At 44.7% G+C, this 144,179-nt stretch overlaps 2 long non-coding RNA genes across 3 annotated transcripts; one reads left to right on the forward strand and one right to left on the reverse strand.

The window, feature by feature from the left end:
- Window positions 1-551: 551 nt before the first annotated feature.
- LOC310710704 lies at window positions 552-3,120 on the reverse strand. The gene is made up of 3 exons (XR_014528198.1): window positions 2,984-3,120; window positions 2,725-2,864; window positions 552-2,132 (listed from the first exon to the last, which is right to left on the reverse strand). It is a non-coding gene; the product is annotated as an uncharacterized lncRNA (long non-coding RNA).
- Window positions 3,121-4,323: 1,203 nt separating this feature from the next.
- Window positions 4,324-64,935, forward strand: LOC310710707. Of its 2 annotated transcripts, none has more exons than XR_014528201.1 (3): window positions 4,324-4,527; window positions 23,620-23,702; window positions 64,671-64,935. It is a non-coding gene; the product is annotated as an uncharacterized lncRNA (long non-coding RNA). The 2 variants fall into 2 exon arrangements; XR_014528202.1 differs by lacking the exon at window positions 23,620-23,702 and adding an exon at window positions 59,452-59,540.
- Window positions 64,936-144,179: the final 79,244 nt, after the last annotated feature.

Below are 144,179 nucleotides of genomic sequence, written 5' to 3' on the forward strand. Positions count from 1 at the left end.
CTCCAGCCACTGCAACAAACCTCTCCTAGGCGGCGAGAATTATATGTATGCAGAAATGCAACCAGGACTCAAGGCCACACAGATCCTGTGACCCTCAACAGGTTGAGATGCTTTGCGTTGCCCCCTTCCCCCTCTCATTAAATACCACACCCTTTCAAGTACAGGCAAACTGACCATTAGGTGGCCCCTGAGAGGTGGCAGGTGTTGACTGCTGCAGCAGAGAGAGGGATAGCCATGGGGCACAATCCTACCAACCTAGATGGCTTTAAAATAAGATTAGACACATTCATGGAGGAAAGGGCAGTCGGTGGCTAGTAGCCACGATGGCTACGCTGTGCATCCACAGTTGGAGAATGCAATGCTTCTGAATACCAGTTGTTGGAAACCACGGGAGAGGAGAGGGCTTTTGCCCTCAGATCCTGCTTGCTGGTTTCCCAGAGCCACTGTGAGAACAGGATACTGGACTTGACGCCCCATTGGCCTGACCCAGCAAGCTCTTCTTAGGTGCTTATCCATCCCCACTGAAAGCCCTACTGACATGATTTGGAGCTGCCCAGGGGTGTGTAGCCCTTGAGAAATATACCCAACCTTGGGGAAACTCTTTTGGCTTCCCTTCAACCCTCTCCCATGTTTGGGATAAATTGGAAGAAGGGGCTTGTTAAGGAGAAGGAAGCAACTCTCCTTTTGGGGGAGGGAACTCTAGATACTGTTGCTCCCTCCCCCCATTCTGCAGTGACTCAGAAGAATGACAAAGTGAATTGATCCCAGCCTCTCCCTCCAATGCCATTTGCTTTCTTCCCTTCCTCAGAGATGGTTCAGGGCAGAGGGCAGGGTGTTTGTTTGTTTACCCCTTAAAATTTATACGCTACTTGATCGTAAAAATGAAAGGAAAGACAAGCCAACACTCGATGCAGTTTACCAAAAAGGTTAAATAATACTATAATCAATAAGAAAAATTATCAATACTTTCAAAAAGCTAAAATAGCAATAGACTTAAAAACAGATTAAAACTCACATCATCGGCTTTCTAAACATTTGAGGAGGCTTCTCTAAACAAAAATGTTTTTAGCAGGCACTGAACAAGAGTACATTGAGGGTGCTTTGCCTGGTATCGATAGGCAGGAAGTTCCAAAGTGTAGGCTGGCACACTAAAATATCTAGTCCTTACAAATGCAAAAAGGGTATTGTGTGGCATCTGTAGCAGTGTGTGTTCTGCAGATCGGAACATTTGAGTGGACATATATTGGGCAAGGCAATGTGGTGCAGGATCTTGCTCACTGGGGTCCCTCCACCCGCCATTCTCATTGCTTACATATTCCTCCAATGAGGAAATGCAGTGACTAATGGCTGTGATATGACTTGTGACCGAAAGGGCTTTCAATTACAGGAAGAATAAACATTGCAAACCCTTCCTCAAAATAAAAGAAAGAAAAAAGAAATTAACATAAGCCAGTGGCAGGTTGGGAAGTTTACGGATAATGCATCCATCTGATTTAGTTGTTTTTCAAACCCCACATTAAGCAAGTCTCTGTGGTTTTTTTACATTTTCCAACACCCTGCATTTTGCATCCTGAATGAGACCACATTATGGCCAGAATACATTACCAGGTTGCTTCGTCGTCTGAGATAATGTACTTTTCCCTTTGCAATATTCAGGTTCAGAAATATATTAATGGAACAGAATGGCTTAACGTTGTTGAAAGAGGTAATTTTCTGTGTCTTTCTTTTTCCGCTGCAATTTTCAAAATTATATCTATCTTTATGCTGACACACAAAACAAGAGTGAGTGTTGAGGCTCCCGGACGATGCTCCGAGTAAACCTTGATTCACGTGAGCTGGGTTGAAATCCTATCAGCAGAGAAAATTTAGAGCAAAATAAAAAAGAGGTTTTGTCAAAATGTTGCTTGATATGATTTCTGTTGTGGCAATTTCCACCTGACAGTTTTGCAACTGTTTTGGAACATTCTGAAAAGGGAGAAAGCTGCCAGCCTCAAATTTCCTAAAGAAGGGGACATGACATTTGTCAAGTTTTAGTTGCAAGAAGAAGTCTCGTAGAATTCAGGGGTGGTGATGAACTGGACTCCTCTTAAACAGGCTCAATAAAATCCGTCTTATTCTTCTCACTTTGAGAACTGCAGTTATGTGAAGGAAGAAGGCAGGCGTTGGGATCTTTAGTGAAGAATATTTGGCAGCCTCCTCAAAATTACAACTCCTAGGAACCATCATAGTTAAGCAGGCATAGAATCAATATAAAAGTTGTGGATATTTACAGAATGTCCTAAAAGGCTTACAAAAGTTAAGAATAAAATAACAATGGAATCATCAACAACAACTCAGGAACCCAAGTCATTGATTCCATCGAGTCTAGTATTGCTGGCACTGACTGGCAGCAGCTCTCCAGGGTTTTAAGCATAAATACTTCCCAACCCTACCAGGAAATGCTGGAAATTTAACCTGGGACCTTCTGCTTTCAGAGTTAATGCTCTACCACTGAGCAACACTTCACAATAAAATGCAATAGTATGGAGCAGGATAGAGAGATCCTAGGTTCAAATTTACACTACATTAAAGTTATGCTGCCACCACATCACCAGAAGGTATGTTGTATGCTATGCCTGCTCAGCCCAGAAAAGGAGATATATACATACGCACAGAGAGAGGGGGTAATTGACAGACACCCACCTACCTGGTGCAACTGACTAGATGCAACTGACCTCCCCTTACCTGGTGCACCAGAGCAAGCAGTCAGGAACAGAGCTGGCAATGATACCGACATGTCACCTGGAAATGGAGGCAGCCAGTGATGTTAGACTCATAGAACTGCAGAGATGGAAGGGAATCCAAAGGTCATCAAGTATGGCCCCCTGCAACACAGGAATCACAGCTAAAGACTCCTTACAAATGGACCTCCAACCTCAGCTGAGAAACCTTCAAGGAAGAAGAGTCCACCACGTTCTGAAGTAGTCCACTCCACAACTCTTACCTCCTGAAAGTTCTTCCTACTGTTTGGTTGCAATCTCCTTTATTGTCATCTGAATCCTTTGGTTCAGGTCCTCCCCTCTGTTGTGATGATCCAGGACCAGTCTCAAATTTCAGTGGCACCCCATGCAACACCAAAATCTACCCAGCCTCTCACCTTCTGTCAGATGTCATTTGAGGTGCCTACTGTGGCCCCCCAGAAGCTTTGCATCTGGTGCGACTGAAATGCTTGTGGTCCCCTACATTTGCCTTTGCCAGGACATCGCACCACCACAACCTCCTCACTCCAACAGTCACAGTGATGCCCTCTACAGGGCATGGTGCTAGGAAGCTGAAGACAGCAGTTGGAGCCACCCCTGCAGGAGGGGGAAACTCCAGTCCCCTTTTGCATGCCCAGACCAGAAAAGGAATGTCATGGGGGGGGAAGAGGAGGAGCTTCTGAGATGTAAATCCACACTGCAAATATTTCAGAATAGCCCCTGAACTCTCAGTGAGAACTGCATGCATCAGTCATAGACGCCATGGGACATCCCATCTCAGGATTACAGGGGCTCTGGTGTGGTGCAACAGCTCATGTTTTTACCAGCTGAGGGTCCATGGTATGAAAGGAGGGCAAAACGCCACACTGTGATAGGAAGGAGTCCCTGCCAAACACACCTGAGCCAATCAGGAGAAGCACTGCATAGACAAATAGCATGTTCCCCTTTGTAATTAAATAAGGCTATTTCATAATTACAGCAAAGAGAGGAAAGCAGTAGCCCCTGCCTCAGTGCCCCAGGAACAAGAATGGTTTAATTAAGGGCCAATTAAGAGTCTATGCATCCATAAAGGCTATGCTGAACAGGAAGCAATGGCAGGGGCAAAAACTGCAAGAAGGAAGCATCTAATTAAAGCTTCAGGACACCTCTGCTGACAGAGACTTGCCTCCAAGTAAGCTTTATAGACCTAGCAGTTCGAAAGCACGTCAAAGTGCAAGTAGGTAAATAGGTACTGCTCTGGTAGGAAGGTAAACGGCGTTTCCAGGCGTTGCTCTGGCTCGCCAGAAGCGGCTTAGTCATGCTGGCCACATGACCCGGAAGCTGTGCGCCGGCTCCCTCGGCCAATAAAGTGAGATGAGCGCCGCAACCCCAGAGTCACCCATGACTGGACCTAACGGTCAGGAGTCCCTTTACCTTTACCTTTAAGCTTTATAGAAGAATCTTATCCATGGAGAAGGGAATCACCATTAAACATAACTCTATAGGAAATGCTATTTTTATTCTTCTCCCTGATGACTGAGGAAAACAACGCTTCAAAAGCACTCGGGGATCTGAGGGCAGAAGGGGCACTAGCTTAGAAGAAGGGGGTTATGGGATAGGTGGAAAGTATTCAAGTGGGTGGGCTGCACCACCACCCGGGAAGAGTGCCAGCACGGCGGCATGGATTTCATCACCTGCTTCTGCTCAGCTGAGTGCTGGGGCTTAAAAGGATTCTGTGGTTACTATAATGGTTGCACGATCCAGCTTAAGGATGATGCACCAATATATTTGCATCTCTGAAAAGCAACAGGTAAATTGGACATTTTCTTATCCAGGTTTGAAGTGCCTCCCCTTCTCCAGCATCAGTTATAAAACAGACTAATGGTGTTTCTAAAATGCACGGCTTCAACTGCTGTTTCAGAGCGTGGAGGTTTTTAAAAAATGGTTGCTGTTGCTGTTTTAAATGCACTGCATAATACGCCCAGTTGTAGAAGACGAAACTCTATTTTAGCAGATAAAAATCCCAGCTTTAAGATCTCCCCTCGCTGCTGGTCTCGAGAGAGAAAATGTTCTTGGCGTTTTCAGATGATCCAGAGAAAGCTGTTCACTTCTCCATAGGCAACTGATAAATTACCGTACTGTGACACCTCCCCCGCTGTCCGAGCTAATGATCTCTCTCCAAACAGCCGATGTATTCTGGAGGGTTGGAGTCGAGCACTTCACGGCTGGTGCAGAGAAATAATCACAGTGAACTTCATCTCCAGAAAAGGGCCATGGGTCTATTTCATTTTTATTAGCGGCAAGATTAATAGGGCCTGGGGTGCTTTTGTTTTGCTTGGTTTTAGTGCTGAGAAATCTCCCAGCCCATCGTTTGTTTTCAAACCGTTCCTATAATCTGACATTAATAAACCTAATTTGGAAAGCTCCAAAAAGCAGTTCACTGGATTCCACCCCCTGCCCCCCAAACAGGTTAAGAGCTTGTTAATAGCTTGCAAGATATTGCACTGGGAAGTCTGCTGCAGAATATCTGACGGGAAGACTGTGGTGGGCCCAAATGTATGGGAATTGGAGAGGACTCATGAGAACCACAGACAGATGAACTAGTCTCCTCTGCAGCTGAATTCTGGCTGCCCCCTTCCCCAATGCTTTTGTGGAACTGTGTAGTATATAATGGGGGCAGGAGACTGCCTGGTGTGGCATGTTCTTAAAGAATGCTTCCTCTGGTTCTACAAATCTCCCTGGCTTCTCTTATTCCCAAAGACCTGGCCTCTCTTTGCCTTTCACAATAAAAACCAGACAGTGTGTCATCATTGTCCTCCACACACCCCTGCCTTCTTTGCCCTCCTTGTTGCTCTGTTGTTAAAATGCTCCTTCATTCATTACTGTTAATACAATCAGTGCTATTTTTTTAAGGAGAGGCACACTTGTGTTTTGAAAACCAGGCAGTATGTATCTCATGCATTTCCTTGCCATTTTATATTCCCTGGGTATTTTATTATGGAGGGATATTTGCATGAAAATAGCATTTTTCTTTCACAAGGATTCATCTGCTCCTGTTTTCTGCAGTCCCTCAGGATTTTACAGTGGATGAGCATTGTGTATTCCTGATGCTGTCACATACACACACAAAAACACCCAATTATTTAAATTATTGTAACTTGTGTGGGTTTATTTTTTCCTTCATGAATTTGCTGTTCCTTCAGAGCTGCACTGAGCTGAAATAGACAGTCCCAGGCAAGGCAGTCAGATTAAATTGACAGCAAAAAAAAAAGATCCAAAAGATCTGGACGGGACATTTCTCTCTTATAGGGCACCATATGGAAGAAAATGGGGTCAGGGAGTCAAGTCATGCACATTTCCACTCAAGAGAGCTGGTTCTTTTTGGTGGATCCATCCTGTCAGCTTAAGGCTGACAGCACAGAGTGACCTCAGACCTGCCATACTGGGCCACACCAAGGATCTTCTCTCTAGCCGATCTCTCCAGGTTGGCCACCAACCTAGATGACTTTGAACGAGGATTAGACAAATTCATAGAGGAGAGGGCTATTGATGGCTCTTTCATACACCCATACTTACATTTCCCAATCACTTCATGAGCATAGCCAGAATCCATTGCTTACTTGGCCCCCTCCTTGCTAGTCCCCTTAGTTAAGCTCCTCTGCTCTGTTCCTGTTTGTGCTATAGTATATCAGTTTCTTGTCACAAGTGGTCTGTATCAATATCCATATAGAAAATGTGCTTAAAGTACATTATTGACCATGGACTTCCACCCTCCCTTGCTAACTTAATTGCAACAAGTGTACCCACTTAACACTACGTATTGTACACTTAAAAAAAGAGACTCCCACGATTTATGCAAGTTTTTAAATCATTTGCAAAACAAGTTCCTTTCCTCATTCTGCTTTGCTCACTCCAAAAGCAATTTAGTTCTTGAACCATCTAGCTTTTGCCATGCCTGTTCATTAGCTATATTCACTTAGCTGCTTGAGCAGCTGTGCTGTTTAATGGAGTTGGGTATAAAAATAAAATACAATAAAATGAGATTAATGGAACTGGAAATGAAATATAATGAAATGAGATCTGCATGCAAACAGTTTTGGCACAGTATATTGTTCCCCTAGCAGAGACTGGTGCATGTCCATTGCTGCAGAAAAACATGGTGGACCCTGAGGCCTTGTCTTCTGAAGTTAGCAATCCCACACATGTGCTCTGCTACCCTCTAGTGGTGTGAGTTTCTCCATCTCTAGCCGATTGAAACACATGAAATGGTCGATCTAGGCTTGCATTACCCGCTTGGATAGGTGTTGGCTCTCTAAGGTGGAGCACTTGCCATTTGAGAGCTTTGAACTGGAGAAGTCAAGCAACGAACCTGGACTCCTTCTGCAGGCTGAGCTTAGGCTCTGCCACTGAGCAGTGACAGCTCTCACACCTCTTCTGTTTCCTTGCTAGATGTAAATAGTTTCCTAAGTGTCCTGTGCAAATCAGATTGATAAGAATGAGCTCAGGGAAAGCCAAATTTTTAAAATTGCATTTATACCCCACCCTCTACCTCCAAGGAGCTCAGGGTGGTATGCATTTTATCCTCACAAAAACCTGTGAGCGGGGCCAGATTTAGGTCTGATGAGGCCCTAAGCTACTGAAGGTAATGGGGCCCTTTATATGTCCAGCTGTCCTTTGTCAACAATAAATTGCCACTGTTTTTTGTGTTGAATGTATGCTATATGGTAATTTATGGACCTAATAGGTATCTAAAGCCATCTGTACATAACAAAAGCCTAGCAGACAGGGCCCATTATTTACATCATAGGAGCCTACACAACACAAAACACAGTTGCTGCATGTATTTATTTGTTTTTTTATCTTATATTTTTGAAATGTACATCCAGGGTTTTTTCCATTAAATTTTTTGGGGGCCTCCAAGAGAGTGGGGCCCTAAACTATAGCTTGTTTAGCTTATACGTAAATCCGGCACTGTGAGGTAAGTTAGTAGTAGAGACTGTGACTGGTGCAGGCTCACCTGAGTGAGTTTCATGGGGATTTAAACCCTGGTCTCTCAGATCCCAGTGTGACACTCTTAACACCAGTGCTTTCCCCCCCAGGGGGTACTCAGGGGTATGCAGTACAGGCAATTTTTGTGGTTAAAAAGTGTGGCAATTATTGTAACAACTTCATGGTGAATACCGGCACCTATTTCTCTGGGGGGAAAGCACTGCTTACCACTATTCCACACATGTTTCTAAGCAAAGCTGTTCACAGACCTTTCTCAGAAGGGGAGAGGGGAAAAGGGGGAAGAAATCACCTCCTGAAGCATGCAGATTCCTCTCTTGCCTATGTCTTTCTCTGATGCTATTTGGGTAAGAGCAGAGCATGAGCTCTCTGACTTCCACACTAGCCTGCCTCCTCTCCATTTTCTCTGGGGGCTCTGTAGTAAAATCAGGAGGAGGAGGCATGACCTTTGCGAAAGGGCAGTTCCTGCGTCAGCAGCGTCTTCCACTGTTTCATGTCATGAATCCCAGAAGGCAAGGGGTGTGGATTCCCAGGCCCTCGACCTTTTCTCAAACCTGCTGGTGCTGCTCAGCCTGCAAATTGCTGTGCTCACCTTGCAAACAGGAGGGGATTTCTAGGCAGATCTCCTTCAAAGAGGAATGCATGAGCTGGTGGCCCATAATTAGACCCGCTTGGATTGGAGGACTGCCGTTGGGATCTTTCTGTCCAAGAAGGCAGCTGTCACCCTGCCTTTGCTTTGGCAGGAACTCGGTCCTGCTGGTTTTGCATCCTTGTCTCCCCCTCGGCATCTCAAAAAATACCTAAAGACCCTGTTCTCTCCACCACAAGACACAAACCTGGTATCTTTGACAGGTCTTAGTGCTGCAGTGAGGGGTGGAAGAGAAATTCAGTTTTGTTTGCTTTTTAATGAGAAATAACCCAAGTCATACTTTTCCACCCAATACAGAAACCAAAATATGATTCTTCTAAGAAATGTGCAATTCTCTGAATTTTGCAATTCAGTTCTTCAGCCAACCAACATGTTTTTAAAATTGCATATATTTTGGGGAAGTGCATTGGAATGTATCCATTGGTTAAAAGAACATACAAAAATGCATTCTGTTTGGGGAAAGTGCATGCAAAAATGTGTATATTAGTCAAAACTGCATACAACAACATGTATATCAGGGGAAATTTGCATCAAAATGCTGATGAATTTTCGTAAGGTTTTTTTTTTTAAAAAAAATAGATAATTGATGTGGAAATGTGAAGAACTGGATTTAAGGTGGTAAAAATGAGAAACTCAGAGAAACTCAGACTGGCACATTCATCCATCTCCCGCTGTAACTTTACCTTTCAATTCCATTTCCCTCTTCATTACAGAATCATAGGATTGTAGAGTTGGAAGGGACCCAAAGGGTCATTTATTCCAATTCCCTGTAATGCAGCAGAGAACAAGCTTCATCTTCGATGGGACAGCACTTCAGATACTTGAAGATGACTAACCATACCCAACTCCCTCAACTGCTCCTCATAAGGCTTGGTTTCCAGACGCTTGATCATCTTAGTCAATCTTTACTGCACACATTCCAGCCTGTCAATATTCTTATTAAACTGTGGTGCCCAGAACTGGACATGGGATTCCAGGTGGAGTCTGACCAAGGCAGAATAGAGTGGCACTATTACTTCCCTTGATCTGGACACAATACTTCTGAGGATGTAACCTAGAATTGCATTAGCTCATGTGGTTGGGGTGTAGGGAGCAGTAGTGGCTGGTAGGGCAGTGCAGGGAGTGTGGTGTTGCTCACCTGGCCTTCCAGCACTGCACATCAGTGAAGCGGTGGGGAGATCCATATGGCATGGGCACAGTGACAGGAGCATCAGAGATTTCCACTGCCTACTGCCTCCCCCTCTCAGTAATGGGCAGAAATTCATGGTATTGGGAAGCCAGCTAAGCAACAACACCATTCCCATGCCACCCCACCAGCCACTTACTTGAAAGGAAGTCCCAGCGAGATAAAGGGGGCTTACTTTCTAGTAAGAATGTCTACCTTCTCTCCTTCTATCCTACCATTTCCACCTAACAGTCACAGTCACACCTTTTGACAGCTCTGGGTTGCTCCAGGTGGGCTGACCCAGGGCAATCCAGGGCTACTCCAGGGCTAATCTAATTCAGCCCAGGTCCTGAATTGGCCCAATTTGGTCTGGGAATGGGCCAAATCTGGGACACAGCCCTAGCAGCCATCATCATCATCATCATCATCATTTATTATTTATACCCCGCCCATCTGGCTGGGTTTCCCTAGCCACTCTGGGTGGCTTCCAACAAAATATTTAAATACAATAGTCTGTTAAACATTAAAAGCTTCCCTAAACAGGGCTGCCTTCAGATGTCTTCTAAAAGTCTGGTAGTTGTTTTTCTCTTTGAGATCTGGTGGGAGGGCATTCCACAGGGTGGGTGCCACTACCGAGAAGGCCCTCTGCCTGGTTCCCTGTAACTTGGCTTCTCGCAGTGAGGGAACCGCCAGAAGGCCCTCAGAACTGGACCTCAGTGTCCAGGCAGAACAATGGGGGTGGAGACGCTCCTTCATACCCTGAAAAAAACAAAACTCACATAAACACATAGATTGTGTGGCTGCGTTTTTTTATTTCCATGGTGTAAAGTAAGTGGAGTCTCTCTAAAGAGAGAGAAAGTTGAATCTGGCATTACAAAGTCCACATCAACGCATTGCTGGAACCAATTCCCTTTCCTTGGAGGCTGTGAATGGCCATCAATCACTCGGTCCCCCTTTCTGAAGGAGAAGGAAATGGGTTCTGGGAACCTTCTTGAGGAGTGACAGAAAGACAGAGCGAGGCAGAGCCTTTGGGTGGATGCTCTGCTGCCTGCCCCATTGCTTGACAGAAACGGCTTCAGAGCCAAACAGCTGCAGTCCCAGGGAACCTGTCAGCATCAAGCCAGGTGCCAGCGGTAGGTTTATTAAAAAGCCATGAGAGAATAATTAGATTAAAATGCAACAAGTCAAAGATGACGAATGGAGCATGTGCAAAAGCTTCCCAGGGTGTTAACTGTTTTTGTGTGTGTGTGTTCTTGATGATGCTAGAAGCAAACACCACCTGCTTTGGACTCTGAGTAGACTTGCCTGGGAATTACTTGATTGACAAATACACTTAAAACATGGTCAGAATGTTGACTGTGAAATGCCCCTTGGCATCTGAATAAAAAGACAAAGTGTAAGACTTGGAAGAAATGTTGGGATGCACAACATCAGCCCAGGGTTTAATCCTGCTGCTTGTGACTGTACTTTGAAGCCTTTCTGCTTCCTGGGTTGTAATAGGTATGAGTTACTTGTGCATAAACTGGTGCCTTTCTCGGTTAATTTGCCTTGTTAAACCTTTCTGACTGCACAGCCCCTTCTCATCGTGGCTGCCTCAGTCACTGGCAGAATCCGTCAGTGGGCGTTTCTTGAACCTCTTCCAACATAAAAGTTGTTTGACACCCAGTCTCCTCCTCCTCTCACTGCGCGGGAGTCTTCTGCACAGGGAAGGCGTGGGTAGCGGAGGACCTGGGCTCTCCTCACTGATGTCCAGTGAAGAGTCCTGGAGCCCTCTCTCCAATTCCCCCGTCTGCCCCCCTTTATCCCTGGTGTTGCGCTGATTGGCATCCCCCTCTACTTAGCTGTTTCTCCCCCTGCTGCTGGGTCCTTTGCCAGCATCCTCTGGGAGCCTCCCCTTCGCCTCTTGCTCCAATGTCAGTTCCCTGACCTGGGTGTTGCCTTCAAGCAACATTAGAAGGGTCTCCCTGAATGAATAGTTACATCCAGCAGAATACATAGGTGAGCAAATCCTCAGAGACCTTGATAACATTAAAGCACCTTTAGGAGAGAGACCTGGGTGAGCTCATTGGTTATATCTGTTGGAGTCAGATTTGGGATAAGCATCCTTTCTGATCATCCTTGGTGAAAGATGAAATGCACTCAAAATAAGACATAGATTGTATTTATAGCCCTCTTTGCTTAGTAAAGTTATTAAAAGTGTATTGTCACAATGCTGGACAAATTGTGGCAACTTGGGGTCTTTTGTTCATATGTGGTGGTCCTGCCCATGAGTACACCCCTTTAGGGTTAATGTTTGAAGTGACCATGGCTCAGACAATTGATATAAACCATAAGATTGGCCTTTTTCCATCTACTCTATAAATGTCCAAGATATTTTGGCTCCTGAGGCAAACCACAGAATGGTGTCTCCCTCCTCACCATGGAAGAAGGGGTAAGTGAAGATCTACATCAGAAACAAGGGGGCAGGATAAAGATCTACATTGGGATATGCTGCCCCTGTGGATTCTGCCACCTGAGGCAGTCACCTAACCTTGCCTCATGGGTGGGCCGGCCCTGCCAGGACCTCACTAATATCTAAAGGACTGTCACATGAAAGAAGGAGCAAGCATATTTCTCTGCTGCTCCAGAAGATATGACCTGAACCAATGGATTCAACTGACAAGAAAATAAATTCTGACTAAACATTTGGAAAAACTTACTGGTGGTAAGAGCTGCTCAGCTATAGAACTGACTACCTCAGAAGGTGATGGACCAGGAGATCTCTTCACTGGAGAATTTTAAGCAGAGGTTGGATAGCCACCTGTCAGGGATTCTTTAGCTGTGATTCCTGCATTTCAGGGGGTTAAACTCAGTCAGTGGCGTAGCGTGGGGGGTGCAGGGGGGCCGGCCGCACCGGGCGCAACATCTGGGGGTTAGGGTTAGGGGCGCAAATCCAAGGGTTAGGGGGCGCAAATCCATGGGTTAGGGGGCGCAAATCCACGGGTTAGGGGGTGCAAATTATTGCCTTGCCTGACAACCCACGCTACGCCACTGAACTCAGTTACCTTTTGGGGATCCTACCCAATGCTACAATTCTATGATTCTTTGAATTCTTTGAAGGACTTCATAACTTACCTGTTGATGGCAGCAAGTCTTACAGTTGTTCGACACTGGAGAGGGTGGCCATTACATCCAGATTGCAATTCATAATTTTAATTCCTGTACCTCATTACTGATCAAAGTAGCAGCGTTCATTCCATTGCTGTTTTTAACCATTGTGGTCTCTGTAATAACAATTTGTTTCTTGTTCATTTTCATCAGTTGGTTGGTTTCTCTGGCCTCTTTTGCACAACACCTCCTGCTCCAATAATTCTGAACCTGCCTACCAAGCTAGCCATGATTCTAGTTTAGAAATTGTTTCATAAGAGCTCTAAGTCTCCCACCAAGTGGCAGAGCAAATGCTTTGCACAGGGAAGGTTCTGGGTCTAGTCCAGTGTATCTCCAGGAAGCAGAACAAGAACAGAGAGCTTGAACTAGGTCACTTTGCGGATCCCTTTCAAGTCTACAATTCTATTATTCTATTAAAAAAAGCTCTTCCTGCTTCCTGAAAGGCTGGAGAACCATGACAAGCCACAGCTGGTCACTTCCTCTCCACTTCTTTCTCTCCAACCACAGAAGCTTTCTGTGTGGCTTCATCCGAAAGATCGTCACAGCCTCCAGAAAGACATCTCCATGCTCTCCCCCACTCTTAGGTGGGAAGAAGCACATGGCAAAAGAAAAATAATGATTACATGGTTATAAGAAGAATATGCTTGATGTTTGGGTGTCAAATGAAATGTAATTTTGAATGATATTTTTGCCCTTTGAATGATACATCATCCTTCAGAAATGCCACGATCTGCCCCGTTATTAATGCAGTTTAGAATGAGTGGAATTGAAATGATAATGAGTTTCTAAATTAATATTGCAACTTCCCATTTCAGTATTTGATGAGCTGTATCAAAACTTCATTAAATCACTCTCTGTTTTGCCAGCTCTGGTTTATAATCAGGGCTGAGAGCATTGAGTTTGGTCCAGTTTGGTCTGCAAGCTGAGTTCTGGTGGGCTTGTATGCATGAAGGGCTGTAGTAATGGCACAAATAAGGGAGTTAATGATGTGTTTTTCCAAATGTGACAATAACACTTTTGATTGTTAAGTAAATATTGCATGCAAAATTACAAGGCTAACAAGATGCGACTTTTGCTTTCTGGCTTAGCATCGCACCACAGAAATTCTCCTTCTGAACACCTCAGCAGTTGGGAAAGGTATTGGATTTTACACTAACCTTTGCTGCTGCTTTCATAGAGGCTGAATGGCATCTCAGATACAGATACAAAGCCTACTCTTCATTATTTTGCAAAAGAAAATTCCAACAACACTGAACAGGTTCACACAGTCCATGCTTAAAGCATGAATGGAGAAAGTAGGCAAACTAGCCCCATCCCCACTAAGCCCCTGGCCTATCACCCACTATTCCAACACGCAGAAGGAAACCTCCAGATAAAAACCTGGCAAGCCAAAGGCCTACACTCTCTAAAAGACTTCTACAACAACAACAACAAACCCATACCAACACAAGAAATACATGGCAAACTAAGGGACACCCAAATACCTTCGCTAACACACCATCAACTACATGCCTTCTTAAACAATCTAGCAGTAAAATCAGCAGCCGCTAGGCCCTTGAACAACTTCAAAAACCTTCTCCTGACAGCAGAGGGACATGGCAAACAGATGGTATCCACAATATACAAAATACTGCTCCAAAATCCCACAAACCCCCTTGACACAATCAAAGAACAATGGGAGCATGATGTAGACTATGAAATTAACCCCACCCAATGGACTAGAAGGTGGTCTAAACCTCACATTAAGTCCATATCAGCCCAAAGAAGGGAACTCACTCTGAAACTCACCTACAGGTGGTACTTAACACCACAGAAATTGGCACTGATACACCCAAGAACCTCACCAAGATGTTGGAGATTCTTCACCTCCACAGGCCCATATCTCCACATGTGGTGGGAATGTCCTAAAATCCAACCCTTCTGGACAGCAGTCCTACTAGAGATATGCAAAATAACTAATCAGATATTAGAACTCACCCCCAAACTGGCCCTACTGAACATCTTTCAAGATCATAATGACCATTCACATTATACAGAGCTTATAACCCACCTACTCTCAGCAGCCAGAAGCCTCATGGCCAGACACTGGAGAGACCGGTCAGGAGTAAACATGGACTAATGGTATCAAATTGTATGGGAAACGGCCTTACTAGAAAAGCTAACCAATAAACTGGAACTTACCCAGGGACAAATAGAAGAGAACGCCTTCACCCCAGTATGGCTCCCCTTTATCACATACACAGCCCAATAAGACAATAAGAATCTACCAACAGCATACAAATCAACCTGGCTTACCTAACCCAACAAGCCGTCCCTCCCTCACAAATGCAAACAAACCCCAATGAAGCCAACCACAGACAACCAACACCCTGCCCCCCCAATACCTCTCACTACTAAGAAAATATAATAAATGAATAGAAAGAGAACCTACCCAGCTGACAGGTACATAAAACCCCACACATACACTATACAAGAGAATATAAACCTCACTACCCCACCCCTCTTCTTCCCCAACCTTATACTGTACTCAACACTAATGTCTCACAACAAATGTAACTGATTTGCAAGAAAGCCTGTACAACCTGAAAATAAGAGACAACACATGTACTTTTGTAAACCAAGAAAATATTTAATAAAAATAAAAATAATTTTGGGGAAAAACCAGTTGGGATAATGCACACATTAAAACTGGAGGCATACATGCTCCCCCCCACACACACACCCCAACCTTGGCATCAATTTAGTAACATAGATGAAAAGTTCTAAAAGAGATCTTAAATGCCATTTACATCTCCTGACACAGAAGCCAGGATTAATTATACTAAAAAATAGATTTACATCCAGGCTGGGGATGCCTGCACATCCCTTGTGGGAATCAGTTCTCCAACCCAATTAAGCATATGGCTTCCTACTGACATTTAAATTTACCTTTTTGAAGTACAGGCCAGTTCCCTCTTGTCCTTTTCCTCATGCGGAAAAGCCAATCTGCATACCCTTTCTAATAATATTTTACACATTTGAACACTTTTGCCAGGGCGTTTTTATGGGAGCTTTGTTTTGCTAGGCCAGAATGTATCTTGTTCATTTCTGCTTCTTCAGATAACTTGATGTTGAGATGAGGGAACCATGGTGTACATGGTCATTTTAAGTTTGGGAAATACTAAACTTGCAGCAAATGAATTGTTGTCCTCCCATTTTACAAGTGGCAAAATGAGACCAAGAGAAAGGCTTGTCGAGGACATCCAGTTGAGCCCAATCCTGATAAATATCATAATTATGCATGTTGAATATCCTTTGTTCAAAGGAGACATTTGCTCAGAGATTTGGGCAGCCCTTTCCCATCAGCTGATATTCACACTCCTTCCTCTCTCCTTTTACATTCATGGCTTGTTTGGAAGAAAAACATCCAGGACCCCAAATTTGGATGTCAGGACACACCAGGTGCAGCATTGTTGTTGTTGTTGCGTGTCAATGCCCCTTATGAAATAAAGACACTGGACACATTTGTTTAAGTTTAATGGGCATGAAAAGGCCACAACTTTATTGATTAAAGAATTGAAGGTATTGGCCTTAGGCATTGGCTCCTATCAACTACCCGGCATGGTGACCGGGAAGGGTTAACACAAACCGTGGGGGAGTCCTGTTGAAGTACGCCAACTAGGATCCCACGGGTGTCACCGCTTGGGGGCATGCCGGAGGCCCTTACCTTCCACGGTTTCGGACAAGACAACGCCCCCCGGAGTCCTCTACCGGACTACCCCTTACCTTGGGGGAAGGTGATGGCGTTCCTTCCCCCCCACCATTTTCATACCACTTGAACCCCAGCCAATGCCTAACCGCCACTCGAGCGAAGCTCGCCGCCAATACCTTCAAACCTGTAACCAATCCCTAATCCCTGCTATCATGTCCCCCAGCCATATGTCGTTCCCCGCATCAGACAAATGCACGCCATCCCTTCGGTAGAGGGCCTCGTTGCTGAACTGGATGCTTGGGTGTCCAATGACGTACCCGCCCAGAGCCGCCACTCTACGTTCAACTGCCCGCTCTAACACCTTCCTTGCCTTATTGACTCCCACCGGGCTCACACAATCCCTCCACGTCCTCCTCTCAAGCAACGAGGACCATAATATTGTGATGCGCGGGTACACCATTACCAACTCGGCCAGATCATCAAAAATGTTCCATCTTAAATCAATGGCTTTGCGATATGCTAAATCGTTTTCCCCCAATTGAATCACCAGGGCATCGGGTGGCTCTTCTGCCACCGCCCTTGCCATCACTGCTGGTTTGAATTCACACCAGCGCATCCCTCTAGCTATCCAAGCCAGCTCCACATTAGATGGTAATCTCAGGTTGCACCCCAGTCCAACGTTCATGGCACGACTCCGGGCCCAATGTACGATGCTGTGGCCCACCAACCAAATGCGCACCCTCTTGGGTTCTGAAAGGGAAAGAGACAGAGGAGCCAACGTCAGGGGTGCATCATCTAGTCACAAATTGTCCCTAACGTAAGATTTATACGCATTAGATCTCCACCTCCCCAATTCCTTTATCCTGTCAGTGGAGAGCCCTAGGTGCACGGCAGTGGTGGCCGCCCCAATACGGAAAGAGTGCGCAGCAAATTCCGACGCCGGCAGGCCGCTTTCCGACAGAGCCAAGCGCATTACCCTTGTGAATTGGTGTCTAGTTAGGCGGGATCCATCCGCGTGGATCAGAAGCGGACCGGGCCCGTTAGGTCTTAGGTAAAGGAAATGCCTAGTGTCCCTAACCGGACAGGGTCCCTTATTATTGGCTGCTGGCAGCCGAAGCAGGGCCCCTTTGCCCTGCTGGTCCGTCTTTGAGCTCCGTACCTGGACGATGAGGTCGGTTCCGGACAGGGTCAGGTCGCTCATTACCGTCCTTGCCAAGAAAACAGCTTCTCTCGCAGTGAAGGCTCGGAGAACAAAACTTCTCGGCTGGCCAGGAGTGAAGAGGGCGGTCCCTGGGCGTGCCTGGCCTTAAATACCCTAGGCCACACCTCCCTAGCCCGCCGATTGGCGGGCCGGGTGGGGAGCACGCCCAGGGATTCCCCCAGATCTCGCGGGGGCAACGCTCGGCCCCCGCGCGTGAGGGAGGAGGGCCCGACCGCAACCCCCTCTCCTTCCCAAAGGGTCGGAAATGGCTTTGTTGTTGTTATACCCTGCTTTCATAGAAGCACAGAACTGCAGAGCTGGAAGAGATCCCCAAAGGTCATTTAGTGCAACTTCCTACTATGCAGAAATCACAGCTAAAGAAGCCCTGACAGAAGCCCTGTTTAAAGACCTCCAGTGGAGGAGAGTCCACCATCTTCTGAGGCAGTTTGTTCTACAGTTGAACAGTTCTTACCATCAGGAAGTTCTTCCCAGTGTTTAGCTGGAATCTCATTTCCTGTCATTGAATCCATTAGATCAGGTCCTCCCCTCTGGAGCAGCAGAAAACAAGCTTACTCCATTTTCCACGTGACAGCCCTTTAGATACTGAAGACGGTTATCACTAAGGTTACCAGATTTTTTTCAATGAATCCAGGGACACTTTTCAACTTCCTACTAAATAGATGGATTTTGCCAGGGGACTGATTTGTAAATGACTGACCCCAGGAAATGGGGACGTCTGGTAACCTTAGTTATCACATCACAGCTTCTCTTCTCTATGCTAAACATACCCATCTCACTCAACCATTCTTCATATGGCTTGGTTTCCAGGCCCTTGATCATCTTGGTCACCCTACTCTGCACACCTTCTCGCTGGTCTATATCCTTCTTAAACTGTGGTGCCCAGAACTGGATACTGGACTGCAGTTGGGGTCTGATCAAGGCAGAATAGAGTGTACTTTTACTTCCCTTTCTGAACACTATACTTCCATTTATGCAGCATAGAATTGCATTAGCTTTATTTGCAACTACATTGCTCTTGTTTCTGAGCAGGGCAGCTGGTGCCAGTGTGTAGCATTAAAGAAACTTTTAAGCATGCTGCTTGTTCAGATGAAACCATAGTCTTGTTTTTAGCTATGGTTTGGTATGGTGTTCAAACTTGGCCAAAGAGAGCTTTAAAAAAAAATATGTTAATTTTTTTTTATAAAACAAAAATAATACCATGCTTCTGTTTCTAAATGTATTTATTGCCTTTGAAGAAAAGGGCTAAATATTCAAATAAAAAAAAAAGTTTACTCTCCTTTCTAAAGTCATTGGCACCATTTCTTCTGTGCAAATGCTTTTGCTCCCCCTTATGGCTGAGAAGGCCAAAAGTTTTCCATCTGGCTCAGAGCTTGTTCATATCCAGCCGAGGTGGCAGGAACTTGTCAACAGCGATAAATCCTAACGTAACCTTAATGGCTAAGCAGTTTAAACTTGAAATTGCATAATTCGATGAAAAGGATCAAGCCAACTAACCTCATTTCCTCAGACCTACAATCGGGTCGAACACAGAAAATTAATTAGGAAGCAATTCCAATACTTGTAAAATAATTAACGGAGCCCCCAAGTCGAGCAGGCCAGAACCCACATGCATGGCTCGGCGTTTTTGTTTGTTGTCAAGCCTGCCTATAATTAAGTTGTACAATGCCAAACTGGGATTATACCTAGCTCCTCTCCCCCTCCCTCAAATTAAGCAGCTCTTTCAAAGCCCAGCGATAGATACAGCTAATTCATTTAAATTCTCATTTCAAGAGAGACATTTCATTTCAAGTTTGGTGCCTAATTACTTGGCCTAAACCCAACTCCTCTGCCATTTTCAAATAAAGAGATGCTTTCAAACCTCTACAACCCTTTAATTTTCTTTTCCTTTAAATGCTAATAAAGACACAAACCATCAAGAAAGTCCCAGGTTGAATTTAAAACAAAAAACCAGTACCACTTTTGACAGCCTATCTCTATAGTTCAGTGGAGATTTGTTTGCATACCCATATAACTAAGGATCTGGATTTGTTCTGCAACCCTTCGTAATTCCCAACATCATCATCTTTTGTTGGAACTTCATTGAGAAAAGTTATGATTTGGGTATAAGATGAATACTTTCCCTGATTTTTGGCAGTCCTGGGCTTTATCCTCCGTGAATGGAACCCAGAGAGCATACATATAACCAAGGAAGCTACCTGAAGCAGAAAACCCATTTCAGCTTCTATTTCAGCACAGTTTAGCCATGGAGAGGTATCAATTGTGCTCAATCCAGCTGCCCAGGTAGCCCACCACCAGGATGCCTTTGTGATGAGCAGGGACACTAATGCCAATGATGTTCTCCTTGGCACCTTCTTGGTGACAAGTGCCCAATACCCAGAGCCACTTGTGTGCCTAAGCCACCCCAGTAGATCTGCAGCGTTTCCTTCATCAATCACAGTATTACTTTTAAAAACATTGGGATTAACTAAATCAGATTGCACACGGTGAATATTGTATTTAGTTGTAATACACCCAATTGCAAGCTCAAGTGCAGGATACGCAACATTTATGTGTCATCCAGAAATGAAAAATGATCCTAGAGGTTTCATTGCTTGATTAATTGATTGATGCACTAAAACTGATGTGATTGACTAAGATGCCTTTCATCATGTGACAGCCATAAGAACATCAGAAGAGCCTGCTGGTGGGTCAAGCCAGTGGCCAACGAGTTCAGCATCCTGTTCTCTCAGTGCCCAACCAGGTTCCTGTGGGAAACTTGCAAGTGGGATTTGAGCACAAGAGCTCTGAAAAACTGGTGGGTTGTTTTGGAGTGCCATTTTAAAGGAACAAGAAGAACATACGTTTAGAGAAGATTGGGAAATGTTTATTGAATACATGGGGAGAATTGTGTACACTTGAAAATGTTGTCAGCATTAAGATAAATTCAACAGTGTAAATAAGTTTTGATGGCTGTAATAATGGAACATTGAATGGTTTAGCTTATGTAAAATATGCAAGGATTTATGATATGGAAAATGAACCATGGAAAGTGAAGAAAGGAAGTCATTGATATTTTAAGGGTGTTTAAATGAGTATTCTGAATTGTAAAACAGAAAACAGGAATTTGTTCACGATTAGTAGAAATGATTGCTTTGTTGAAATCCATAGGGCACATCATAATTTCAGTAGCTGTGGGGGTTGAGCTTATCTTGTAAGGGGGCTGGAGGCCTTTGAAGCGTGCTGCTTTCTTCCTATTAAACTTTTCTTCAGTCTCCTGCACTCTCCCCAGCTGCCTGGGCTTCCTGAGCTGGAGAAGCCCTAGCAGAGGACTCAATCATTTAATGTGTCAGCACAAACAATTTGGAACTCCCTGCATAATGATACGAGGCAGGCACCTCCACTGGTTGTTTTTTGTAGTTGTTGTTTTTGTGCCTCCTGAAGACATTCTTGTGGGGATGTTCAGGGTGGCAGAAGAGGATATATTGTTTATTAATATCTTTCCTAACCTGCGCTAGGAAGTTCCTTTACTTAGCAGAGTGCATTCCCCTTTACACAGCAGAAAACTAGTTGCAAACTCTTGTGAGTTTCTTAAGACAATACACAAGTCAATCTGGCTTGTCCAGATCGAAATGTGTTCTAACATTTTCCTGGTAAGACCCCTTGAATCCCTCCTAAAAGAATAAAGACACCACAGTCTTATTCATAAGCAATAAAAAGAAAGTTTACTCATGACCAATGCAGAGCACAGTGTGATGCCTGAAAGCAGGCTTTAGGCTTAAAGTTACAAACATGTACAGACAGGTTTACCCCATAAGAGAGATGACCTGGGGGACTGCTTGGCTGGCAACCAGCAGTTCATTCCAGGAAGTTCGCAGGATGAAAGGAAGATGGAAAAGAGAGCATGGCAGCATACCTTGGCCTTTTACCAGGTCTGGAAAGATCACGCCCACCCACTAGTCACATTCAAGGAAGGATGCTCCAGGCCAGGAGGAACAGGAAGTTTCGACTGGCTGGACCAAACATTCCCTTGCATGTCCACTCTAGCAAAGCAAGGAATGTTGTATTTGACTGCTCCCAGTGGATTACATACCACAATTCTTGTTTAGATAAGCCTACTCCAATGTTTAGAAAGTTTGTAGGAGTTTTCATTTGTTTTAGTCTGTTTTATTGCAGTTTAAATCTCCTGCATGTTTAAATTACAGCTGTAATATTATTATTTTTTTGCGATAATGTTATTGTTTTATCTTGTAAACTGCTCCGAGGTGTTTGCTTTTTTACCTGCAAACAAGCAGTATATTACTTTTATTAACCAAATAAATAAATCTCATTACATCTGCCCCTGACTGATGCTTTTTATGCTCTGAACTTCCCAGAGGTCTATGGATGAAGGGTGGTATAAAAAATTTTTAAAAATAAAAAGTTAGGAAGGCTTAATAGTGAGCACCCAAAACCAGCCTGTTTGCTGAATTTTTTCCTTTTACCCCTATGCAAAACAATCACCACCACCACCACCACCATCATAACTTTAAAAACCACTAACAATAGACAGTTGTCATGTGTATGGTAGGTAGCCTCTCCAGTTTCCCATGAATATTGTGGGGGTTTTTAGGAAACATTGGGGCACAATGGAAAGCTGCAGAGCATAGACTGCTTAAGAGATGATTTGCAGAATTTCAGAAACACCCCTCGGCCACTTCAAAAGTAAAGTGAGCCCAGCAACAACAGCTGCACCACAGAGAGACTCCAATAATTTGACTGACTTTTTTCAGTGACTTTTCTTTTCTCACTAATGGATAGTGGATGGTAAAATAAATAAAAATAATAATGTGAAGGAGATATTTTTGGCATGGAACTAGCAGCCATTGATTTCTTTAAGGACCTCTTTGAATCTCAAGACCTCTTTGAATCTCAAATGTGACCCAGAATCTCATGCAGGGGAGGAGTTGTTTAAAGCCTTTGGTCCTACACGAGAAAACAAGAAATCAATTTATGGCAAAGATTACATTAAAAAATATATAATTAAGCCATGTTGTAGCGTTGGTTGTTGCAAAGTGCTGAGCTGCAGAGAGGAGAATAGATTGTTATTAATTTCCATTCATGAAGCTTAGCAGAATTTGCCAAAAGGCAATTAACAGTATTATATATGCACTCATCAGTAAGACCACAGGATGTATATCAGATTGGTGCCAATATAAACTTTACCTTCCAACAAAGTGGCTTAAAGACCGTAAACGTAATCTGATATTTTAAAATTACACTTTTTAAAAAACATGGGAATGGTGAAGAAAAAAGAACCACAATGTAAAAAAAAGGGGGGCGGGGGGAGACAACTTATAGCCCTAATAGTTCAAGGATAGTTACAGTAGCCGTGTTGGTCTGCCATAGTAAAAACATAAATTTAAAAAAAATCCTTCCAATAGCACCTTAGAGACCAACTAAGTTTGTTATTAGTATGAGCCTTTGTGTGTATGCACACTTCTTCAGATACACTGAAGCAGAATTCACCAGACCCTTATATATAGTGAGAGGGTGGGGAGGGGTATTACTCAGAAGGGCGATGGAAATGGGTGATTGGCTGATAGGTGTGGTAAACCTGTTGACAACTGTTAACGACTGCAATTGGTCTTACAGGAAAAAGCAAGGGGTGAGATGGCTAAAAATAGCTTTTTCACGTATAATGAGATAAGAACCCAATGTCTCTATTCAGACCAGGTTCAAGGATACTGTAGTATTTATTTAGGTGAATTACAGATGGCCCAATAATATGGAGCCAAGAAGGAGGTGAACTTTTACAGACATCTTCACTTAATGTATGATGGTATAGTTATTTCGATTTATGGTGTCATTTGTTGGCATCCAACACTGGTCTTACTCAGAGTAGACCCATTACGGCTAACAAACATGGCTAACTTAGGTTCGTTAATTTCAGCGTGTCTACTCTCAATTAAGACTAGCACTGACTACAACCCATCATCATCTATCTCGTTTATTGTCTAATTGAAATTATAATTGTTATTTTACTGTTTTATTTATTTATTTCAGTTATTAATTGCTTCCTCTAAGAACATCCTGAAATGATAATAGAACTATTATACCCTGCTCTGAGACCCACACGTGCAGAACAGGTAAGAAAGAGACGCACCTAATGAATAAACAAACATAAAATCCAATGCTGCAATTTCTTAGCTATTGGAACACTGTTTTGCATGCACATATTTAACCCTGAAGGGTTGGTTTGCAAGAAACAGAACATGGGGTAGCTGTGTGTTTCAGGCAGGCATCTTTGCCCCAGACTCCAGTAAATCCCCATCAGGGAGATCAGCCCCACCAGACCTCTTGATCTGTGTCAAATGCCTCCTGCTTCTCTGAGGTCCTGATTCTGCTCCTTTCCCTCACCTAGTCGGTCATGCTTCTTATGTCCGGCTTCCAAACTGATCTGGCTGCCTTCTGGAGTACGCCTAGGTGGCTGCGAAACCATCTGGTGCTGTTTAAGAAACAGTCTTGAACGTCTGGGCTTGAAATTTATCACAGTTAGGTTGGAGCAGGTAAAGGGCAGCCAGAGACAGCAGAAGCCACAAGGAAGAACATGGCAAGGACAAAATAAAAAAATTCCTTCCAGTAGCACCTTAAAGACCAACTAAGTTAGTTCTTGGTATGAGCTTTCGTGTGCATGCACACTTCTTCAGATACACAGTGTGCATGCACACGAAAGCTCATACCAAGAACTAACTTATTTGGTCTTTAAGGTGCTACTGGAAGGATTTTTTTTATTTTGACTATGGCAGACCAACACGGCTACCTTTCTGTAACTGGAACCATGGCAAGGACAGGCAGCTCTCCAGAAGGGTGAACTGTCTGGTGGGGAGGAGATGAGAAGCTGGTCCATGCAAGGCAGCACATGATGCATTGGAGACTGGGGAGGGGGCAGTGTTCAGGGGCTCTCGGCAAAGCAGCATAGGAAGATGCTTTATACATTGGTCCATCTAGCTCAGTATTGTCTACACTGACAGCGGCTCTCCAGCATTTCAGGCAAGAGTGTCTTCTAGTCCTCTCTGGTAGATGCCAAGGATTTAATGTGGGACCTTCTGCATCCAAGGCAGATGCTCCACCACTGGGCTGCATTCCTTCCCCTCTGGTCAAAGGAAATACACCTCTGGGGGGAAATGAACAGTTAGGAGTGTGGGTGTATAATTCATAGAATGGTAGAGTTGGAAGGGACAACCAAGGGTAATCTAGTCCAAACCAGGGAATCACAGCTAAGGAAACCCCGAACTCAGCTACACAGCTGCAAATAAAACGTTTTAAATATGTTGTTAAGTGCAATATACAAATGTGACACTAGATGGCGAGAGTGAGCTATGCCAAATTCAATGTATTTTTCATAACTTTTTAAAAAGCATTTTCACAGCGGTTTTTTTATATGTGTGTGGATTCCACTCCTGACAGGGGTTTTTAACCTCTGTTTAAAAACCTCCAATGAAGGAAAGCCCACCACCTTCTGATGCAATGCATTCCACTGTCGAACAACGCTCAGCACCAGAAAATTCTTCCTAATGTATAGTCAGAATCCCTTTCTTGTCTTTTGAATCCATCGGCTTAGGTCCCCGTGGCATGTGCAAGTGATGTCAGCATGCCGCGGGGTGTACCAACATGACAAGCATACGCACACGCTGCTGTGACGTCTGCATGCCCTGGGCACCTACTGTCATGAGGGCAAGGTGGTACACCTGGCTTCTCGTCTCTCTCTTTCTTTTTGCTTCTGACATTTTGGTTGCCTTCACCCAGAATAAAGACATGAGCCACAACTGTTGGCTTAAACTGGGGTTGCTTCCGTACAGCCCCTCTTCTCAAGGTACAAAGCACTTGCTTTGCATGTCAAAGCTCCCAAGTTCATCTCCTGGAGGGCTGTTGCCAGTCAGTGTGTAGACATTATTTAAGACTGACTCAGCAGAAGACAACTTCCTTTGTCCTTGCACCTTTTAACAGGAAGTCAGCCCACATGGCAGCATTGTTAAGGTGCAGCACTCCAGTGTTTTCAATGCCATCCTTCCACAATTTTCTGGTGTTATCATGATTACCATACCTGCAATGAAACTCAGTTGTAGCAACAGCTTGTTCACGGTGTACCATTAGGGCTTTCAAGAGGAAATGCTTCCTTTTAAGCAGAAAGCTTACTGCATAAAGCTTCAGGCACTTTCACTCCTGGTAATTTGGGCTGTGGGATTAGTGCAGAATTGCCCCTCACTTAGTCTGTTTTTGTCCCCTGCAGGGAAGAGGTACAAAATTACTCACTTATTTTGTTGGGGTTTTTTTGCTCCTTCCTACCCATTCTAGCAATATTTTTGGCCCTGGGGATGACAAAGGCTGACTAAATAAAGGGCAGTTAATGGGGAAATTAGTTCTGACTCCCACAGCCTCACCAAAAACTAAGTTTCAATATATATTTATTGTTCTAGCCAAAGCCATGACAAACCCACAACTACAGTACAGTGGTACCTTGGTTCTCAAACGCCTTGGTTCCCAAACAGTGAAAACCCGGAAGTAAGTGTTCCAGTTTTCAAACATTTTCAGAAGCCAAACGTCTGATGCAGCTGTTGGCTATTGCTTCCGGGGTGCCTGCACCAATCAGAAGCTGCTCCTTCGTTTTCAAGCATTTCGGAAGTCAAATGGACTTCTGGAACAGATTAAGTTCAAGAAGCAAGGTACCACTGTATTTGGCGCTTTTGGTTTTGCTATTTATTTAGCGTTTTTGTTTTTGAGGCTTTTTCGGTTAATTTGTTTTTATGACTGTGTGGAACCCAGTTCAGCTGACTGATTGATTGTGTGACTGCAGAAATGGATAAAAGTCCCCCCTTCAAAAATGACTATCATCAGAGCAAGTAAGAATTTATTTATTTTTTAATTTTCATCATCTACAATGCTGTCTTATTTATTTTATAGTACAGTACATTGATTATTGCTTTCATCTTATGGATCAATGGTCTCGTTAGAGAGTAAAATTCATGTTAAATTGCTTTTTTTAGGGGTTGTTTTTAAAAGTCTGGAACGGATTAATCCATTTTGCATTACTTTCTGTGGGAAAGTGCGCCTTGGTTTTGGAATGCTTTGGTTTTGGAATGGACTTCTGAAATGGATGAAGTTTGAGAACCAAGGTACCACTGTACCAATAAAATAATACAGATCATGCATCCAGAATATAAACCAAATTCCATGATGTTGGAGAGAGGCTACCAGAGACACCAACAAACTCAAATCCATCTTGATTTCAAATTAAACATCTGAATCACCACAACAATTGATTAGCAATTTACTCTAGCTTGTTTTTTCTTGATTTTTTTATTTGTTTATTTATTTGCAGTCAGTGCATAGTGGGCCACTCTGTGTGTTACAAAGCTATTAACTGTCACTCAAAAGAAACTGGACCATGTCTGCCAGGGGGACCTGTTTGCTTGTGTGAACATGGGTTTCAGAAAGCGATCTCTTGGATCTCTATATAAGGGGCAGGCTAACAGAAAATGAGCAACGTCTTCCACCTGAGGCTGACCACAAATACAGAGTCTGTCTGCATACAGGACCTTATTGTAGTGTCCATCTAAGACTGCTGTAGGCTTCACTTGGAAATGTGGCTTAATAAATGCATTTCTTAAGGAAGCTGGTGAGAGTTTGGTCAGATAACTAGCTCTAAAATGCTTTGTTTGCAAGATCTGCTGTATAAAAACGGTCATAAATGGGAAGTTACCAGTGCCCACAGACTTCAGGGGTAAAAAGTAGGATAGCAAGCTTGCCAAAACCAGTCTCTTCATCTAGGCAATTGCAAGATTAGCTGGCCACTTCGGCACCAGGATTAACATCGCCAGAGAAGTTGCCCTATGCCAAAGGGGAAGTGGGTGGGTGGGTACCCTCACCGGGCTGGTAGTTAGAACAGTGATAGCCAGGGTTGTTGTGCGTGAGCTAAGCAGCAAGAAAGCAAACTGAGAAACTGGATACAGATGCAGGCTTGATTTGTGCTGGAATCTAAGGCTGTGATGAAGGGAGAAGCAAATTCTGCTGTGGTGCTAATGCTGAGACCCCCTCCATCTTAGGTTCAGGCTTTATATATGTGTAAATAAACCACATATCCTAAAGTCACCACAGTCTCTGCTGACCTTCATTCCAAAGAAACTGATTCTGGAACCGCTAGAATCTCTCACAGGTTGGCGCTTGGGTGGTGTGTAATAATATGAATTCAAAATCTAACCACCCGTTCGCCCTCCTAGTTTATCCCTTTATTCCACCCTCCTTTCTGTTGTTCCTTTTAGTTTGTATTCTCCAGCTGCAATGTTATGCTTGTAAGTCCTATTGACCCCAATGGGTCTTGCTTCTGTATACATGGCAATAGGATTCCCCTGCCCGCCTCCCTTTTCTCTCCTCTTGTTCCTTCTCATTTCAAAGCAGGCAATTCTCTCCCCTTTATGTAAAATGCAACTTCCCCAGATGCAAGGCTCTGAGTAATTACCACCCCATCACTTTCCTTTTCGAAGCTCCTTGATTGCATATTGCTTATTCCAGTCTATTAATTTTCTTGTCTTGCTCCTTTTCATCCTGGCTTCTGTTCTTTCCATTCTCCTGACTGTGCCTGTCCCCACTAATGATCTCCTGGCTAAATCACATACAGCCTCTTGCCCATTCTTCTTCTTTTCAATCCATCTTCTACCTTTGATATGATTGATTTCTCTTCCTCATTTGCCTTTCAGTGCCTGAAGAGTCCAGCAAGTTTAGTCAGTTAGCCAGAAACCAGTTAAAGCACCTTCTCCAACCAGAGCTACTCAAATGATTTCCCCTTCTCTAGCCAAATTCAAGATTGCAAAATAACAACAACAAACCCACACACCTGCCCTGACACACCTGCAAGGGCACATTAGGTCTAGAGCAGTGTTTCCCAAACGTTTTTGGGCAACGGCACACCTGTTTACTGAAAAAAAATCTCGCGGCACACCACCATTAAAGCCCCGCCCCGTGACGTCAGCGCGCAGCGTCACGCCGGGAGGGACGCACAAAAGTGAAAGTTTTTTCCCTCGGCAGCTCCTCTCAGCTGCGCTCAATCCGCCTCGGAGCGCAGGAGCGATGCCTCTCTCTGGCTCTCCCTCCGCGCAGGCTGAGGGAGGGAGGGAGGGGCGCGTGTGACCCGTCTCTGCTGGGAGACCAAACCCAGCGAGGCAGAGTCGCGCGGAGGCGCCCAGGCAGCGCTGCCGGCTGCGAGGAGGAGCGCCAGGCAGCAGCAGGAGGCGCGGCCTCTCCTCGCCGCCGCCGCCCCGCCTCTCGCCGCCCGACTCGCCCGCCTCCTTCCAGGCATCTCGCGGCACACGAGGCAACATCTCACGGCACACTCGTGTGCCGCGGAACACCGGTTGGGAAACACTGGTCTAGAGGACCTTGTGTTGGGACAATAGTGGAGGGAAAGGCAGACAAATGGAGGGAGGTGGTGACATTTTTCTGAAGGTTGTTTTTCCTGGTGGTGGCCTATCTAAGTGTCTGAGGACAGGATTAGATGAGGTGGCTGAGGGGCAGGTAGATAATTTTTACATTTTTAGTTTTAATGAAGCATTGTGGCAAGATCAATCCATGGCCATAAATGAGAACCATTTATTGCTGCCCATTAAGAGCTAAACTAAACCAAAAGCTCAAGAGGAGAAGGTCGCTTGAAACACCGAGGAAGAATATTTGCAGCATTATGTACCTAAATTGAATTATTCATTTATATTCTATAGAGAGAGCCAGTGTGGCACAGTGGTGAGGGTGTCAGACTAGGACCCGGGAGACCAGGGTTGAAATCTCCACTCCACCATATGAAGCTTACTGGGTGTGACTTTGGGCCAGTCACTGCCTCTCAGTCTAACCTGCCTCACAGGATTGTTGTGGGGATTGTAAATGAGGAGGCAGAGAAGAACCATGTGAGCCAGTGTCATGAATGAGACAGCTCCCAGTGAAGGTTTGCAGCCAACTGAAGAAAGCAGCCAGAAACAGAGAGAGTTAACTGTCATGCAGGATGAACATTGGCTATTGCCAACTCCCCTACCCATTGGAATGCTGATTGATAAGGGAATGACTGAGAGCGGGCGGGAACCCAGTCAAAGCTCTCAGGAAGTTCCAACAGGCGGGGACAGAGAAGGAAGTAGTCTGTCCAAACGGGAAGAGATTGGAGCTGATCCAATCCCTCCTAAGAGTCAGCTAAGGGGACGGCTGTTAGACAGGAAGCAAAACAAGACATGTAAGCTACGCAAGTTCAATATATTCCACAAAACCTGGAATGGATCTTCAGAAGGGTCATCTTGAGTAATGATGATGGTGGCTTTGTCAGAGCCGTCCAGAGCTATCTGTTTGTTTTTGCAATAAAATCTCCTCTTTTAATTAGCTACGCTTACTGTGTCATCAAGGGATGCGGGTGGCGCTGTGGGTTAAACCACAGAGCCTAGGGCTTGCCAATCAGAAGGTCGGCTGTTCAAATCCCCGCGACGGGGTGAGCTCCCGTTGCTCGGTCCCAGCTCCTGCCAACCTAGCAGTTCGAAAGCACGTCAAAGGGCAAGTAGATAAATAGGTACTGCTCCAGCAGGAAGATAAACAGCGTTTCCGTGCACTGCTCTGGTTCACCAGAAGCAGCTTAGTCATGCTGGCCACATGACCCAGAAGCTGTACGCCAGCTCCCTTGGCCAATAAAGTGAGATGAGCGCCGCAACCCCAGAGTCGGCCACGACTGGACCTAATGGTCAGGGGTCCCTTTACCTTTACCTTTACCTTTACCTTTACTGTGTTATCAAGCTGGGAACCTGGACTCCTGACAGCCAGCTTGAGCTTCTTGGAGAAAAAGGTGGGTTATAAATGCAATCAATCAATCAATAGCCAGCCCTTTACCCTAAGGTCCCAGGGCACGCTACAACATTAAAACACAATATTAAAAGCAGTTTAAAACAAATGACAATCACAACATGTATGTCATATGTCCTAAAAATATGCCATGTTAGCAGCAACAAATTGAAAAACAATTTTTTCATCATCATCATTTTTAATTTGTATACCGTCTTTCTATCTTACAATACTCAAGGCGGTTTAAAAGCTGAAGAAACAAAAAATGTACATCTTATAACAATCTAATGCAATACAAAAATGTGATAATAAAACATAACTTTAAAATAGGCAACCTACATCAAAAAGTAACATTCAACAATCATTAGAATAGTATTAAATAATAATAATAACATATAAAAGTTAAGCAGAAATCCACTCAACAGTTACAATAAATAATTTCTAAACTATAATCAATAAAACAATGGCAAGCCAAAGTACATAAAATAATACAAGACAAATTGAGAAGCAGAGACAAGAGGGTGGGAGAAGGCAGGTGGAAGGAGGCCTTCCCTGATGGAGTCTCTCCCCTCTCAGTTCTCCCTTGAGGCACAGCTTCCTTATGAGGAGTCCCAGGGCCGGAGGGTAGGGCAAAACCAGTTGCAAATTTAAACTTTTTGAACTAAAGAGAAAAGAAATTTTAACCCAGCCATGGCTGATGAGTGTGTGTGTGTGTGTGTGTGTGTGTGTGTTAAATGCAGCCTCAGCAGTCTTTATTCTGATTGCTACTTCTGTCACTGACGTACAGTAGCAGAAGCTGAAATTCAATTTGGGGGTTGTCAGCTTGGTAAATGGTATTCTTTAGGGGTGATCTCCTAGTAAATACACTTAAACTCTAAATTAGAGAGCAAGATTGCTCAGCCAGGGAGCTGTTTGTGGGAGCTCAAGGGGGGCTTCTCGACAGAAGAGGTGTCACATTAAGAACGCTAATGCCAAGGATGAAAAATGGCCGTTTTCCATCAAACGGCTTAGCGACGTCGCTTCTTATTGCGTGGCTTTGCAGACAGATGTTCTGAACCGCAAAGATGCCTTAGAGTCAGCAGTTGCAAGCATAATCGAGCATGGGGTGATTTCAACGAGCAAAATCACCTCGGTGGTGTCGAGGTTGGGTTTTAAAATGCCTTTGCTGCCTAGAGGCTACTTATAGGTTATTGTAGGGATCTGTCTGGAACAAAGGAGTGGTCTCAAAAGCATGCAAATCCCAGAGCTGCTCAGGGGCAGTATAGGTTGCAGTGGAAATGTACAACAAAAATGAACCAGAGCACTTGCCCATCCATCCCAAAATTGAATACGTCAGCCCTTCCTAATCTGGTGCCCTCCCATTGAAACCACAAGAGGGGGTGGTACTCTTGTGCTCAGGTCCTGCTTGTGGGTTTCCTACTGGGGCATCTGGCTGGCCAATGTGAGAACAGGATGCTGAACTAGATGGCCCACTGTTCTGAACCAGCAGGCTTTTCTTATTTTCTTACATAGGATTCTGTCTGAGTTAAGCTTCCGGGGGAGGGGGGGGCTGTTACATCAAATGGGTCTGTGTGTTGCTTTATGTGGGGAGAAGTACATTTCCTTGCTTGTTTCTGTATTTGGCTGCCAGGAAATGAAGAGCCAAATTTGTGGCTCAACTCTTTTTTCCTTTCCTACGGCTTAGAGCTTTTGTTGTTTGTTGGATTCCAACCCCCATCAGCCCCAGCCAGCATGGCCATCGAGGATGGTGAGAGATGTCATCCACCAAAGTTTGGAGAGCAGTAGGCTGGGGAAGTCTGGCCTACTCTGATTAGAGGTGGCTCTCCAAAAGTCTTCTCCCATCTCTCACTCTAGCCCAGACAATGGTGGAGCAGGAGGCAAAGGAGGAACCGTAGACATGCTTGCTCACCGGTTCTCTGCTTAGCAAACAAGCAAATGGTGGTGGTGGAGGAGGAGGAGCAAGAGCATCTGGTGATAATGACGAAGAAGTGGTGGACTCACCAGGGGACTGTATCTTGCCCAAGATTTGCCCAAGAACATAACAGTTCAGTGGGTGCTTAAGGCTCACGAGAGCAAGAGCATTCAGGACCTTAGACAGCTCCAACAAGCCCATCTAATCTAGCCATAGAAGCGGTAGTCTCTGGAGGTAGCTACTGTATAGCCAACTAAAGTCTTATGTAGTAGGCGGGCCAGTCATGGAGTAGGGTGCGATCCACTTTTCTGGAAGATATGGCTAACTAGATAAAGGGCCTTTGCCTTATTTCATAGAACTGTAGAGTTGGAAGGGACCCAAAGAGTCACCTAGTCCAACCCCTGCAATGTAGTTTTTTACTTCTGCAAGGTTGGGAAGATAGGGACACTGCACCAGGGCCACCTCTAAAGTGAACCAGGGTGAAGCAGGTGTCTCAGTGGAAAAATGAGCAAGATGGCAGATTTGAATCAGGGTTCTGACTCACTCTTGCCTTTCATCTTCAAGATGCTACAGAATGGTAGAAAAGTTATCACAGAGTGACAACGTAATTCCTGCATTTAATGTTGGTTTCACCTACACGGAGGACACATGGGGGAGGTGGAACAGAGAGAAGGAGGGAGGCTAAGAGGGCCTTTGAAGGCCCTGGAAGGAGGATTATGGAAATAGAGTGGTTTTAAGATGGGATTTGACATGACAAGGAGTGTCGGAAAAACTTTGGGGAGAGAAGAGCGTGCCGGGACCAGAGGAAATGGGCAAGAATACTTAGAAGCATCAGCTGATGAACAAATTGCAGGGAAGAGTGACTGCCCCCCTCTCTTTCACACATGCGAGCACTCAGGAGGGGATTCTAAATGCAAGCCTCAGAACTTTGACATGCCGTCAGAAACCCCAGAAAGGCTTTGCTCTGTCTCTCTCAAGCTTTAAATAATTTGTTTCAAGTCACTTACTGCGCTCTGCCCTGGACCAAGGCAACCCTCACAAATCTCGCCTCTAATGGTGGGGCTTGCAACATTCATCAGCTGCTCTTCAGAGGGTTGGCTCTGTGGCAGTTTTTCCAATTCCTGTCATCCTACATATGGCTGGACCTTTGGCTCCATTCCTCCCTCTAAAGCCAGACATGTCAATTGTCCCTTCTTTCTGGTCCTGATAAAAGCTGGCCCCAGTTTTGCTTTTTCTGTGTGTGCATGCTTCTAAAGGGTCCTAGGATCCCCTCCACCTCACCCCCTCTAACCACTCCCTCTTCAAGAAATGAAGTTTGCAGAATGTGTCTAAGTAGCAGTTCTTCTGTTACTAATGCAACCATATCCATTGTGATGCTAAATCATTTTACATTTCAAAACATGAAATTCCCAAGAGGGCTAGAAAGCGAGCTATAGACTTAAAAGAAATGAAGGTGGTGAAGAAGGATTACCAGCCAGTATAGCATCCTGGCCTGTGGCAAGTGAAATTAACACTTTCTCTCCTGCATTACACTGATCACACTCCTCTCACCCAGCCCTCATTAAACCTGGCCAGCTGTTGGTGAACTCAAACTCACTGACATGTGAAGATCCAAGTCTACAGCCATCAGTTGGGCTGATCCTGTGGGAATACTACAGTCCAAGGAACTGGTGTTGGGTCTGAGGCTATTTCCTTAGATGTGAACTTCACGTGGTAGGAAGTGGATAGAGAAAAGTTTATTCTCCTTCTCTCATAATACTAGAACTCATTGACATCCAGTGAAGCCAAGTGTTGATAGATTCAGGGCAGATAAAAGGAAGTGCTTCTTCAGACAGCGCATATTATGGAAGTCAGTCCCACAAGAGGTATTGATGGCCACCAACCTAGATGGCTTAAAAAAGAGGATTAGACAAATTCAAGGAGGAGAAGGCTATCAGTGACTATCAGCCATGATGGAGGCTATGCTCGGCTGCTGCTTCTGGAGACAGCAGTGCTTCTTCATACCGGTTGTTAGAAAATGCAGGAGGGGCACAGTGCTCTTATGCTCAGGTCCTGCTTGCAGGCTTCCCAGAGACATCTATCTGGCCAATGTGAGAAGAGGATCCTGGACTCGATGAGCCACGAGGAGTTGGCTCCTCATGTTATATGATTGATGGCTGGAAGAGGTTGAGGTTGCCTTGATCTGTCCTGCTCACACCCAGCCAAAGAAGACAAACAGCAGATAATTAATTCTTTATTGCCCAAAGCACACGCTTACAGCAGCTCCGAAGGAGCACCAGATGCACATGCACACATGCTTCTGGCATCTGGTTACCTGGCATTAACTTTTCCACATTTGTGCCCAGCGGAGCAGTTGAACCAACAGTGGGGTCACACCTACCCCCTAGGACTATGCACCTTCATTTGCTGGAGTGTGCACATGCAACCTGAGACTTCTCCTGCTCTGAAGATGTCACTGTGCTTCCCTCTTCAAGCCCCTCCTCGTTCTAGGAGGTGGTGGGGCAGGGAATGATGGGGATCCAACTGGCCTGCCCTTCACCTGAACAACCTCTTCCTCTGCTTCTGATATGTCATGCTGTCCCTCTTCCATCTTTGACTTCTCAGACCATTCCCTTTCCTCCCACCCTGGCTCCTGCCTCATGGGTGGCACCAAACTCCAAAAATCACTGGTCCCCTCTCCTGGGTGAGCCTCCAGCCCCCCTGTATCCATCACACACTCATCAGTGCCCTGCCACTCCCTGACATCTCATCAGGGTGCTTAGCTAGTTAGTCACAACCATTGCCTGGACAATGGAGCTGGTTTTGGCAAGTTTGTTTTCATACTTTCTACAGGAATTCATATCTTCCCAGAAACTGGAAGGGACTCAGGACTTCATGCAGACTGACACCCCCCCCAACCCCACAACAATATAACAAACAGCACAAAATCGCTGTAGCTTATTCTCTTAAGTAACTCAACTTCTTGTTGTCTATTGCAACCTATTCATATAGCTTTAAGTCACTGCAAAACTCCTAAATCTATCAGAATCCAAATTATATCTTTCGTGCATTTGATGCAAAAACAACAACCTGTTTTTGTTCTAAATGAGCCTGTGTGCTCCTTATTCTCTCTCAGTTGAACATATTCTGTTACTTCTGGCAAATTGTTTTCAAATGTTAAGATGTAAGAACATAAAGGAAATGGATCAGCAATTCCAAGGGAATTTGTAAAATGCTGCCAGAATCTAGCAATTGTTCTGGGCCTCTGTTGATGGTTGCTTATGTTGTGTTAATACCCATGTTTTCTCTGTTATTCTGGGATGTAACATAAATAATAACAGAAAGAAAGAAAACATGTTATCCTTTCAGTGCTCCTGCAGAAGTTTTCCACCAAATGCTTCAGGCAGGAGACATTATTGTTAAACTTCCTCCTATATCTTAGTGTCATTGTGAATCTATCCTCTTTTTCTCCAGCACTGCTTTTAAAAATGTTTTTCTTCCCTTAGGAGAGACAAAACAGTGGCTTTCCCCTTGACCTACAAACCTTGACCATGTTTCTGGCCTTTCCCTCAAGCTCCATGCTGGTGAGACGCCAGGGACTGTAATCCCAGGGAATTATTTTGCAGGGTTGTGGAAATGATGGTCTGATCTGCATCATTTCATTTGGCTGACAAGCTCTGACATGTCTGAAATTCCTAGATTTCTGAAAAGGACAGATTTATTATTAGGGGGAAGGGGAAGAGTTATCCATGACATTGGTCATGTGCCTCCAGGTGCTGAACCCAGATTATTTTGAGACTTCCAGGTTAGCGCCTCCGGCAATGGCAGATTTCCTTTGATCGGGAGGAATCCGCTTCATGGAAATTAGGGTCTGGACCGCCACGGCGAGGCGGAGACCCATCAAAAACCACAGGCGGGAAAAGCCTGTGGATGTGGGATTCAGCAGGCACCTTTTGCGCCTCCCCTACTCGCGGGGAAACCCGGTTTCGGGGATCCGGAGCGACGTGGGGTGAGCGGTGCGGTGCTTCGAATCGACTGCTCTTTTCACAGAGTGAAGCCGCATTGCTGCTGCCGGAGAGCGCTGACTTTTTCCTGTGGACAATTGGACTTTAAACAACTACCCGTGAGTAGAACGGAAAATTGGACTATGAAATATCTTAATTTGGCACCGAAGTGGGAAGGCTCTAAACAGGAAGTCCGCCTTCCGCTTTTGTAAATAGATTGAAGCAAAGACATTGCAAGCTAAAGTCTGGAAAGACTTTTGTAAAGAACTAAATTTCCATCGGCTGAAACTACTAAACCCCCCTCGGAAGCAGGAGAAGAGGGGGGAAATCTTAGATTGTTCAAGCCTGCAGGAGAGAGAGTAAAGAAAGGTAAATTTCCACCGCCTTGAACCTGGGAACGGGTTGCTAGGAAGGCAGACGTTTTGGGAAAGTCCATTGACTGTGAATAAAATGTTTGCTGATAGATAGTTAAAAAAGAGAAACATATTGATTCCAATGTTTCCTTTTGCATCTAAAAGGAACAAAATATTTGAAAAACGAAAGTAATTTTGTTGCTGGATCTGCTTTTAAAAGGACGGATACAAACAGAAATTGTTTCCCCTAGAGGGAGCTTTGAAAACTGTTGTTGGAGTCGATCTGGGGAATTCTCCAGCTGTAGAGATTAAAGATCGTGAGAACCAGAACAAGACCTTGAACAAGAATGTGCCCAGAAGAAGCCTTAGTGATTGCTTTTTGCAAGACAAGCGCTTTATTGGAACAGCTACATGAGAAGATGGATTTGATGACTGTTGCAGTTAATAATTTTGGACAAACAGTGAATATCTATATAGAAACCACTCAGGAACAGCCTAGGAATCTGCTTTGACAGGGCAAGTTGTGCAGAAGACAAAGGAGGAGGTTGCTGTTGAACCTCAAGTAATACAAGTGGAGAGAGCCGAGGCTTTGCAGGAACATAAGCTGTTGTTTTTGATGACCGAACCTGGAGAAAGTCAGATTTGGAGAGATGGAGTCTCGTTTGGATTGGAGATGGGAAATTGGATAGATCCCCCTATGCAGGGCTGTTCTGGCTTCTGGGATCTGGTTTTGCGCCAGGGGGAGTCTGGAGTTGTGGGGGCCTTTAAAAATATGGGGTAGTTTCAGAGGCAAAGGGGTAGGCAAAATGACTGCACTTTCCCCCCACATCATTGTTTGCCACCATTGCAAAATTTGTGAGGGCTGCCATTTTCCTGTGCTCCTCCAAAGGCTGCCACAAGGTGCACCAAGGGGGTTCCAAGATGTAAACATGATGACTGCCAGTCAGCCTCTGTTAGGAGGAATGCCAATGAGTCACACACACCTTTCTGTTCCACACTCTCTAAAACACCCACTGACCAACACCACCACCACCCCAAAATTGCCACCTGCAAATAGAGCATGTGTGAAAGTAGCGGGAGGGGGTCTATTCATTCCTAGATAATTATTATGTTTCTCCAAACAGACAGTGGTTGGTTTGATGGCTGTCAAAGGCCACCAAAGTTTCCTTCTAAAGACATCTCAAGAACACATGAGTGCTCAGGGGCCCTGAGTGCTCTTCAGGCTGAACTGAACTTTTGTTTACCACAGAATCTCTTGGGAGGGGTCACTCCAATGCATATTTTTCACAGCCCCTCTATTGCTGAATCTAGTTAAGTGATCTTTTAAAGAGATTTGAGGGCCTGGAAAGGGTGGTCTTCAGTTTAGGAAGAGAAGGGGGAGTTTTGGGGTTGGGACAGCAGGATGTGGAGGGAGAACTTCAGATAATCAAGTGTCTGCATTTTGAATTTAGCCTCTAGTGAAGTGAGACTAGAACCTCCATGCATTGTCTTTGATCATGACGAAGAGGAGCTTCTAATTCATTTTGGGTGAGCTTCTTTCAGTCTTTTCCGTCCTGTTCCTCGCTATGTTTTTTGCTGCTTCAGAGGGTGGGACCTGAACCAATGGATCCAAATAACCAGAAAGGAGATTCATCTAAACAATAGGAAGAACTTTCTGGCAGTAAGAGTGGAATGGGCTCCCTTGGAAGGTGGTGGGGTCTTCTTCACTTAAGGCAGGGGTTGGCAAGGTTTATCTCGTCTGGGCTGGTTCACTCCAGCGGAGATCCCTCCGTGGGCCGGATCTTGCACACAGACGTGATTTCCAGCAGCTGCGTCTCCACAGACGTGATTTCTAGCATCTGTGCATGCACAGATGAGATTTCCAGTGCCACAGAAGCAAGTCCCTGCCCCGCACTGTGCCAGTTTAGCACAGTGCATGGGGACTCACTGAGCTGGTGGCTTGGTTCAGGGGCAGCTCGTGGGCCAGTTAAACGACCCCCGTGGGCTGCTTGTGGCCGCATGTATCAGTAAGCCCATGGGTTCTGCTTTTCTTCTTCAAGCCATCCCCTTCCTCTTAAACCCACCAATTAAAATACATTTTGATCTATATGGTAATGCCTTATTGTCAAAGAAAAACACAAACTTTACTATTTCACTAGTTGCCCTTTTATTTTCGGTCATCTGTAAAGGTAACATCTATACCCTTATCTGGGAGAAACTCATTGGACCTTACTTCTGAATAGATGTGCATATATAATTGCATTATCAGATGTAGAACTTGAATCCCATAGAGGTGAACAGATAATTCACACTTCAAAAGTTAACCATCATAATATATTTTACCCCTTCACCTGAGATTAGAAATTTCTATGTTGCAGCAAAGAAAACAAATTAAGTACAGAACCAGATTGGATTAACATATAACTCCCTTACCCCATTCTTTCTTTCTATGTGTCCAGATTATATGTACCGTATTTTTCGCCGTATAAGACACACTTTTTCCCCTCCAAAAATGAAGGGGAAATGTGTGTGCGTCTTATGGGGCTAATGCAGACTCCTTGGCTTCAGCGATAGCAACGTGAAGCCTCCGAAGCCTGCGCTCCGGAGGCTTCGCGTTGCTTCCGCTGAAGCCAGGAGAGTCTGCTCTTTGAGGCTGGTGGTGGGGGAAAGCAGCGCTTCCCCCATCGCCAGCCCCAGAGGATGGGGGGCAGCACGAAGGTGCGTGACGCCTTCCCGCTACTCTCCAACCCTCCTTTGGGCTTTTGTGGGAGATGGAGGAATTCCTCCACCTGCCGCAAAAGCAGGCAAAAGCCGCGCTCTTTAAAGGGCTCCGCGGCTTCTGCTGGCTTTTCTACAAGGGGGGGGGGATTCCCCCACCTCCTAGAAAAGCCCGCAGGAGCCGCGCACCCTTTAAAGAGCAAGCGGCTCTTGGGGGCTTTTCCCCAAGGAGGGAGAAGGGACTGACTGGCCGAGTCAGTCCCTTCTCCCTCCTGCGGGCTTTTGCGGGAGATGGGGAAATTCCCCCACCTCCTGCAAAAGCAGGCAAAAGCCGCGCGCTCTTTAAAGGGGCTCCGCGTCTTCTGCTGGCTTTTCTACGAGGGGGGGGGAATTCCCCCACCTCCTAGAAAAGCCCGCAGGAGCCGTGCACCCTTTAAAGAGTGCACCGCTCTTGGGGGCTTTTCCCCGAGGAGGGAGAAGGGACTGACTGGCCGTTTCAGTCCCTTCTCCCTCCTGGTCGAAAAGCCCGCAGGAGTCACGTGGGGCTCCTGTGGGCTTTTGCGGGAGGTGGGGGAATTCCACCACCTCCCACAAAAGCAGGGAGAAGGTCTTGCGTGCAGCCTGTCCACTGCTCCCAGAGCTGCAGGGGGGGGATCATATTTTTTTCCTTGATTTCCCCCCCCCCCTGAAAACTAGGTGCGTCCTATGGGCCGGTGCGTCCTATAGGGCGAAAAATACGGTATGTCTGTTAAATTCTGAGTCTCACAGCTCACAAGCACACACTCAACAACCTCAGGCTTACTCCTGGAAGCCATCTATGTTCTGCTGATCCAGATTGTGGATATCACAATATTGATTTTTCCCCCCTCACGCAATGATGCTTTTGTTATCTAATAACAAGAAGGAACACATGCATACCTGCCTGCAAGCAACATAACTAGGGTGGCATGAGCAGACTCCCAATACTATGGGCAAGATGAAGTGGAGCTTAAAATCATTATAACAGCATGAATTGCTTGTCTTGGGGGCCAAGGAGACCTGTCAGCCATTTTCCATCAGAGGCGGCTGGGCTGAGCTGCCCACATTTACCTCTTCCATCGGACAGAATTGCGCCAACAAGCACACCAGCATTATCATTCCTCTCCCACTTTCAGAAGGCTTTGTTTCGCTTTTAACAGATAGTTACTTAGCAACAAGTTACAAGCGCTGAATAGCCGAACAGTTAAACCTACAAGATAAGTTTAAAAGCAGCCGTGTTATCAGCACCTTGTTATATTGGGTAGATAAAGGCCCTATAAAGGCTTATAGCAGGCTCATGCAAAAGAGATTGTGCCGTATTTATTCCCTTTGTTGAATTCTTTGCAATAATTGATGGCCCCAAAATAGGAGAGACTGGATCCCACAGTAGGACCAGTGTTGCCCCAGCCCTGCACTAGAAGACAAAAGGCAGTGCTGGAGACCGTGTGCATTATATATCTCAGAATTTTTCCACCACAACTGGACCAATTTCTTTATGCATAACATACTACTGGAATTTGGAGCACAACAGTAAATGGGTGCAATTTTCATGGCATTCCAAGATACGGGGCTCCTGCTTCTCCTGTGGTTTCCAGCAACTGGTATTCAGAAGCATGGCTGCCTCCAACCTTGGCTAGTAGCCATCAATAGCCCTTTCCTCCCTGAATTTGTCTAATCCACTTTAAAAGCCATTTAGGTTGGTGGCCCCCTAGCAGCCTCTTATACCATTATGGGCTGGGTCCAACCTGTAGGCCAGGCACACCCACCCACACCACACACACAAATGATGGGAAAGATGTAAAATTTACCACAGGACATAACTGTACTCTTGGCACATTTCTGTTTGATCATTTCTGCTTTTAGTAACGGTAAATAATGGTCATAGATATGATGGTTTCTAATTTCCTGAAATTGTAAGATGTTGCTTTTGCGTTCCAGTAAAGCAGACGCATTTATTAGTAACTATGAACACTGATACTCTAGGCAGGCAGGCATTTTTTCTTTTGCCTGTTTAGTGAACCATTATTCATAGCCCCTAACACAGCTTGTCGTCATTAAATACTACATACTAAACTTTGTAATGCATTTGCTGTCTCTGTATTCTGTATTCTCAGCTATGTGACCTGCCGAGAGCCTTTGGAGGCTGTGAAGATTAGGGTTTGCCCCAGGACCCATGTTCCCTCCCAATGTCATATAGTGGATAGAGTACTGAACTAGGACCTGGGAGGTTAGGGTTCAATTCCCCACTTGGCCACAAATCTCACTAGCTGACCTTGCAGGCCAATCACTGCCTTGCAGCCTAACCAACCTCACAGGATTTTTGTGGCGATTAAATCACGAGTGGGAGAACCACCTCAAGCTCCATGGAGAGGAAAGAGTGGGGTATAAATGCAATGAATGAATAAATTGATGAACTTGATCCAGGGATATTAGCTTTTCAAAGTCTGGTAGTCATTTACACCTCCATTGCCGTCCTTCTGCCCTGTTGCCTCTTAACACACACACACCATAATTCCACTGCCCCCCCCGGGGGGGTGTTGAACCACCCACTTTGGGAACTATTGCTCTGCAAGTAAAGGATCAGGCATCAAGTGATGGAAAAGAGCTCCAGAACCCAAAGAGTCACCACCACCCACAGCACTCAGTGTTCTGACTTGGTATATTCCTACATCCTGCCTTTCAAACAATTCTTGGAAAATGAGTGACAGGCACGGGGAGGGGACTGCAGAAGAAAAGCAAGGCCCACACCAGATGTTCAAGAAGTTGCTTGATAGCAACAATGAAGAAATGGTTTCAACAACATGTTGAAAAATCCTTTCTCCCCAGCAAGCAATTATCCCCACACACTTCAGTTAAAAGGCTACTTCAGGCTTGCATTCATTGAGGCTTTTGTTATTCAGAAGGGGAGATGTTGCTGAGTGTATCACTGTCCTTTACACTTAGGAGTTTGCATAGAAAAGTGGAGTGCCATTGTGCCTGCACAAGGTTGTTGCTGCCTTCTTTTATGCTGATCCTTTTGGATATTTTCTAAAATAGGCCTCATCCTGTAATGCTGAGCTCACTCCCAAGCTGTGGTCCATGGACCACCAGCGGTTTGCGAATGTCATCCATTTCTGCATGAAATATTCCTATTGATTTTTAATTGCTTCTTATTGCTTATTCTGTTTCTTATGTCATCTTTTATTGTATTGAAATTTGAATTTTATGGATTACACATTGAAATAAAATACAATATAAGAAATGAAAGTAAGCAATAAAAATAACATTGAAAATTGTATAGCATCTAGTACTTACAGTTGTTACAATAGGCTGAAAAATCATTAAATGGTCCGCCAAGACCATCAGCATAGGATCATAGAATTGTAATTTATTAGAAGGGATCCATCCAGGAAGCCATCTGGTCCAATCCCCTTCATTGTAGGACTCATAGCTAAAGAATCCCTGGCAAATGGCCATCCAACTTCTGCTAAAAAACCAACAGTGAAGGAGAGTCTACCACCTTCCAAGGGAGTCCATTCCACTTTCAAACAGCTCTTAGAAACAGGAAGTTCTTCCTGATGTTTAGTTGGAATCTCCTTCCTTATTATTTGAATCCATTGGTTTGGATCCTGTCCTCTGGAGCAGAAGAAAACATGCTTGCTCCATCCTTCATGAGACAGCCCTTCAGATATTGCAAGGTAGCTATCATATCAGGCTAATTTTTCAATTTTCAAGCAGTCTGTGGTATTTGGGGGCGGGGCAGGTTTGGGAGTCACTGACCACATTTGCATCTTAACATTTTAAGAAGATGATTAGATAACAGCAGTAGCATCAACCCCGTGACTAAATTGGCTTAATGTGTGATGCTTGCACTCTGCATTTAAACTGGATTTAGTTGGATTAATGAGTCTTGCTACCAGATCTGGGATCCTCTGACAGATTGGGCCATTCCAGAGGATTGCAGAGCAATTGGTACATCCCACCTGCACACATTCGTCACCCATCTTACATCCAATGTGACCATTCCACCTTCTTTCAAATTACATCTCACTGCCTCTGTCAATGAGAGCCTGTTCATCGTTCTCATTCCCGGTGTTGAATGAGGCCGGCCATTCCAAGCAATTGCACTGAAAAGGTAACACTGCTCCCCTTCATCTCAATGGGGGAGGGGGAGAAGAGCTATTAAGTGCAAATTATCCTGACATACAGCCACTCAAAAGCTGGGAAATTGCTCATTGTGTGGCATAATGGGGGAGAAATAGTCAAATAGCATAATCCACCATGAAATTTTGCCTCCTTTCTCACTTCCAGCAGCTCAGACACACAGGTCAATGTCCCTCCACTACCTAATTATTATAATCAATAGCTTTCTGAATTCCTGCAGCCTTTCAGTGTCTAAGGTAGATCTGTCTTGTATCCTGAGAAGCCCTGTGAAGAGCAGCTCATGGAACAAGCTGCCAGAGTGGGTTACAAGGACTCTAAAGGGCTGTCACATGGAAGGTGGAGCTAGCTTGTTTTCTGATGCTCCAAATGGTAGGACCTAAACCAATGGATTCAAATTACAAGGAAGGAGACTCTGACTAAAGAATAGGAAGAACTTCATGATTGTAAGAGCTGTTCGACAGTGGAGCAGACTGCTTCAGAAGGCGGTGGACTCTCCTTCATTGGAGATTTTTCAACATAGGTCAGATGACCATCTGTCAGGGATTCTTTCATTGGGATTGCTGCATCGTGAAGGGTTGGATTAGATGCCCCTTTTGGGATCCCTCCCAGCTCTACAATTCTGTGATTCATTGGAGGTTTTTAAACAGAACTTGGATGGCCATCTGTCAGGGATTCCTTAGCTGTGGTTCTCGCATTGCAGTGGCTTGGACTAGATGACCCTTGGGTACCTTCCAACTCTGAAATTTTGTGATTCTATCTCTTAGAGTAGGAGAGAGAATTTATTTCTGCACAGGGCTTCCAAAGGGAGAGAGATTTCTCCATCTGCCATCAGCATCAGATCTACCATGAAGGTGCAGATGTGCTTGGAGGAAATTTTGACCTGTGACAAGTGGTTAGCTCCGCCACATTCCAGGGAGTCTTCTCTTCTCATGAGGTGGCCAAAGAGACTCCTTACACTGCGTTTAAAACCAAAATTGCATTTGAATAGAAACTGTTTCTCGGGCGGCTAGTCCTAGTCTTTATAACCCTGTACCTTCTTCCAGAAGGCAGAAGCTGAAAGAGTTCTATCCTGCGTACTATCCTGCACTATCTCTGCACCTGGAAGCATAGATTTATTCTCTCCACAGTCTTTACAACCCTGGGCAGCATTGTTTTTTCCCTGACCATGCAGCTCCTAAACCACACACACAAACCATAAGTTAATACACTCTCAACAGTACAATGGTAAAATGCCATCAACAGGTCCTTTAAGAGATTGTTTTTCTGGAGGATTCTCAGCCAAGGACTGTTCCCGCCCCCCCATCCTGCCCCATGGCAAGAGAAGGAGGAGCCAGCCGCTGAAGTTGTGCTTCTCTCAGCTCCATGCTCAGCCTTCTCTGCCCCCTGATTGTTTTGAACATTGGGTGACTGCCCCCTCAAAAATATTGGGGGCAGGCAAAAGAGCTGGGCCTGCAGGAGTTGGCACCTATCCCTGCCAGCCCCTGGGTCATTATTGGGCCAAATGACCTTCTTCAGATTGCATTTTCCATTCCTCTTCCAGCTGCCTTCCTTTAGTGCCTGGTAACAGCCACAAAAATAAAACCTCACTCAAGCCACCGCCTGCAGCGTTTGGTCTAAAATGACAGTACTTCACCCACCCCCCTCCACCCGACCCATTTTGCCAATAATGCAATGTACTTTTTTTTTTTTTTACAAGATCATTTTCAAAGGTAACTGCTTATAATAATACAATTTATTCTTTATGGCTCCGGGGCAAGGCGAGCTCTAAATGAGGCATGTCTTCCATTAGAACCCTACAGAAACAAACTAATAGGCTGCAGAGAAAGTCATTTGTAAATGTTCCTATAATTCACATGATTCATTAAACAGAGATGGAAAATGATAGCATTTTCCTCTGGAAAAAAAAATCCTTATGGAATTACACGCTGCGAACACTTAGCTCAACTCTTTTATTGAGTAAGCATCTTGTCCTGCTGATGTGGAGATTATAAAGGCCTGGAGACATTTATAGTTTCATTTGCTAAATTTAGAAGTTTTGTTCTATCCACTTCATGGCCCCTCCTCAGAAGGCAGGCAGACCTTTGCTTATTCACAAGGCCTCAGGAAACAGCATGAAATCTCATATTCAGGCTGAACAGCCACTGCCTGCCTTGCTGGGCCAATCAGTTTCTTTAGGACACTGGTAGCATCATGCATGAGGGCCAGGAGGAGGAGTGATGGCCATGCCTACTGAGTCTGGAGGGAGTTGTAGCATCTGGAGAGCACCAGGTTGGGGAAGGCTGTTGTAGGTGTACAGCAAAGACCTGCAGAAGGAATGTTGGATGAGACGTCCATTAAACAAATCATGTCTATGTATTGATGGAACATTCCACTTAAGCACACCTCATTTCGCAAGTCAACAGAGAAGACAAAAAAAGAAGAAGAACCCAGCTCTATTTATTCATCAAACATACTGAAGTTTTGTCATCTCCACTGAGAGAGATGCTTGTAATCCATCTGTTAAGTGATCTATCATATTTGTCTAAATTGCTTGGAACAAAACAAGCTATCATTTGCAACCCATGCCTTCTCCCAAGTTTCCTAGTCTGTACATTGCTTAAGAATAATCGACAGTCCTGCAAGATACGCACAGAAACAGATTATGTGAAGATACTTTCCCATTGCTGGAAGAAAAGCAGGAAGTCACAATAGTTGTTTTAAAGCAGGCCACCCACAACATGGAGGCAGTTCATTCACCTCTCACAAACCCTGATACATATTGAGCCACAAGGTGCTCAAAGACACCCCCCCCAAAAAAATACCCTCTATTTGCTTGAAGCTCTATAAAGACAATAATGGGTATAATATCTATCTCTCTATATTGCACCATTAGCCAGCCTATTGATACTTCCAGGAGAATTATTATTATTATTATTATTATTATTATTATTATTATTATTATTTATACCCCAGCCACTCTGGGCGGCTTCCAACAGAAGATTAAAAATGCAATAAAAGACCAAACATTAAAAACTTCCCTAAACAGGGCTGCCTTCAGGTGTCTTCTAAAAGTCAGATACAGTGGTACCTCGGGTTTGCTAACCCAGAAATATTACCTCGGGTTAAGAACTTTGCTTCAGGATGAGAACAGAAATCGTGCAGCGGCAGCGCAGCGGCAGCAGGAGGCCCCATTAGCTAAAGTGGTGCTTCAGGTTAAGAACAGTTTCAGGTTAAGAACAGATCTCCAGAATGAATGAAGTTCTTAACCTGAGGTACCACTGTAGTTGTTTATTTCCTTGACATCTGATGGGAGGGCATTCCGCTGTGAGGGCACCACCAAGAAGACCCTCTGCCTGGTTCCCTGTAACCTCACTTCTCACAGCAAGGGAACTGCCAGAAGGCCCTCGGTGCTGGACCTCAGTGTCTGGGCTGAACGATGGGGGTGGAGATGCTCCTTAGGGTATACAGGCTGTTTAGGGCTTTAAAGGTCAGCACCAATGAATTAATAAATTAATTATGTTCTCATTCTTTGTAATATCATCAGAAACTACAGAGCCTTTCTAACAGTAGGGTGGTCCTCTGCTCCATCACCAACCTAGTAGCCCTGTGGGATCTGTCCTAGTCTTGTTCCCTCCTGCCATCCCTTGTCTGCGTGTCAGCTAGAGCAAGGGGTATGGGATTACCTGTCAGGAGTCCAGGTTCCCAGCAACACAGTAAGCGTACCTAATTAAAAAGGATGGTTTATTGTCAAAACAAACAGATAGCTCCGGACGGCTCTAACACAGCCTCTGACATCATCAATCAAGATGACCCTTCTGAAGATGCCTTCCGGTTTTTACAGAAGATAGAGAACTTTTGCGTCTTACATCTCTTGCTTTGTTTCTGGTCTAACAGCCCTCTCCTTAGCCAACTCTGAGGAGGGATTGGATCAGGTTGCCCCTCCTCCCTTTCTGACAAACTACTTATTTCTCCATTCACTCCTGTTTGAACTTCCCAAGAGCTTTGGCTGGGTTCCAGCCTGCTCTCAGCTGTTCCCTTATCCCCCAGCATTCCAAGGGGTTGGGTGAGTTGGCATTACCTGTGTGGGAATGTTCAGGGAGGCTGGTGAGGATATATTGTTTAATTATATCCTTTCCAACGTGCATTAACAAGTTCTATAATTTAGCAGAGTAACATTCCCCTTTTAATATGGCTAACCTGATCCAAAACACCCACCCACCCCACTCACACACAAAAACAAAGATCACCACAGCCAATCACAAACAAACAACCATACCGTAGGCCAACCCCAACCTCTCTCACCACCAAAGGAACACAAGTGAACAGCAGAGAACCGGCATGAGTAACGCTAACACCAAACCCTACATACATTAAGCAAAATAGAAACATCGCCACCGACCCCACCCATCTTCCCCCCCTCCACCCCTTTTCTTCCTAATGTCTCAACAAATGAAACTGATTTGTAAAAATGTTACATGGAAAAAATACGAGAGACATTACACATACTTCTGTAAAACAAGAAAATCTTTAATAAAATAATAATAATATTTTTTTTGGGGGGGGGGAATAAATTTACACAGCAGATAGGTTTGCCAGGCTTGCTTAAGCCTCTAAAATAAGTTTCCTGGTAATTCACCTTTATTCCCTCCTAAAAGGAATAGACACGACACAATCTTGTATAAAATGTATAAAATAGTTTACTCACACATTCTGTTCACAGATGGATCCCAGAAGGCAGGCTTCAGTTACAAAATATATACACTTGGAATCTATCCCATAAGGAGATAGTTCCTTTGTCCTCTCTTGGCTGGAAGCCAAGAGAGCATCTCAGGCTGATGCTTCTACAATGAAAGCAAAACGGAGAAGAGAGATATGTGGTGGCCAGCCCTGTGCTTTTGTTACCTGCACAGGTGAGGTCATGCCCACCTCTGGTTACATGCAGAGGAAGTTTGTCCCAGCCCAGGAGCAAAGAGGAAGTTTATCTACTGGCTGGACAAACATCAATCTTCATGGCTAAACATGTCAACTCTTAGGAATGTTGTATCTGACTGCTCTGTGTTTCACACCCCACAAGCTGCTGTTCATCCTGCATGAAAGTTAACTCTCTCTGTTCCTGGCTGCTTTCTTCCGTTGGCTGGAAACCTTCACTGGGAGCTGGCTCATGCCTGACATTACCATTACCTTGTAGTGGTCTCTTCAAGAGCATGGGAAGAGCCAGTTGAATCCCAAGCTGCCGCCTCTCCCAGGTGCTTTAAGATAATGCATGTACTATCAATACCATGACTCTTAGACCTCCATCCAAGTGCCTTGCAAACAAATCCAGCATAGCAGTCGAGAACTTGGAGCAGGGAGGCCCAAGATGAAAAGTCCTCAGAGCTATGAAGCTTGCTGGGTGAGGGATGCTCACTCAACCTCATGGAGATGTTATGTGAATGAAATAACCACAACTTAGGTAACCTCTAGGTTGGACTACTGCAATGAGTTATATGTCATGCTGCCTTTGAAGATGGTTTAGAAACTACAGCTGGTGCAGAATCTGGTGGCCAGATTTTTATCATGGCAATAGGGTCTGAACATATAACACCAATTCTGGCAGGACTGCACTCCATACCAATTTGCTTCTAGGCTCAATCCAGAGGGCTTGTTTTGACCTATAAAGCCTTATGCAGCTCAGGACCCCAATACCGCCTCTCCTCACATGAACCAACCCAGATCCTGCAATCATCACCTGAGACCCTTCCTCATGTGTCCCCTCCCTGTGAGGTTCAGAGGGTGGCAACATGAGATCAGGTCTTTTCAGCGATGGCTCCCAATGTGTGGAATGCTCTCTCCAGGGAGGCACGCCTTTATCCATTTTTCAATAAAGCAAAGACTTTTCTCTTTACCCAGACTTTTGGCCTTTAATTTGAAGGGTGGCATGTGGCTTCTTTTGGTGAGATGGGGTCAGTAAATCCTGGTCTGTTTTAGCTCTTTTAACTGTGCTTTTAGATTTTTTTATTGGATGTTCTAGTTGGCTTTCATGTAAATTGCTTTGGGTCACTCTGGGAGAACTAAATAAAATAAATGAATAAGGGGGCAATTATTTAAAATACTCCAAACCATGAGGTGCTTTTCCAAAATAAAAACTAGAACAGACAAGTTCCCAATCTAATTAAAGAAGTGAAGATGTGAATCAGAATACATGCAGGCAACACATAACATGTAACGTTTACATGTGCCCAGTGTTATTTTTCTAGAAAAAGAGGTGCCATAGCTCACCATGAACTTCTCCCTTCTTCTCTTAGAATGGCAATGGTGCCCACCTAAGAGGTGCCAGAGCTGAACTCCAGTGAGCTCCAGCTGAATAAAAGCCTGCATGTACCTTTTATTTATGTATTTCAATTTGAGCCCTGCCCCACACCTCCAAGGGGCTCACAGCAGTTTACCACCCCACCTGCTTTCTCTACACAACAGTCCTGCAAAGTAAGCTGACAGAGAATGACTGGCCCAAGGTCACCCAGTGAGCTTCGTGGCTCCATCGGGATTTGAACCTGGTTCTGTCTTATTCTCATGCAATGCATTCTAACCCCACACATATAGCCAGTAGGTCAAACAACGTTTCACGACAGGAGAGGGCCACTTGACCTTCCTGGCATGATCCTACTCTGTGGTGGTCAGTCAGAAGTATTTTGCAGTGGCAGGGTAGGTAAATATGTTTTACAATTCTTGGGAGGTTGCCATGGGCAGTGAGTGGACACAGTGGAAAACACATGGAAGCACTAAAAATTAATTCACTTGCCAACTTTACAGCTGGCTGAGTGCTGGCATGATGCCAACGGCAACCTGTCTCTTTTGTGAAGAGAAAAATAAAGCTGCACAAGACTTTAAAAAACATGTATCAATAGAGGTAGATATATTTTCCTAGAAGAGGCCCTTTGATATGCTTCAATGAAGCCTCATAAAATCATAGTCAGGCTGTATAAAATGCTGTTTTTTAAAATAAATAAAAACCTTTTCTCCCTTTTTGTGTACAGTTTGGCTCTCAACAGCAACAGGAAATTACCATGCCAAATGTGTAGTCTGTATGAAAAGATTTTGAATTAGCCTGGTACGGCAACTGGAAAGACGGGAATTCACAGCGTGTGATTTAGCAGAGTGACTGGCAGGCTGGACCCTCCCCCCCCCCCCACTGCCATCACCAAGCTTTGCAAAACAAACACCCAAAAAGATAGCCAATCAGAGCTGGACGCAAGCAGAGTCAGGGCTGTGGTCCACCATTGCTGCTGCAATAAGCAAAGGAACTCATCTGACCAGGAGAACTGGGAATGAGCTGGAATGAGAACAACATTCAAACTGCAGAAAGAAAGAGAGCTTATTTGCTATTTCTGGTTAGTCAGAGGCTGCTATGGATGTCCCACCATTCTACGAAGTATTCAAGGCAGGGACCAATGATAAAGTTAAGAAAATGACAGCATAGTGCAAAATCAATATAAAATAGTGAAAAACAAATACAAAATAACATTCATGTAAAAATATATCCTCCTATATACATGAAAATGTAAGGCTATCATCACGCAGCCCAACTGGAGCATTTGTAGTGCCACATAAAAATCCTTGACTTGCCTGAAGTCAGGGTGGGGGGCAAAGGCCACTTAGGAAAGGAGGGACACAGAGGGAAATGGTGGTTTAAGGAACAGCAGAGGTTAGAGGGAAGGGGGGATAGAAGAAAACTGTGGCTAGAGAAAAGTTTTCCTTCCTCTTTCATAACAGTAGAACTTGTGGGCTGAATTTTGGAAGATTCAGCAGAGGTAAAAGAAAAGACTTCTTCACACACTCCTAGCTAAACTATGGAAGTCGCTCCCACAGAAGGCAGTGAAGGTCACCAGCTTAGATGGATTTAAAAGAGGATTGGTCCAATTCATGGAGGAGAGGGCTACTAATTACTACTAGCCGTGATGGCTGTGCTCTCTGCATGTGCTCGAATCCTATTTGTGGGTTTGTAATACCCGGCGTTTGATTGGCCACTGCGAGAAGAGGATGCTGTACTAGATGGGTCACCGGCCTGATCCAGCATTCTTTTCTTATGTTCAATCAAGTTCCACTGGAAAGCAAACTTCAAAACAATATCTCAGGGGGTTTTTTGTTAGCGGATGTGGAACTTTCTGTGCTGAGATGTCTTTGTGAGCAGGCAAAATTGTGGGTGAAGGGGGGGGGGAGACACTCAGGATTTCAACAATCCACCCACTTCAACAAGATAAAAAGAGCTCAGTCGAGCGTTACAAAAATGAAAAAGAGTTTAGCAAAATCTCGGCCCCACCAGTGCCGCTTTTCTATTACGCTCCCGTGTGTGAAAACAAGAACTCCTGCTCCTAGCAAGTTGGCAGAAAGTAACAAGATTACAGGTCACTGCACACAAAATCTTCCCAGGGCTCTTACACTGAAGAAGAAGGGGGGGGGACCACTTGCATTAAATACCTGAGCAGCACTGATGCTTCCCTTCTAGTCCACAAACGCAGAATTGATTCCTCAGGGAGGGGCAGCCTCCTGGCAGCAGCTGGGATGGAGGCGGGGGCCCAGGGTGTGGCTTCTACACTTTGCTCACAGCCGTAAGTAATGCTGGGTGTTTTTTCCCAGTGACAGAACTTGACCTGAAGAAGTTGGATGCTAAATCCAGCATTCGGAGAGGGGCAGGAGGAAAGAGACAGTGTGGGTGGTTTTGCAGGGAGGGAGGATGCACAACTATGTCAGTCCACTTTGAGAGAACTGGGCCATTGCTGAGGATATTTGTAGGTAGCTTGCATTTTAGGAGTGCCCAGCTGCTGTTCGGGTGACTACTTCTCAGGCCGCTCCAGTTAGTGTCTGAACAGTGTTTGTTTTTCACACTTTCTAGCCAAACCTTCCAGAAAATTCTGCAAAGTTTCCTCAGGTATACACACCATGCTGGGCCTTACAGTTGGTTTATTAATGAAACCAGCCTGAGGTGTGTGTAGAGCAAAAATTCCAATGGAAAAGCTTCATCTTCCCAAATTCTCTACCTTTATTTCCCCCCCTGCCGTGTTACAAAATCTACAGGGTGGTCACTTATCCACACAACAAACTTAAACCAAAAGCACAGCCAAGAGATATTAGCTTCATCAGAGGGAAGGGTGTTCCTGGGCATTGGAAAAGGTGTTCATTGCTTCCTGTGGGACCACCAGGCAGGGTCCGTGATCAAGGCCAGAAATTCCCATTCAGCCCCAGGCTGTGAGAAAAACATCCTGGAGTTCTTTTGGCAAACAGAGCCAGTCAGGCAAGGGTTACTGGAACACATCCCCTGCTCCTGTCCCCACGGCTAAATGAAGCAGAGAAAGCAGGCCTATCATTAAACAGCTCAGCTAGTCAGGAGGAAAAGAAGAGGCTGTTTCTAATCAACAATGCTAACCTGATAATGGAAGGAAGCCTGAGTTTAATGGCTTGAAACTCTCCGGCAAAGCTGGCTCTCGGCTGATGTCTCCAGATAAGAGCATCGTTAGATGCATCAGCACCAGCATCTTGCCACTTAATTCACAGCTTCAGGACATTTAATGCCGGGTTTGCCAAGCATGTGAAGAGGAGCTGGGACAGATCCCAGGAGGGGAGGGAGAGGAGAGGAAATGGGTTCTGGTTACCTGCTCTGGGAAGGCACTGTGACCCATTTCAATCACAGTGTTCCCCAGGAGAAAGGGTGTGTTGTGTGTGTGTGCGTGCATGCGCAGGGACACTCTGATAGAACAGCTTCTCTCTGTCCTCTAAAAAGAAACTTTCCCTAGCAACAAAACAGAACTGGTGGAGAAATAAATGCTTACTGGGGCTGAGCCAAATCGACTCCAAATCGACTTCATGAACATTTTCAGTACGGTTGGTGATTTTTTGCAGCGCCACTTGCCGAAATACTCATCAGTTCATTTATATTGGCCTTTCTGGAATTCATTCTCAACTGATTTTGTTTTCCTCAGTGACATTCATGTACATTATGTATTCATTTACATAGCAGAGCCAAATCTATGTAGCAATGTGGCATCACCCTGTTTGCTTTTTGATCCCTTATTGGCTAGGATCTGTTATGGGAGTACTTCCAAAAGGCAAAAAGAGCACAAGCCAGACAGAAATATGACATCAACCAAGGGAATATTTGCACAGTTTCTTTTAAGAATAGCCCACCACAATCCTGGAGTATATGCAGCGTGGCCCTAGTGACTCTTTTTATGACATAAGTCAGACAAAAAGAGATCGTGATGAGCTCCAGAAGGACGTCTCCAAACTGAATGAATGGGTTGTAAAATAGCAATTGCAATTCATTGTAAGGAACTGTAAAGTGATGGTTGTTAGGGCAAAAGCAAACCTTGATTGCACATATGTACATCTGGGATCTAAACCAAGCTCATGGGATCAACAGCTTTTCCTTGGCAGTGTGTAAATCTGCCCCCCCCCCCCCGCAATGATCCCTTGCCTGTTTTGAAAAGGTGAAGACTGGATTGGTGTTTTATTCCCCTTTGCTTTCTCCTTTGGTGTTTCTAGCTGTCTGATTTGGAATTATAACCAGATAGGGCACAAATCCCATTTTGGTGCTGTTCCTTGTCCCTGGGATCTCATCATGTCAGTTCTCTTATGCATGCTGAGAACCAGAGGTCTGACTCGTTTCCTCCCAGATGTTCTGGGACCCATCAATGCTATAAGCAGCAGTTGCTCCACTCTGCTTGGCTTCTCTGTGGGCCTGATGATTATGACTCATCCTGTCCGTCCCGCCTGCTGCCAGTCAATTGCCAAACCATGTTGCTTCTTCCTGTCTGCCTGTGCATAGGAAGTGCCAGCAGGTACCAAGGAGTTATTCTCTCCCACTCTTTCTATTCTAGAAGGTGGCCTGGGCCAGCAGTATCCCATTTGAAATGTTGCTCATTCCAGCCTAATGCTACTTCTAACTGGCTCCAGAAAATCTCCTTTCTGTGACCTGGTTTGCACATCATGCTAGATGCAGAAGTGGACAGGCTCTGTGAAAAGAAACGGTGTCTGCTCTGCCTCTTCTCAGCCACTCTGCTACCATGCTGAGTTAAGCCATTTCCAAGCCTTGGCTCATGCTCTAGCCCTCCTTAATGAACCATGAGCCTAAAACCTTGGTTCAAGCTCATGGGTAGTCAGGAGAGAGCCAAACCGCAAGTCCAGGTTTCAGATGATGTGCTCAGCCAACTTGGTGCATGATCCAACAAGCTCTCCTTAGGTTCTTATGTTCATGCTAAGCCATGGCTTGGCTTAGTGTGACATGCAGACCAGGCCATAGACACAGAAAATAATGTTGCATAGTCAGCCTCAAGCATGGTTTCCAACAGAGAATTGGTACCTGTGGCAGTTCTTCAGACATAGTAATACTCCAGCTCCCATCAGCCCATGCAGCTAGCATGGCCAACGGTGAGGAATGATGAAAGCTGTAGTCCAAAAACACAGGTCTCCCCATCCCTGATCTACAAGTTACCATAATCCCCCCCCCCCGTGTCTTGATATTAGGCTTGCCGTTTGCCCCGAGGGACAGTTCCTGAGCCCTGTTTCTGGATGCCATGCCCTGTTCATTCAATCTTTGGGCACTGGCTTGGATTAATTCTCCCATCTGTATCTTTGTCTGCATGTGACTAACAGAATGAGCCCAAAGGCTGAATAAAGGGGGAAAACAAGGGTGTCCTGGCTCTTTATCCCCAGGGCAGAGCCTGGGCCTAATCAATGCATCCTGGCCAACTGATTTTTAAAAATAAAGGACTTGGCAAAGCAGAAGCAAAGGGTTCTGCCTAAACTTTGAAAGAACTATTTATCAAAGGGCTGAAATAAACTGATGGATGCTCCAGGCTGGGCTTGTGTGAGTTCCACCAGATAAGGTTCTGTTATATAGCCAAGGGAGATGGATAATGCTGGACTGCAGTGTCCTCCTACCTTGGATACTAAGCTCACAGTTCTGCCCATTGTTGATTCCGTTATAGAGATGACAGGTCATGCAGCTTTTTAAAAATAATGGGTTTATAGAGTTGATTTTTTCCCCTTTGTTTCTAGAGATGTCTGTGAAAGCAATACATACTGAGTTAAAATTATGCACTAATCCCAAACAGGGATCTCTCTGGAGGAAATTGTTTTCCATATCTTCACTTGGTGCAAAGTCTATCTGAATTTTTCCAGAAAAGTAACAGTCCCAGAAACCAGTTGTGCTTTGCAATTGGAGAATAGGGTTTGCGGGAGAAGAGTAGTAAAATGCGCAGGCCAAGATAGAGCTATCTGGAAGCAGAAGCAGGAATCCCTAACCCTTTCTCAAACTGGTGTTGGGTGTAAAGCAGCAATGCTTGTAATACCTTACCTAAACTGTGGGGGCGATAGACAGAAAGGCAACCGATACTCCCTTGCCTATTCCTTCTTAAGCAACTGTTGACATACGGGTTGTTTCTAAGGCTTTACCTCCTTCCTCTTTTTTTTTTCTCCAGTGAACTTGTGTTAGTGTTAACCTGATACCTCCATAATGGCCACAGTAAAGCCTGTACTCAGAATGACTTTGCTCCTCAGCAGTAGTATACCTTAAGTTTTCAACCAGCAGATTTCCCTGGTATTTCTCCACTCTGCTGCTAACTATATGTGGGATGTAATCCACTGGTCTCCTGCCAATCTAGCAGTTCAAAAGCACGTCAAAGTGCAAGTAGATAAATAGGTACCGCTCCAGTGGGAAGGTAAATGGCGCTTCCGTGTACTGCTCTGGTTCACCAGAAGTGGCTTAGTCATGCTGGCCACATGACCCGGAAGCTGTACGCCGGCTCCCTCGGCCAGTAAAGCGAGATGAGCGCCGCAACCCCAGAGTCATCCGCAACTGGACCTAATGGTACAGTCAGTGCTGGATTTATTTATAGGCTAAGTAGGCTGAAGCCTAGGGCCTCTAAATCTAGGGGGCCTCGCCAGCCCTCCCGCTCCCCAGCGGGCAGTCTCCCCTCTCCCAAAATTGCAAACCCAAGACTTCATGTGAGGGCAGGGCAACTCAGGCCTCTAAATCTAGGGGGCCTTGCCAGCCTGCCCGCTCCTCAGTGCCGCAGTCTCCCCTCTCCCAAAACAGCAAACCCAAGACTTCATACAAGGGCAGGACAACTCAGGCCCAGCAACTATTAGACTCTGGGCTAGCCAGTGGGCCCCAATTTGAAGCAGTGGGGCGCAACTTGATTATTATTTTTTTGGTAGGGCCCCAGTTCACAGCCAAAGTCTGCGAAATCTTATAGATATAAGTAAAATCCATCTAGATTGCTCTGGAGCAGGGACCCCCTTAGGAAATAAAGGGGGCATTTATTGGAAATCAGTTTTGTCACCTCTTCCCCCCCAAACCCCAAGACAATAAGCCCAGCCACCTTTTATTCAGTCGCATAAGTCTACAGCATGGCCATAAACTTCAACCGCTGAAATATACACCCAATATGTAGCAATGGAGATTTATGTTACTGCTTTATGAATGAACACTGTGTTTTTATTAATGGACTCTGTATTTTGTGAATTACCTAAGAGGCACCATAGGGAGTTCTAGAATCTGACAGCTAACCAATTGGGTACTACCAAACAGCGACCCCCTATTGCTGAAAGCAGGTAACCAGCAGGGAATGCTTAAGCTCAGCCTTTGCACTGTTGACTGAACACCCCCTGCTGTGCAGATAATGGAGCAAGCTCGTAAATTGCATCCCTTCTGGCATCCTGGCCAACTCTGTTATGCTGGTGTAAACCCTGGCACACCAGAAGCACAGAATAGCAGCAAATAAAATCCTCTCATACGTCAGCAACCGATAAGACTTGTCAACCAGTTCTTCCAAAGTCTTCCTAAATTATAAAGCTCCAAAATACAAGCCAAAAGAGAGCCGGTCTGGAAGTGCGAGGTATACAATGGGCACCACCAGTGAAAAGGCCCTGCTCCATGTAACTCCTGTCCTGTCATTTGATAGAGTGCCCACTTGCCCTCCTTCTTGAAATGGAATGCTCTCTATTAGAGTCTCCAGGTCCAGTACAAAGACCATAAGAAGGGAGAGCAGGGACCTCGAAGTTCCCAAAAGCTGTTAATCAAGCAAACAGGTCATCTTTGTCACAGTCAGGACACCTATGTCCTGGCCAGGCCTGCACCCAATTTTGTTTTTGTACAATCTTGTTTGTCCTCAGTAACCAAAATTATATTATCAACATAGTCTAGCAGAAAAGTTGTTTTCCTTCATTTGCAAGGAATCGTACAAAACAAAGTGGCACTAATGATGCTAATTCTTTCCCCCAAGAGTTAAATGATAACTAATCAGAGACAAACCTAGACAGCATCTTAAAAAGCAGAGACATCACCTTGCCAACAAAGGTCCGTATAGTTAAAGCCATGGTTTTCCCAGTAGTGATGTATGGAAGTGAGAGCTGGACCATAAAGAAGGCTGATCGCCGAAGAATTGATGCTTTTGAATTATGGTGCTGGAGGAGACTCTTGAGAGTCCCATGGACTGCAAGAAGATCAAACGTATCCATTCTTAAGGAAATCAGCCCTGAGTGCTCACTGGAAGGACAGATCGTGAAGCTGAGGCTCCAATACTTTGGCCACCTCATGAGAAGAGAAGACTCCCTGGAAAAGACCCTGATGTTGGGAAAGATTGAGGGCACAAGGAGAAGGGGCAGAAGGAGAAGGGGACGACAGAGGACGAGATGGTTGGACAGTGTTCTCGAAGCTACTAACATGAGTTTGACCAAACTGCGGGAGGCAGTGGAAGACAGGAGTGCCTGGCGTGCTCTGGTCCATGGGGTCACGAAGAGTCGTACACGACTAAACGACTAAACAACAAATCAGAGGCAGCTACAGGAGAGCGATGAGATTCAGGGGAGGGTCAGATGCCTTGTCAATTCCTGCAGGTATATAAGAAGACGACCCAGCTTATCACCATGGTATTGTCACCATGGTATTTAACAATAATACCTTATGTCCTTTAGAGGAGAAATAGTGAATTGGAGAGTTTTAAATACCCTTCATCATTCTTGGCTTTACTCAATTTTGTTTATAACACTCTTCCATTTTCTTCTAGTTGTGAGGGTGAGGGATGAGGAGGGGCCTCAGAAGTGGAGCAGCCTAGGGCCTCTCTTCAACTAAATCTGGCGCTGGGTACAGTCAAATGCAACATTCCTTATTTCCCTAGAGTGAGCACAGGCAGGGGACATCCAGTCAGTGCAACCTACGGCCTGGGCAGGCCGCATCATCCTCTTATATGCCTGCTGGGATTGACAAGGCATCTGACCCTCACCTGAATCCCATTAAACAGCCCTAGCAAACCCACACGGACTGGGGCTGATGGGAGTTGTAGTCCAAAAGCATTTGGAGGGCAAAAAGTTGGTGAAGGGTGCTCCACACACACACACACACACACACAAACACACACACAAACACACACACACACCAATAACACAACTGCATGTAAGAAACAGAAACATTCTTGGGGTGGAGGCTGAGAATTTCTAAACCCTTGGGATTCTGAGGAGGAAGGTGAAATGCAAGGGGATGTGTGTAAAATACAGATAAGAAAGCTGAACTCCAGCTGTTCCTCTTATCAACCCTCCCTATTTTCCACTGCAAGAACATGTAATTTTTGTGCCTTAATCATATAAGTTGGAGTGACAGCTGCCATGTGTCAGTGATTTGGTTCCTGGAATTCTCCTCCCGCCTCCCGCCTCCCACTGCCGCCATGCATGCATCTAAAATGGAATCTTACTTCCTAGCTCCTTTTTCTAATCTTCTTCTTAATGCATCCCATATCTTGATGATGCATAACAGAAGTTATTAGCAGTGATGCATTAAAATATTAGATGGCTTTGAGAGGTGCCTCTTGTTTGCCTCAGGCATTTTTTAAAAAAATGTTTTTTAAAAATTCTTATTACATCCTGGGTCAGTTTCTGGGCTTAAGTAAATAACAGGCTTCTTTGTTTTTTTCTTCGAAAGCACAAGATCTGGACATGTTTGGTGTATATAACAGTACACGTGCCTACTCAGGAGTAAGTTCCAGTAAGTTCATTGGGACCTACTCCTAGGTAAGTGGATGTACTGTTGCAGCCCACAGGTCTGTAAATGCACCTTAGTTGTGTGCAAGAGCACAGCACCCATAAAGGACACACTTGGCAACCCTCTGTCAGTTGCAGCGGTGGGAGAAAACACCCTTTGTGGGTTCAGTCTGGATGCACAAACCAGATTCCTAACTGGTCAGACTTTTATTCAGTAATGCATTACTGGACAGAGGCCAAAAGACTCTGTGAGAGCATGTCCATTATGATATATGTAATATAGGCTGTTTTGTTTTTAAAAAAATTAAAAAATGTTTTTATTGAAGATTTTCTTGGGTAACAAAAGTACATACAGTGTCTCTGCTTTCAGTTCATAGAAACCTTTCTACTAATCTCCCCAACCACATTCTGCCCCTCCTTTGCCCCACCATTGCTCATCCAATCACAGTCCTTGAAGATACTTACTCAACCCATTTTAATTTTGCTGGATGTGCAGTCAAGTTGCTTTCCCTGTTTTCTTTCCTGCCAGGACCAATTTCCAGTCTATGTGCCACAGAATGTTTACCATTGACTTAAGCAAGGCTTACTTCCAAGTAAAGGGTGCACTGGGACATAACCTCCAGGTTAGTGCCTTTCTATTGGCGCCTTGTTGGACGTAACGAAAAGGCAAGTGTGGTATTGCCAGAAGTTCCTGCCTCTGGCTTGCCAGATTTAGGCTGCAGCGCTGTGTACCCACTTTCTTAGGAGTAATCTCAGGCTTGTGGGTTCAAACTCCTATGTTGGGCAAAAGGATTCCTGCATCGCAGGGAGTTGGACTAGATGACTCTCAGGGTCTCTTCCAACTCCAAAATTCTATTATTCTATTATTGTGTTGTTAAACGCCCAGTTTAAGAGTTGTTTGTGATGACTCAATTATGTCATTTTTTTCTGGAGATGGGATGGTGGACACCTCTCCTCGAGAAGAGCACAAGGGACAAGGGGAGGCACCAATACAGCTCCTTACCAATGGCACAGCTCTGATGATACAGCCTCTCTTGAAAGCCAGTGTGGTGTAGTGGTTAAGAGCGGTAGTCTCGTAATCTGGTGAACCAGGTTCGCGTCTCCGCTCCTCCACATGCAGCTGCTGGGTGACCTTGGGCTAGTCACACTTCTTTGAAGTCTCTCAGCCCCACTCATCTCACAGAGTGTTTGTTGTGGGGGAGGAAGGGAAAGGAGAATGTTAGCCGCTTTGAGACTCCTTAGGGTAGTGATAAAGTGGGATATCAAAGCCAAACTTCTTCTTCTTCAAACCTGCTTGGAAGTGAGACTCACTACTCAAGGAGAAAGCTGCCAGTGAAAAGGGAGAAGCAGTCTGCATGTACTCAGAAGCACTCTTGTTCCTACACGCTCTGGAAGCCTTCACACTGCAAACAGAGATCTGGAGGCTGAAACAGGTGATGAAAGTGAACCTTGGCAACAATATATTAGGTTTGTTGAGAACTGGAAGAAGCAAATTGTGAAGAATGTATCCTGTCTACTCAGGTGAAGGGTGACATATCACTGACTGCTCAGCCTGCCACTATGTCTGAAGGTTGGGCATCTCAGGGAGAGAGAGAAAATGTTTTTAGAAAAACACATGCCAGTGCCTTCAGCTTCTGTGATTAGAGGAAGAAGAAACTCTCCACTCTATATGTACATAAATAGATTGGCTTTTTCCACTGAAAAGGAAGCGGGTAGTCAAACAGGAGCCACACTGTGGTGTCATTGTGTTTCTAAGGAAGCCTTTTAGAGAGGAGTCCTTCCTGCTAAGCCACTAGGAATAGTTCTGCCTCCCATCCCAGCCAACAGAGGCTATCAAAGCACTGCCTTCCAAGATGCAACACTTTTGACAGATAACAGGAAATTGAACTGCCCTGAGCACACCATAGAACATCTGATAAATATTATTTGGAAACTTGATTGAGGTTGAACTTGGGCATTTCTACCACTTTCTGAACCCAAACAGGAAGGATTTCTTCTGTGATTCATCTGAGGCAGTTTTTTCTGTGGCAAGCAAGGAGGACAGTTCAAATAAAGATTGGCCTAGATGTTGCAGCCCCCGGCAATTTAAGTGTATGCGATTTTGCCCAATGTACATGTTTTTGCAATCAAATTTCCCCTATTCTTTTTGTAGGTTATCTTCCACAATATATGCATCTTTAGGCAATTTTTCCTAGTATATGCATCTTTTGACACATTGCTACATTGCAAGGTATCCAAATCCTCACTCTGCCATGAAGCTCACTGGGGGCCAGTCACTGAGCCATTGCAGCAGCCCTGGAGGGGTGGCTGCCCAGTCAGCCAGCAGTGCTATTAGAGGAGTGGGAGTGCCCAGTAGGGCTTGGAGGGAAGAAAGATGGAGAGAGCAGGTGAGAGTTGCAAGAGGAGGAAAAAGGAAAGGAGGGAGGGAGGGAGGGAGGGAGGGAGGGAGGGAGGGAGGGAGGGGAAGGGGAAAGCAGTGAGCAGAGGGAAGGAGAAAGGCAGGCAGACAGACAACAGATGGAGGAGAAGGAGAAGGAGGAGGAGAAGGAGGAGAAGAAGGAGAAGAACAGGCCCAATCCAACCCTGATGGCTGATGGAAGTCACTGATGGAGCACAAAAGGTGACAAAAAGCAAACATTTTGAGTTTCTGGTCCATGATCTTTCCCAGCTTTGGAGGTACCAATACATCCTCTTGCCAACAGCGTAAGGGGGCATAGATATGCCTCTGAAGGCAGAACATCACTGGAAGCAGATGAAATGGAAGCAACACCCAGATCTCCCATTCATATCTTGCTGTCCTGGTCATAAAGATGGAACTGCAGACAGAAAGTATTCCATGACTAAATGGAGGAATCCTAACTAACTAGAGAAAAGCCAGCTTTGCATTTTAATTTGAACCTTTATACGATATTGGAGGTTCTGAGCATCTGAGAAGCACTGCAGTACCCTTAGGGAAATGGTGGAAGTCTTTCCCTTTCTGTCAAAGCCAACTGGCCAGGAGTTTCAGTATCTCTTCTCAGTGAGATCCACATTTTTCTGTGTTCTGCCTACCTTTGCCACTTGATACGTCGGGAGGCTTGTTCCTCGCTATTACACAGTATCGCTAACAAGACAGCCCTGTTGCAACACCCCAGTGTGATGCTAAGGGGAAAATGTGTGTGTTTTAAAAAGACCCATGCAGCATGAGGCTAGATAATACCGCCAGCCTGAATGCTAACATCTCAGCCCCTCTTGCTTGGAAGTATCCATTAACAATGCTCCTCTTCAACAAAGAGCCTGTGGAAACTAGATAGCGGGAGCCGAGTTTTCAAGCCAATTCCACCCCACACAGCAATTGCTGAATTCATATGCAGGCTTTCCGTGCCTCATAAATTTTCATCCTGGCATCGCTTCTTGTTCTCTTTTACCGCATTTTCAAAATGTAGGTTACCCCTTTTGCATTTTAAACAGGCGCAATTGTATCTAATGCCTGGGTTTTTATGGCCACTAAAGCACTCCTCAGTTTGATGAACTGATCTCAAGCGAGGTAAATTATGTCACTCATCGGCTTTGTCAGTAAATCAAGGGGTGACACTTCCCTGATTTGTAAAGGCTGAAGGGAAGGATTCACATGGAAAACCTATAAGGCAAGGTTAGATTAATAAGCAGTTTAAAGAAAATGTTCCTGCTTTAATGGATATGGTACATCCAAAATCAATTCTGGTTCACTGACATTTCGGAGACTTCTTTCTGAGGATCACTAGAAAGACTGTATTAAACACTTTATGGAAAATTCAATCCTGGATTTCTTTGCTTTACAGTAATTGACAACATTTCCATATATTGCCATGTGGTTTTAGTGCTGTAAAGTTTCCTTGGCGCCCTTCCGTTCCTGCCCCCTCCCTTCTAATTATTTTGCTTCACTCTGCCTGCCACCAGGGAAAGAAAAGTTGCATTTCAAACTTGCCCTTCATGTCTTGCATTTTCATTTGCAAAATGTTGTCCTCCCACACCTAACACCAACACAAATGGCTGGTGCCACAGATCCTAGGCTCAATCAGTTGCTGAAGCAGCCCAACTCTAAGTGCCTAAGGCCAGCCATTCCTGCCTATGCAGATGCCTTGGCAAGAGCAAGGGTGTGCAAGGGATGCTGGGGGATTCCCTCTTGCCTCAGCACTTACTTGGAGAGGTGAGCAGATTCCCCTCAGCTTGCATTGCATGGGCTTTGTCATTACTATTGTTTAGTAAATTTAAATACCTATGTGGCTTGAAAGATCAGCAGAGCTACATATTCTAAATCATTTTATCCTCACAACAAAATAGATTAGGCTGGGAGACTGCAACTGGCCCAAGGTCACCCGGTGAACTTCATGACAGAGCAGGGAAGCAGGAGGCCAGCAGACATTTTGTATTTTTCTGTTGTGAACCATCTGGGGAACTTTGGATGAAAGGCAGCATACAAATTTAATAAATAACCTGAATCTGAGTTGGAACAGGTTTGTAACCTAACTTAATCATTTTGGAAAGATTCGGAGGACAGCGGAGTTTAAAATAAGGAGGTCAGCCCGGACTGTGGCATGACTTAAAGAGCACTGAGTTCCGGCAAAACGCAAACATATTTAACCTCCCTACAGTGAGAGGTACAATTTTAAATTACAGGGAAGCAGGAGGCCAGCAGACATTTTGTATTTTTCTGTTGTGAACCATCCAGGGAACTTTGGATGAAGGCCAGCATACAAATTTAATAAATAACAACAGCAACAACAGCCTTAAAGCTCCTTCTCCCAACCCCTGGTGATTATGCTGAGGTGAAAAATAGGCTTTAATGCCCCCACTGCTAGTCCTTCATAGGAACGTGCTTGCTCCCCCCCCCCGAACCTCCTTGAGGCAGGATTAATGAACAGAACTATGTTTCTTAGGGGTTCTTACATTCAGGGAGACTCTGAATCACTGCTCCCCAGCATCCTCCTCAAAATGCAAAACCGAAAATCATACAAGTAGTATGCATGGCATTTTATTGAATATAATTCAATTTGTGAGGGGGTTGGAACTAGAAAGAGGAAAATCCCCTAAAACAGGATTACAACTCACATTTCCAAATTCCCCATAGAGTGTTCTGAACCACTGCATTGCATTGCCACATTAATATCAATTGAGAGCTTGTTCTCCATTCTCCTACAGGTGAGCTCGGCAATGACCAGAAGATAGATGGCCACAGCACACTTCCCCGCCAGCCCCTTGATGTGGGCCCAGGAGATCATGACCATCTAGATCAGGAATCAATATCAGCAGTTTCATGTTAAGGAGCAAAGCTTTGGAGCAGTTAATCCTATGAGAGATACATCTGGAGATGGGCCAATATTTACAAGCAATTTACAAAGTGCATAAAACAATGAAACTGTAAGAGGGGAAAAGTTAAAACAGACTATTTAAAACATTCAGAAATCATTAAAATAAACGATAAGATAAAAACCAAATTAAAACACGTTTTTACGGCCCCCTTTTTTCTTTTCTTTTTTTGGAGAGAAGCCATCTTCTTCTCTTCAATGAAGTCCACAACCATGTCCCAAGGGGGCAGGGAGGCATCAAGAGGTCCAGTCCTAGAAGCCCTGCAGCCATTTGTGCCTAGATCATTTCCTACCTGCAATCTCAAGAGCAAATTGCAGTGGAAGTTCCCCCTTTTCCTTCCTATCCCTTCCCCGAAAGCAAATTATTGGCTTCCCCTTGGCTTCTTTGAGTCCCCGACATTGTGCCTTTATCTTTTTGTCCCTCCCCTCTGTGTGCCTCAGTCTCCTTCTTCCTTGCCAATAAATTCCATGAGGTCTACCCCATTTGAGGGAATGAACAGAATGAAATCTTCATGTTCATGTGAGGCTTTTGGTGACTTGCCTCTTCCCCCTATGCTGCCTTCCATAGGAAGTATGCATCTGCTAAGCAAAGAGGTGTCCAGGCTGCCCAAGCTTAGTCAGGACCATGGACAGCAGTGTGGGTTCAACCCAGAGCTCTGGTGGGACCAGGAGTCAGAACCAAAGAGTAACCAAGGATGGAGGAACAAGTCAGAGCTTATTGCTCAAGCAAGACTCAACTGCCACAAGAAGCCTTTAATACTCCTTCCTGCCCAGAAAAGAGCTGAGTCAGCCAAATGTTGGAAGGTGCCTTTGGGGCTCATGGGAGTTGTAATACAAAAAAACTGGAGGGTGAAGGGTGATATATGGCTGAAGTGCTGCTGCTGCTGCTGCTGCTGCTGCTGCTGCTGCTGCCCTCAGGGAATAGAGCCAGCATGGAGCAGCAGTTAGACTAGGACCAAGGTGACCAGAGTTCGAATCCTCACCACTCGGGCAGGACATTCACTGGGCAATCTTGGTCCAGTTGCTGCCTCTCAGCCTAACCTTCCTCACAGGGCTGCTGTGTGGATTAAATGAGATGGGGGAGAACTATGTATGCCACCTTGAACTCTTTGGAGAAAAAGGTGGGATATTAATTAAGGAAGGAAGGAAAGAAAGAAGACTCCTGGAGCTGCCTCTTCACTATCTTTCTGAAAAAGAAGAAAATAACCCCCAGGCGATATGTCCCTAAAAGACATGGTTGGGCCAACCAGAGGGTAATCATGATACCACCAAGTGGCCCATGTCGTCCACTGACCCATGGCACCTAATTGTGATTTGGGGGAAATGTGTGGAACAGATTACAGCAACTTTTTAAAGAGGACAGTAAGGAAGCATTAGAGCCCATAAAGGGCTAAATCCCTTTTAAGCAAATGGAAGCCATTCATTGTTGAATGTGCCTGTCCTATATTTTCCACATTGTTAACTTTGCTGTAAAGCTGCTTTTGCGATGGCACTGGGAGGGGAGCAAAGAGCATTCCAGAATTGCCTGCGTTAGTTTCAATTTTCCTCCTGAGGCTCAAAAAGTTAGAAAGCAGGCAAAAGGGAAACGAAGGCCATCCAGCCCATCCCTTGACGCGGGGGAATGGGCAGGATTGCCAAGTCTCCCCACATATGTCCGTCTAACCAATCCAGGCTTTTCCTGAGATCAGTATTAAATCATTATATTGGATGTAGTAATTTTTAATGCATTGGCTTATTAAGGCTTACCCTGCCTTTCTGCTCTCAATAATGCCCAAGGCAGTGAAAAACAACATCAAAATGTCAAGACTAAAAACAATAAAAACCCACCTGAGAATTACACTTACCCTTTTGAGCAACAATGGCAAAGTTTCTAGACAGCAAGAGAAGGAGAGTGAAAATGGGGTGTTAAAAAGAATAACTCAGGATTTTTTCTGAGTCACTTCTAAGGGCAACAGTTTCTAAATAGCTGTTGCTCCACCATTTGGACCTCAAATAAGTCATTATACTGCCACTTATGGTTTACTGAGGCTCTTTCTGTAAATCGTTCTCTCATTGTAACATTTTGTACCCATAACTGAAGTTATCGGGCCATGAGTTTGCAGGGAAGGTTAGGAGGGGCTTGTGGAAGCAAGTTCTTTGCAACGCTGGGATTTGAACCAAGGATTCTCAGGATCTCATTCTCAGGATTCTCAGGATCTACATGAGCTTTTTCTTAACATTCTGTGCACTTCCACATACAACATCAACCATGCAATTTATCAATCCTATAGTTTCTTCAGAAATACCACTGTTGTGTTTCATTTCTCAAAGCAGCTTCAATCCAACTAGAAAATTTAAGCTGCATTCACTCGATATTTAAGTCAGGTGTGTTTATTTGAGACAGCTAGCACACTTGACATGGTCAAAGTTTATAAAAGTATACATGGCCTGCAGAAAGTGGATAGAGAAAAGCTTTTCCTCTCTCTCCCACAACACTAGAACTCATGGCCATCCACTGAAGATGAATGTTGGAAGATAAAAAAAAGTCCTTCATGCGGCATGTAGTTAAACCATGGAACTCACTCCAACAGGAAGCAGTGATGGCCACCAACCTGGATAGGATGAGACAAATTCATGGAGGAGAGGGCTATCAATGGCTCGAATGGGCCATTGGCTCTTCTTATCTTCTTTTGTTCTTAGTGAAAAAAAGAAAAAAATTATATCCAGAATACTACCCCCCCCCCAATTTTTAACATTATTTTAAAGTAAAAAAAACCCTTATCTTATACACAGAAAAGTACGGTAATTTGTCACATTTCTGCTGCATCTTCCCTTTCAGAATCACTCTGAACAAAGTTACATTCTAGAGGAGATCAGAAGTTGCTGAGCTCTGGGAATCGACCACCAGCTTGCACCAGCCCATGAAATGTTCTTTTCCATTCATTGGATTTTTAAATGCACCTATTTGCAAAATGTTCACATAATGCCGAGCTGTACGCTAGACTGATGTGACTTAAAGCTTCCTGGGGCACAGATAATGCCATGGATTCAAGAGCCACATTTGGCAAAGGACAATGCCATCTGGATCCTGGCTCTTCCAGTGATGGGAGGCTCATGGAGCTGCAGTTTGCAGGTGACTGTAGAGCACCTTCATGAGTCCAACTCAGCCTTAGCCAACTAGGTGCCCTTCAGCTGTTTTGGACTACAACTCCCATCAGGTGGCTGAGGCTGATGTGAATTGTCCTCCAAAACAACTGGACGACACCAGGTTGGTAAAGGCTAGTCTTACTTACAATTTCTCAGGAAGTGGAAGAAAGATCACTTTAGAACTCTCTGTCTTTCAGGGGGGGTGCAGAACAGAAACCATGCAATTCAGTTTATTTTGCACTAGCAGAAATGCACGTGGAACTTAATTTACTTTTTTATTCAGTTTGCAGTCCACCATCACCTGATTATCAGAACAATAGAAGATAAGAAGAACCTGCTGGATCAGGCTAATGATCATCTAGTCCAGCATCTTCTTTTCAGAAAGGGCAACCAGATGCCCCAAAGGGACACCCACAAACAGGACCTGAGCACAAGATTCCTCTCCCCCTCCTGTGGCTTCTAGAAGCTGATATTCAGAAGCATTACTGCCTCCAACCATGGAGGCGGAGTCATTGTGGCCAGCAACCATTGATAGCCTTCCCCTCCATGAATTTGCCCAATCATTCCTTAAAGCCACCTAGGTTGGTTGTCATCACCCTCTCCTATAGAAGTGAGACCCAGAGTTTAACTATGCACTGCATGAAGGAGGACCTCATTTTATCTGTCCTGACTTTTCCAACATGTAGCTTCATTGGATGTTCACGCATTGCAGGGTTTTGAGAAGGGGGGAGGGGACTTTGCAGGTGGGTGTGGTTGGAGAATAATGGACTTGTAGGCCAAATTGGACCCTCTGGTAGGCCAAGATTGACCTGTGGACCAGAGGTTCCCCATTCCCTAGTCTAGACCCACTCCAAGATGCAGATATTTCATGAGATGGAGTGTCTGTGGACCACAGCTAACCCCCTCCAGTCTGTTCTGGTCACTGTTTTTAGATCTACTATCTCTCTCTCTCTCTCTCTCTCTCTTTGGTCATCACTCGTAGCCAAGTAAGATTGTCTTCCATAAACACAATTTTAACAATGAGTCCGTAAGTGACTGTGGAGGCCAATTCTGGATCCACATGTCCTTCCACAGTGGGGACATTGGTTTCTGGGTGGAAGTTGATCATGGTGTGGATTTGCCAAGTGTGTCTTCTTCTTAGCACGTTTCTCCCTTGCGTCCTGCATTAAAGTGTCTTCAAAGCTGATGATACCTTTGGTAAAGGCTGTTCTCCAACTGGAGTGCTCACAGGCAAGTGTTTCCCAATTGTTGGTGTTTTTACTAGTTTTAAAAATTTGCCTTGAGATAGTCTTTAAACCTCTGTTGTTGACCACCAGCATTATGCTTTCCATTTTTAAGTTCGAAATAGAGTAGTTGCTTTGGAAGACGATAATCAGGCATCCACACAACATGACCAGTGCAACGAAGTTGATGTTGAAGAATCATTGCTTTGACACTGGTGAACTTTGCTTCATCCAGTACATTGGTTCACCTGTCTTCCCAAGTGATGTGTAAAAATTTTCAGACACCATTGATGGAATCTTCCGAGGAGTTGGAGATGGTGTTTATAAGTGGTCCATGTTTCACAAGCATACAGTAAGGTTGGTAGTACAATAGCTTTGTAAACAAGCATTTTGGTTTCCCTGTGAATGTCCCAGTCCTCAAACACTCTGCACTTCAATCGGGAGAAACCCACTCTTGCAGAGCTCAGGCGATGCTGGATTTCAGCATCAATGTCGGCCCTTGTGGAAAGATCTACATTGGGAACAAGTGTGGGAGGAGGCCAGCAGCACCTCCTGTTCTCCAAGGGACCGCAGTAAAGGTGTCATTGTGGAGGGTTTCTGAGGAGGCAACAGAGCCAGCCTCCAAGAGTGTGCCACAGCTGTTGCCGCCACTGTGGCAGCAGCAGCAGCAGCAGGTGATGCATTTCTTGCAGGCTGGATCTGCTGCCCCGATGGATCCTGCTGCCCAAGGTGGTTGCCTCAGTTTGCCTCACAGGTGGGCCAGCCCTGCAGGGAAGCCACTGGGCAGCAGAGGGGTTAGTACACTAGCAGTATCTGCAGTCTGTCTCTTTGGCTCTCTGTGCCTGCCCCAAAGTTAAGAGGCATCTCCATGGAGGAGAGGGGATTCCTATGGGCAGGGGTGTCTTACCCATAGACGCTAGTGGCGCTGGGCACCAGGGCACCAAGTTCTGGAGGGTGCCAGGCAAGAGTCTGGGGAACACTGAACGAGCGCACTGAGCTCCTGCTGAGCGTCAGCTCAGTTTTCCCCCCTTTTAGCCTGCAGGCACCTAATTCTGTGGGGCGCCAGAAGACTAAAATGGAAAAAAATGAGCTGATGCTCAGCGGGAGCGGCGCACACGCCCTCACTCAGTGCTGGTCCACTCACTTGGTGTGTTCACTCGTCCAACAAGTTGAGGTGCAGCAGCTCGCTGCCCTCGCCTGCCTCCGCCATGCCGCGCTGAAGCAGCGCCTGCCCGGAGCCTCCGCCTGCTGTGGCCACTGCAGCATAAAGCGGCATAGCTGTCAACCTTTCCCTTTTCTTGTGAGGAATCCTATTCGGAATAAGGGAATTTCCCTTTTAAAAAAGAGAAAAGTTGACAGCTATGCGAAACAGCCAGCTGAGCCGGGAGGAGCCGAGTCCAGCCTCTGGCTCTTCCCTGCCAGAGGAGCAGCCCTCCAGCCGCTGCCCGCCTCCTCCAGCCCCACAAAGCTGGGTCCCGTCCCAACATGCTTCCTCCACTGCTGCTGGTGTTCTCTCCCTAAAAAAAAGTCAACCACTCTGGGAAATGGGGGAGGGGGCGCCAGAGGGATCTTTGCACCACGGAGCCGGATATGCTTAAGACGGCCCTGCCTATGGGCAAGGGTGACACCTCCTGCCTGACCCTCTGGGTTGGTGATGTATCAAGGTCTTAGTGATGCTCGCCAGATCTGTCCCTTCACCCCCATTTTGTTCATCCTGGGTCATTTCCCCCTGTTTTGACTTTGTCACAGTGAAGAGACCATTTTCCTTGCTCCTCATTGAAAGGAAGGAGCAGCAGCCAGCAGGAAGAGTCCGTGACTGGCCCTTTGGACTGGCTCGGAGACCCATTGGCTGAGTGCTTAATTAGCTCCCCATAAATAAACATCATTTACAAGACCCAAACATTTAAAACACCCTGTTAAGCATCTGAAACATAAATGATTTAATTATAGACCAGCTCCGGTTTATACCGACACTGAGATGAAACGCGATAGAGCAGCTGTCTATGAATATTTTACAATGAAATTGCTCTCCATCTTCTGTGTCCACAGAGGGTTGCGTTGCAGGTTGGGAAGGCAGCAATCTGCCTGTGGTAAGAGCAGCCTTCATTTGTGCAGCATGCAGATAACCCTCTTCGGGGGCGGCTTGCAGTGAGAATGGCACTGAATTGCAACACACACACCCCAAACTTTATCTTGAGCTGTGGAGCTTCTTTTTTGCATGGACCGTTGCCCCTTTGCTCAACCTGGTTTCCTACAAAACTAGAGCTCTTTAACATGGCTGAGGCATTGCTTCCCCACAATTACTTGGAATTGTGACATTATAATGGAAGTTCCAAACAGTGCTTAATATTGCAAAGCATTATGTGGCCATCCCTACTCTCAGAGCCTAGAAACTTCAATAATGTATACCCACAACAAGCTCCATTTAGCAAAGGTATTTTCAGTTTCATATCTAAATATGTCCATTAAATATTAAAAGAAAAGAAAATTCAGAAGAGGAAACGAGTAATTAATACCTCTCACCCCTGCTTCTCAGGAATAGAAACTGGCATTGGGGCTGTTGATTGCTTATATCCCAGGCTGCTAGAAACCTACTCTTTCTTAAATTAAAACAAACGAAGGCTTTGAATCTGGGGGTTGTGGTTCCTCCTGGGGACACCAAAGAAGGTGCTATAGGTTCTGGGTTGATGACGATTCCTTATTTATTCAGTTATACTCTATAATTTTGCTATTATTCCATACCTTCCCTGTGACTGAAATCCCCCCATAATGGTGGTGGTTGCTTGTTGTTATATTTATTTATTTCCCACCTTTTCCCTAGACTGGGACTCAAGGTGGCTTACACAAATTAAAAACAACAGAGACAAAATACAAAAAGCTAAAAACCTTTTGGGCAGGATGTTTTTAATCTATTTTTCTTTCCCCTTGGTTTTAATGTGAGGTTTATTATCTGTTTATTAGGTTGTAAGTTGCTTTGGGTTGCCCTGGGCAAGAAAAAGTGACTGACAAATTCAAAAAACAATTATAGTATATTATTACATATATTATATATTATTTTATATTATATATTGTAATAATTGTTTAAAAGTAATTAAACACTAATAGAATTAAAACAATATAAAAACAAATAATATTATTAATCTGTTATATTTTTTGTTCACACATCACTCCCATTCAGCAAAGGTTCCAGTAGCATTACTCAAAGCTTTCCTCTCTGTAGTCTTATTTTCTGATGAGCATTGGTGAATGGTTACTGATTTTAAAAAGCCTCTCTTAATTGCCCTGATGTCAGCATCTGCTTCAGCTGAGTGAAGCTTTAATTACAGGTTACATGCCTATTTTTCCTCTTCATTTTTTATAGTGAAAAATAAAAAAATAAGAAGTAGAAATAAATTATTAAAGCCTTCCCCTCCCACAGCAGCAGAAACTGACATAGGTCACACATTGCTTATTCCTCAAATCATCAGGAAGCAATAAACTGGACTGCACCTGCAAACCTCACATCTAGAGAAATTTAGCAAGCCTCCTCTCTCTATACATTCACATATGCTTTGAAAATGCTTTTATTAGTAAACACTTTTATCATTTGGATCGGCTGGTATGATATCCATGCTGTTTTATGTTATTTTACATTACTGTGAGCTTATGGTGTGTTGTTGATTATGTGATGTATCCTTGTTTTAAAAAAATTGCAAGCCACTTTATAAGGGGATTATCCAAGGTGGAGCACAGATGTATCGAAACAAGCAAACAGGAAGTGTTTAATTAAAGGCACAGGAGTTCATAGAAATCTCAAAAATCTTTAACACATATCAGGGCATTTAAAAACACAGAAAACACTGGGGTGCATCAATTCTTTTGACAACAGCAGCTGGAGTTTGAAGAATGAACGAACAAAAATTAGGAATTCCAGGGCTGAGAGGGTTAGCATGGAAACAGCCTTTGCTATACTAGCCATTAAAGTTTCATGCTTAAATCAAACCCTCAAACATAAGCAAGAAATGATAGAAATGGAGGGGAGCAGGCCTTCCCATGGGTGGCAGAAGAAAAAGAGGATAGGGCTCCTGTACCTTTAATAGTCAGCAGATTCCAGCAGATTCAGTGCAAACTACACCATCATCTGACGATGCCTCCCTTATATAGGCTACATACACAGCATATATTTAAAGCATATTCCTTTCCACCCCGCTCCCCAAAAAACGGGAAGCTTATGCCTCAGAGAGTAACAGTTCATATCACCCTTAGCAAATTACAGTTCCCAGGGTTCTCTGATGGATGGGAAATGTGCTTTAGGAGTATGGTGTGTCTGCAGCCTAAACTAGCAACACAGCCTGAGCTGTGCAACCATCCAAGCCCTGAAGTTCTCTTCTTTCTTAGACCTTGCCCAGATGCAGGTCACCAGAATTCTCTAGCTTCCTTTCTGGGGGTCTGATTCTGCCTTCTTTGGTGCATCAGTTGTGATGCTTGAATCTTAATCTGGCAACCTGGGTTCTTTCTATCCTTTTTTCAGGTTCGTGATTTTAATTTGGGGCAAGGCTGGCACAACCATTGGGCAGAGGGAGGCAACTGCCTCAGGTGGCAGCAAAACTACCTCCTTGACTGTTCCCCTCCGTTGAGGGCAGAAGCAGGTGTGCTGGGTGGCCTTCCCTGCATTCTCCTCAAACTACCCAGCAGCCCCCAGGTGTGCCAGGAATTGCTGCTATCCTGTTGCCAGCATTGAAGTTTGAGTCAGCTCTCAGTCCAGTCACCTTCTGGACATGGAAGCAGGGAACCATATTGTTCTTTGCCTCAGGCAGCAAAATGTATTGAGGTGGCTCTGATTGCAGGGGAGGGATTGGTCCAGATCCTGGTAGCTCTGCTTTGTGCAGACATTGTGCTTGCAATCTCAGTATGACAATTCATTAGCCCCTATCAGGCTCTGTTTTCCAAAGCCAGACAGTCATCCTTTAATTCACTGATGGGATTTGGCTCACCTAGAATTCCCTTCTTTTCTGCTCCTTTGTGCTTAAATGCCTGGGTTATCCAACCAGCTTAGAGCTCCCATATTCCAAAGGGCATGCAATTACAATGCCTTTTAAATGGTAATGGGCCAGGATTGCCTCTGCTGTCCCCCCCACCTACCCCCAATGCTCAGTGTGTACATTTTCCTCAACACTTGCAGATTTATTAATTAAAAGCATCTTAGCGCAAGCCCGCCTCGCTTTCCTTCCGGGAGACTTCAAGGCTTAGTTGTTTTATTAACAACCTCAGATCAAAGTGGTTAATTTATATGCATGTAAATAACAAAATGCATGAAGTCTCTCAATGAGAGACCAAAGAGTCCGTTGATGCTTTTGTATAATGCATCATCTGTGGCTGGTGGGGAGCGCTTTCGAAGCGCACAGCCATGTTCAGGATCAATTAGTTAAATACATTGCCTTATCCAGGAAAAACACTTAGAGGAACATGAAGGCAATTTCGGAAGAATCAAATTTACATTTTTATTCTCTTCCTGCGCTGACATCGGCTGGTCCCCGTAGCTCGGATTTCTAGGGAAAGGCAGGTTTGTCAGCTGCTGGCGGGCAAATTCTGGTAGTTCAAAGGTTCATTTCAAACGGAGGCAGGTTCAGATGTTTGTCTGAAATTTACCCAAAGCTTCCAGGTACTGCTTTCCCCTGGAGACACCTGGCTTTGGGCAGAGAGAACAGAATGCATGAGGAACCTTTTAATTAGAGCTGTGGTGTCACCACTTTCCCTTTTTTGCAGGGATCCAATGCAAATGTGAGATTGGCTTTGATCTCCAGCCCCAACCTTCTGCAGCTTCTGGTTCAGGGGGGGCTGCCTGTTCCTGTGTGCAGACTCTGTCACAAAGCAGCACTTCAGACAGGCTGCCTCCACTTGTTGGGAACACCAGGGCACAATATCCTCTCTTTCCCTGGTAGCCTTTTGTTCTCAACTGGCTTCAGCCAGTGTTTCTGCTTCACCTTCGCAAGAAGAAGCTTCCCCTGTATTTTAGGGATGGGCTGAGCAGCTGATTCATTCCGGTTTCAGTCTTGTTGGCATTCAATCAGACGTCCAGTTGGGCTGAATTGAATGTTTTTTGTGCTCACCTATTGCATCAAACACTTTTTATGTAAAATATGAAATTTTCAACGAACTCACCATTAAAATAATATCCCTTTTATGTTGAGGTAGTCACGCTTGTCTTTCTCCTCTGGCCTCACGAGAAGTGGCTTCAGCCCATCTTTCTGAGAAGTCCTCAACAGAAATAGCTTTTGTCTTTTTTTCTCCTTCCCACTCACTTGAAGTAGCATCACCTCTATTTCTACTTCACCCTTAACTGAAGAAAAGGGGGACTAAACTTCCTGAGTGGGGAAGGAGACAAATGAGCTGAACTTAGTAATGGGGAAATGGTTGGCCTTAGCAAAGGAGGTTCAAGCAGAACAAGAACAGAACTTGCTTTGGGAGGAAGCAAAGGGAGAAACAAAGGAACTGAAGCAAGAGTGGTGGCAAGAGACAAAGTTCTAGGCCTTAAAGGTAAAGGTAAAGGTAAAGGCACCCCCGACCATTAGGTCCAGTCGGGATGACTCTGGGGTTGCAGCGCTCATCTTGCTTTACTGGCCGAGGGAGCCAGCATTTGTCTGCAAACAGCTTCCAGGTCATGTGGGTTATAACAAAGCCGCTTCTGGTGAACCAGAGCAGAAACACCATTTACCTACCCACCGGAGTGGTACCTATTTATCTACTTGCACTTGACGTGCTTTCGAACTGCTAGGTTGGCAGGAGCAGGAACCGAGCAATGGGAGATCACCCCGTCGTGGGGATTCGAACCGCCAACCTTCTGATTGGCAGGCCCTAGGCTCTGTGGCTTAGACAAATTAAAAACTGGCAAATCAACAAGTCCATTTTTTATAGCATTCAAATGTGAAACTGCTGTATCAGCCATTATACTGCACCCAAGGACTGGAAAGTGGCCAATGTATCACCATTTTTTTAAAAAGAGGGATCCAGGAGGGATCCTGGAAATTACAGGCTGGTTATCTTAAGGTCTGTCCAAAGAAATCTGGTGGAAAGTATTGTTAAAGATAAAATAACTAAGCATATAGAAAAACAAGCCTTTGCTAAAGGAGAACCAGCATGGCTTCTGCAAATGTAAGTCCTATCTCACAAACCTGTTGGAGTTATTGGAGAGTGGCAACAAATATATAAATTGAGGTGATCTGGTTGACATAGTGTACTTGGGCTTTCAAAATGCTTTCCACAGGGTACCTCTCCAAAGACTCCTGAGTAAGCTTAACAGTCACAGAATAAGTTGGTTAGGATCAGGAATTGGTTAAGTAGCAGGAAGCAGAGAGTAGGAATAAATGGACAGTTTTCCAAATGGAGAAATGGAGAAAGTTGAGTCCTCCAAGGAAGGAACTCCGCTGCCATGCACCACTCTCCAAAACCAAATCTGCTGCTACCTTTTTCTCCAAGTGTGGGGCTCTCCTCGCATGTGCAAATAGGATGGAGCCACAGAGCTTGTGCAGAGCGCATGCTGATGAAAGGAAAGCATAATCAGAGCACTTTTCCTTTCTGAAGGATTACTCTGTGCTCACCATAAACTGTGATGTCAATGGTTGGTCCTAGATGCCCCCAAACCCTGAAGAGCAGAGTAAGGACCAACTCTTGCATGGGGGGCTCCCCAGACTTTATCCTGTCTGTGACGCAGGATTGCTTCTCTCCACAGGTTAGGGGACACAATACTTGCCTTACCCTGGGCACTGGCAACTCACACTTTGCCACTGTCCTATATAAACAATATACAATAGAGGTTAGCCACTGTGAGAATGGGATGCTGGACTAGACTAGATTGGCCTGGTCCAACAGGACTCTTCTTATCTTCTTAACAAGACAGGACATTTATTAGTGAGGAAGAAGAAGGAAAGGGCTTGACGTCATGTTGGGAAAGGGCTGATCTCGCTTAGTGAGGAAGGCTGTACAAGTGTCCACCCACTGCATGCAAGTTGCTTTTTCCAGCTTTCTCTTTTCTCTTTTTTTCTTGGCTGTATGTGATCTCTTCTCCTGCAGAGTGTTTATCTTTCTGATAAGGTATCTCATGAAGTGCCAAGTGCTCCTTCAACAAACACTGTCCAAATACACCTGACTCAACATGCTCTGCTCAACGATCAGGAAAGAAAATCTCCTTTTGATCCCATCCATATAGGAAGCACAACCTCTTCGCATCTCACCAAGCCTCCTCTTTTAAAATAATGTTGCTGTCTGAACATCCTGCAGGGTTTGCGCAACTGTTGTTTAATCTGACATTTAAATGGATTTATGCATTCAGTGGGGTGGCATTAAAAATAAAATAGATTAAAATGGATTCTCCATAAAAGAAAAGAATTATGCCTATAAAACCGACAGAATGCTGGTGCCTGGTTGGGGGGGGACAGGGCTTGAGGGGGGACACACAGCAGGCCATTGAGTGAGATCTTCCAACTAAAGGTATATTTTAAGCATAAATCCTACTATGAAATAATATCCAATTAATATTCCCATTGACCTTTTTTGCTCCTGCCTGCGGTTAGATTTTCTCTTCCACGAAGGGGGCTTGTATGTTTCAAGTGAGATTTGTGCCAGCAAGATGGGCTGCAGGCTCCAAGTCTGCTACACTCTTCTCGCCCACCACAGCTTTAGCTCATTGGGTGCTGCTCTCATGTGACAGCCAGTCTAAAAGCAGTCTCCTCCAGGAGCATTGGGAGAGTTCCTTTCACTCCCCTGAAGACTACATTATAGGGTGCCACAGGGGACTAGTTTATCTCCAGTGCTATCTAATATCTACATGAAGCCATTGGGAGTGGTCATTAGGAGTATCAGGACAAGGTGCCATCAGTATGCTGATGGCACTCAGCTCTGTTTTCCCTTAGCATCTAAATCAGAAGCGGACACACAGTCCTGGGCCATTGCCTGGATGCAGTGGTGAAAAGGATGGGGGGAGCTGAGCTTGAATACTGGCAAGATGGAGGCACTGGGGGGTGAATAGTTCCCATGCCTGAGAAATTGGTCAGTTGTTTACCATGGATAGGGTTGCACCAAAGGAGCAGGTTCACAGTTTGCAGATGCTTCTGGATTCAGCTCCATCACTGGAGACTCAGGTACCCTCCGTGGCTAGAACTGCCTTTTACCAACTGGGACTGATTCGACAGCTATGCCCATTCCTGGAACAGGAAAGCCTTGCAACAGTAATTCATGTGTTACTTGCTTCAAGACTGGATTATAGTGGTACCTCGGGTTAAGAACTTAATTCGTTCTGAAGGTCCGTTCTTAACCTGAAACTGTTCTTAACCTGAGGTACCACTTTAGCTAAAGGGGCCTCCTGCTGCCGCCGTGCCGCCAGAGCACAATTTCTGTTCTCATCCTAAAGCAAAGTTCTTAACCTGAGGTACTATTTCTGGGTTAGCGGAGTCTGTAACCTGATGAGTCTGTAACCTGAAGTGTCTGTAACCCAAGGTACCATTGTACTGCGATGCGCTCTAACTGGGCTTTTCTCATACTTGATCCGAAAGCTGTAGTTAAAGCACAATGCCACAGCATGATTACTGCTGAGAAGGAGGCCTTGTCAGCATATAACACCTGGGCTCATAGATCTGCACTGGTTGCTGTTCTGCTACCGAGACAGGATCAGGTTAGCCAGATTTGGGATCAGGTTAGCCAGTTTGATTCAAATGCTGTTGGTGGGTTCTTGTTGGTCTGTGTATGTGATAAAGGTTCCAGTAGTAGATAGGTAGCCGTGTTGGTCTGCCATAGTCAAAATAAAAAAATTCCTTCCAGTAGCACCTTAAAGACCAACTAAGTTAGTTCTTGGTATGAGCTTTCGTGTGCATGCACACTTCTTCAGATACACAGACAGACACATGTGTATCTGAAGAAGTGTGCATGCACACGAAAGCTCATACCAAGAACTAACTTAGTTGGTCTTTAAGGTGCTACTGGAAGGAATTTTTTTATTTTGACTATGTGATAAAGGGTAACCATATTGAGGTGAAGGCATCTTCTTCTATTTGTCCCCATGTCGGTTTCAGTCTGTTGGTCAGTTTTTCTAATCAGGCTGTTTCCCATACTATTTGATACCATTGGTCTGTGCTTAACTCCCGACAGGTCTCTGCAGTGTCTGGCTATGATGCTTCTGCACTCTTTTATCTTTTGTAAACCACTTTTACAATCAAGTGCCATATAAATTCTGTGTAAAGATTTTTAGCCGGTCTACCCTTGCTGGGGGCCCTGATTCAGCACTCAGTGGCCTTGATCTCAGTATCAATTATCACCAGGACTTCTTGATGCAGATGCAGCTGTGTTTGTGGCTCTTGGAGCTCAGCAGAAGAACATATGTGGCTCACTCAGGTGAAATGGGGGGCAAGAGATCAGGGCTTTTCTCCACAAAGTACATGTTATTTTGTACACACTCTGAGATATACAGTCATACCTTGGTTTTCGAACAGCTTAGTTCCAGAACATTTTGGCTCCAGAAAGCGGCAAACCCAGAAGTGACTGTTACAGTTTGAGAACTATCTTTGAAACGTTTCCGAACGTTTTGGAAGTCGAACGGACTTCCGGAACGGATTCTGTTTGACATCCAAGGTATGACTATACTGTCTTCCTTAATATTTTTAGCTAATCGTTAGTGCTGGAAATAGGTACCAGGGAAAGCCCTGAGTCAAATTAAGCCATGGCTTCCTTGCTTGTTTCAGCTGCCAGATGACCAGATACCCAATTTCTATGCAGAAATGTGTTTGCTAATATCCCCCATCCCAAGACCCCGAAGCTACAATAAGAAAATTAGTTCTCATTTTAGTTCATCATCTTTTTTTCTCTCTTTTCTTGTTTGCAGACCCAGGGGACTTCCAACCTTAATGCAAATTCCCCTTTGTCAATTGTAGCGCTGGTCTATTTTCTCTGCCCTTTCATTTTAAATCAGCTCTTGCAAAGTGTGCTGAAAGAATTTAAATTAGACAGGACCATGAGCGGAATAATGTGGGCCTCTGTTGTCGTACATTGTAAATCATTTTATTATTTAAATTTTTAAGTTTAACAGGAAAATTAAATACAGAAGACAAAAGAGAAATTCAATTGTTCGAAAGACGTTTTTGTTTGAGGAAAAACCCATAAATCATACGTAAACGGACACATACAGTCACACATATACCAGGGCTTCATTATCTTCAGGCAAATAGATTTAATTCTGGTGCCATTTTAATTTCAAAACTGGCACAAAATTGTGAAGGGTTGAGAGATCACGAGGGACAAAACAGAGAGCAGGAGGTAACTTTCAGCAATTAATACATTAGATTTCTGGAAATAAGTCTAATGTCAAGTCAAGGTGAGGGGTTTATTTTGAGCTGGGAATCTTCAAGACCTTTTTCAAATGGCAGGCCTTGTCTGTTGCATATTTGAAATAACTTTGAAACATTTATGTTATTATATCATTGGTGCAAACATCCCACGAGGGCTCATTCCATGTTCCAGCCAGCTTGGAATAGGGGTCCTGTAAGACTGTTTGGAGCTTGCAGAGGACACTCATCCTGAAGCCTCAAACCTCTATATTATTTAGTGCTAAAGGGCATAGCTATCAGCCCAAATCAGAGTTCTTTACTGTAGCAACAGGAACATAAGAAGCTGCCTTATACTGAGTCAGACCATTGTTCAACACTGTCTACTCTGACTAGCAATAGCTACCAGTATTTAGGATTTCAGAAAGGGGGTCTACCTGAGCCCTGCCTGGAGATTGATCCTGGGTCCTTCTGCACGCAGTGCAGATGTTGTACTACTATGAGATCCTGCCTTTCCTCAATAGGAGGGGAATATAGCAGGAAATACTATAAATACCCAGGGGCTTCAGCTAGCCAGTTTCATTCATCCATTATTTGTATGCCACTTTCCCACACACACAAAAATCATTCTCAAAGTAGCTTACAACAAAGGAAACAGGAATGTATTTGAAAGTCAACACTGCAAAATAATTTCAAAATACCATGGTAAAGCAATAACTCCGTTCCCTCTGCATTTCCATTTCCCGTTTAATCTCAGTGGATATTCTGTGTTTCAGCTGTAGGCTTACCTCACAAAATCTGCCCAGCTTGCATTTTTTCTCTCCCCCAGAATAGAAGTGATGCCTGCCCATTGAAAACAAGGGGGAAAGCCAGGGTTCACACAAGGCTGTTACTAGGGAGCAGCATGTTCCACTGCCCCCACCCAAAGCTGGTTTTTTTGTTTTTAAATTAAGTTTTACAAATCAATAAGAAAACAAACCACAAACAGCAAAAAACCACCACGCAGTATGGATGGCAACGCACAGACAGAGCAATCTTATGAATCTAAAAAGAAGAGTAGAGAAATTCATGGAAGATACAGAAGCTCAGTGGTTACTAACCCTGATGGATACTTTGCACCCAAGACCTTTCCCTGGCCTTTCCATGAGATAAACACCTTTCTGCTCCACCATCAGAGCTCTGCCATTGGGAAAATCAGGGCTGCTGTGGGAACAGGGAGGGGAAATCTGATATCAGCTATCCCTCTCTGAGATTAGGGCCCTGGGATTCTCTTCCAGAGCCCATAGGGGGCATGGAACATGTGAAGATGTGGGCAACCAAGAGGATCAAGGAAGCAAAGCCTTATGATGAACACTTGAGGGAGCTGGATATGTTCAGCCTTGAAAAGAGAAGAGTGAGAGATAATATGAGAGTCATGTTCAACTGTCTAAAGGGTTGTCACATGGAAGAGGGAGCAAGCTTGTTTTCTTCTGCTCCAGAGGGTGGAACCTGAACCAATGGATTCAAGTTACAAGAAAGGAGATTCCAACTGAACATCAGGAAGAACTTTCAGATGGTAAGAGCTTTTTGAAGTGGAACACACAGCATTAGAAAGTGGTGGACTCTCCTTCACTGGAAGTTTTCTAACAGAGGTTGCATGGCCACCTGTCCAGGACTCTCTAGTTGTGATTCCTGCATTGCAGGAGGTTGCACTAGATGACCCTTTCAGTCCCTTCTAACTCTACAATTCTGTGATTCTGTTTCATATTCAAGTCCTTCAAATGATGGATCACCATTTTTACATGTTGTCCTTCTGCAGCTGCTGGGCTTAGGACAAGGTTGGCAGCTCTTTGGGGGAAATAGTTCAGTAAAGCACTCTTGTACCATCTGGGTTGGGGTGGAGTCCTCTTTTCCAGGGCTGGAGCCAGGAGTGATTCCCAGAAGGAGTTTTGTGGATTTGAGTGGGTGAAGTCTAGCCCAAAAGCTGTCTATTCACCAGAGGTGCACAGATTTGTTTATTTTGCAATTGAACAGCCTCACCATTCACGCTGCTGGCAAGGGCTTGCAAAGCAGACTGGGATATAAATGGATAGATGTGGATGTTTCTAGTTGGTTGGTTGGCAACCATAGCATCATATGGGTTAAAATCCACATTTAAAAATACAACTCTGGAATACATTCATCAAGTCTCTGTGGCTACCTGCCCAGTTTCTCTGGATAGGTAAGTCAATGCAACCCATCAACCATCTGTTCTAATTGGACATTCTGCCTACAGAGGCATTATAAATATGCAAGGAATGTGGAGGGGGGAAAGCAACCCCCTGATGGATTATCTGGATAACAATAGTTTTAATTTTTCATTTGTTTGTGTGATTTGTAGCAGTGAATAAAGTATTGGGGTGACATCTGGAAGAACTGAATTGAGACAGATGAAACTCTTCAAACAAAACCAGCCCGTCTGAGGCATCGCATCGTCTTTGTGTGCATCTTCTCCGTGGCTCTGACTGAAGCATTTCCATTATTTCCTGCTGCCTTTGGCAGGATTCAGGGTGGGCAGAAAGAGATGCTAGGATCTTTGCCTTCCTCAGGTTGCACAACACTGGCGGCAATCTACATTTTCAGCTACTGCATTCGATAGATGACCACTGAAGGACACGGTATCCTGAGAGATTCTCTTACACAAGCCCCATTGAAATAAGCAAGAGGTGGGCAGGGTTACTGCAAATTGCCACTCATTTTACTGGGGGGAGGAGAATCCAAATAAGGATGTGCTTTTAAGTTTTAGCAGAGGAAACAGAGAAAGAGAAGTAATTCCTAATATGCCTATAATCACACTTCAAAAAAAGAATCCCAGGTGAGCAGCCCTGTTCTAGTCTGCTGCAGTGAAATCAATGAAGCATTTTGCAGGGTGCCTGAAAAACTAACAGATTTTATTATGGCATAAACTTCATCAAACAGAAGCAAAAGTAAAGTTACATGATGCCACCCCAAGCTTTGAGCGATGAGAGACTCCTGGAGTTCCAGGAACTAATTATTATTATTATTATTATTATTACCCCACCAACATCATCATCATCAACATCAAGCAATAAAACATCAAACATTAAAAACTTATCCAGGATCCGTTTCCCTGGAACAAAGGTCAATGAAGACAGCGGTATCTTTAGGCTATATGGTTTTAATTACACATCTCTACAACCTGAGCATTGTGGGGATGTTTAGGATAACAGGCAAGGAAATATTTGTTAAGTATTATCCTTCCTTCACTCACGCTAGTGAGTGATGTAGCAGAGCAAATCTCCTCTATATTCACGGAAGCTAGTTGACAGATTCGTTTGACTCTCTACAAAATGACTAATCCAATTTGGCTTGCCCAGATGGATGATCTCTGGTGTCCCCTTTTCTCCCTCTTAAAATACAATAAAGACTCATGAGTCTGGCTTTAAAAGCATAACAATAAGTTTATTCACAAGTTGTTCACAGTACACATCCTAGAAGGCAGGCTTTAAGCTTCTGGTTACAAATATATAACGTGGCTTACATCCTTTGTGAGGATGGGCCCAAGCGCTGCTGGCTGAGAGCCAGCAGACAACAAAATGGATGAGGCTTAACTGAGAGTTGAATCGAACAGAACCAAAATGGCTGTGTGACTACTTTTATAGAGTAACACTCATCTGCAGGAACAGGAAGTTGCATCCACTCTAGGAAGTAAAGCATGTTGTAATTGACAGTACTGGTGTAACACATCCCACAAGCATATGATGGAAGAGCTCACAGTCCTAACACCCTAACCGATCTTGCTTCTCCATTAGTCACAGCTTTGGATTCAGCACAGAGCAAGCATGTCTCAGAGTGTCCAGCTCCCAGCCTGCTTCTAGCTGGGCTCTCACACACCACTCTGGCTGTTGTTCTCTTACCTAGCAGCTAGGGGAGGGGAGGAGGCCCACCTATTCATTCTATGGTACAGAGCAACTTTTTTGGTTATGCAAAGAGGATGCTTAAACTAGCCAGTCACAACCATTGCCTATCCCTAGACAAAGGGACTAGTTTGACATCCTTGCTCTCACACACTCTACCCCAACAGACACAGGATCCCAAGAACTGGAAGGAACTCAAGGCAACATTCCACACACATACACACAACCTGTTAGGATATTTCCGTTCCACCTTAAAAGGGAGCAGGCTTTGTAAGTCACAGAGTCTGCGCATGTCCTGTTCACAGGATGTTTATGTTTGCTATTCCTTTCGATTTTGTCAGTCGGTCAGAGACGCTGACTCAGAACGGTCATGTTTTCCTTTCTTCTGTTCAACGCTAAATAAAGTCTGTAGAATATGCTCTTCTGCGGTGCAAGCTTTCTGGCTGTGTTTTTCTGCTGAAAGAGGGTGCACCAGCCTAGGAATGCAGCCAGTCTATTTCTAAGGCTTTGTGCCCCTAATTGCTGATACTGCGTAACTGCGTGACTACAGGGATCGATGGACGTCCGGCAGCCGGCTTGGGGCCGTGATGGGCTATATCTCCCTGGCAGTATTCCCAACAACTCACAACCCAAAAACTCACAACCGTAATATTAAGCTCCATTTCTTGGGTTGAACTGTTTATAGCTCACTGTAACCATAGCAACACTATCAACACCAGCCTGCTTCTTGCAAGCCAGCCCTGCAGTGTTTGCCTGCTGTGACTTGGCACCCTTCTAGAAAAGGTGTGTCTCATTTGCTCTGCAACTCCTCTTGCCAATGAAGTAAAGCCTTTGGACATTTTGCCCTCCAGTTGTTAATTGGCAGTCAGTGTCAGCTAGAAGCAACAGCAGTGTTTAAGCCAAAGCAGTAAAATGTATTTGTTGTGACTAATTAGATATATAATGTATTTCTACACACACTCCAACCTCCAAACGGCAGGAGACTTTAGGGGTTCCAGTGCTCCTCCATGGTTCAGTTTCCTTGGAATGAAGGTCAGTGGAAGATGTCTTTAGTTTAGAGTATGTGGTTTTATTTACACATCCATGCAACCTAAGCATAGGATTTAAAAGCTCACCCCATTAACACTCCAGCTGCCCTTGCTTCTCAATTAGGTTTCCCAATAAGATCCCCAAGTTACAGCTTTGGGCTCGGTGAAGAGCAGACATCAGGGCCGTCTTTATGTGGCACCAGGGTGCAAAGATCCGCCCAGCGCCCCCCAAATTTTTAGGGAGGCCAGGTCAAGGTTGTTGAGCTTGTATTAAGGGAGCAGCTCAAAGTTGTTGAGCTTTTAAGGAGAGGAGCAGTGGAAACCGCTAACATGAAAAAAAATTAAAAGCAGCAGTGATAACTCGGTCTTTCCGTTTTTGCAATCATGTGAAAATGAAAGACACCAGTAGGGGGTGCCACCAGATACGTTGATTCTGCAGCTCTTCTGCAAAAGAGAACAGAAATGACCCATCAACTGCAATCACCCAGGGGTCACAGTTAAGAGCTTAGGCAGGTTCAGCGGCGGGTGCCCCCCAGAAGTCGGCACCCGGGTGCACCACACCCCTTGCACCCCCGGGTAAAGACGGCCCTGGCAGACATGACTCTGTGTCTCTAGCTTCCAGCAACAGCTAAAATCTTTATCTCACCCACACAATTCTTCCATATACAGACTCCCTTTGCCTATTGCTCTCTGTGGATGTGGCATCCAGCCAGGGTAAGTAGGAAAAGACTCTATGACTTGTATATGGCAGTGCTTGGCTGGCCAGCTAGGGGCAGAAAGGAGCTGGTTTGACTGGCTAACCAGGTTCCCTCTTATGCATTCTATCTTCATACCTATAACATTATAATACTTTGGATTCAAACTATGGAGTTATATCCGAGGAACTATGAGCAGAAAGGAAACAGCCAATGATGCCGACCAGAGTACTAATGATAGGGGACTTATATAACAATTCTCCTGTATCTGCTTATCCAAAGGGTATAATCCCTTGTCACATGCTGAACACACAGATGGAGGGGAGGGTTAGTGCATGTGACCCCATGGTCGTCCGTCCCCCCCCCCAATATTTTTTGAATGCATTGGGGAGGCCCATCTGTTGAAAGAAACAGATCCACACTGTGCCAAACACAGTGATCCATTTATATTTTGGCAACAGGCTTTTAGTGCTTTCATGGTGATGGTAGGGATATTCCCCCCCCCCAGCTCCCCTGCTCTTTTCTTACCCCACTTTCTGGCTGCTCATTCCCAGCTGGACTTTGCTGTGGTGCCACTGGATCTTCTTCTGCCAGGAGAATAACCCCAGCCAATTAGAGATCAGGTGGTGCATTGGCATCATGACACTACACAGATTTGGCTTGGCAATATTGGACAGACAACACAGTGAAAGCATTGCTTTGGGAGCCATTTCCCTCAATCGGAACAGGTAGACACTTTTACCTTCTTTCACAGTGCCCCCACACCAAAAATCACCAAGGGGAGGATAAGGTAAAGGTAAAGGGACCCCTGACCATTAGGTCCAGTCATGGTCGACTCTGGGGTTGCGGCGCTCATCTCGCTTTATTGGCCGAGGGAGCAAGCGTACAGCTTCCGGGTCATGTGGCCAGCATGACTAAGTCGCTTCTGGTGAACCAGAGCAGCGCACGGAAACGCTGTTTACCTTCCCGCTGGAGCGGTACCTATTTATCTACTCGCACTTGACATGCTTTCGAACTGCTAGGTTGGCAGGAGCAGGGACCGAGCAACGGGAGCTCACCCCATTGCGGGGATTCGAACTGCCGACCTTCTGATTGGCAAGTCCTAGGCTCTGTGGTTTAACTCACAACGCCACCTGCGTCCTTGTTAAGGGGAGGATACTTTGCCACTAATAAAATATTCTGCTGAAATTTTCCCTTTATTTCTCAGTTTTAAAAGGAACATATTTGTACAGTATCTCATATTTTGACAACAGTATCTGCACATAAATGGGAGAGCTATTTTGCTTTTAGGAAAAAGATAGAGGGACTTCATCATTTGAGTAAGAATGCTGGCAAACTGAAGGAACATGATCAATTCTTAAAACAATTTCAGGTTGACAAAAATGCTATTTTTAAATCAATAGGCCAGACATTTTCTACTCTCTACCTGCCTCATTCTTCTTCTTGTGTTTCATTCTCTCTCCCTGGCTGTTCTCTTCTTTCTGCCTTCTCTTCTTTGCAATCATTTCAAACTGTCCACAAAATGACAGTGTTTCATGTCTGTTACTCGTTGCAAGAAATAGCTCATTTAACATTCACTGCTGGTAATGGGCCTGACTCCATTGTTCCACCTGTTCAATGTGTCATGTTGTTTAGCCGGGCACCACTGTTCCCAAACAAACCCTGGCAGCTGGACAGAACAATTTGGAACTGGAGATATTTCATGGATTAACTTTGGAGTGGATTCTTCATGATTTTGCTCTCAGGATGGAAACATCATTTCAAATACAGTCGTACCTTGGTTCTCAAACAGAATCCATTCCGAACATCCGTTAGACTTACAAAAACATTCAAAAACCAAGGCACGGCTTCCGATTGGCTGCAGAAGCTTCCTGCACTCAATCGGAAGCCGCATTGGATGTTCGGCTTCCAAAAAAAGTTTGCAAACCAGAACACTCATTTCCGGATTTGCGGCGTTCGGGAGCGAAAATGTTCGAGTCACAAGGCATTCGAGAACCAAGGTATGGCTGTGGTAAACATGCATGGAGAAGGAATTTATAAAAATGGACATTCCCTGCAAGATACTGCAACCAGCTTTTTTCCATGATGAAAGTGAGAGGAAAGATCTTGGTTGAATGTATGAAGTGGTTTGAGCTCCATCTACTGTAGGAGTGTCTGCTGTGGCTGGTGGTGGATCTAAACCCTTTCTGAGTTATGATGCCAGGGCTTGATCTTCAGCATGCAGAGTAAGTGTTCTGCCACTGAGATCTGCTTCATCCCTGGGATTCTGCAGCATATATTAGACTGGTCCATAGTCAGAAATTGTGGTAGAGGGGAGAAATGGGACTTTGAGGGGGGCATGGGTGACCATTCAATTGGTAGAGTACTTAAGACCACCCCTTCCAACTCTACGATGCTATGATTCTGGGTTTAGAAAACGCAAATTTCACATTGTACTGTGGAGAGGCAGTCCTGTGTGCCTGTATTTTACGAGATAAAATCCCACCCAAAAGCATAGTATTTTCCATTCAGAGGCAACTGAGGTTCTGGCAGCCACCGACATCTATTTCAAGAGCTCCTGAGAGCTGAAAACTTTCAGCTGATCATCCCACAGATTTAGTAAACAAAGCTGTGGTGAAGCTAGGATGGAATGTTTTAAGATTTCTGTCATTTATTGACAAACCATTATCCAGATCATGAATATCTTTGGGCAGTCCCACCATAGATGGATAAAGTGCCTCTTTTTTTACTGCCCCACCAACAGTTCTGAGACCCTGTTTATTACAATGTGGGTGCTTTCATTCTTCATAGCATTTGCACTGTAGAGCTGGCTCACCAAGGAAAACTACCTGCACACTCGCACCCGAGGATGAGTGTGGGGCACCTCCCTGGATAAAGTCTAGCCTGTTTTTGCTTAGAGCTCCATTCTGCATTCTTTTATTCTGAATGAAACATTCTTTTATTCTGAATGAATGAGACTGCTTTGCAATAAATCACTGTGACCTCTCTCAAAGACTGTTCTTTTTAATGCTGTTTTCCTCTCTTAACAAAAAGCACAGTTAATCAGCACCTGGGTACCTGTTGTTTGTTTCCATGCTTTTTAAATTGGATTTTTAACATTAGGCTTTTGATATCTGCATCACTGAAGCAAGGGCAAAAATAAATAAATGGCGCAGATGAGGAGGAACGACAATTAACCATTTTAAGGGTTCCCACTTTCTCTCTCTTTGAGAAAGTGAAAGGCACAGTGATATTGCACCATTTGAAATGTAGTCCCGACACAGAGCTGACTCTAGCATTTTGATTGTGATGAGTTCAGCAACTCGAGGAGCAATTGAAGGAAATTAAAGAAAAGTTGAAATATACGATCTACAGTAAAAAGTAGTAGATTTATTTGGATGGGTTGGGAGGAAGACTGTGGGTTCCCTCAGATATAAGGTGGGTGGTAAGCCATAATAAAAACAATCATTTGGAGGGGGGAAGGACTGAACACAGCAGAGAGAACAGGTAGTAGGGTGTGATGGCCCCCTCGTCTCTTGGTTCACAAAACAGCAGTGAAGGAAAGTATGTCCCATAGTAGTGCTCAGGAGTCTTACCCCTAGGCAGCCCACAGGGAAGAGTGGGAGTGGTTTCTTGTCTAGCCAGGAAGCCTGGATGGCCCAATCATCACCGTCTTTCCAGTCCTTATCACTTTCACATCTCACTTTCACCCATAGGTCATCTCTGTCATATTTCCACATTAAATTGTAAATTGTAAAGTGTTAATTGGTTATCAAGAAAATCTGCATTTAAATATGCAATAGTGATTCCAAAAATTCAATCCTCATAGTTTGACTGTAAATATAAAACAAGCCCTGGCTACATTCCACCGAAAGCTAATTTTTTTTGGTATTCAAAACAAAAATTATTAGGAGTTAATTTATATTTTCTGCACTTGTGTGGTCTTCAGGGCCGATTATCCAAACTGCAGTGTTCATTGCTGCAAGATTTCACTTTCCAAAGAAAATGAAAACTTCCCACTTACAATGAACTTGAGTGCAGAATGATTTCACTTTAATCCTTTAGTTAAACAAAAAAAAAACAGTAGGCTTTAAAATTGCTGCCTCTGCCTCCATGTCACTTGACTAAAATAAGCAAAGCTCACATGGAATCAATCAATCAGGAGAAAGTGTGTTGTAATGTATGGTGCTGTGATGTGTAGATTTGGGGAAAATCACCATATTACACACACTTCAAGAATGCACTTTGATGACCTGCATGTCCCAAAATCCATAGATATGTCGAAACCTGTTTGGACTTTCCGGCAACACAGAAAGAGCCTTCCAGGATATGCCTGGGCTATCTCAGTCCCTAACTTAGCTCAGCAAGAACCTGACTCGGCAGGAAGTCACCAACTTCAAAGTAAAAACAAAAGAGCATCAATAGCAGCATTGTGGCTTTTGGTCTGTTTGTTTAGGAAAAATTAGGAACCACCTGATTTTTTAAAAAATTAAGTAAATATCAAAACAATAGAAATTCATTTACCAATAATATGCAGAAAAAATCAGCAGAATCATGAAATTATATAGATGTTTTTAGGAGGTATCTAAAAGGGTTTAGTGATGTTAATAGGCAAAGAAATGGAACTTAATATTTTTGGATTGGGGATACATCCAAAGAATAATATACAGCCCTGATAAATAGGACATCAGTAGAATGTCTGAAATAACTCTTTGGTATTGTATTTATACTTGTTCTGCCCTGATTACATCTTGCATCCTCTTGGAAACAGACAAAGCCAGGTCATTAAACTACTTTTATATTTGCAAAGAGTCATGATTAGCCATTCCATAGGTACCATATTCATGTACATATATCCAGCCATTCGAGGTATGGTTTCATTGGGCTATTGGCAAACTCTGGTGCCTTAATTCTGCCCCATCTTGCCTCTCCATAGTTCCCTCCCCATTACAATGATGCTGATCTATGTCCAAGGTAATCTACAGTCTCAGACCGCTGATTTATTTCCAGATTCACTATAAATTTAATTCTGCCACCAGCCACTAAGTTTGCCAAAGCAATAGGAGTTTCATCTTTCTCTCTCTGCCCTCAAATAAAAGAAAAAAGATGGTTGCTGTGAGCTGTGTGCCCAGGACACAGAAAATTAGTAATCAAAATTTGTTCTCTTGGGTGTTCTGTTAAGCAAGTTTTCTCAACCAGAGAAAACACATTAAGCCATCTTCTCTGAAGGACTTTGAGGTTTTCTGCATCTTTCTTGTTAATGAGCTTGCCCAGGTGATTGATGGGACAGTCCACATCCCAAAAGCATATTCATCATCGCCCTTTTCTGTAGCTCAGCAGCTCTACAGATGAATGGAATGGAAGGACTTCGTGCTTCCAAAAGAGAGGCAAAGACCTGCAGGGAGGAAGAACAGAATCCATGGGGTTACTCCTTCCAGTGGGGTATTAGCTCAATTTGAGACCAGGCAATCAAGGTCTGTTCTTAGGTTACTGAAATATACTCAGAGTCACAAAGTGATTTCATGCTCTTTATTCAGCTCATAGTGGTGAGGAGAAATGAATGAAAGTCCCCTCAAAGTATCTGCTTTATATACATTATTTACACAATGGGCTGCACATGATTGGCTAATTCTGGAATTCTACTGTAAGCCAATCAGGTTGTGGATTCACTTATATCTGGAGCATGATTGGGTGGTTCCTGCCAACCAATCATACTGCTGCATTGTTCTAGGACCAATCAGACTGCTGCATTCTGAATCCTATTGTTCTAGGACCAATCAGACTGCTGCAGTTTGGATCCTATTGTTCTAGGACCAATCAGACTGCTGCATTCTGAATCCTATTGTTCTAGGACCAATCAGACTGCTGCAATTTGGATCCTATTGTTCTAGGACCAATCAGGCTGCTGCATTCTGAATCCTATTGTTCTAGGACCAATCAGACTGCTGCAATTTGGATCCTATTGTTCTAGGACCAATCAGACTGCTGCTGTTTGGATCCTATTCAACTCAGTACATAACAGTTACACCAAATGTGCATTCATGCTGTATGTAGACACAGAGGATAAAAGAGAGCCAGTGTGGTGTAAGGGTTAGAATGTTGACCTAATACCTGGGAGGACAGGGTTCGAATCCCCACTCAGCCTTAAAGTGTTGGGCTAGTCACCGTCTCTACACCTAACCTCCCTCACAAGGTTGCTATGAGGATGAAATGGGATGGAGAACCACCTTGAGTTCATTGGAAGAAAAAGTATGCGAATGCAACAACCACAACACAACAGGTAAGGTTGGAGTAAAAAAGTGGCTGGGGCAACAAAAGTGAGCATTACTAACACATCACTTTCAAGTCACTTTTCCTGCATTGCAGGGATGGACTAGACTAAGGTTCCCAGATCTTTTTCAATGAATCCGGGGACATTTTTCAACTTCAATGGATTTTGTATGGGGACTGATTTGTAAATCCGGGGACTGTCCCCGGGAAACGGGGGTGTCTGGTAACCTTAGACTAGACACCCCTTTGGGTTCCTTCCAACTTTACAGTTCTATGATTCTAAGTCACTGTCCAGAATGTTTTAACTGTGGTTTCCTTATCGTCTGCTTTAGTTTTGAAATATTGTTTAATTGAGTTTTTAACATCTAAGCATTTCCTGCCCTGGGATCATCTGGTGAAGGGCAGGTTTTAAAATACTTGAAATAAACAAACAAACAATTTGCCCTTCTGCCTCTGTCATGGAAGCACCAAAACAGAAACAGAAAAGATGGAGAAAGAAACAAATGAGGGCTGTTTCCTTCAAGGAGATGATTAAAAAAATAATTGCAGTTAGTTAAACCTGTGTGCAAACACCAAACTTGGCTTTGGACACAATGCAAGCTTGAAAACTCTCAAAAAAAGGGCAGGGGAAGGGAAGGGAAGGGAAGGAGAGAGAGAGAGAGAGAGAGAGAGAGAGAGAGAGAGAGAGAGAGAGAGAGAGAGCAGCCACTAATCCCATTTGCCGTGAAAAGGTCACGTATTCTGATACGAGTAATTAATTTCCTTTGCACAACGCTGAAAAGGTTAACACGATTTGAGGAAAGCAGTTGCATTGAAAATGCCTTGTGTACCTTGTTAAAAGGGTCCAATTATAGCCTCCACTTCCTTGGACCAAGAGAAGCGTGACGGTATGCTAATAGGCCAGCATGAATGGGAAGAGAGGTGGTTGTTTTATCAAAAAATGATTGGGGAGGGCGGGAGGGGAGGGTCAGAAAGCAGATGAGCCCGTCTGGTTTGGGTTATATCAGGTGATCCACCCTCCCTCACAGATGCTCAGATCTTTATGCTACCTTAGGGTAGCCAAACGCAAAAGAGGATGGGCTCTGTAAGAGTTGAGCAGAAGCAGGATTTCAGCAGGTGGAGCTTGCATGACGGAGCTGGCCAGTCCTGCACAAGATGCTGCTGCTGGCAGGAGTCCACAATCTTCTGCATCTTTCTCCAAGCTCCTTTAGGCACTTTCTAAGCTATAAAGAATGACTTAGTCTTTGCATGACCAATCTTGTGTCCAATTTCCTCCTATTGTTAGTTTTTGAAGCTGCATATACATGACATATCAACCCTGTCAATTCTTGACAAACATTGTGTTTTTTCTCAAGACTAGAAAACTGAAGCCAATTCACTTCTTTCTTTCTTTCTTTCTTTCTTTCTTTCTTTCTTTCTTTCTTTCTTTCTTTTCTTTCTTTCTGTGTTTATATCCCACTTTTTTCTCCAAGGAGCTCAATGAGTTTCTGCAGGGAGTTCTCCCTTTTCTTGTTTGATCCACAACACCCTTGTGAGGTCAGTTAGGCTGAGAGGCAGCAACTGGCTCTCAAGGTCACCAGGTGAGCTTCATAGCTTCATGGGGATTTGAACCCTGGTCTCTCCCAGGTCCTAGTCTGACACTTTAACTGCTACACCCCCCTAACTCGCAACAAGAATGGGGTGTATAATAAAACCATATATCCTATAGATACCCCAATCTCTGAGCAGCGAAAAATTCCAGGGGTCCTAGCACTTACCCAGGTATGGTTTCCTTGGAATTAAGCTCAACAAAGATGTTGGTGCCTTTAGGATATATGGTTTTATTGTTACATCTATAAGATATTTATTAAGATTTTCAAAGTGTTACAAAATAAAAATAAAAAAGTAAGAAAATGCAAAATAAAAATAGTTAAAAACAACTCCTTCTTTCCATTACTTATTTTCCATTAGCTTATTTCCCGGACCTCCTCACGCCTCCCTTTTTTGTATTCCAGTTCAATTTGTTGGTTCAGCAAATCCTTACCCTCTTTATTTATCCTAGTCTTTAATCTTAAGCTATTGTAACATTAAATTTTTACCTATTTAATAATCCATTTTTCATATTCCTTTATAGTATTACAGCTGAAAACCCCTTAATTTCTATCCAACATCATTCTAACATTCATTAATTTTACAATATTTCTGTAAATAGTCTTTAAATTTCTTCCAATCTTCTTCCACTGACTCTTCTCCCTGGTCTCGGATTCTGCCAGTCATTTCCGCCAGTTCCATGTAGTCCATCACCTTCATCTGCCATTCTTCCAGAGTAGGTAGGTCTTGTGTCTTCCAATACTTTGCAATGAGTATTCTTGCTATTGTTGTGGCATACATAAAAAAAGTTCTGTCCTTCTTTGGCACCAATTGGCTGACTATGCCCAGGAGAAAGGCCTCTGGTTTCTTCAAGAAGGTATATTTAAATACCTTTTTCAATTCATTATATATCGTCTCCCAGAAAGCCTTAATCCTTGGGCACGTCCACCAAAGGTGAAAGAATGTACCTTCAGTTTCTTTACATTTCCAACATTTATTATCGGGCAGATGATAGATTTTTGCAAGCTTGACTGGGGTCATGTACCACCTGTATACCATTTTCATAATATTCTCTCTTAAGGCATTACATGCCGTAAACTTCATACCTGTGGTCCATAACTGTTCGCAGTCAGCCATCATTATGTTATGTCCAACATCTTGTGCCCATTTAATCATAGCAGATTTCACCGTTTCGTCCTGAGTATTCCATTTCAACAGCAAGTTATACATCTTTGACAAAATCTTAGTTTTGGGTTCTAACAGTTCTGTTTCTAATTTTGATTTTTCCACATGGAAACCAACTTTCTTGTACGTATTATATGCCTCCATTATCTGATAATAATGAAGCCAATCGGTTTTATTGTTACATCTAGACAACCTGGGTGTAACACCCCAACAGATCTTGCTTCTCCATTAGTCCCAGCTTTGTATCCACACAGAACAAGCATGTTTCTGTGTCCAGCTTCCAGGCTGCTTTCCAGTTTACTCACACACAACTCTCTAGCTATTGTTCCTCCACCCATTTGTTCTATGGCACAGAGCAGCTTCTTTGGTTATGCTGATTATGGTGCCAAAACCATTGCCTAGACCAGAGGCAACATTTTTGAGTCCATGGCTCCCTTGACCAACTACATTCTTTGTGTGGCATCCTGTGGGGCTCAGGAGCCCAGTTATGTCACCCCTTGCCTGCCAAGCTGAAAGCCTCTCACCCTTTTTCAAACACCCTCCCTTGTGGAGTGTTTCCTCAGCCTTCTCTCTTCTCTCCTTGGGAGTCCTCTGGGCAGTCACTGCCACTGCCCCTGGTCTCTGAGCTGCCCCCCCATGCCCCAAAGAGAAATACCTCCTCCCACTGCCCCACAGGGGCCTGGAAAGCATGCCCTGGCTAGACCCAGAGGCCCTATTTACCTGGTAAGCTTGTAGCCAGGTCTGCTGCAGCAAACAGCTGTGCAAGCCTTTGGGAGGCAGAGACACAAGAGGGCATCAGAGAAGGGAGGGAGGGAAAGAAGGCAAGAGGCCAGTGTTGCATGCGGCACCCCTGACTATCATTCAAGGTACCTCAGGGTGCTACAGCACACTGGTTGAAAACCACTGGCCTAGACACTGAGACTGGTTTGTCAGGCTTGCTCTCATTACCTTCTACCCCAACAGATACAGGAATCCAAGAATTGCAAGGGCGTCATGCAGACCCCCACCCCCACCTCACAACTGTGCTTTAAAGATATAGTGTGAATGCAGTTATAGGCAACTCTGGGACTTGAGCCTGCCTTCCTCCACCTCACTCTTTGGTCCCCGTCCCCCCGTCCCCCGTCCCCAGTTTGTCATTTTGGTCTCTGTTTCCTGCTTGCGGTGGAAGTGCCAGGCTCAAATACAAGGGAACCAGCCTCATCAAGCACCAGAAATGCAGATTCATATTAGCAGAATATTAAAAGGGCAATTGTCAGTTGTGAGCCGTGATGAGCACTTAAGCAAATTATCTATATTAAAAAGGAATGAAGTTCGAGGAGCTGCCACGCTGGAGGTTTGTGTGTCAAGAAAACACTCCAACATCGGGATGCAAGGCGCCGATTTGTCATTGCAGTTTTAATATTTACTTCTGTTGATGAGAATTCGTCACGCTCTATTACAATTCATAGAGTTGTATTTCCAAATTTTATGCATCAAAATGCATTGATTTATCGCGTCTAAGAGGGTTCTGTTCTTTGCTCCTAGTCTCCCCCCATCTTTCTTTTTTTATATTGTCATAAATGTGACCAGTGAGGCTTATCTCATGCTATTAATGTGCCTCATTTAATTATATTGTCTTGCAGAAGAAGTTTGGAGGAAACTATGAATTGTTAACTTTTTACAGGAAAATAGGAGATTTGAGAGGGAGAAATCCTACTCTGCCATCAGTCAAGAGATCTCTATTAGCAAAGATTTGGATGGGAGTGAAGACTTGCTCAAGCAGAGCAAAATATTTTTTTTAAAAAAAAAAAAGATAAGGGAGATTGATAAAGTGAAGAGAGTAGAGATAGGGGAGAAATTTGGTTTCTTTTGCAATTCAAATTTCCCCAAACCATTTGGAAAGCGAAATACACTTGTCCTTCAGGATTTGCACTTCTTTGACTTATGTGATGCATTTCTTCAACCAAATAATGTGTATAAAATGCATTATGCTCAGGAAAATGTTTTCAAAAGTCAATATTATGAAAAACTGCATTTAAAAAGTGCATATTAAGACAAATTTGCACCCAAATTCTGTAAAAATAATAATGGGGGGTTGGGTTTTTTTTAAAAAAAAATGCAAACTGATGTGGAAATGTGGAGAACTGAATTTAAGATGTGGAAACTGAGAGAGACCAAAATTGACAGATAAATTGATCCACAGGAGGAAGAAATGATGGGGGAAACAACTGAGTTAAGGAAGGCAGCAAAATTCGAGTGACTCTGTCTTGCTCAAAGGGATGCCATCACAATTTAAGAATATTTCCTCAAGGTAGTAATTGTTGTACAGTACTGCTAATGAGTGCAAATGAGGAGAAGCAGGTTCATCACTTTAAGAAGAACGTGTTCCTTATTGCACGCTTTGCTTATGAGCTATTTCACTCCCAAAAGGGTTTTCACCCCATTTATGGATCTGCCCACAACCTTTTCCTTTGGGGCACCCAGTGTGTGTGTGTAGTGGAAACCCCTGAGCTGGTTTCTACTAACCCTCTGGGTTATTTGTATCTGGCTCCAAATAATTCAGCCTGAAAGGTAAATCTGGTACCTTCCAAATGTTGTTGGACTCCAGATCCAATAAGCCCCAGGTCAAACAGCCTGATGATCAGGAATGGTGGAAGTTGTAGTCAAAAACATCTTGAGGGCACCAGGTCGGGGAAGGCTGTTATAATTCAGTGCTTAGGTACAAGCTGCACCAGCTACTTGCAAATACCGTGAAAATTGCTGGCACAAACCTTTCCTAGGACCTTGCCTCAGATCAAAGGAGGCTGAATTGGCCTCATGCCTTTGCCTTTATCTCCCCTGTGTCATCCTGAATTCCTCTTGAATGACTGACATCTTCAACCCATCTCAGCTCCCATTCCGCCCTCCATCTGGTTGCAAGGATGCAAAGGCTCTTCCCCATTTTTCCTTTCTTTCGCTCCCTTTTTCACTTTGCATTTATAGGGCCTGTGCATTATAACTCTTTATCGATTACCTGATCTATGTAATTACAATCAGAACAGCCGGGATTTCAAGCCTGATTGGCTTCAAATTAGAAATCCATTCCCTTTGTTGGACTCTCACTTCAAGCGATTATGGGGGAACATTGTTGTGTCTGGTTTTCTTGTTTACTTTCCTTTGGGTGCAATTATTTTTTTCAGAAACTACAAGGATCAGTCAGACCAAGGGCTCTGCCTCCCATGAGCCCATAGGATGTGGTATCTTGGATACATGTGCTTTGCGCATGACACATGTGAGATGTCATGTGAGCCACAGAGCACATGCCTAGATCCATGTCCTCCTTCTTGCTGCTGTTGTCAGTTCCAGGAGTGAATATCATAGATTAAAGAAGGAAACTGCAAACCAAGCAATCATTTTTCTACGCACCCAGATGTTGGGTGTGGTGGTTTGGTTTGATATATCATTGGTTTTCCCAAAGGTTATGGGAATTTTAGAGGGCAAAATCCTGGAACTTTCTAGAACTCTGTGCTGGGCTAGAAGGTCATTGCATCAGCAACTGAAGGTTTATAAAGTCAGTCTGACTGCCCCATCTTTCCTGGCTAATGGGGGAGGTGGGGAAGCTGGTCTTTCAGGATTCCTCTTTCTTAGTAGGGCTCTGAAAAGGGGTGCCTCAACATGCCAGACAAGTGTTACACCATCTTGCATGGATGGCAGTGCCGGATTTACGTATAAACTAAACAAGCTATAGCTTAGGGCCCCACTCTCTTGGGGGCCCCAAAAAAATTAAAGGGGAAAAAACCTAGATGTACATTTCCAAAATGTCAGGCAGTGAGGTGGTTGCTCACGAATAACCAGGCAGGACTACGACATGTCCTTAGCAGGTTTTTATTTGTGCAAACTATTTACAGTGCAGGACCAGAAAGTTCATGTCCATCTCAATCACTTGCAGATTCCGGGAGTGGCCTCTTCTGGTTCCCCCTCCAGCATAAGAACTTAGACACCCCAAATCTCCACCTTCCCTCCTTGCATTTCACCCCTCTGCGTAAACTGGGTGAGGGAAACAGTGTGCCTGTTTCCGGGCTAGGTGAGGCGCTTGGGCTCTCAGTAACATCTTTGAGCCCTCCCCTCGCTCGGCTTTCCCATTCGCCCTCTGCTGCACTGGAGGTATGGCTTTCCCCACTGTTGGACGAGGAACTGCTCCTCAGAAGCGTGGGCGGCTCTCTGTATTCCCATGCCTCCCTCCCCTGTTCCGATGGCAGCCCCCTGACACAAAATATAAGATAAAAAGCAAATAATATAAAACCTACATACAGCAACAGTGTTTTGTAGGCTCCTGTTTGTTATGTGCAAATGGCTTTAGATACCTATTAGGTCCATAAATTACCATATAGCATATATTCAAGACAAAAAAACAGTGACAATTTGTTGTTGACAAAGGACAGCTGGACATATAAAGGGCCCCATTACCTTCAGTAGCTTGGGGCCTCATCAAACCTAAATCCGGCCTTGATGGATGGCCATCTGACAGTGGTGGCTGGTGCCCACTCCCTTCCAATGACAGAGACAGAGAAGGTCGTGATTGGGAAGATGAATTAGTTCCATAGAAGTGTGAGTGAATGTAGGTGTCAGGGGGTCAGGACCGGATCCTGAGCACTGCCACTTCCCTTGCTGAGTCATGTGGATGTCCATCCTACATGCTCACATGCCTCTTGCCCATCATCGGTGTTATGTACTGAGTTGAATAGGATCCAAACCGAAGCAGTCTGATTAGTCCTAGAACAATAGGATTCAGAATGCAGCAGTCTGATTGGTCCTAGAACAATGCAGCAGTATGATTGGTTGGACTCAGTACATAACAATCATCAGTCACATGGGCATTTCAACTGAGGTCATCCGGGATTTCCAAGGCCTTACAAGCTCTCTGAAGAGAACATGGCTTTGGGGGAGCCTGGGAAAGACAGGAAGGTGGATCCATGTGCAAAGTCCATCCATGTGGCCTTCATGCTAGGGATACAGGGGAACACAATGCCTTCAAGACATCCAAGTAGCTTGTAGACAACAATGGTGAGCAGAAACGACATCTCCATCCCTGCTGACCTTGCTAGGTATTAAGATTTGCAGAGCTGGGGAATCTCTGGCTAGTTCTGCCACCCACCCTCAGAAGTGCAAGGAAGGGCAGCCCAGGAGGGGACGGCCCCTCACTTGTGGAATTCCCTCTTCACAGAGGTAAAGGTAAAGGTAAAGGTACCCCTGACCATTAGGTCCGGTCGTGACCGATTCTAGGGTTGCGCCGCTCATCTCGCTTTATTGGCCGAGGGAGCAAGCGTACAGCTTCCGGGTCATGTGGCCAGCATGACTAAGCTGCTCCTGGAGAACCAGAGCAGCGCACGGAAACGCCGTTTACCTTCCCGCCGGAGCGGTGCCTATTTATCTACTTGCACTTTGACGTGCTTTCGAACTGCTAGGTTGGCAGGAGCGGGGACCGAGCAACAGGAGCTCACCCCATCACGGGGATTTGAACCGCGACCTTCCGATCAGCAAGCCCTAGGCTCTGTGGTTTAACCCACAGCACCACCCGTGTCCCTTCTTCACAGAGGTACATCTAGCATTTTCATTGTACAGCTCCTACCCTTAAGATGCAGCTTTTTTTACCTTGGCCTTTGACAGCTAAGGTGTGTTTTGTTTTGTGGAACCTACCTCTTTCTCAGACTAGATCTTGTTCTGCTCCAGTCGGAACGGTTTTCTGCATGCTATTATTGTAATGCTTTTATCTGTTTTCATAATTGCATTTTCTCTTTCTGCAATCCGCCCTGGGACCTTGTGGTGAAGGGCAGGCAAGTAATTCCACACTTAAATAAATAAATAAATTTGTTTTTGTCCCCATCCCCTTCCCTGCTGAGTCCTACAAGGGCAACATGGAAGCTAAGGAGAAGGAAGCTGACTGGCAGGTCCATCCGCCTTGTCTGGTTGTAAACAGGCAAGCAGGGCAAAAGGTGACTAAGAGCAGACTGAGGTTTGTCAGTCTTCACTGCTGCTCTCTGGAAGCCATTGGATCACCTTTGGGGCTAATCCATCTTGCCTCCTCAGAGTTGTAGGGGGTAGGAAGGAAGCAACTCAGGAACAGGACCTCTGCGAGGAATTTTATCATGGGTTGCAAAGTTTCTTTGGGGCCCTTTCCCTTCTCCATTAATCATTCTGGTTTTAACCACAACAGTTTTATGCCATGAGCTGTAGCCTGTAAGGTCTAAAAGGGTATGGAAGACAAGAGAGGGGTGCAGTGCAGCACTCTGTTCATTCTCTGCATTTAAGACCTCATGTGCTCTTATACTCCCTCCACAATAAATATAAAGAAATAAAAGAGGATTGGTAATAAGAAAGCACATTTGATTTGAACATTTTTGTTTTTGCTACAATACAGAAAATGAGAAAGAATTCATATCAAAACATACTTTTCTACTGCAGTACAGATCAGATCACCATTAGTATTAGTAAAACAATAGTCATTAGTTAAAAATAAGGTAGATAATCTTACTATTTGCTTTCCAAGAAGAGCTTTTCTAATGTTTTTCATGAAAAACTTCAATTCACAGCATGAAAATTAATTGTTCTGGCAATGTTTGATTCAGTAATTAGCCTGGCCAAATCCACAAGACGCTCCTGAGACGTTGTAGACCTTAAATAATTCTTAATTAGCTGAAGTTTGCTAAATGACCTCTCCCCAGAAGCTACTGTTGCTGGAATTGTTAATAGTATTCTTAAGCTAACACAAACATTTGAAAACAGGTCACCAAGTCTGTGTTAACAAATTCAACAGATCCCATGGCTTTAACCGTGCATTTACAAAATTTGCTTTATGTACTGAGGGTAGATGTTGCATTTCTTTTCCAAAATCATCACTATTAAGGTCAGAAGAAATGCTGCTCTGATTAAGATAAAGCTTTTCTCTCCACATCACTTTCGTACATAGAGAGATTTTTCCACAAGAAATCAATTTTTTTCTGCCTACTGCTTAGTAGCATTGAAGTGGACAGTTAATCCTGCTGCAACATTGTCTGCAGAAACATAAAACACACAATTTCTGAAGTAGGCCTCTTCTGGAGTATCATCTGTATCATTCACTTCTTCCAAGTTAGCCAAATCAGGTGTCTTGCAGCCTTACCCTCTTGCACCTAACTCCATCACATCTATGGGAGAGTTTTATTTCTATATCTAGGTTTGACGCAACCAATTTGGCTTTATTCCACATGCATTTCCAGTTGTTTCAACGTTTTGTCAGCTGTATGAGAAGTTTCTATGTTTGCCACTTCAATATCCAGTGTAGCATCTTTAGTTTGGATGACTGTGTTGCAAATATCTAAGCCAGCTAGTATTTTGTACCACAAGGCTGACATTAACACAGAGACAAAAGATGTCACATTTAATGAAATTCCATGGACTTCATTTGTCGTTTTGACCATCACATTTAGTTCTAGAAGGTCTTCCAGTGCTAATCCTCACCTGGAGTACTGTGTCCAGTTCTGGGCACCACAGTTCAAGAAGGACACTGACAAACTGGAACGTGCCCAGAGGAGGGCAACCAAAATGGTCAAAGGCCTGGAAACGATGCCTTATGAGGAACGGCTAAGGGAGCTGGGCATGTTTAGCCTGGAGAAGAGGAGGTTAAGGGGTGATATGATAGCCATGTTCAAATATATAAAAGAATGTCATATAGAGGAGGGAGAAAGGTTGTTTTCTGCTGCTCCAGAGAAGCGGACACGGAGCAATGGATCCAAACTACAAGAAAGAAGATTCCACCTAAACATTAGGAAGAACTTCCTGACAGTAAGAGCTGTTCGAAAGTGGAATTTGCTGCCAAGGAGTGTGGTAGAGTCTCCTTCTTTGGAGGTCTTTAAGCAGAGGCTTGACAACCATATGTCAGGTGTGCTCTGATGGTGTTTCCTGCTTCGCAGGGGGTTGGACTCGATGGCCCTTGTGGTCTCTTCCAACTCTATGATTCTATGATTCTAATTTAATGCCAGGCAAGGGAGCTGCAAGAGGCTGTACACATTCAACACAATCTGACCATCCTGTTTCAGACATACCTTGAAGAGAACAACCAATATGGTTTTGTAGTAATTCCCACTGCTTAGGACTGGAACTGAACAGGTGGTACACAGTTTGAATTGTTCTGAAAAAGGTTATTGCAGCAGGAATGGATTCAGCGTCACCATTTCCACATAAGTTGAGTGTGTGACAACTGCAAGGTGAAAAAATTGCTGTTCGGTATTGTTCTTGCATTTTTGCTTATGGATCATTGCATTTTCCGGTCATATTTGCCTCATTATCATAGGCTTGAGCTCTACAGTCACTGAGAAGAATAGCATGTTCTTTCAATCTATCATTTATCAAATGAGCAATTTCTTCCCCGCTTTCATTGCCATGATCTGCAAACTTGAGAAATCTGTCTTGACTCTCATGCAGCGTTTTTTTCAAAAGTATGTATCTCCAAAGAAATGTTGCTTGTTCAATATGGGAAGAATCTGGTGTGGAATCTACTATTACTGCAAAGTACTTTGCAGATTGCCTCTCAAGCAAAATGTGTTGTTTCACAAGATTCAAGCATTCAAGATTCAAAAAATGTGTGATCTTGCATGTGGGCATCTCTGCACCCCGGAAGTGTCCGGAAAGGGGGATGGAGCGGGTGTGCAATGGGGTACAGTGGATTTACATGTGTTCCACCAATGCCCGCGGGGGTCAGGAACACAACCCCATGTGAAATGGTCATTGCCTGTACAAGTGCACCATTGAGGTTGTACTCTTCTTGGGAGAACATGGTCTAGCATTTACGGGTTCATCCTATCAAACTGGTGGAAACTTTTTAGGACTCTTTGAAATCCATCCTTCAGGAACATGTGCTAAGTGTAGAGGAGTCACAGAAAAGGATTCCAGTGCAAGAGCCCTCCTCCCTCCTGTGGTTTCTAACAACTGGTATTGAGAAGCATTGCTGCCTCCAACTGGGGAGGCAGAGCAGAGCAATCCTGGCTAGTAGTCATCAATAGCCCTGTCCTCCATATCTGACATCTTTGCTGTCAAGCTTCCCATTGGGGCATCTGGTTGGCCACTGTAAGAACAGGATGCTGGCCTAGATGGTCCCCCTTTGGCCTGATCCAGCAGCCAGGCTCTTCTTAGGTTCTTGTGGAACTTCTAGGTCCAGAAGCAGTCCATTTGGATGCCTGGGTTATTAGGGACATTTGGCCACTGTAAGAACAGGACTCCTTTGCCCTGATCCATCTGCAAGGCTCTTCTTATGTTCTCTGTTCTTGTCTTCCTTCACCTGGACTCCAGGTTTCTGGGCAGACTGTTCAGCAACTGAGACACATCCTTTCTCCTCCACCCACAAATCCAAACTTTTGCCACCCCGCCTTCCCCCACACCTTCCCTGCCTGAGCAAATCCAAAGATATCAGCTAATTGATCGCAGGAGGCCGAGAGAGGGCAAATCTAAGCAATTTTTTTGTCTCCGCTGCTCCAAGCCCTGAACAATACTTTGTGTTAACATTTGAAAAGAAACTCTCTTGCATGGGGCAGGGAGGGGAGTCATATTCTTTCCTGCAAAGGAAAAGCAGGAGATTGGTTTTGGGAGGGAGGTGGGGAGAGGGGATAATGCTTCCCCCTTCTCTCTCTTTCAAATAGATTTCTCCTTTAAAAATGCCACAGACTGCAGATTAGTGTCTGCCTCTATAGGTTTCCTAAAGATAAGGCCCTGGAATTGATTTCAATTACCAAAGTGGATAAATGGAGCTGCTCCACATCCCCCACCCACCCACCCCTCCTTCGTGGGGGAGATTATTAACCCTTTGTGGGCCAACACAGATGAACAAAGCAAGGATTCTCTTCGATAACAGCAGCTACAACAAAAACCTTCTCCAGACCTTCCATCCTGGAGGCAGAAGTGGCAATCTCAGCCACAGGCTTCAGAGGGGAGTTAAATCCCCACCAGTGAGGGAGGGGGAGGGGGCTGCATCAGACGGATGTGGGAGGCTTACAAGGAGAGGGACAGGAATCTAGAGGCAGGATGAAAGGGAGCAGCAAAGGCTCTCTGATCCTACTGTGGAGCTCAGGGAGAAAGCAATGTGGCTAAAGAGATTAGAGCCAAAATGATCTTTAAACATGAATCACACAACTTTATGGATTACATTCCTTCCAGCTAGAGCCAAAGGAGGGGGGCAGGTAGCTCACCTGCTTCTGGCTGCAGCACCAGCGCCATTGACAGCTTCACTGGAATCGCACTTCCTCACAGAATGGGAGCCCCAAGAGAGTGATTGGCCCCTTTTGTCTATCCCCTGGTCACATTGATCATTCTGGAAGTTCAGCGTGACCAACAGACCAAAGTGACCAACAGCCCAACAGATGTAGATGGTTTAATTATATACTTTTTTATTTCATGTGCTTATGTGAATACCCTCCAACATTAGTCCGAAGAAAATAGGGACGTAACATTCCATAATGATAATTTTACTATTTATATGCCACACATCTTACTGGGTCGCGCCAGCCACTCTGGGAAGCTTCCAACATATAAAAATACGTTCAGACGGCTCGGGGGTTGGATAACTCCATACCCTTCAATATTTCTCCAATAAAATAGGGACAGGCTAAGGAAAACTGGGGCTTTCCGGGATCAAATCAGAAACCAGGACAGCTTCTCCAAATCAGGAACATCCCTGGAAAATAGGAACACTTGGAGCATCCGTTATATCTAGGCAGTGACACTACAACCTCAAAATCTGTGCCCCAATGGGAACACTTTTTAAAAAAAGTTCTGTGTCCACATTCCTGCTGACTGGGCACTCACAGTGTGTTTTTCCGGGGCTGGGTTTTGAATCTGTGTTCACATTTTATCCAAAATGTAGGTGTATCCTATACTTTCTATTGTACTTGCTATTGTTTCTCAGACCAGCTGGAGTCCCTTAAGCCATTCCTAATTCATCTCTAGCCAAGGTGCAAACACCTTTGCACAGGGTAAAGACATCCCTGCTCCATCAATGCACCTGGGTATGCATACAAACAGAAATGAACCCGACACCATTGAAGCCATGCTGTTGTGAGCAGCCAGTGGGGAAGAGCTACGAAACGCAACTTCACTGTGCCCTAGGGCAGTAATGTGTACACACCCTTGGATGTGGTTGAACTTCAAGTGGAAGGGAGTTCCAAAGGAGCAATATATATTCCCCTCCCTCCCTGCCTGCCTTCCTTTCCTTCCAATAGGAAATAAACTTGGTGCACTGGTGACATGTTTATTGGTCACTCCCAGCTGTCTAAAGAAATAAGGCATAGTTTTTTACAAGTATAACTCAGTATGCTGAGATTAAGATGAGATTAAGCCCCAGAGAAGATTTCCCCCAAATGAGCTGCCTCAAAGGGGCAAGCTGGTTCCTCATGCCTGCAGAGTGCCTCCAGGCTCCCTCCTTCTTGCCTGCCAACTTTCCCTCTGGGAAAATTTGCAATTTCCTCTATTTCAGAAAGTTTGCTTCGGTGGGACATCTGGCTTGCCTCTATTTCTTCTGAAATCCAATTCTCTCTCTCTCTCTCTCTCTCTCTCTCTCTCTCTCTCTCTCTCTCTCTCTCTCTCCTCCTGGCGTATCATAATGGCCTCCCTTGATAACAGATTTTACCTCCCATTCACATCCCAGGTCTCTTTCCTCCTTGACAATCATCGCATGAGGGGGAAACTGCCCTTGAACATTTCTCAATGCTCCTCCCAGCTGGAATTTTCCACGAACTGTTATTGTTCACAACAGCTCATGCTGATCTCTGATACACTACAGCCCTGTATTTTCTTACGGCAAGAGGATTGTGAAAGCTTGGCAGTCTTCGCCGCTGGTTAATAAACCTCCTGGAATACATATTTTTCTGTAGGAGAATGAAGTGGGCAGCTAGTAAGAGGAGCGATTGTAAAGAGAAAAGCCTAGGCTGCTCAGGAGATTGGCTGGGAAATTAATTTCCCAGAGGCAGGAATCACAGGGTTTGGTGGTGGTGACAGGCATGTCAAATGCCAAGGACAATTTGCTGATCAAATCACACTTGAGATCCAAACAAAATGAACTCATTGAAAACATGAACAGCCTTTTGTTCGAAGGATCAGGCAGGCAGCCTCCGCTCCTACCTCGCTTTAGAAACACATGGATGCATTCAAGTAATATATTTCAACGTAGCAACTTGAAATGAGCTTCTGCAAATTAATAATAATCAGAGCATTTATGTAGAGCATTTCAAACCTTCAAAATGCTTCACGCACATTATGCCACTTTCCTCCTTTAGCAAAGAAGAGGAAGGCTTATTACTGCTTATTTTAAACTTGCAATTATTTCGTCTCTGGTTTGCTTGTTAAATTTCAGGACAGCCCATCTCACTCCAGGGACTTGAATGAGGTGGTGGTATTGCTCTTCAGAAACTGGAAAAAATGCGGTGAAAATCACAAAGTGTGTACAAATCCTGGGCATTTGAAACTCAAATTTTGGCCCTAAAAGTCACACCTGAAAAGGATCTCAAAGTCCAGGTCTGGGTGAATTCAGGAAAAGGGGATTGCCACTGTTGGCTGGATACTCACACAACAGCAGAGGTGTTTGCATTGGTTATTTATTTAGTTCATTTTTGTTATTAAGCAGCACATCATTTCATTAGTCATTTTCACAAATTAGATTTGTTTTATGACATCCATGCTCATGTTCTATTTTTTTTTTAACCCAGTTGTTTACAGGGGACTGTGTTTGGCAGTGGTAGCAAAAGGTGTCCCATGGGGAGAGACAGCATCCTTTTATTTATTCTGAAATATTTCCTTGCTCTGAGGAATGGTGGCTACCACACAGCGAAAGATGAATACCAACGGGGTTGCCTTTCAATGTATGCATCTGAGAGGCCGGGGATTTTTCGACTTGTAGACCCTGGAACAACGCACCACATCCGGCATATTGTGGGTAAATAAAATGGCAAGCAGGAGGAACAGCGAGAGAAATTAGCCCTGCTGCTGCTGCTGCTGCCACAACCACCTCTAGAGACATGAATGGGAACAGATGGGAGCCTCAATCCTATCCATGCACATTAATTTAGGATCAAATGAAAATTGACCCTATTGGCTTTTCTTGTTCCAAAAGGCATGCACGCCCCTGTGGAGTACAGTGACATCATGGAAGTGAGGTGGACTGTACTGTTTCAGACTGCTGGTGAAGGATCACAACTTTGTAATAGTGTCCTACATTTAAGACAAATAAACATCTGCCTGCAAGAGGAAAGCATGAATAATTGGGGCCCCTTCTATTATATTATTATATATTATTATATATTATTATATATTATATTATATTATATTATATTATATTATATTATATTATATTATATTATAATTATTATACCCCGCCCATCTACTCTGGACAGCTCCCAACAGAGGACTAAAAACAGAATAAAATTTCAAACATAAAAAGCTTCCCTAAACAGGGCTGCCTTCAGATGTCTTCTAAAAGTGAGATACAGTAGTTGTTTATTTCCTTGACATCTGGTGGGAGGGCATTCCACAGGGCGGGCGCCACTATCAAGAAGGCCCTCTGCCTGGTTCCCTGTAACCTCACTTCTCACAGGGAGGGAACTGCCAGAAGACCCTCGGAGGTGGACCTCAGTGTCTGGGTTGAATGATGGAGGTGGAGACGCTCCTTCAAGTCTACAGGGCCGAGGCCGTTTAGGGCTTTAAAGGTCAGCACCACAACTTTGAATTGTGCTCGGAAATGTACTGGTAGCCAATGTAGGTATTATGTTTTGCTACCTCAGAGTGCTGCTGTCCTTGGGTGCAGCTGCACATGCATCCCAGGCTATAGATATGAGAGATCAAGAGATAGCTCTCTCACACACCCTTCCACCCACATTTTACACCTCATGAAATTATTTATCAGGATCATTGATAGTGATGTTCTAGTCATCTCACAACTGCATACACTGTCACTGTTTGTTGCAAACATACAATTTCTTGCTGCAAATTTGCCCACTGCAGTACACATCAGCGCAGGTTGAAGTGCATCGAAGTCACCCGCCGTGGGTCCATGCCAATGGGCAGAGACCAGGAGGTGATAGAATTGCCTGGTTGCTTCCCCCACCCTGTCCCCGACCCCAAGAAACCCAGGCAGAAAGGACGGCTTTGCAAATGTACGGTACACACCTGGGATTCGATGCAACTTAATTAAAGAAACTGTGCTCAAGTTACATTGAAGCTGGCTTGGTCAGACCCTGCCTTGAGTCCTGTGTCTAGTTCTGGGCACTACTGTTTAAAAAGGATATTGACCAGCTGGAAGATGTGCAGAGGAGAGAGTAAAGAGAAATGTGTGCAGGGCAAGTCACAGGAGAGAAAGGAGCAAGGCTGAAGGACCAGCAGTCTCACTTGGAGGAATAAAGCAGTTTCCCATGTATTGCATGAAGCCAGGCATAGAACATTTGCATGTTCAGACCCAGAGACCTCCCCCCTAAATAAAGACACATTTGACTCAAATTTTAGTTTTGGTTTTTGGCAGAATTTAGGTCACACCTTTATTGATTACAGAAAAGTGAGTGGTTACATAGGCTCTGGTTCGACTAGCTCCCTACACCCTTGCAGGTAGCTCTGACCCAGAGCTCTATCATAGGTCAGCCAAGGGTGAATACCTGAGGCAGGTGAAAAGCCTGGGAACAGACTCTGTTCATTCTCCAGATGCTCCCCTGGACTCAGGCATGGGCACAACCCCCTTTCGGGGGTTGACCAAACCAAGTTGAGTCCCTGGATTCCTTTAACAGAATACTCTTCACATAGGGATGGCAAGACCGTTCTCCCATCCCTATCACATGAACCAGTGCCTATCCACAACCTTATAAGTTGTGACAGGTGAAACCCAAATGGTTACAGCCAATCAGCCAAGTGGGGAAAATTCCTGCCATGCCCCTCTCCCAACGACAGACAACACATGACGGCATAGCAAGGTCAATCGCAAAATGCCCTAAAATTAGGGAGAGGTGGGTGGGTGTTCCGATGCACTAGCCAAAAGAGGAAGCTCTGGGACATGTGCATAGGTTTATATAGGTCCCTCAATCCATTTAGACTGCACCCCATTGGCCAGATTAAACCCAGCAACAAGGGACCTACCAATGGGTGTTGTGGCTATCCAGTAGACCCACCCACAACCAGGAGGTCAGTCTCCAGGTCTCACCGCAACACGTGCCCTCTTTTAGGGAGGACACGATTTATGGGAAAATAGCGCTCATTTATTTTGGCCTCTTTTATTGCGATTTGCAGCGAGGCTTCCCTGCCTTTCCTCAGCCCAAAGAGAAGCACCTGTTTGTTGGTGCACTGATAAATGTGAGTTCATAAATTATGGCAAAAGCAAAGCTCTTTAGCTTGCCTGACAATTAAGCAATGTTCTGATAAACCCCGCTTTTGTTTCCCTTAAATGAAAACGCCTTTATTTTCCCTGCAAAGGCACATTTCTCAACAATAAGACTCTACTGTTCCCAAAGCTCAGTTAATTAAATGCGGTCCTTGCAATCTTCCCGAAACAAGCTGTTTTATGCAAGCTGATAATATAGTTTCTATTTCATAATGCGGACAACTGAGCTGGACCAATGCCAGGTTTTTAAGCCTCTCTGATCCATTTCCACAGCTCCAGTATCTTTTTCTTCCTGCAAAACTCCAAGTATAAACATCCCAATTAATGCAGCTAAATGGCATTAACCACCAGCCAAAGGAGCCTCTTATCAGTTAAAAATGCCCACAATTTAATTAAAAATATGACTTTTTAGCAGCAGCAGCAGCAGCAGCAGCAGCCCCCACTCTGTTTGTACTCCCTCTTCTTACACAGTTTCCCAAAAGGCATTTGCCAGTTATTGTGATTTAGAAGTATATTGCAAAACATATCCCTCTCAGGGCTGTTTAGAGATATGAAATCTGTGGACATTTTGAAGGATCGGGGTAGGATGGAGAGAAATGTATATAAAAACGGGGGGGGGGAATCTTCCCAGGATTTCATATGTGTCCCAAGGAAGGGTTGTGCAATGCTCTCCTCAGAGAGGCTCACCTGGTGCCTTTGTTATATATCTTTAGGTGCCAGGCAAAAATATTCCTCTTCTCACAGGCCTTTGGCCAACAATCCATGGGCTTTTAATTGGGTGTGTTTGTGTGTTACTATGTTCTGTATTTTTGTGTTTTTATATTGCAAACCACCCTGTGATCCTCAGATGAAGGGAGGTATAGAAATTTAACAAGCAAACAAATAAAATATCATTTGTCACCTCTCATCTGAAACTTAACATCTGCACATGTATTTGTCCTGAAAAACAGCACTTTATGCTTGGTAATTGTTTTCCTTTTTTCACTAAAGTTTGTAACTGAAGAGAGGAACACTATGGGGTTTCTTCTGTGCTCCTCCCAGAAGTCATTCCTCCTCCTCTGGCCACTGCTGTGGATATACAACCTGACTGATCTTCTCCAGGCATTGCAAGGGATTCCCACATGGAGGGGTTAAAAGTTGCCAGCCTTTGTTTTTGTTTTTTATTTATTTTTATTCAAAATTAAAACAAAACATATTATCCAAAAACATATCATCCTTATTTCCCTCAACCCATTTTTCCTCCCTCCCCCCACCCTCCCACACAAAACCCACCCACCCCCACCCCCTGGCTTCCCTCACTTCCAGTCTTCGGTTTCTCTGAGAGTGCTGTTTTCTGCATGTTACAAAGTTGTACAGATCCTCAAACTATTTAGCTGATTATTATCAATAAAAAGTTTGTGAATGTTTATTCAAAGCCAGCCAAGGAGTCCAGTTCACTTTGTTGCATGTTCAAATACATTGTAAAGGGTTCCCATTCATCTTTAAAGTCACCGTTATCCTTGTCCCGTAGCTTATATATCAGTTTTGCCAGTTCTACATAGTCCATCAATTTTTCTTGCCATGATTCTTTAGTTGGGGTTTCTTCAGTCTTCCGTCCTTGTGCTATTAGAATTCTTGCGGCCGTTGCCGCATACATGAAGATGCTTTTCAGCTTTTTTGGCAGATCTTTACCTACAATCCCTAACAAAAATGCTTCAGGTTTTTAAACAAATGTTAAATGGAACATTTTCTTCAATTCGTTGTATATCATTTCCCAATTTTTTTAAATTACATTGCAATCCCACCACATATGATAAAATGTCCCCTCCTTTTCCTTACACTTCCAGCATATACCAGTATTTGAACTAGTTTTGTACATTTTCCCTAACTGCACTGGTGTCATGTACCATCTGTACATCATCTTCATGCAATTCTCCTTCAATAGGGAGCAATCTGTAAATTTTAAATCAGTTTTCCATAATTTTTCAAAATCTTCCATCATAATGTTATGACATACCGTATTTTTCGTCCCATAGGACGCTCCATCCCATAGGACGCACCTAGTTTTTTGGGTGGGAAATAAAGGAATTTTTTTTCCCTTTATTTCCCCCCCCCCAAAACCAAGTAGGGGAAACCAAACCAGGAACTCCCGCAGGGCTCCCCACGCTGCAGATGTCTGCCCAGCGCACGGGCCGCTCTGCTTCAGGGAGCCCCGGGCACCGGGCAGCAGGCTGCTATCCGCAGCCTAGGGAGCCCTGCGGGAACTCCCGCGGGCTCCCCAGGCTTGCTGATAGCTTCCTGAAGCCTGGAGAGTGAGAGGGGTTGGTGCGCACCGACCCCTCTCACTCTCCAAGCTTCAGCGAAAGCCTGTATTCGCCCCATAGGACGCACACAGATTTCCCCTTCATTTTTGGAGGTGCGTCCTATAGTGCGTCCTATAGGGCGAAAAATACGGTACATCTTGTGCCTATTTAATCATAACTGATTTTACCTCTTCATCTTTTGTCTGGCATTCTAATAGTATGCTGTATGCGGCCTTCAGTAATTTCCCTTTCCCTTCGATCACTTCCGTTTGAAACCTAGATCTTGTATAACTGAATCCTTTCTTGCTGTCTTCTTTATATGTTTCATATTGTTGTCAATAATGCAACCAACTCTGAAAGTGGTCTTTGATCTCATCGTAATCTCTTAATTTCCATTTTCCATCATGGTCCTTTAATAAATCAACATATATGAGCCATTTTCCTTTCTTTCCAAGTGGTTTGAGCAGTAATGCTTCATGTGGTGGTCTTCTGTTCCAATAAGTCTTTGTATCTCTCCCATACTCTCATTAGTGATTTCCTGATTATATGGTTGTAAAAACTATGAACTGTAGGGATATCGTGGAGTGGGGCAGTGGGGTCCGGAGGGAGCACACTTCCCCACCAGCAGGCAGCCACAATCTGCCTGCACGCGTGACCTTGGGGTGCAGGGAAAATCCCCCCCAAGACAAGCCACAGCTGTCTGTACATCGCTCCACCCATGTCTGACCTTTTGGGGTCTCAGAAGTCAGCGGTGTCCTGTCTGTAAGTTTTTTCCTGAGACCTTTTGTCTCCTACGTCATACACTGTGCAAGGGGGAAATGACGCTGTGGAACAGGTGCCAAAATAGCTTTGTACCACCCCACGATCACGGGACGGAATATGTGTAAAGGTCACAGCCCAAAATGTATTTGCCTGGCTTGCATATTTGTCTCAATAAAAGGAGGCTCCACAGGAATGATGGTAGCTCGCTTCAGACCACCTGTGCGCAGCTCACATGATGATCAACACCTGTCTTGGGCCTTCACTTCAATGAACCTTCCCTTTCCCGTACCATAAGTATGCGTGCCAGCCGAATCTGTTGTCATGTCCTTCTAGTTCTAATGCCTCTTGCTTATCCAATCTCATCCAGTCCCTGATCCATACCAAAGAAGCAGATTCATAATACAATTTAAGGTTTGGGAGGGCAAACCTGCCTCTGTCTTTTACGTCTGTAAATATTTTATGTTTTATCCTTGGCCTTTTGCCCCACCCCCAGGAAAAATTTTGAAATCTCTTTCTGCTATTTTTAAAAACATTCATCTTTCAAGATGACTGGTATTGACTGAAAAAGAAATAGTATTTTTGGCAACACATTTTAATTGCCGATATTTTTCCTAACAAAAAAAATTAGTTGCCAGCCTTTGTGTCACATTTGCAGACTTGTTTGCAGTGATGTTCGGTCAGTGAACTAGGGGGGCTAGGCTAGTCCCCTAAAGGGTCCAAGTGCCCACCCTCCACCTTCCCAAAACCTGCCTGGCTTTGAATGAGATGTCAGGACGTCAGGACGTCACGAATGTGACATTTTCCCCAATCTCCCTTTCAAGCTGGTGCCCCTGGCCCCCTACAAAAAAATTTGCTGCACACCACTGCTAGTTTGTACTGCAGAGCTGGTCTGCCAGTGGGCCTTGTGCCTGAAGCCTTCTCTCCAGAGAGTTTCTTTGGGGGAAACCATGACTGTTAAAGCGGTATAAAAGTACAGTGTGGGGGTGACCTTAGTTTACTTAATACGGTGCCTCCCCATCTCCCTTTCTGTTTCTTCTTCTGTGACAGCCAATCACCAGCAAAGCTAATCACAGTTTCCCAACAAAGTTTCGGCAGCATCATTTCAGAAGAAGGTGCAGAGATGAGATAAGGAACTGCAGACTGGATGCCTCACACCAAACTGATGTACATCACTGGCGTCTGTGTCCTGCATTTATTTCCCCAATGGCTGTTCCTGCAAGATAACCAAGCTACAACACTCACCTCCACTGGAGAGAAAACGAGGGGGAAGAGGCCAGAGGACAAAGAATGGGGATTGAAAATGTCTCAGTCAGCACCAAAGAAGAAATGGGGTGGTGGTGGAGAGGCTGCCTTTTAATAGTCTCCCTTGGTGTGGGGGCAGATCAGAAGCTCTCCATGAAATTGGTGGACACCTCTCAAATCCTGCCCTTTCCCTGGCAGATGTGACTGAGCACCGTGGCTTTGTACAGCTTCCAAAGCACAGTCATTTCACTTTCCATCAGCCATATTCGCAGCAACTGTCAGTCACTGCAACAACAATATTAACGCTCCTGAGATCTTTGTGAGCGAGAGAACAAAATGTTCTGGAAGGGAAGGGTGGAGGGAGCCAAGAGCTGGGTGAGGTTCAAAAGGGATTTCAAATACATGAAAAGAGACTCAACTTTCTCAATTTGGAGAAAGGAATGCACTTATGCATTAGGTTCCAGTGTGTCAAAGGAGGAAAGAACAACGTATGAATTTGGCAGGGAAGTTTGGCTCCGTGAAGGGTGGAAGCCCAGGAGACAGAGAACACATTCCCCTGCCACAGGCTCCATCCCAGGACTTTCTCCTACACGGCAACAACCATAGCAGCACAATTTCCATTCATTTCTATGAAGCAGCACTAGGAGATCTGAAGGATGGATTGTGCTCCAGATGAATTAGTGGAAGGGGACGTCATTAGATTGTTCTGCCCCCTTTCTCCTACATTTTCTGCATTTCCTACACCATATAAACTATGCTCCTCCATCCCCACAATACTGTAAACACCACCCCATTTCCAAGCAGGATGAGATTCTAAAAGTACAAGACACTCTTACCAGGGTCTGTGTTCCTTTTTGGAACAATGAGGCACAGTGGAGTCTGTGGTGTCTTCATGATATATGGTTTATTTACACATATATGCGAGCTGCGTCTAGGAGGAGAGAGTACAGAGCATTCATATCCCAAGAGGGTCCTGCTCCTGCTATTGCTGCAGCTTCTGATTCCAAGAGGCTCCAATCATCACATCTGACTCTCTCTGCAGCATAAAACAGACTGTCCGCATTGTGCTCTGCCCCCTCCCCCTTGTTTGCAAAAGAGACACTTTTTTCCTGTTTGCTTACCTCATAACCCACTGCGGTTCTGCCCCTCCCTCCTGAAATTCTGGCCTTTTGTCTCTGCTATCTCTCACCTCTGGGAGGGGCTTTCCCTGTTTTCCATCCCACCCAGAGAGTCTCTGTCAATGGCCTTTCTAATGGGATAATGGCTCAGCCATTCCGCTGATTACTTCTTGATGGTTCTTTCCAGGTGTATTCCTGAACACATAAAAACTAAACCAGCCCACACTAGACCCAGAAACTCAGGGGTTTGCTTAAATTCTAACTCTTCACTGAATCCAGATGTTTTAGGGGAGTTCCCCCCTAACTTATAACAATACAATCTCAGAGAGGGGGGAACTCTCCATACTGTGAAATGTTTCCAATTTCTCTCTACAAAACTAAGATAAGGTATTGATTGCCCATTTTGGGAGGACGAAACTTTTTTAATTAGTTTGTTATTTCTTTTTGCACAAAAAGACAGATGATTTATTAGGCTACAAGTAATTGCAGGGTTTATCACTTGGGAGTTTAAAAAAAAGCAAATACTTTCCCTAACTTCATATTGCCACAAGCTGGGAAGGGTTGATTCACTCCTTTCTGCCATCTGGCTGGCCACTGTGAGAACACTGAGCTGGGTGGGCCACCAGCCTGATCCTGCAACCAGGCTCTTGCTGTGCTTTCATTCCAGTCTAAGTGTGCACCACGCTAATTTTGCTATAAGAATTGTTGGGGACTTGTACTTCTATAAAAAAAATTCCCCTTTGGGCAGTTGAGCCACACAGAGTATTATTGCTTTATTGCTTTAACATGCTGGCTGCTGTTTTCAGTTTTGAGTTCTGGAAGCCCTTTTAGGGTTGAAGAGTTTGTACATTTTATTGTAAGCCACTTTCAGCCTTTTTTTCTGGGAAGGAAGTGGGATACAGGTTTTTAAAATATGCAGATAAATAAAATTGAATGCCTGATCACTGAAGTAAACGTAAAATATCAAGGGTTTGGTGGCGTCTCTCTTCATCACTTTCTTCCACAGGATGAGCAAACCATTCCTTTGACATCAGAGGGTTAGAAAGGATGTTGATGATGTCCTAAATCCTTCTCTAGGAACAAATGTCCTGATCTTGACAGCAAAGACATGCTGTATGATTTGTGCAACAGTTTCTGCAGTCTGCATATAGACCCTCCCAGATACAAAAAAATTTCTTTCTAGTTTTGATAAACCCTGGAAGAACCATCACCAATCAGATCAGACTATGCTGAGATAGCTGAGCCAGTGACCAGATTCAACTGCAATGGGGTTGTATCAAATGCTAGTCCTACTCAGAACATGCCCATTGAAATGAATGAACATGACTAAGAACATAAGAGCCTGCTGGATCAGGCCAAAGTGGGCTCATGTACTCCAACATCCTCTTCACACAGTAGTCAACCATATGCCCCAAGGGAAACCTGCAAACAGGAGTCGAGCACAAGAGAATTCTTCACTTCTGTGGTTTCCAGAACCTGGTCTGCAGAAGCATTTCCACCTAGAAGAAGAAGAAGAAGAGTTTGGATTTGATATCCCGCCTTTCACTCCCTTTAAGGAGTCTCAAAGCGGCTAACATTCTCCTTTCCCTTCCTCCCCCACAACAAACACTCTGTGAGGTGAGTGGGGCTGAGAGACTTCAAAGAAGTGTGACTGGCCCAAGGTCACCCAGCAGCTGCATGTGGAGGAGCAGAGACTCGAAACCGGTTCTCCAGATTACGAGACTACCGCTCTTAACCACTACACCACACTGGCTCAATCCTAATAGCACAATCCTGGCCTTGTCTACTCAGAAGCAGACTGAGTTTAGTGATGCCTATTTCCAGGAAAGTAGGGGTTAGCATTGCAGCCTTAGTTCATTTCCATGGATCTATTCTGAGTAAAACTGAGTTGACTACAACCCAATGTGTTTTATTCTTCCTTATCCTGAAGGTTTTGTGCTGCTCTTATACACATACAGACTTCTGTAATGAACCTGCCATCACAGAGTCATGAACTCCCAGATTAGCCAGCCCAAGGCTGCCAAGCCAGCCACCTGCCTCCAGCCTCATCAATGAGAGCCACGTGCAGGACGGCTGCTGCACCTCCTCCTAAATTCCCCGCTGTCAAAATCGGCAGGGAAAGATTAGAGTCAGAACCATAAAGTCTTAGTAAATCCGGATGCTGAAGTGCTCCAATACCTTGCAGATGTGAGAAAAATCCTAATTGCAGCTGAGCATTTGACAGAACTTCAAAGTCTATTGAGATGTGCAGACGATCCCGTCTCAAGGGCAGCGTGTTGGTGTGACCGCTATATCGCACTCCTCTAGCTCCCACATTTATTTATTTCATGGAATTGTAGAACGGGATGAGACACCAAGGGTTACCTAGTCCAACTGCATGGGACAGAGAGGGATAGCCAGAACAGGCTGCAGCTCTGCCTGCCATGAGGAAACATGGACCAGAGGCAATGCCCTCAATTATCATGGTCAGACCATTATCTGGTAGAGTTTTGGTTTTATAGAAGCATAGAATCATAGAGTTGGAAGGGATCCAGGGGTCATCTAGTCCAACGCCTTGCAATGCAAGAATGCTGGAATTTGTAGCTGCAATTCTCCCCTGTAAGGGTGGTGGGCCTGTTTGGATGGCCTGCCTTCAGAGTCTGATGGAACCCAGAGTGTTTCTGAAAGTCTGGGAGATTTTCCAGCAGAGAAAGCTGATAATCCTGTCATTGTCCTGATCTAGCAAGATGAAACAAGTGGCTGACATGGTCACTTCAGGAGTCCTCTCCTGCGTTGTGGTGCCTGAGTGGCTGCTTGGCATTCTGGGAAGCTATGAACTCTGAAGCAAGCTGGATGAAGACTAGAGTGCATGTGATGATAATGATAACAATAATTTATTTATTTATACCCAGCAGCTCACAACAGAATATTAAAAACATGATAGAACATCAAACATTTAAAACTTTCCTAAAAAGGACTGTCTTCTAAAAGTCCGATAGTTGTTTATTTCTTTGACATCCGTTGGGAGGGCATTCCACAGGGTGGGTGCCACTACAAAGAAGGCCCTCTGCCTGGTTCCCTGTAACCTCGCTTCTTGCAGTGAGGGAACCACCAGAAGACCCTTGGTGCTGGACCTCAGTGTCCAGGCTGAATGATGGGGGTGGAGATGCCCCTTCAGGTATTCAAGTCTTGCTCTGAAGCCAACTTAACACTGACTAGTGCACCTAATTGTGTCTACTCTGTGGCAGTGCAGGCTGCAAAGAAGGCTCATCATTTCACAGTTTGCATTGCCTCCTCTAGTAGCCAGCCAGCATATGGTGCAGACATTATTAACTCACACCGTGGGGTAGGGACTGTTGGAGTTTTCAAGGATGCACTGTGACCAACTCCCCGATCCCTCTTCAACAGTGTGCAACCCTCTCTGTCCCAATTTAGAAATTTGCTTCCAACATCTGACATTATTCCCTCCTCCATGAAGTTCAAAAAGTATTGAGTTTGCAAGTAAACACCCTTAGAGGGGGGGGGAGGAATTTTTGTATTAAAGGATTTCATCTTTTCAAAGGAGGTGTTCTACATTGTCCTCCTTTCCATCTTCTAAGCCGGCTTTGCAGTGAGAATTGAAATGGAAAATGAGACAGAGGGGGGAGAAAGAGAAAGAAAGCAAGATATCAGTCTATTTACATTTAATTTAAGGCTGAAGTTCTTAGCTCAAGAGGCTGGAAAGCTGAGTTCTGGCGCACAGGACTGAAATGCAAAGTACACAAACGGTGGTAATTATAAATCAAAGGATTTGGGTAATATCAGAGTGCCGTGCTCTCTTTCTTCAGTAATTAAAGCACAGCAAACAACTCAGAGTTCAGTTGATTTATATAAAAATGTTGGTGGAAAGGTGATTTACCGAGGACACATTTTGCAAATCATACGCCAACTGTAACCACAAACCCAGAGAATTATTTCATTGTCTTCAAGCTAAATAGAATTGGAGCTGCTGAACCAGGTTCCTTCTCTTTCTGCACTTGTGTAATGGGAGGCGGGGTGCTTAAACATAAAGCGATCTCTGCAACCCGTATTTAATTCCTGAGACAAGTTCAAGATGGAGACATCTTTGCTGAAAGGGAAAGAAGGCAGCTTCATCACACACAGAACTGTAAAGGGCACAGAGATTAGCATTCCAGTCAAGGCTATTGTGGGTATATTCTGCAACACACCACTGATGCAGCAATTGTTGCCTTGGGGGTGGGTTTATACTGGACCACTCACACTTTGTTCTACTTTATTAGTTGTTCTGTAATGGTTCCCCAGAGTTGCTGCATTATTGCCAGCTGGAGGGAACTGATGTGCTAGAGCTCAACAAAAGTGGGACGAAAAATAAACCAGAACATTTATGGTATAAGAAGGCACAGGGTTTCAGCAAGAAGTTATGGGATGTGCACTGATTTGAAACAAAGCAGAGTGTCAGCCATAAAACTTTTGCAAGAACAGTGTTGAAAGCAGGCTCACACATAACTGCCCCTGTACCATCACAAGCACAAATCATGAATATGCAGTGAAAAAGTGAAGCCACCATCCTTGGATAATAAGGACAGACCTTCTTGGTTAGGTTAAAGGAGAATAAAATTCAGATGAGCTGACAAGAGGGTTGAGTTTGTCCTTGGTCCATGCTACTTGTGTTTTTCCATTAGCCTGTTGCACAATCTGCCTGTTTTCTAAAAACAAAACCCAAAACCCTGCTACAGATTTAAAATGTTTCAAAACATATTTACTGACAAAATATGTATTTCCAAGCACATTTTGGTACACACTTATTTGACTATTAAATTTCTACCGGACACTTCCTCCCAAAGGTGCCCAGGGAAGCAAATACCAAAGTAGCAAAACAATAAAATTGAAAAAATGAATATATTAAAAAGGTTTAAACATAAGAGCTTTGAGTGGTGCATTGGAACATCCAGGAAGTGCAAAAGCTGGTGAATAACAATATTTCTATTGAAAATCATCACAAAAGTTCTTCTCTGCCAATGCCGTAATCTCAAGGCCCTTGGGGATGTGAGGATATTAAAATATCTGCAATATGGACTTGGAAAAATAGGAGCCTTTCGATATTAGGAAGATAACTCCCTCTAGGGTTTTCCAAAAGTGAGCGGGCCCACCATTCCCTCTTTACGGATGTACAAAGTGTCTGGAAAGCCAAATCTTTGTTTTGTTCACCAGATGCCAGCTGTTAACAAGGGGCTCAGCTTCAGCACAGAGACCCATTGAGGCGATTATGAGGCCAGCCGCTGATTTACTGGCTTCTCTTGGTGCACACTACGCTGGCTGGGTTGAATGTAATCTGCTGGAAATACCCCAGCCGGAGTCGTAAACTTTATGCAAGGAGCTTTAACTCAAAGGAAAAGAGGCTCAGAGGACCCCAAGAAGAATGGTGGAAACATGGCAGAGTCTGGATGCTGGCTCTTTCTCTCTCTCTCTCTCTCCAGTTTATTTTGTAAATCAAAACGGGGGCCCTCCTCACCCTCAAATACACCCTATGGGCTTACTTGACACATACAAGAATCACAGGCTTTATACTGGATCTAGGAAGGAAGGAAGGAAGGAAGGAAGGAAGGAAGGAAGGAAGGAAGGAAGGAAGGAAGGAAGGAAGGAAGGAAAGGCTACCCACTGCTGGCACAAGTATGGTGAGGATGTTTGAAACAAGGCTTGGAAATTGGTAAAATGTTGTCGGCAGAGAGCAGCAGCCAATCCCATCCATCAGCGAGTGCACCTGCATGATATATGTCTGCTGCTTTCACACGTCATGGGTTTTTTAGGTGTGTGCCATGATGCGGAATGTGTATCTAAGAATAATATGGGTCATTCACCCATCATTTAAAGGAAAACATCTTTGATACCTGTCTCATAAATAAAGAAAAACTTCAACAGGTTTTCCAGGGTGATTGCTAAAACAGAAATAAATGATTGTATTGAGACAGGTGAATTTTATTTTTTGAATGCCCAGAAATATGGCATTCCTATTTACAAATTGTTCCTGGTGCTTCATTTCCCACAGAATGCTTAAGACTCTTCTTCAAAAAGCAAACTTCAAAGGCAACCCACCCAGGGCTTTCTGGATTTCGTGATCTTCCCTCCCGAAGCATTTCCTTTTTCTTCTCCTGCCCTGGAAAAACACGATAAGGTATTGATCGGGCTTGGTGAGAGGTGATGAAGTCCCTTTAATTACTTCATTAGTTCTCTGCACGTTGAGAGTTGGATTAATGCACAATTAAGTCCTGGCTAATCACAAGAGTTTATTCCTGGCTAAAAGTTTGCAAGACATCAATTGAAACAAGACCCAAAGTTAATCACTATCAACCTGGCTTTCTGAGCTCCAGATGAGAAGGGTTTGGTTATAACTACTATGACGACAGCTTGGAGGAGAAGAGACTGGATTGTTTTCTTCAAGATTATCAGTTTGCTTACATGTAGATTGTTCTGCCTAGCCCAGTGGTGTCCAAACTTTTTTCAAAGAGGGCCAGATCTGATGAAGTGAAGGGCCGTGAGGGCCAACCAAAGGGCCAACCAAAGTTGTTGACCTATTTTAAGGCTTTGATGAGCTTTTATTAGGGTTGAAGTTGTTGAGGGTTTTTTAGGATTTTACCCCAGGAAATAAACTGCCACAGGGGCCAGATTAAACCAATTGATGGGCCGGATTACGACCCTGAAACAGACTTTGGACATGCCTGATTCAAGTCGAAGCATGGTCTTCTCAGTTTCCAAGTTCTGGTACAGCCTGGCTCAGACTAGTGGTCCACCAGGCTAATATTTACCTAGTAACAAACCATCATGGAAGATACTTGGAGCCACATCTGCCTACAGCTTGGGTGTTGAAAGGAACACACAAATAGCTGCCTTATACCAGGCCAGACTACTGGTAGCTCAGTATCTAGGCTGATTGGCAGCACTTACCTGGAGATGGCAGAGATTGAACCTATGACCTTCTACATGCACAGAGGTTGTAGCCCCACCCTCTGCAATGTTTGGCAAGAAAGGGAGACAGAAATTGGGGCTAAAGGTAGGGTTCTATGTGACAGTTTAGGTGGGATGCTGGACAGATGTTTGTTTGGGACCATTATTGCCTGCTTATGGATCTACTTAAAACCTCCAAAGAAGGAGAGTCCACCACCTTCTGAGGGACTCTCTTCCACTGTCAGCTCTTGCCATAGCAAAGTTCTTCCTAATATTGAGTTGGAATCCCCTTCCTTGTCATTTGAATCAATCCAATGGTTCAGGTCCTAACCCCTGGAGCAGCAGAAAGCAATCTTGTTCCATCTTCCATGTGGCAGCCCTTTAGATATTTGAAGGTGGCTTCAAATGTTTAGAGAAACCCAAAATGGCAAGATTTGTTCATTCCTAAACTAAATGTGATGTTATTTGCAATGTTTACCCCTTCCTTGGTTAATTATTTTTAAAGAAATAGGTGGCACTGGGGAATGAGTTGTATGGGGACCCAGTGTGCGTATGTGGGGCAGCTTTAACCATTTGCTACTGCTGTGGTCCCTACACCCCACATGCCTGCAGTTTGGTAGCTTTCCTCCGATTGTAAAGGGATCCAGGGGCCAACAATTCCGGTGTGGTGCCTGCTGCTGTCCATCTTCTGAAATGCTATTTATTTCTTCAAAGAGCCTGTCAGGGCCCTGTTTTATCCGTCCTCCCGTGCCTGTCGAACACATTCCACCTGCTTCTCTCGCGCTCACTCAAACCCTGAAACTGCCTCTGGAACTCCATTATTTTCTACCCAGCAGCTGCTATCTGCAAGCTTTATCTTCCTTTAGAATCCTCAGCTCTAATACTTTCTTAAAACTAATTTGGCATCCTGCAAGGCCTGTCTCTTCTCTCCCTTTTTCTTCCTCTTATGGGGCAAGGTAATCTCACCAGGTTGGGGGGGGGTAAATCTCAGGTGCCATTAGGTGGGTAAAAGTTTAATGATGTCTGTTAGCACTTTTGTTACTTCAACCCAGTGTGTAAATTATAGAATAATAAGTGGGAGGGGGGCTCTAATCAAAATCCTGATGGAAAGAGCATATATTAAAGTCAGTTACCATGAAGTGGGGACAAGATTTGTTCTCTCCCCCACCCCTTTCTTTTTTTACCTGTCCACTATCAGCCCCCTTATAGCTACAATGACAAACCTTTTCATCTACATCAGCCTTTGCCAACCTGGTGCCCTACAGACAGAATGATAGAATTGTAGAGTTGGAAGGGACGCCAAGGGTCATCTAGTCCAACCCCCCACAATACAGGAATCACAGTTAAAGAATCCCTGGCAGGTGGTCATTCAAACTCTCCAGACTTCCAGTGAAGAAGAGTCCACCACCTTCAAAGTAGTCCATTCCACTGTTCCTCTTACCATCATAAAGCTCTTCGTAATGTTTAATTGGAATCTTATTCCTTGTAATTTGAATCCATTCATTTGGTCCTACCCTCTGGAGCAGCAGGGAACAAGCTTGCTCCATCTTCCATGTGACAGCCCTTCAGATATTTGAAGGTGGTTCTCATATCACCTCTCAGTCTTCTCTTCTCCAGGCTAAACATACCCAGTTACCTCAACCGTTTCTCATGACTTCTTTTCCATATCCATTATCATCTTGGCTGCCATCCTCTGCACACATTCCAACTTGTCAATATCCTTCTTAAACTATGGTTTAAGAACTGGACACTGGACTCCAGGTAGGGTCTGACCAAAACAGAATAGAGTGGTGCTATTATTTCCCTTGATCCGGACACTAGACTTCTGTATGGTCTTAACACTACAAGGACAGACCTTTTCATCCACATCAGCCTTTGCCAATCTGGTGTCCTCCAGCTGTTGGACTCCAACTTCCATCAGATGACAGGGGATGATGGGAGTTGTAGTCAACAACATCTGGAGGGCACTGGGTTGGGAAAGGCTGACCTCGTGAGACTTTCAGCCTTTGCTTTTTGAAAAAGTAGCAGTGTAGCCACCTAGTGGATAGGATTGAAGGCACAAAGCACCTTGGTTGGACTTGGGCAAGGCCTCACCATTTTCTCTCAGCCTAGCCTATCTCACAGGGTTGATTACAGGTTAAAAGAGTGGGATAACCACCCTTCTGGGAGGAAGGAAGTATAAACGTAATAAATAATGATAATTTAAGTAAGATGCCCATGTGGGAAGAAACTCCCCAGAAATGCAGCTCAAGTGTAGACGGTGAATTAGAGGTGGGGGAATTTTGAGGGGCAGAAGCAGAGGAAGAGCCCAGCTGAGGTGCAGAGCAAACTCATTGCCATAGGAGAATTTGCATAGGGGAACTTCCTGCAGTGGTGGATCTCAAATTTCAGCAGCACCCTGTGTGACACCAAAATTCAGTACCCCACCCCGCCTCTCACCTTCCATTCTACATAATACTTGTAGCACCCCTCAAGGCTCTGTGTCCAGTTTGACTGACCTGGTTGCGCTCCCCATAATCCGCCTCTGCTTCCTGGTGAGTTTAGGTTTTTTACCTCAGGCACCAAAATGTTTAGGGCAGACCCTGAAGAAACTTACTGCCTCCTGGAGATTTATCAGACCAAGACACCCCTGTGTGGTTATCAAGAGACCAAAACCTTCCACAAAATCCACAGTCCTGCAAACCTTGGACAAGGGCCTCTGCTCAGTGTCAGAGCACCTGTTGTGCATGCAGAATGTCCCGGGTTCAACCCCCCAAGGCATCTCTAAGTTGGGCTGGGAGAAATCCTGGCCTGAAACCCTACGGAGATGCTGCTGCCAGTACTGAGATAGATGGATCAAGGGGTCTGACTCAGTATAAGGCAGCTCCCCATCTCCCTGCTGTTCCTGTTCAGCAAAACAAAGGGAGACAAGCAGAGAGCAATAGTTTCTGGCTTGGCGGGAGGTGGGGGGTTGCCTTGAGTGCAAACTATGCAGCGTTCCACCCTGCTTCCTCCCAGCCTCAGCCAGCGCCCTCCATATCATGGCATTTCATCTTCATTTCTCCCCATTGTCCCGAGCAGAACAAGCAACCTATTAAAAGCGTATAATCTGAGTTGTCCGCCAAGCGCCAAGATGTAGTGAAAATACATTATCTTCCCAGGGCCTGGTTAAAACCGAGATTCAGCTCTTTGGTGACAGTTCAAGATAATTGTTTCAAAGGAGCTGGAGGTAGAAAATACTTTAAAACAACTTTAGAATCAATAGCCATTTTAATTTGTAACGTGCAGCCTGTATGCTGACAAATAACCTCGCAGGATGGCTGAATAATATGGCTTCAATTATATTTCTGTACAATATCTGTCTTATTTTGTGTCATGGTGCTGCCAAGCTAATTCAATTTTCTGCTGCCAAAGCTGTGGCTTGTTCCCCTTTCAATTGCAATACAGAACATTATGAAGAGCAGCAAAAATCTCTTGCATGAGAATGACACCTCTGCCTCCGAGCTGAATGCCATCAAAGGAGACAAGGGCTGGGAGGGAAGGCTTTCTTCCCAGTGAAAATGCCTAGAAAGCCGGTTGTGGGTTTCTTCTGAATGGGAATGTTTTTAGATGAGGGAGGAGAGAGAATGTGGGAGGAGAGAGAATGAATCCATGGGGGACAGCAGCACCTCTGAGGGTGTGAAGTGATGTCCTGGCTCCCTCTGTCAGGTATGGAGCTCTTGCTCTCAGCTTGAGAAAACCTGAAAGCTTTAGTCAAGAAATCAGCACATGACTTCAGCATGAGCACGAGTTCAAAGTACAGGGTACAAGATTCATAAGTTCTCAGATTCATGGCTAGGTGGGAGCTAAGACATTCCCAGCACTTGACACTCCCCTCCTGTTTGACTTTTGAAGAGCAGGGTGGGATCAGTCCTTCACACAATTCTCACCCCTAGCAAGAAGACTGTGCTTGCTAGCATGCCCTGCTTGGGGTGGGCAGGCAGGTCTGTTCACAGCATGGGATAAAATTTCCTTTAAGGGTCACACCAAATCCCCAATTACTCAGACTTTATTCAGTAATGTATTCCAAGAAAGGGTCCAAAAGAGCCTGCAAGAGCATTTTCATTACCACACACCCTATATGGGAAAAATATGTCATCTTGACTGTTTGTTCTGTAGTCAACCACCTTCTGCCACCCTAGCTAGCATCTCACTATTTATCATCCAACCATAGTCCTTGAAAACACTTACTCTTTTTTAAAAAAAACTATACATGCAGAGCCCTCCTTGCACCTTATCTGGAGTTGTTTTTCACAGTCAGCCTAGGTTCCTCCAAAACAGGTTTTGTGGTCAGGCTGAAACTGGCCTCACTGATAATGAGTCTGCAGAATTTCTACCTCAACACTGACAATCAGTGGTGCATCCTTGGAGACAGGACCTGAGTCATTCCTTCGAACTCTCCACCAACCTCTGACTCAGCCAGCCCTGCTGATTGGCCGGCTTCCTCCTTGGCTACCGTGGGAACATCACTCTCAAGGGACAGAACAGAGGCTGACTCAGAGAGGCCCCTCTCTCCTTCTCTGCTATCTGGCAACAAAGCAGTGGACATCTCTCCGCTTGGGCTTTCCTTGCCCCCAGCCTTTGGGTTCTACTTCTCTGCCATATCTTGCCTGCCCTGCCTCATCCCAGTTGGTGCCATGGGACCCATGACAGGCAGTGGCATAGGAAGGGGGCTGCGGTGGGTGCAGGCCACCCCGGGTGTCATCACTGAAGAGGGTGACAAAATGGCAAAAATATGTGTCACGAGCCTGTTTTCTCTGGGATTCTCCTCCCTCCTTCCATACCTACAGGGCAAAGAGGCAAGAGAGGTTCTGGTGCATCCGGTTTCAAGCTGAGGGGATGCAGTGTCCCCTTGGGCTCAGCTGCCAGTCACCCACGGGGCTTCCTCCAAGGAAGTCCCCTCAGGAGCACAGCACAAGGCGGCTCACGCCTGCCTTCATTCGTCCTCCCATCCTCCGTCCCTTTCCACCTCTTCCCCACTCACTACCATGGAGCCCAAGAAGGAAGCGACGAACACTCAGAGCACTATCTTGCCTCCCTGCCTATATTCGCCACACAGCTGTGGTGGCTCCTGCCCAGGCAAAGGCACGCCAGTAGACCCCTCTCTTAGTGAGGGAAAGGTGAGGCAGGCTTGGCGAGCAAGGCACCTGCCCAGTGCAGGCTTCAGCCACAGTCCCACCCTCACCCACACAGCTCTTCTCAAGCACAGAGGACAAAGTTAGGGGGGAAATGTTTTAAGTGCTTATGCTCACAATGTTAAGTAAATAAACCAGAAAATAACACTTGCAACTATATCTTATTTTTCCTTCTTTTAATAAGTGACAATAAATTTTCCGCACTGGGTACCACCTGACCTTGCTACGCCACTGATAACAGGCAGCTTATGGCAGAAGAGGGTCCTTGGTGATGAGGCCCAGCCAGCTGTTCCCCTGACCATCATCTGATACAAAAATCTTCTACTGCTGGCAATCCACGTGTTACTTAAGCAGCAGGGGTGTGATGGGGACAAGAGTTAGAGCATGTTTCAGACAGAGCCACTGTGGTGTGGTGGTCCAAGTGTTGGACTAGGAGCTGGGAGAGATCAGGGTTCAAATCCCCACTTGGCCATGAAGCGCGCCTTGGGCCAATCACTGTCTCTCAACCTAACCTACCTCACAGGGGTGGTTGTGGGGTTTAAATGGGGGGGGGGACCATGTATATCACTTTGAGTTCCTTGGAGAAAAATGAGGGAGATAAATGCAATAAATAAATAAATGATGCATGTCCAATCCTTGACATCTCTTCCCTTGATTGCTGTGTACTTGCTAACATTATGAGCAGCTGCTGAGCATGGGAAGTGACTTATTGAACAGTGTCGGGTTTGAAGTGATGTGAAAGTACTCCCTTGTGGCCCCTCATACAAGCAAGCCATCATGTTGCAGCGGTCAAGCAGTGAGTGTGTGCATGGGAGACAACCAGCCTTCAGAAAATGAGTATTCATGTGTGAGTGAGCAGCATTGTGGAGAAAAGAGAGGAGAATATGCTTGATCTGCATTTCACAAATTCATGTTTTCTGACATTGTTGCTCTCGAATAGAGTCTTTTGACTCTTTTGAGCCTGGCTTTTCCTCTTGACAGGCAATCTCATAAAGAAGACATAAGAGGCTGCTGGTCCAGACCAAAACCTGCATAGTCCTTTTCTCACAGTAGCAAGCCAGGTGCTCCTGCAAAGCCCACAAACAGGACATTAGCACAATAGTTCCCCTCACCCATTTGTGTTCCGTAGAAGCTAGTGTTCAGAGGAATGGTACCTCTGATAATAGAGGGAATATATAATCATCATGGCTGGTAGCCCTTGATAGCCTTCTCCTCCATAAATTTGTTCATAAAGGCATCTGACTTGGTTGCCATCACTGCCTGTGGAAATGAGTTCCGTAGTTTAACTATGCACTGCATGAAAAAGTATTTCCTGAATCTTCCAACCTTCACCTTCACTAGATGTCCATGAGTTTTACTGTATAAAATCAATAAAAATGCATAGTACAGATGTGGTCTTAGGAGAAATGTGAATGAAAATGCTGATGAAATTTCACCATGCCTTTCCCCCCAAATAATAATAATAATAATAATTTGCAAACTAGTGTGGAAATCAGAAATAAAACTTGAGGAATTGAGAATCTCAGAGCAAACAAAATCAACAGATTATGCACACTCCTATCTGAACAGAGTTAATTTTCATGGGATGTTCCTCTGGAACACTCTGGTGGTGTGTGGAAATGTAATCATTTTAGGTATGTTTACCCAGAACTAGATGAATGTTGTTGGTAGTTTCCCTTGCTGTAAGGTGTAAATAGGTATTTCTGTAATACACATTATAGGTAACAGTTTCTGTAATTCTACTTCTTCAACCCTGTGTAAGTCTTAATAGGAAGAAGTAACTTTTAACAGACTGAGGTGGAGGAGGAATCCAGTCATTTGGTTGAATGAGTGTGTCAGAGGAGGTAATTTTTATGGGAGAGTGGCTCTTTTCCTTGCCTGCTTGTAACAGCCTTCTCCCTATCCCCCTCCCTGTTTGCAATTAAGGCACCATATTTGTCGCTGTTGTCGTCGCAGTGACACTCAGTCCAGGCACCGCTGTCTGACACTAACAGGAACACCGCCACCATTTGGACTGCCAAGGACGGAAAGGAATGAGAGGTTGCTGCAGCCCGACAAGCTACAGACTGACAGTTCTTTAAGCCTGGTGGATGAATTCCCAACTGGACCCAGCTAACAGCTTAAGAAGAAACTGCAAAAAGCCCAAGAAGTAAATTGATTTCAAGACTGTGTGTTTTCTTGGGAAATCCTTCCTTTGAGAGGCTCGACCAGAGTTGACATTTCCACAGGCCCGGACAAGGAGGCTGCCTCGCTGGTGGTAAATGAAGGCCTCGGCTCTTGGCGAGAGGCAGCCCAGAGAGGGGAGTGACACCTCTAAGAGCTTTTTCTTGCTGTCACAACCAGGCACGTTGTCACAATTGTCTGAACACCAATTAAGTCGCTGCTGTGGGCTGTTTGAGACAGGCAGCTTCAGACCAACACTACCAGGGCCTATGAGCTGAGTCTGTGCGTTGGAAGGTATGGGGGGTGCTAAAAAGAGCCTTCACTTCCCTCCACCCCACTCCAAAGTTCACTGGTGCCATCAGTGTCCATTATGATTTCTTAAAAACATCACATTCAAGCTAGAGAGCAAGGAGAGCCATCAGCCGAAATAAATAATTAACACACTTCACCTGCGGGTGACAATCATCACCACTAAAAAGCAGAAACCTCCCAGATATGCCATTTCCCCACAGTTTTCTCAACCCCATGCTGCTCACCAGAGTGTTCCAATTTATCATAATTTGGAAAGTGGTGTTGATAGGGCCATCTATGCAGCAGCAGCAAATGGAAACAGGCTTTGATGTCCATTATGCCTTGCCTTTTTCCTTTTTACTGTACAGTGGCATAAAAATGACCTCCCAGATGTGCTGCTTCCAGAATGACTGGTATGGTAAATTTAAGCCTCCTAGTTTTTCATCCAGTGACAAAATAGAATGATGATGATAATGATGATGATTTAAAAAACAAACACTTTATTACACTAATATGGAAGGTCTTTTCAAATGCCTTTGTTGGGCTTCATTCAGAAATGCAGGGAAGGGAGAGGGTCTTCAAAGCAGCAAAAAGAAAAAGTGGTGGTGGCCTTTGGGAGCCTCATATGAGGAACTCAAAGGGCATCTCTTTCCAGCAATTTTTGTGGGACATGATCTCCTGGGTGGCTCTCTTGCTGAGGCTTCAGTGCAAAGGCTCTGGAACTTTGCAAATGCTCTGTGTGATCAACCATGTGCAATGCACTAGGCCACAGAGCTCCCATGCACAGGCCAGAATTGTAGAATTGGAAGGGACCCTAAGAGTCATATAGCCCAACCCCTTGCAATTCAGAAATCGGAGCTAAAGAATTCCTGGCAGATGCCCATCCAGCCTCTGCTAAAAACCTCCCATGAAGGAGAGTCCATAACCTTCTCAGGGAGTCTGTTTCACTGTTCCACAGCTATTACCATCAGAAAGTTCTTCCTGATGTTTAGTTGGAATTTGAATCCATTGGTGTAGGTCCTACCCTCTGGAGCATCAGAAAACAAGCTTGCTCCATCTTTCCATGTGATAGCCCTTCAGATATTTGAAGGTGGTTCTTAGTCTTCTTTTCTCCAAGCTAAACATACCCAACTCTCTCAACTGTTCCTCCTAAGTCTTGGTTTCCAGACTATTGATCATCTTGGTCGCCCTCCTCTGCACATTTTCTAGCTTATCAATAGCCTTCCTATTGTGGTGCTTCTCTTTCTTCACTCTCAATAGAGCATCTGGAATGAAATGCTGCTCGTTTAGTGTTTTCATTTCCATATCAAACATTTTCCTTTTACAAACTCATTTATAAACCATTTATCTAGTTAAAAATGCAGACTGCTTTAGAAAAGAAAGAAAAAGCAATCCAGAACAAGAGCGGGGAACCTCCAGCCCTCAGGCCAAATTTGGCCCACCAGCCCTCTCACATTTGACCAATGAGGCTGTTTCCCCCAAACCACATCCAGCTGCCCTGCCCCTGACAACAGATATTGCATCAGCTTCCAGGAAGGTAGATTCTCGGCTGGAAAGAAGGACCAAGTCTAAATCACCCAAAGTAAGTGATCTGACAAAGGACAGGTTAGAAGTGTTAGGTTGCAACTCAACTTGTACTGTAGGCTGATGGGCTGACTGCATGGTAAGGGTAGATAGAGAGGAACCTCCAGGCTTCCTAGATTGTACTTCCTGTGCTGACTGATTGAACTTCCTCCAGTGTTAGACTGATACTCTTAGGGTAGTTGACCTCACTTCCCATCCTTGCCTCCCTCCCTGTTTTTGGATCTCTCTTCACCTGCAATTCAAGAGCAAGAAAGGCTCATTGTAGCTAGAACTAGGATCATTTCTATCATTTCCTGTAATAAACATAGCTTTCTTATTTTTATAAACTCAGATTATATCCAGGGTAAAGTGTGCTCCTCCAATAGCGATTCAGCATTCAGTTCATCTTCTGTCAGCATTCTAACTCCAAATGCTAACAGGATACACATACTGACCCTCCATGCTCAGATGACTACCATCACGCCAGAACAAAAAAAAAGGGGGGGATTGTTTTCAGCTACGTTTTACTCAGAGTAGACCCATTTAAATTAATGGTGTTGGTCTATTAATATCAGTGGGTGAGTAAAAGCCAATAGATGACAACCCCATCTCCAGAGTGTGTCCTGCTATGACCCTTTGAAGAGTTCTAAGACAAATGCTATTAAGCATAAACCAGTGGGGTGTAGTGATTAGTGTTAGACTAGGTCCTGGGAGACCAGGGTTCAAATCCCCATGAAGCTCACTGGGTGAGCTTTGGCCCCTCAGCCAAATCTATCTCACACAGTTTGGGGGATTAAATGAGGGATGTACACCATCCTGATCTCCTTGGAAAAGAAGGTGGGATAAAAATGCAATAAACAAAGAAACCTTCTGTCTGCTTGTGACACACCATGATTTAGGCTGTTGAAATATAGTATGGAGGACGGCCTGGTGATGGAGGAGGAGGTAGACACTCAGCATTGGGGTTAGACCAAGCTGCCTTTTGATGCATTTTAAGATCTCTCCTGACACACAAGCAAATCCAAAATAAATTCATGAAATCCCTGTAGAGAGAGAATAAGGCGAGCGAGTGGCCTCTCTTTCATTAAACACAGGCAATCTTTCTTCAGAAAACAGCTATCCAATTACTAGCATTACTTATTGACCCAGTAGTGTTTTCTATTGAGTTGGACATAGCGCCAATCAAATCAGACAATTCAGCAGTCAGATCAATGGCACCACATTTAACTCAGTCCATTGCAGTGCTTAGTAAATTATACCCATAAGAATTAAGGAGATGAATGTACTTGCGGCTCTTGCCATCTCTGGGCTCTACCATTTTGGCACGTCTAGCCTAAAAGTAAGGGAAGATCGATAGGCAAGAGAAAATGTATTTGACATCAATCACAACTTTTAATACATTAATTTCTCCACCAGATTAATCAGCTATTGATCAAGTTTCAGCTTTCTGACAAAAACGTCATGTCATTGCAATGAGTTTTCTCTCCCCTTTGCAAGCCAGCAGGGTCCTCTGGAGCAGCCACCATCAATGTAATTACACCAAGGGTCAGGATGTGCCCCTCCTGGGTTGTGTGCTAGAGGCCACATGACAAGCCCTATGGTTTGGGTGAGTGGAGGGAGAGGGAGGGAGAGGAATAGGATGTCAGCTGGCTCACTCCCAGCCATGACTCAGCATTCTGGAGCTGATCCAATATGCTTTGCAGACTAAGGCAAAGGACACAGTGATGCACCACTCTTCCATTCCAAACAGACTGTCAGCTGAGTCTTCCTCTGATGCTGAGCCCTGGTCAGCATCCTCCACTGACCATCCACCTTCAGCTAATCCTTCAGGTTAGCTGAAACAGGGCAGGGAAGGGCCCATGGCCCACCCAGTTCTGACCTCCCAACATCTTGCCTCCACACCCTCAGCATCTGCCACCTGAAGCGGCTGCTTCACCCTCCCTAATGGTAGGGCCACCACTGTGATAAGAAGTGCCCTGCTGGATGAGGCCAATAGCCCATCCAGTACAGCATCCTGTTCTCTCAGTGGCCAATTGGACAGGAGCCACATTGTGCCCAAGATGCCTTTGCGTTGATATCATGGTCCCAGGCCCAGCTTTCCAGATTTCCCAACTGGTGTTGGCTTCCTTTCTTCCACTTCTCATGTGCATCTTCTGTCTCCTACCTTCCTGCTCAAACATAGGGACCCTCCTCTCCCTTTCCTCCAAAGCCTCCTCCACTCCTCATATCTGGGATACAATGGCCTGCCTTCATATATTGGGGCGATGTGTCTATGCATAACTATTAGTCACCTAAACTGTTAGTCATCGAAATGCAATCTCCATCTTCAGCAGCTTTCTCTACTTTTGGTCCCCAGGTGCTACGGGCAAGTGACAAGGAAGGACTATCTCCTTGTTGGTTTATTTGCAAGTTTCTCAGAGGCATCAATGTCTTCGAGTTACAAGAAAGGAGATTACAACTAAGCAGGAATAACTTTTTGACAGTAAGAGCTATTTAATAGTGGAAAAGACTCCCTCAGAAGGTTGTGGACTTTCCTTCAATGGAGGTTTTTAAGGTGAGGTTGGATGGTCATCTGTCATGGATGTTTTAGTTGAGATTCCTGCATTGCAGGGAATTAGACTAGATGACCCTTGGGACCCTGCTAACTCTACGATTCTATGATCTGGACGCACCTTCATCTGATCCATCATAGGCAGCATTAGTCTCCTTTATAAGAACCTAAAGGTAAAGGACCCCTGAGAGTTAAGTCCTATAAGAACATAAGAATGCATGAATGTAAGAACAGCCTGATGTCTCAGGCCAATGGCCCATCTAGTCCAGCATCCTCTTCTAACAATGGTCAACCAGATGCCTGTTGGAAACCAGCAAGCAGAATCTCCTGTGGTTTTAAGCAACTGGTACTGAGAAGCATTCCAGTGGTACTTCTTTTATGTGCCCTGAATCTTCAATCATTCAGCTTTGTTGCAATGTACACAAGTTCTAGTGATAGAAGAGAGAGAGAAACTTTCCTCCATTCACTCTCTCTTTTTCATTTACTCTGCTCCTTCAAGTCCTTTCCTGGACCACCTTCCAGTCTCATCTGAACCTCTTCCACCTTTGCCTCTGAACTATCCTCAAGCCACCCATTCTACTTGTCCCTCTGTCTCATCTAGGTCTTATGCACCTGCGGCCAACTTTTAATACATCTTTGCTTCTTAGGACCAGTGATACATTTAGCAACTGTAACCATAGCAATTTTGTGGTCTTACCCCTCGCCCCGCCCTGCTCTTCATTGTGCAGTAGACAATTGCACAGCAAAAGTGCCTGCTTCACCAGCTGGATGAGGAATCTGCTGCTGCTGCGGTACGAGGTGCTCCTCCTGGATCCTGCCTCCAGCTGCTTTGTAAAAGGCAGCAAGCACCATTTTGCGACAGCAACATGCGCAGGAGGCTGACACAGGACTGAATGGAAGCAGATGTTTTGTGCAATGCAAAAGCAAAGAAAGAACAAGTAGGAGGGGGGAGTGAAACCCTGGAAGCCATAAATCTTCCAAGTCGACAGTTTCTTAAAAAAAAAAAACCAAATAGGAAAAGCTGGCAAAAACTTTCCTAGGAGCAGAAATCAGAAAGGAAGGAAGGGGGGAGGGGGGAATGACTGATGAATCTAGTTCCAAGAATTAGCACACTGCTGTCGCTGCTCAGTGAGGGTCACTGCTGAGAGGGGAGCAGTTTCCCACTGTCCTCCCCACAGAGGTGTCCCAGCTGGGGCCAGCAATGCTCCAGCTTGTGTGCTGCACTGCCAAATCAACAGTCCAAAAAGCTGTCATCCAGATGAGTCCCAGAGCAATGGTGATTTTTAAGGAGCTTATGGATAAATTTGGAAGGCAGGCGGGAAGCACATCTGGAGAATCTGAGAGCTAATTTGAAGTTAGCTAGCAGGGCCTCCAAAACACCATCATCCTTCCTGGACAATGTGGTTACAGAAAGCCTCACAGGCCCAAATGCTGACAGATAGTTGGCTCTTTCTCAGCTTTGTGGGACAGCTTCTGGCCAGGATAATCCTCCCTGCCTGGACTACAAGTCAAGCTGCCAAACTGTCCAGTTCCAAGCTGAAGTCCACAGGGATGTCCTGGCAAGTCAGAAGCTCACTGCAGGCTCACTTGCTGATGGTCAGGACCATGGAGAGCTCTCCGCTAGGATGGCTACAAAGCAATGAGCTCAGAATGCTGCTCCAGCCACCATCTGGAGTCCAGGTAGCCCTGCAATAAGGAAAGGACCACCTCTCAAGCACCCGCTCAGAGGACCACTGCTTTTGCTTTATGGGGCTGTGCTACACTCTACACAAGCGTAGAGTGCTGGGAGCTCTGGAGAGTTTCCTGCTGCACCACAACTTTGCACACAGAGAGCAGCCTCTCAGCAATCTTGTCAGCTGCCTGCCTAGCACAAAGCAGTTTCTCCACCATTCCTCAGCTAGTAAAAAAAAAAAAATCAATTCTGCAAGGCTTAGGATTGCCTGGGCTTGAGCAAAAAAGATGACGAGCCTGATAAAATTAATTAGCAAATGGAGAGACAATCCGCAAGGCTGTTTGACGGGCTCAGTATATTACATATCAACACCGGCTTTATCGCCCTGACAAAAGAGGAACACTCTCGCCACTGAAGGTTATCTCAGGTGATGTGACAGGTACAATTGTTTTCCTTTCAAGAGTCAGCGTGACAGTTTATTGAAACGAAGAGCATTTCCAGCTAACACTTGGCTGTCAGTCATTCAAATTAGCAAACACAGCCCTGCTGGAATCCTCTTGAATTTATATTAGAATTAGAGATGAACTGTTTCTAACAGAGTTTGCATCCCTCTTGGTCTGAACTGAGCAGCTGCCGGTAAACTCCAAGGGAGCAAAGGAAGGATTCACTCCTCTGTGGAGCCAGGGTGGGATAAGTGCCCTCAGTGATGGCACAGAAAGCATATTGGTGAAGCCTCTCCCAGCCTTGATCAGAACAGCCAGTGGTCAGGCCGGGGTGGAATGGACAAAATGAGCTGTCTCAGGGCCCATCTCCTGGCAATGTTAGCAAGATTTGTCTCAAACTAGTCTTTCTTTTGGATTCCTCAGTCCCCAGGCTTTAACACCATTCCACCATCATTTGCTGGCTCGGGCTGATGGGAATTGTTTCCCAAAACATCTGGTTGGGGAGACAAGTGTAAATAAATGTGTTCGTTTTGATTCTCCATGGACTTCAAATCACCATCCACAGGGCGTTCACTGATTTCCACCCTCCTATCTCAAACCACTCCATGTAATAACAAGCATATTTCCCCCGGAAACAAAACACTGGATGTATATCTACCTAAATCTGCTTGATAGGGCACTAGGAAGTTACCGGTATATGTGGGATCAGAATTATTTCATTTCACAGAGCCCAAAGCCAAGCTTGCCCTCTTCTGCAAGACTAGCATCTTCTCAGTTTGGGATGTTCTTTGTGGTCCCAAAGTCACCTCCAGCATCCACTGGTCCCTCGTTCCTTTCTGTCCTTCATTTGCCTCAATCAATAGCTCATCCACAGCAAACGATAGCTCCTCAGGTCTGGTTCCCCAGGTTACCTTGTTAAATGCAACTTTCGCTAAAATTGAGCGGTACATGATGTCCTCTCATCCTATCTTCTATCCTCAATAGATCACCTAACCTTTTCATTACAGACTTCCCTCAAAAGCTACCTCCTCTTCTCTGCCTCAATTCCCCCCCTCTCCTTTTTCTGCTGACAGGCAGATATGTTAAGGCCGTGCTTTGTGTTGTGCTGAAGTGACAAAGTTTCTTAGCGACAAAATTTCCCCCGATTCCTTTAGCAATAATGATGCCACTGAGCGGCTGCAAGCTGAGGTCTGATGAGCCCACCGAAGCCACTTCCCAGCCACAGCTGCCTTTAGGGAAATATTTGCATTCGTGATATCAGGCTGGGGGGAGGACTTATTAACACAGTGCATAGCTAAACTATGAAATTTGCTATTATAAGATGTAGTGATGGCCACCCAACTTGGACAGCTTTAAAAGAGGTTTAGATAAATTCATGGAATATAAGGCTATGACTGGCTTCTAGCCATGATGTCAGTGCCTCCGCTGTTGGAGGTTTCCCATTATTATTTATTTCATAAATTTCACCCAGTACTTGATTGTAAAAAGAAAAACCCAAAGCAGTTTACGAAAAGGATAAAACATAATAAAAGTTAACAATGATCATTTAAGACTTTCAGAAAGTTTTTTTTAAAAAGCAATAGACTAAAAATAGATTAAAATGGACACAACTTTCTAAACATCTTGGTAGTCTTGTCTAAACAAAAAGGTTTTCAGCAGACACTGAAGAGAGTACAGCGAAGGCACCTGCCTGGTATCCCAAAGTGTAGATGCTGCCAAAGTGTAGATGCTGCCACAGTAAAAGATCCATGTCTTACAAATATGGAATGGGCATCATGTGGTATCTGTAACAGGGCCAATTCTTGCAGTTAAGGCAATCTTGCAGTTAAACTGGTCCCAAGTTGTAAAAGGCTTTATATACTAATAGTAACATCGTGAACTTGGCCCAATAGCAGATTGGCAACCCACGCAGATCTCTGAGCACAGGCCTCACTCCTGTCAGCAATCGTGCTGCAGCATTCTGCACAAAGAGCAGCTTCCTGGTCAAGCCCAAGAGAAACCCTACATAGAGCATGTCGCAGTAATCCAATCTTGAAGTAACCAAGGCATGAATTACTGTGGCCAGGCTTTCCCAGTCCAGGAAGGGCCGGAGCTGCCAAACCAACTGCAGTTGGTAGAAGGCACTTTCCACTGAGACATCTGGTTGGCCACTGCGAGAAGAGGATGCTGGACGAGATAGGTCATGGTCCTGATGCAGATGCAGGGCTCTTCCTATGTTCCTATGCAAAAGCCAAGAAAACAAATCCTGACAAAGGACAGGAAAATGGCTTTGGCTCTGAGAAGGCCACTCCGGCCTCTCTTTTGCCAGATGAATGGTTCCCTCTTTGTTACTCCTTATTGATCAACTGTCCGCTTTCATTATGTGCAACACCCCTTCTTATACGGCTCAGAGCATACTTCATTGGGGAAGATTTGTCATTCCCTTTCCTTTTATTGACAAACGCGTCATAAACCTTAATGGTTCTGGGGCATCCATTTGCCCAAGGAAGGCGAAAAGGCAGGAGACAAAGTTGAGGTCGACAGATGCAAGGCAAAAGTGGGAGGACTCAGGCAGGACATCCCCTAAATCGTAAGGAGGGTGATGGGGGATAAAACTTAATTAAGCTAGAACTTAATAAAGAATTGGATATCAGATGAACCATATTGCAATGGTGCGGGAAGGTTTGGGACAGCATTGTTACAAAACTTTCCACAAATGATACCTGAAGGACAAGCACAAAATATATTTATTGCAAAAATGGAGCTTGTTTGTTAATCATTAGATTATAAAATTCCAAGATAAAGGTCAATCTTATACAATTTTTTCCACTTCTGTTACTTGACATTTCTCTTATGAGTAATAACAGTAACCAAGGATACCTAGTAAGTCACAAATTTATGCTTCCTGAGCTTTAAGTTGGCTATGTATTATTTGTATTGTGACATTCATTTTATGTTTTATGTGTATAGGTGCAATTATCTTTGTGGAATGAGATTACCTTTTGTAATTTTAAAAAGCAATTTAGTAATTAAAATTTAGTAACTTTAAAAAGAGTTTTTCTAGAATTTATATTTTCTCTCCTGGGAACAGAGTTTATAATCCTGGGGACCCGAATGCTATAACTGAAGGAGTGCTACACAGGCCCAGAGGGGCTATACAGGTTCAGCAGTGGCATAGTAGTTAGAATGTCAAACTAGGATCTGGGAGACCAGGGTTCAAATCCCCACCTGACCATGGAGGTCACTGGGTGACCTTGGGCCAATCACTCAGACCTGATAAGGCGAAAATGTTGCTTATGAATTCTTGTCTTCTATTAACATTTTTGTACGAAATGTTATTTGTCTTTTTTTCAGGAACAGGAATCTGTTTGCTTCTCAATACTATTGAAATGTTTTTTCGTTTACATCCTTTATATTGTCTGTATTCTCATTATTTTCTGTTTGCCTTATTGCATTTGTATGTCTGTACTTATTTTTGGGAGCCACCATGGGAGCCTTTTTGGCAGAAAGGCAGCTTATAAATAAACAGCAACGTAATGTAACCTGTCTCTCAGCTTAGCCCACCTCACAGGGCTGTTGTGAAGATTTCAGCCTTACATGGTTGAAAGCTGTTTGGTTGAAATCACACAAATTAAATGCCTACCAGGCTCAGGGATGCTCTCAAGCAAGTTCTGGAATGCTTTGGCAAGATCTTATGGGAACTAGGACAGCCCCACAAGATCCCTTGAGAGCCTCCCAGCCCAAGCAAGAGCATCCCTGAGGTCCCTGCTCCTGCCAACTTAGCAGTTCGAAAGCATGTCAAAATGCAAATAGATAGATAGGGAAGGGAAGGGAAGGGAAGGGAAGGGAAGGGAAGGGAAGGGAAGGGAAGGGAAGGGAAGGGAAGGGAAGGGAAGGGAAGGGAAGGGAAGGGAAGGGAAGGGAAGGGAAGGGAAGGGAAGGTACCTCCGGTGGGAAGGTAAACGGCGTTTCCGTGAGCTGCTCTGGTTTGCCAGAAGCAGCTTAGTCATGCTGGCCACATGACCCAGAAGCTGTCTGTGGACAAACGCCGGCTCCCTCGGCCAGTAAAGCAAGATGAGCGCCGCAACCCCAGAGTTGTCCATGACTGGACCTGACGGTCAGGGGTCCCTTTACCTTTACAATCCCCAGAACATACCCCCTTCCCCAATGCAAATCATGATCATACTGTATATAATTTTATCATGTCAGCTCCTGGAGGCAGGGATGTATCCTGTTATTTTTCATGAAGCACCAGACATGTTGAAGGTGCTGCATCACTATCATCTTGCATCACTATAACCTCTGTATGTGTGAGTTGTATGCTATCACGTATGTATGAGTTTATGCATGCCAGACTCCTAATAATCCCCAGATCCAGTAAGTGTTAGCATTTAATCTAGGCTTGGAAGGTTAAGCTGGTTTCCCAACACAATTGCACTATAACAAACCCTAGTATTTTTGAACCACAATCTTAGATGCAAACAAAAATAGTTTTGGGGGATTTAGCCCCCTCCCATAAATCTGTAGTACTGCACTTGAAGGTGAAGCCATTAAAAAAAAAATGTATGTGAGGGTCTAGACTCTAGACCAGTGGTTCCCAAAGTAGGCAGTACTGCCTTCTGAGATGCAGGTGGGATTACCTAGGGGTGCTTAGAGGAAAGAAGGTGCCCTGGGGGTACTGGAGGTATAAATGACTATCAGACTTTGAAAAGCTGGTATCACTGGATCAAGTTCATCAGTTTTGTTGAATTAATTAAGCTAAATGGTTTCAATTGGATTTTGCATAACTGGGCAATTAATTGTTACTGTTTTGATTTTTACTGTGCTGTTATCTTCCTTAATGGGTCATGCAAACCACCTTTCTGAATAATGCATTTTATAGGGTAAGGGGCACTGGGGATGAGTTCATGGGTGGCGTCCCAAAAAGTCTGGGAATAATTAGTCTAGACTCTTCATGCGGTTTGAAGACTCTGTGGTCCTCAGGACGTTGACCCCTATCATTCTTGACCATTGGCTAAGCTGGCTAGGACTGATGGAATCCCAGAATACCTAGGTATCGTCAGACTCAGATGCTCTCCACCTCTGCTATAGCCTAAGACATTTCAAAGTTTGGCAAATGTCACATCTCCTATTAAACAGCTTGTCAGGATGACACAAAGTGAAGGTGAGTGCAATTTCTCTTCTTATTTTAAGATCAAAGGAGATGAAACATACTTAAAGTCAGATCAGGAAAGAGGTTCTCATTCATTCATTCTCTCTCTCTCTCTCTCTCTCTCTCTCTCTCTCTCTCTCTCACACACACACACACACACACACACACACCTACACTTCTCTTAAAGGCCATTAGTTACTTGGCCTATTTTAGAGAGCCCAGAATAAAACTATGGCTGATCAAATGCCCCATGATAAATTCATACAGCAGAGTTGAAAGAGGGCTGTTCCTGTCAGGATATGAAAGGTGCTCAGGGGGGTTCTCCTGTCACTTCCATTCCATTAAGAGCTGCAATGCAGCTAATGACATTTCTCACTCCTGGTTGGCTAACGAGGCAAGTCCTGAATATTCCTGGCAGATCCAGAAGCTTCGTCAACTTTATCCTCTATAGTTCAGAGTTATATCGGTAAGAGCACAGGATCTACCTCTCCATCACCAACTTTCAGTTTGATTTCGAATGCCCATTCCCTGCTGTTTCCATAGGAATGTATGAGTCAGACCATCTGACTCAGTACTGTCAATATGGGGGAGGGGGGGAGAAGGAAATAAGCCCCCAAACTGTGAATAAATGGTTAAGTGCTGAGGGAAGAGGCCATCTATCATCTATCTATCTATCTCTATCTATCTATCTATCTATCTATCTATCTATCATCTATCTATCTATCATCTATCTACTGCATTTACATCTCATCTTTTCCTTCAAGGAGCTCTAGTTGGCATTGATGGTTCTCCTTTGCCTTGTTTTCAATCCCCTGTGAGAATATTTAGGCAGTGAGGCAGTGACTGGCATACAAGGTCTCTCAGTGAGCTTCATGGTTGAGTGAGTATTTGAACCCTGGTCTCTCCCTGGTCCTTGTCCAACATTCTACTCACTACAACACTCAAGTTCTCTAATGTCAGCATGTAGCAGCACTGTGCCCAACCCTCCATCTGATAAATTGGCTTGAACTCGGGACCTTCTGCATGCAAAGCAGATGTCCTGCTACTGAGCTATGGCCCTTTGCATGCTGCTTCTGTGACAAAGAATCATAGAATCATAGAAGTGTAGAGTTGGAAGAGACCCTGAGGATCATCTACTTCAACCCCCTGCAATGCAGGAATATGCAGCTGTCCCCCATATGGGGATCAAACCTGCAACCTTGGAGTTATCCAGGCTGTGACATAAGTGGAAGGTCAAGGAGGTTGAGGAATAAGCATTGCAGAGGGTTGGACTACATGACCCTTGGTTCCCTTCCAACTCTACAATTCTATGATTCTATAAGCTCAGGAGGCGTAGAGAGAGGTAAGGTGTGAGAGGGACTAGGAGATGATGCACCAGGGAGGTCACATGAGAGGAGAAACCAGCAGCATTTCTGATACTGGTTCAAGATAAGCGGTCAAAAACTACAGATCCCTATTTAGGAAGCAGGCAGAGGGAACTTTCTCCCCAAGAAGGCTTTCCCTCTAGAACTGGGGCAGAGGCCTTGTATAGCCTCCAAAGGGATGCTGGAGCTCCAGGTTTCTTTGAATGTCCTTAGCAGTGTAACTTCCACACATGGAAGCGATTGTGGCATTTCCCTTTGGTACCTCCAAGCCCGGCCTGCCATAAATCAGCAATGTGTGTCCAAAGAACCTCCCTCTTCTCTGTTTTGCATGCAGAAACATCTAGCAACATGGAGCAATAATCAATGACAGATAGGGGCCATGGTTGCTTAGGCAGCAACTCTTACCATGCTTAATGATGTAAACTAATTGTAAATTGCAGCAAAATGAGGAGCTTAATGGCACTTTTAGAGGGATTTAAAGACTGAAGAACTCAGTAATACGTCTAGCTGGCAGGTGGAGGGAATTATCAAAGAATCTACCCAGATAACTCAGCAGGACATGGTGAAGTTTGGCCCTGGCCTTATACAGCATTTCAGGGACTGATCCTCCTTTGCTGCCCCCTTCTCCCAGGGCTACACTGTGGTGTAACTCTCCCCCTGCCTTCAAATTCAGAAAAACACCATTTCCACTCATCTCCCAGCCATCATCCCTAAGCATGAGGCTAAGTTTCCCCGTGTCCCAGTCAGACATGCCGGGTTCCACATTGGGGGTGCCTGGGGCATGTGTGCTGCAGAAAACATTGGCCAAAAAAGCCTGGAGGGGTTCTAAGAGGGGATGCGGGAATGTGGTTCTCATGCTCCCTTCCAGGGAAGCCTGCGGTTCTTGAACATCTGGTCAGAGATTCCTCGTGAAGGCCATGGGGTTCACTAAGCCTGGCTGGTGTTCAGTATCAACAGAATGTGTCCTAGAACACAGTCTGCAGTTCCTCAGAAGATAAGTCAGAGTAGAAAAGATTACCTGGAGGAAGAAAGTAAGGGGCTATGGAGACAAGCAAGTGGGATGGGCATTTAGAGGTCTTTAAAGACATCA

The sequence above is a fragment of the Podarcis liolepis genome (genome assembly GCF_965112155.1).
Source record: "Podarcis liolepis genome assembly, chromosome: 7".
Lineage (NCBI taxonomy): Eukaryota > Metazoa > Chordata > Lepidosauria > Squamata > Lacertidae > Podarcis > Podarcis liolepis.